Source organism: Micromys minutus (genome assembly GCF_963924665.1).
Source record: "Micromys minutus genome assembly, chromosome: 32".
In the NCBI taxonomy this organism is placed as follows: domain Eukaryota; kingdom Metazoa; phylum Chordata; class Mammalia; order Rodentia; family Muridae; genus Micromys; species Micromys minutus.
In genome coordinates this window covers 13,765,402-13,902,692 of record NC_137967.1, presented here as the reverse complement: position 1 = coordinate 13,902,692, position 137,291 = coordinate 13,765,402, and the positions used below count along the sequence as shown (strand labels likewise).

The window sequence follows — 137,291 nt, the reverse complement described above, 5'->3', positions numbered from 1 at the left end:
CTCTGTAGTGACTGGGGACACCTGAGTCCCAGTCCACTTAGGCCTTAGAACAGAAAGTCCTCACTGTGACATGCCATGACGTCTCTACACCTTCCCTCCTCAATATGCCTCGCTCTCAGCACCCACGCACCTCTCTGCTCCTGAGTCCAACTCATCTCAGGGCCTCGGAAGCTCCCGGCACCTCCTTCACCGGAAGCCTTCTTAGATTCTGTGTATGAGCATTCTCTAAGCCCTAGTTTTTCTGCCCTTCTGGATAACTCGTTGACAATCACCTGACATGTAAGTATTCCAATTTTTATCGGTCTTCCTCCTCTACAGTGTCGGTTTCAGAGCGTCCCACTATGTAGCTGTCGGGGCACTTGCTATACGTAGTCCAGGCTGGCCTCAAACTTGCAGCCATCTTCCTTCTGTTTCCCAGAAGGTGCAAAGATTGCGGGGGTGCACCACCACACCCATCAATAGCAAAGATATTTGTCTGTCTTGTTCATGGCTGCTTGACACACACACAAATCCTCACTGAATATACAGATGAATGAGTGACGTGAGCATGTGGCTTCTACGTCATCAGTGGGGGTTGAATAGGCAGGAAGTGGGGGGGTATCAGAGCGGAAGAATCAGAATGACCAAATGGAGCTCCCGTTGGTCCAAACTGATCTTAAGTTATGTAAGAGACTCTACAGTGGCCCGAAGAGCCGCCCCACTGAGCCCAGCCTTCATTTCAATTTCGAAAAATCAGAACTCGGAAAAGCGACACCCTAACCATGCCACATGGTGACCTGGCTGGTTCCAGTGGCATTTAGGCATGTGCTGCCGCCCGGCCTGACAGCACAGTGCTTTAGCACAGCCTCCTCCGTGGTGTGAGCCCTGCAGATTTTCCCACAAGGAAAAGGGTGCCTGTTTCCGGCCAGGGAAAAGAGGTACTAACCCTGCTGATCCTCAAAGTAGAATAGAGGCTTGTAGTTTTTGGTCGGTCTGGGGAACTTGATCCTGGGGAGTGCCGGGGTACCTTCAGGCGATAGGCAGGAGATAAAAAAAGAAAAAGAAAAAAGGTCAGAAGACAGTGGAAGCCAGGAGGAGCCTCAGGGGCAGACACAGGGATGCGGATGTAGTAACAGGATGCAGACCAGGGATGCAGCGCAAAAGCATCTCCCACCCACACTCTGGCAACAAACACCTGCCTGCACTCCTCACCTCCAGGCTGGACCAGCTGCTTAACCCAAGCTGGCCCCTCTTCCGGACCTCCACTCAAAACCCAAGAGCAGAAGCCGGGATTTCATGGCCTTGGTCCCCCCCCAGCCTGGGTATACTTATCTAAAGTATTTTGAGCACCCTCTTTACTTTTGGACCAAACAAAAACAAAACAAAATCCTGCAGGCATTCTCTTTTTCATTTTAATTTAGTTAAAAATGTTGGAGACAGGGTCTGCCATCCCGGGCCCATGTTCCCACTCCTGAGCTCTGACATCACACAAAGGTTAGAGGGTCATCTGCTGCTTTAGCCTCAGCTCAGCCTCTTTCCACAAACCTGCAGCCACCACTAACCTACTTGTCCTGGGGAAACTACTTCCTTCCTGGTTCTGAGCTGTATGGACTTTCCCAACCAGAACAGCCTGCTTTTAGGCTTCCATTGGATCAGCGTGATCTTTAACCAGGCCAATGAGTGTCAAGCCCAGGCTTTGGGCAGGGGTTATGGGAAAGGGTTGTGTGGCTCGCAACGGCTTGAGTATATGGCATCTCTGCTACCAAAAAGAAACGTGTTGGAAGACAAGAGAGGTACAACAAGCCATTTAGACATACTGACTATACTTAATTTCCTCCATCCAGCTATAGCTGATACTCTATCTTCAGGTTTTATAGAAATGAGCCAAGGTTTGTTTTGCAACGGAAAAGCTCCTGTTGTGACAGAAAAAAAAAAAAAAAAAAGACACAAAGGAAAGCCACAACTCCACTTCTCAGTATCAGCCCAGCAATGGAGAAATGGACAGCTTGGCTCACCGACTGCACCGGGATAAGGTGTGCTAGAATGTTCCAAGGTGGAGTGGCTTTGCTATGAAGTAGTTTCATCAAGGATCCAAGAAGGTCGTTCTTAAAGTACCACTGACTTTAACCCAGAATCCTTCAAACGTCTGCACACACACAGGCACATGCGCGCATTCACACACATGCAAACACTCAAACACGTACACACTGAGTTTATTAGCAATACCCCAGGAACATGCTTTAAAAAAAGCACTTGGGGGGGGGGAGCTGACCCAAAACCCAAGGAAATGAAGCAAAAACTGCTGCTGCCAGCCAGGGCTCTACCTTTCTTGCTGCTTGTATGTGGCCCTGGATCTGTCGCTGGATTCGTGGTGGCCGTTTCTGTCAGTTGCTGGGTCTGGGTTTTGGCTGCTGTCTGGCTTCCTGTAGCTTCTACTTTGCTCGAAGAAAAGGAGGGGCGGGTGAGAGCAAGAGGGGAAGAGATGTGCTCAGGTCCCCTGACCTGCCTGGCAGGCTCCCTCCACGTGATGGTATTCCAGGCTGAAATACCAGGTGTCACTTTGTTGGGATAGAGTGGGGACTCTTTTAGAACACTGCAGGAGAATGAAATGTGTGCCCACTACCAGGACTTTTCTTTAAAAACAGAACTGAGTCTCTGCAGGCTGACCTTAAGCTTTTAGTCCTCTTTCTGGAGCCTTATTGTGCTGGCATAGAACAACTTTTATTTGTTATTTGGGATTGAACTCAGAATCTTGTACATGATAGCTCCAGTACCACTAAGTCCTCAGCCCCTCACTGGGGGATTCTAGGCAGGGGCTCTACCATTAAGCCACGCCCCCAGCCCCTCACTGGGGGATTCTAGGCAGGGGCTCTACCATTAAGCCACGCCCCCAGCCCCTCACTGGGGGATTCTAGGCAGGGGCTGTACCACTGAGCCATGCCTTCAGCATCACTAATCATTAACTAAAGAAATTACAAGAAATACTCTGAATTACATTATAATCCAAGAAAAAGGATAATTATTATTTGAAAAAACAACAACAACAAAAAAATCTAAAGAGATACAGACCTGAACAGAAACTATGGCCTAGCAGTCACTGAAGGGGTCTATAAACATCTAGTGCTCAACTTAAAAAAAAAAATTAAAAAGATACTTTGTTTTAAGTCAATGGGATTGGGTGCTAGACAGTCATAGGCAGCACGTTCTGTAATGCCAACACTCCAGAGGCTGAGGCAGGAGGACTGCCCTGAGTTCAACGCTCCCCTGGGCTACAAAGCAGTAATGTGTAGTTGGCAAAGGTCTACAGCGGCCGTGTGCTGGAGTGAGTTAGGGAAACAGCAGAGGTCAGAGGTAAGGATCCAAGTGTGGGCTCTGACACTCACCGCCAGCTTCACTGGTCCACATGGGAGGGGTGGTCTGTACTCCTGGGGTGTTTTGATCTGAAACTGGGTTGGGGGGAAGGGTCAGAGAGAGAAATGTGGAGGGAGCAGCAGAGAATTTCCGCAGGTGAAGACTGGAGAGTTTCCATAGCAACCCTCTTTTCTTTCCTTTTTTCTTTTTTTAAAAGGATTTATTTATTATATATAAGCACACTGTCACTGTCTTCAGACACACCAGGAGAGGGCATCGGATCTCATTACAGATGGTTGTGAGCCACCATGTGGTTGCTGGGATTTGAACTCAGGACCTCTGGAAGAGCCATCAGTGCTCTTAACCACTGAGCCATCTCTCCAGCCCTCTATTTTTTTTCTTAAGTGTCTGTAAGAGAACAAGGGGAGCAGAGACACCCTCCAGTCTTGTCTAAAGACCCACCCACCTTCCCTTCTTTGATACAGGCTCTCTCCCTGCCTTGGGACACTAAGTAAGCTAAGCTGACAAGCCCCAGGGATCTGCCTGCCTGTCTCCCTGCCTTAGGGTTTACAGCCACGTGCCATTATGCTGGGCCTTTTCTGACAGTTCTGGCGATTGAACCGGGGTCCTCATAGTTGTGAGGCAAGCCTTTACCCCACTTCCCTATACTCCATTTTGAGGCCATAAGAGGAATTCAGGCTTTTGATAAGCAGTCAAGGATTCCCGGACCTCCCTTGCCTCCACACCCCTTAGCAAGACTCAGATGCCTTTCCTGGAAAAAAAGGTGCTTGACTCAGTTTCCCAAACCTCTTGGACCACAGAGTACTATAGCCTGCTCTAATCAGAACTCCTGGGCCAGGCATGGAGGGGTGTCTTTCATCCCAGGGTTCAGTGGGTGGATCCTGGTTGGAGAATCCTCCTCCCCGACATCAAACGGGTCAACAGACAATAGAAAAGGAGTTTTAGATTGTTCACAACCGAGAAGCCAGCCAGAGCAACCAGACACAAGAGTCGGTACTAGGCTCCTCATTTTAAAGCACCTGGATCAAGCCATTACTGAGCCTCTCTATCCCTGAAATTATGTTTTTTTTTTTTTTCCCCCAGTTACACAAATGTAAATTTCCCTCTTTGGTTCAATTGTAGTGGTGAGGATTTCACCAGTCACTTTTCTTACCTGGGACATGAGCAGTTTGGGTCGATGTAAAAGTGGATCTGGGTTTTTCTGATGTCTGCCCTGGAGAAATCAAGGGTGAGTGGTCAGGAAGGAGCCTCTCACCCCCTTCTCCTATCTTCTGTCCCACCATGCCTGACCCTCTGAAGTCCCAGGGCGATCGGCTTTGGCTGGGTCACTCCACAGTCTTAACAGGGATCTAAGTCTTCCTGCTGCCGCAGGATAGCCTCGTTGAGAGTACAGATGCTAGGGGTCAGCTAGGGCCATGGAGAGCATTCTTCTCCTGACCACTTCCTCCTCACTCCATAACCTGAGCCGCTGTAGACACCCCTTTCCTGCGCCTCCTTTGCCTCCTCTGAAAAGCAGGGGTTAATAGTCGAGCATGGCTTCCTGCCCCGTAGACAGACAGCTAAGGAGGGAAGGGGCTTCCTCCTCATGTTGCATGAGCTAGATAGACCCTGTCTCCTCTCTCTGGGGTACCCAGCAGCCTTTGCAGGCAGATGTCACCTGTGAACACCCGTGCCAGGACAGACCCTGCAGGTTCAGAGCCCAGGGCAGATGCACCTCACTCTAGAGAAAGCCAACAATTTTTACCTGCCCCCCCCCTTATTGATTTCACCCAAACCCAGTCTTCCACCGTCTGTCAGATTCATTGGGCTCATCACCATCAATGCAAGCAGCAGCTCCTTCCTCTTCCTGTACACCCCCCCCCCCCATGTGTGTTCACTGAACAACAATTCTCCATCCTTACAATGGGCGTGACGAGGCACGGAACGGAACTAACTGCCCACCCACCTGGGCACTTTTAGAAGTACTTTCCAGGCCAGGGTGAGCCCTTTGCCTGACTGTATTCTCAGAAAACCCATCAGTTCTGCTTTGCCGGGGAGCCTGGGGTTTCCTGGCGGCCCAGTAGAAAACTGACACCGATCTCCCAGCCAAGTCAAACTCTCAGCAAGTCCTTCTCAGAGGTGAAAGGGAGGATGCTCACCAGGACAGACTCCAGCCAGACCCTCTGGAAACAGACAGCCGAGGTCTAACGTGTCCAAAGAGGGTGCAACCCAGAGCCTGCCTCGCCAACCCCACTTCCTGGTGCTCGCTCCCTCGGTGTGGGGGTTGGGGGTGTGTGAGAAGATGGCATACAGCATTTGAGCGTTGCAATCACCCACTTAGCTGCCCCCTGGGGCTGGAGCGGGGATGGGGACGGGGCGGTGTCTTACCTTCACTAGGCAGAATCAGGGTGACAATGGTGAGGAGACACAGGCGACTGGACGGTGACATCTGTGGAGCAAGTCGAGGCAAAGGTGAGGCAGAGCCCCTTGGCACACCCCGCCCCCCGCAGCCGCCTCAGAGCAGGCCTCTGGCCTCAAGGACCTTTTGGTAGTTGCCTCTGGGGAGAGATGCTTTTTTAGTCCCAAGCCAACATCCCTTCTTCTACAAGCTGATCCCCAAAGAAAACCAGAAGCATCAGGCGAGCCTGGCTTCCTGACAGCCCTGAGGCAAAGAAGCTCCTGAATCTGGAGCTGATACTCCGGCCCGTGGTTCCTGAGGAGAGGAAGCTAGTGGCCCGCGGCGTCTGCTCCCTTGAGGGCTGGAGCCCAGAGCAGCGGGGCCAGGAGGGGAACAGGAAGGGTGACTAACTGCGCGGGACTACACTCAAAGGAAAAAGTGAGCTGGTGTCCGGCTGCTGTGCAGGCACCACCGCGCCCAGCACCCGAGCTGGGAAGATCTTAGAGGGACCAGTCTGCCAGCAATGGAGGCGCTCTGGGGAGACTGAGGCAGAAGGGGGTGCCCACAGAGGAAACAAGAGTGAATGCGAGGCAGAGAGGCATCAAGATCCTTCTTCTCCTCTTCCCAAGCCGCTTCCCACCTGCATGCGTGCCCCTGAGCAGTAGAGCAAAGGAGGGACTTACGTCCGAGCCCAAGGTCTCCAGACTGAAGTGTCAGTACCGCGTGGGAGCTGCTTCGGGCGGAGGGTGTGGCCAGGGGCGCGGACGCAGGCAGGCGGGGACCAGAGCGGCTCAGTCATTTCCTCTCTTGGTTCCAGGCCGCACAGGCAGGGGTGGGAGCTGGGGAAGGGGAGGACGGTGGGGCGGACTGAGGGCGGTGGCCTTCTCTCGAGGGTCTGAGAGACGCAGATGGGGATGAGGGTGCAGAGCAGGGAAGACCCCTTGGGGGAGGTGTGGAAGGAAGGATGTCATAAGAGGAGGAGGCCCTGGGGGAGGAGGAAGGGACAGGACAGCCACCTCAGCCTCCCACCCAGTCCTCTGGTGCCCACAGACGACAACGCACAGACAGAACGGGGGAAAAACCGAATGCACATTTATTAAGCTCAAGATGTGGACCCTGAGGGGACAGCCGGGAAGGTCCTGGAGAAGGAGACCAGGAGATGCAGGAGAGAGGGACATGAGGATCCCAGAGGGCTGGGGACGGACTCCTGGATCCCAGGAGTTGGAGGCCTGAGTCTCTGGGTCTGGGGTACAAATAGGCTCTTTGGGGATCGTCGTTGTCAAGGCCTGGGGAGGGGGAGCGGGGTGCATTGGCTCCGGCCTTGGGATGGGCGTGGCGGCTCATTGGGGGAGCGCTCCCTGGCACCAGGCTGGGTCCCCACCGCCTTCTCTGGGTCCTCGGGCTCCTGCGCTCTGGCCAGGGACAGCCGTGGAAATCTGCAGAGGATCCTACACACCGCCACCTCCAGGGGCTGGGAACAGAAGAGACACCATGTTACTGACCCAAGGAAGGAAAGAATCGGAGTCCAAGGATGGTTGCCCTCTGGCAAGCCTTGGGGAGTGCTCATGCCTTCCCCACCCCTGATATCTGGTCACCACAGGGAAATCTGCATGGCTGCTGTCTGCTCCATCTGGACCAATGGAGAAAGGGAATCTAGCTGTGGTGAACACCCAACTCCTACCTGGGTGTTTTGGGTGTTTTAAAATCTTCTTGGAGTAGACCTCACCTCATGCTATACCCCCGGGTTCCTTTTCTACATAAGTTCTGGACAACCTAAGCATCTAGCAGGTGTCCTTCCTCCCAGCCCCCACTTCCCTTCCAGGTCGGGTTAACTACTGCTGGCCCAAATACCTGCACCCACCCTGCTCCAGCACCACAAAGAGATACCTCCAATGTTCTTAAATCTCATTTGGAATATAAGAAACATGATATGATTTCTCACACAGCCTCCTCCATTTAAATTTAGCTCCTTAAGCACAAGCCTTTGTCATTAGATTCCCCATCCCCGGGACAGGGTTTCTCTGTACATTCCTGGAAGCCATGGAACTCACTCTGTAGACCAAGCTGGCCTAGAACCCGGAGATCCACCTGCTTCTGCCTCCTACTAGGATTAAGGGTGTACACAGCCACCACCTGGTTGTCATGAGATTTTAATGGGAAGCCACCCCAATGGCTCACACCTGTAACCCCATCACTTGGGAGGCTGAGGCAGGAGGATGACTGCGAGTATCAGCTATTGGTCTGAGCTACACAGTTCTTGAACAGTAAGACACTGTAAAAGGAAGAGAGTTTTTAACTCCCCAAAAGTCCTTAGAAAGGAAACAACTCTAAAATTAAAAAAAAACAAACAAAACAAAACAGTAACAACAACAACAAAAAACATGGACATTCCTCACAACTTTCATCCTTCCTATCCCCTGAACTCCCATCTTATCTTCCGGTCCCCGTATGCTGACCCTCCCTTCTCTCCTCTCTATACCAGCTTCCTCCTCCCCTCACTTCCTCCCAGCCAGACTCTTTTCTTCTTCTTTGTGAGACAGTCTTGTGTGTGGCCCAGGCTGCTCTCAAACACTCTATAGCTAGGCATCGCCTCAGACTCCTGATTCCCCTGTTTTTTACTACCTCCGGTGTGGACAGGCACTGTGGCATCTCTGTGGACTGGACCCAGAGCCTTGAGCCTTAAGCATTCCCAGCAGCACCCCGCCCCCCTTTAGAACAGGGTCTCACACTATGTAGCCCTGGCTGGCTTGGGAGTCACAGAGATCCACCCTTCCTTGTTCCTCACCTCATTCTAATCCTCCAGTGCTGGGATTAGAGGTACCTACCACCTCACCCCCATCTTTAGAACTGTATTCCATACTCCTTTTGGTTGCCCTTATTCAGCAGCCTGCCCTCCCTTCCCTTCCTCTCCCTTTTCTTCCCTTCCTCTCCCCCCTCTCCCCTGCCCAGCCCTTTCCTTTGTAAGCCCACTACGAAGGCAGAGGTGAATGAAGTCTGTGTGGGTTTCCCAGGTGCCAGCCTCTTCCAACCTCTCAGACTTCCCCAGCCACACACCTCCAAGCTTCCTGAGTCTTGCATTTCTTTGGGGCCTCCTTAAGACACTGCTGGAACCCTCCCTCTGTGGTCCCAGCCTCCGAGGGACCTAAAATCCGACCCCCAGGCTCTGCTTCCTCCTCCAGGTAACCCTCTAAGGATCCTGCTACCTCTAAGTGTCCCCCCAGACCCATGCTCACCGGAGGATGGCAGTTCCGACTTACAGGATTTGCATGTTGGGCTGGAGAGAGAGAGAGAGAGAGAGAGAGAGAGAGAGAGAGAGAGAGAGAGAGAGAAGCTTAGCAGTGTTCAGGGTAGGCTCCCTGAGCCCTATGTTAGGGGGCTCCATCCCAGGACCCCGGGCTGCCCCACCTCTCAGACCTGGAGTCCGCCTTCCTGCACTTCACCTTTTTGCCTGTTAGGAGAGAGACAGCAGAGAGCTATGCAGGTGGGACAGGAAGGGACAGGAAGGGACAGAGCAGGGCAGGCAGAGGACCTTCAAGGGTGGGGTGGGCAGGAGACCTCTGAAGCGGGGGTACTCACACATGGGGACCCCGCAGTGGGGAGGGCACTTACTGAGGATGATGATGATCCCCAGCACGAACATGATAGTGGCCAGGGTCATCCCCACAGTCTGCACGGTGGCATAGTCTAAGGGAGACAGGGGACCTCAGCACAGGGCAGTTCCAGCCAAGCCCAAGCCTCAGGCCAGTGGTCCAGCAGAACAAGAAAGCTGTCCCCTGAGCCCCCAACTCCATCAGGGACTGAGAATCCAAACTCTGCCTGGGCCGGAGCCTCTGCGCCTCTTTACCCCTCCCCCACTCCCCTTCCTCGCGCTTGCCCCTCTGGATCCTCTCCCAGAACTAAGCTCTATCAGTTGCCTCCTCCCCATCCTTATCTTGGTCCTGCCCTCCATGATCACGGTCTGGGCTATCCCAGAGGACCTCTCCATGGTCCTGCTGCCCTGCCTCCATCTCCCTCCCACAGTCGCAAGAACCCTGTTACTTCCAGCCAGAGCAGGCGCACCCCGCACCCCGGAGGCCTCTCTATCCCCCCCTATAGTATTCCAAGCAGAAACGAAGGTAGATCAGGATTCAAATCTCAGAACCATTTCACTACTGTCCCCAACACATAGTCCTGGAGTCACTGGAGTCGGTAGTCAGTGGAGGCATTGATTCCTATTTGTTATTGGGGCAGGCAGTTGCCTAGCCTGACTAACACAGTCTGTCTAACACTGATACCATGAATGAGAGTCCTTCAGTGGGTGACCTAATCCTGATCCCACTCGGGCCTCAGGAACCCCTTTATTCCCACAACCCTCTACTAAGCCATATATGCCTTTCTAGTCCCAGAGCTTGCCAACCGGCCTGTCTCAGGACCTTTGCACCCGCCGCATTTCCTACCCAAAGGTTCCATGTACGTGACTCCCTCACCAGCCTGTGGGCTTAACTGAGATGTCCCAACTAAAAGTGTCATTCTCCCAGCTCTCTCTAGCCCGTTCCCTTGTTTCCTTCACAAGAATGTGTTGCTTTGAGACCGGGTCTCGATGCAAACTATGAACTGACTTCAAACTCACACCTCCTACCCCTGCCTCAGGCTTCTGAATGCTGGGAGGAGTTATTCTTGTCCCCAATACATGTGTGATGGGAGGCTGCCTGGGCAAAATGTCCGGTCTCCAGAGCCTGGTGCAGGACCTGCATCCAGCACAGACAGGCACCACATGTATCTGCAGGGAGGAGACTTGGGGTACCCGGTGTGTACACCCTGCATCTGCCCCTTTAGCAGCTGGCTCCAAAGTTGTGATCAAACAAAAATGGCTGACAAAAAAAAAAAAAAAAAAAAAAAAAAAAAAAAAAAGTCATCATCAAACAAAAATGGCTGACAAAAAAAAAAAAAAAAAAACCAAAAACCGAAAACCACACACATACACACAAATCCCCAAGTCATGGCACGGTGTGGTGTGGCTGCTCCTGCTGAGGGGACTCAGGGACAGCCTCCCAGTGAGCAATCAATATCTGATCTAAGGCCAGAAAGGAAAGAAGTCTTAGCTCACTGTGTAGAGAGCCGGGGTTTGGGGGGTCATGTTCCTGGCAGAAAGAACAGTTAAGCCCAAAGGCGCTGAGGTAGTAAGGTCCTTGGCCTTTGAGATGGACCTTACACATAAACAAAGATGGGCGGGATCGAGGGACAGAAAGAAGAGGATTCAAGCTAGATCTCAGATCCGTCAGACCCAGGGCTTCAGTGTCTGGGGAACGACAGAAAGACATTACAGCAACTCTTTCCATAGTCCTTAGTGGTGGGAAATGTTACTACACCGTATTTGCAGGAAGGTCCAGAGAGGCAAACTCGCTTGCCTTCGTCCACACAGCTAGGGAATGGTTAAATCAAGATCGGAACCCCAGAGTTGTTTTATAACTCTTCCCAAGTTGCTCTCATTATTTCAGTGCGTAGTCCTTGTCATAGTCTGCGGCCATGTTGAGTACTATTTGTTATGGGGGCGGGCAGTGGCCTAGTCTGACTGTCCCAGTCCATCTAACACTGATATAATGAATGCATTTGCCCTTCCCAGGTCTCTTGCTAGTTTCCAAAGAGGAAGTCTTAGGTTGATGTTTGCAAACCCCAGTGAATCTCTACACTGAACTCAAGAAACAAACAGGCTTTATGAGGCTCATAGTCATCATCAGGGGCTGCAGAAGGTAGGAGGCTAACCCCATCCCCAGCCTGTCTCTGCCCTCTACAGACCCCTCCTCTGTGAGCCATAGCAAGGACCGCATGGCTGGTGGCCTGTGGCCTATAGCCTTAGTAAGAACCACCCCTCCGTTCCAGCCCCAGGTTATCCCAGGCACAAGACCCAATACTCACCATAGAAAAAAGGATCTTTTTCTTCAGGAACTGTGGGGAAGAAGGCAGGGGAAGAGAACAGGGAGGAACATTTTTAAGTGCTGGGCTTTCTGAACATCTTCTGAGGAGCAAGATGGACCAAGTGCTTCTTTATAGGACTTGGCATAGGAGATCCCTTTGCTGGACAGTACCGCCTCTTGGTAGAACGCATAGGATGCTCATCAGACCCATTAGCTCCATCAGTACCATGCCCTCGTGTAGTGCACCCCCCAGGAGAGCTGGTACATGCCTTGTAGTCATTCTGGGAAACACATGCATGCGTGTACACACACCACATACACACAAACATACACACACAACACACACACCACAAACATACACACACCACACTACACACACACGCACCACACACCACACACAAGCACACCACACACACACCATACACACATACCACACCATACACACAAATGCACCATGCACACACCACACACAGAGAAACATACCACACACATGCAAACGCACCACACACACCATACACACATACCACACCACACACACACCACACACACAAACACACATACCACACCACACACACAAACACACCACACACACAAACACCCACACAAACACACCACACACATACACAAACATACCACACACACACACACACACAAACACATCACACACACACACACACACACACACACACACACACACACACACCACTGGACCTATCAAAGCCCAGTCTCACAGAGGACCATCAGATGGATACACTGCCTTTCCATGAAGACTTCCTCAACCTTCCCAGCCATCCAAGGGCACCTGAGGTCATGAGGCTGCCACCAAGTGCAGTATAGACGACTGTGTCAATACACATATTCTCTGTCACCTAAGACACCAGCAGCTTTCAGAGTTGGGATCAATCTTGTGGTAACTCTGTTCTCTTCTGTAAATGAATCTTCTCCATCACATGAAACATAAGACCCTTAGTGGATTCCTCCTAACCTCAGAAAGTGTGTGTGTGTGTGTGTGTGTGTGTACACATAAACTTGTGTGCCCGTGTAACATTTTCTCACCTCTTACCTTGCCCTATATTCCTTCCATTGGGCCAAAAGAGCTGGTGACCCACACCTACACCCCAGCACTTGGAAGAAGGAGATAAGAGAGAGATATCAAGGATAGCCTGGGCTACAGTGAGACCATACCATGGAAAGGGAGAGTTCAGAATGTCCCTTCAGTATAAGATGCCACTTTGGCCGGTCACACTAGCACATGCCTTTAACCCCAGTATCGGGGAAGCAGAAGAAGGTGGATCTCTGTGAGTTTGCGGCCAGTCTGGTCCACATAAGTGAGTTTTAGACCAGCCGGGGCTACGTAGTGGTACCATGTCTTTTAAAAAATTAAATAGAAAGATGTCTACCCTGTAGCTGTTGGCTTCTTCCTGCAGCTCGCATCACTTTCTGCCCTGTCAACAGCAGAATTCCGCAGCTTGTGCCACAAGGGAGCTGGGTAATGGCTTTGTTGCCAACCCCTTCTGGGTTCTATTGGGGCTGGGTGGGGCCGTGTCTTTGGATCTGACCTATGAATGTTCAAGATTGGGAGTCTCCTCCACTGAGACTTTTGGTACGATTTGTTAACAGTGGTTCCTGGAGCCTAAACTGCCTGACAAGGCTGGCTATGGCACTAGACCATAACTAGCTATAGTTTGTATGGTGCGTCTTTCCAGGTCTCCTGGTTTGGTGTTGATGTCTCCTTAATGTTGGCCAAATGAGTTGTTGTTTGGGGGATGTGGTTTAGTTTTGCTCTTTGGGAGAAGATCCTACGATGTAGCCCAGGCTGGTCTTAAACTCACATTCCTCTTCCCGGATTACAAGCACGGATGACCACACCTGCTTCTTGCCTCACTTTAGGGCAAGAAAGAAAAAAAAAATTTTTTTCCATTTATAGTGGTGATTAAAAAAAAAAAAAGCCCACTAATGGTTTTTTTTTTTTAAGAAGTTGATCTTCTGGAGGAAAAGTCTTAGATAAACATCAGTAAAAGGAATATTTTAGTAGGGCAAAAAAAAAAAAAAAATTCAGAAGCACATAGCTGGAACCGGGTGTCTGAGAGTCACCTGTGCTGCACCTTAGTGTCACCACCAGAGGGTGGGCAAATTGGTCTCTGCCATTCAGTCTGGCTCGAAAGTAGTTTCCTGGAATGAATGAGTGAATGAATGAATGAATGAGTGGGTGGGTGAATGAATGAATGAATGAGAGAGGGCCTCCTAAACTGCAGATATTTGCACCAAAGATGGAGGTATTGGTTTCCCATAATCCCTTCTCCAGGTAATTCCCTGTCCCAGCATCTTCCTGGGCTCCACCAAAGATCCTCGGAGGATCCCCCTGCCCACAGCAGTCCCGGTCTTCAGGGTGTGGCTGGGTAAAGGGTGGAGCCAGGAGACAGGAAAAGCAATGTACACCACTCTTGGCTAGTTGCCAGGGCGAGATCAGGAAGGAGGTGGTTGCTATGGAAACCAGGGCATCTTGTGAGGTGATGGGGTCCTGGTATTCTAGGCTGGGTGGGGTCTTGTGTCATGTTTTGGATCTGGGCAATCTTACCTTCCCTCTCTACGCCTGCAGACCTGGCTTTTGGCCAACCTAAGTGTTTTCGCTCCCCCAAAATAGGGACCTAGACTCAGGTATGCCCACATCCCTATTCTGTTTTCCCTCCTGTTCTCTGGCAAGAACCGCATCTCCCTTCTCTCCCTCAACAATTCATTAATTTGTTTCCGTAAGCTGCCTGGGAAGAATGCACCCGAGCTTTCCCTCCCCCGGGGTTTCCCAAGTCCTGCGGTCCCGTCAGGCTGTGACAGGGAGAAGGGGATAGGCGAGGCATCTACCCTCCCACCTCTACCCGTCTGCTGTCATCGATCCTACTAACCACCACCTCTGCGAAAAAGAAGCCCTGGGCTCCCGCCAGACCGGCTGGCTCAGCCCTGCCCCCTCTCTCTGGGGTGGCTCCCAGCCTCTGCAGCCCCTCACCCCGCCCTGCCAGGGATTCTGCAGCTAGGGCTCCGCAAGCAGCCCCCCCCCCCCGCTGGGAAAGAGGAAAGGAAAGGTGCTGTAAGAGTGGAATTAGGGATTAGGGTTCCTTCCACCATCAGGGACCCCACAGCACCCCTCCCCCAGTTTTTTGCCCTGCCCACCCCAGCCCCGTTCAAGCTCCTCCGCAGATGACCACACGGTGGGGGGGGGGGGGATCAGGAAACCACGGCGGGAGTCAGAGAGTGTTTAAGCCCGTGGACATGAACGCAGATCTGGGTTAATGGGTGGGAAGTGTAAACCCAGTACTGCTGGATGCAGAGAGCCAAGCGTGTCTCAGGGATGAAACCATAAGTGCGTGAGGGCTAGGAAGGGGGGGGGGTCCCCAACATTCCACTCCCACCATGCAGGTTCGCTGCGGTGCTGCAGCCCCACCCGTTCCCCGTCCCTCCGCACTTGTCCATGTTCCTCTATCTCAGCCCCCCTCTTCCTTCGTCTGTCTGTCTGCTCCCAACTCTGCATCTCCGAAAGCCTGCCACCTGGATCTCTCTCTCTCTCTCCTGTTTCTCTTAGTCTCTATCTCTATCTCTTTCAGGCGTTCTTAGTCCATTTCTGGTCACAACACCACCAGCACCCTCTTCTCTCTCCCTTCAACCATCCTTCTGTTCCTTAGCATCTGCCTGTCAAGGAATTTAGTAAATATTCACCCTATATTAGGCAAACATGGGATAATGAATCCCTCCCTTAGCTGGCCTATTCCAGGGTCTTCCAGAACCTCTTCTAGTTGCAGATCCAACAGCTCCCACCCTTAAACCCCATCTCTTCCACCGCTGTGCTGGACCAGGCACCCGGTTGCCATAGCAACCTGTCCGTGCATCATTTCTCTTGGGACTGTCACTCTCTAATCATAGGTCCCGCACAGGGAGGATATCACCTGGGAGAGGGTGCTCAAGAAACCCCAAGGGATGCCAAAAAAATGTGCTCTTGGGCATCCGCCCATGACAGGGACAGATAGCTCCCCTTCTTCTTCCTTTCAGTATGGGAGTCTTCCCACATCCCGTCCCCTAAGCTCTTACATCCTAAATTCCTCCACCTCCTTCCTAGCACCCATTCCCCAGGCGACGCTCACCGTTTGTGGGGCTCTGGGTTGGGGTGGCCATGCTGAGCCTGAGCAGGGGGTTGCTGAATGCTGAGGCAGCGAAGGCGCGGCTGCAGCAGCTGGAAGCGGAACAGACTGATGTGGTGGGGTAAGGTGGGGGAGCCCTGGTAGAGTGGGGGCCTGTAGCCAATGGGGGCCCGAAGAGCCCGCCCCCGTTCAAGCCATCCCCCCGCCCCCGCCCCCGCCCACTGCTGACGTCCCCGCCCCTTCCCCAAGGGTGGGGGCGCCCCCTGCCGGGGCCAAGGGGGCTCCGGAGTTTTCGCACAAGAGGCACTGAGATCAACCAAGCGCTGTCAAGAAGGAAAACCGAGTTTTATTGGAGGTCTGAGCAGCAAGGGGTGTCCGAGAGGCAGGGCTGAGGGGGGGGGGACGCTGGAGGTGGTCACAGGCGAGCAGTTGGGTGGGGAGAGGTGTCAGGTGTCAAGGGGGCTCTGCGGGGATGGAAAGAGTGAGTGGCAAGTTCTCCTCGCCACGCTCCCACCCTGGCACTGTGCCCATTGCCTCCCCCCTCCCAACCTCTCTCCCTCCTTCCTCCCATCAACTGCAGGACCTGGCTGAGTTTCCTGGAGCCAGGTGGAGGTTCTACCGCCTGCGGCTGGACAGACCTGAGAGGGAAAGAGTTCTGGGGTCAGGGGGAGTCTGCAACCAGGGCTCACTCTCCGCCAACCCCTTTTTGGGCCCAAGAAGAGGGTCTCCACAAACCCCGCAGAATCCCCGAACTCACGGCGGATGGAGCTGCGGAAAGTTCCCTCCTCTTCGTCCGGTTCCCCAGTTCTGGGAAGGGACAGACAGGAATTTGGATGGACCAAGAGAGAAGTCCCCAGTGAAGGCCTTATTTCTAGACCCCCCGCCCACCGTGGACTTGACATGGACGCGGTCCATCAGAGACAGGAACGCCCCGCTGCTGTTTCGGTGTGCGGCAGGAAGTGCTCCCAGCCTGTCACGGTGGAAGCCTCCGGGATGTTGGGGAAGGCACTTGAGATTGTTGGGGAGAGGGACGGCCACAGGGTCTTGAGAGACTTGGGACTTGGGTCCAGTGAGTGACCCTAAGTCACCTTACCTCCCCGTGCCTCAGTTTCCTTATATGCAAAACGGGATTGATGATGGAGTGCACCTCATCCGGGTGGGGTACGGAGTACATAATACAGAAGGAAACGGCGCCTGGCGCGTGGTGCGCACTCAAGCGTGCTAGAGGGTCGTATGGAGGCATCTGTGATCATCTTAGCACGCAGAAGGCATGCCTACGTTGCCTGCGCTTTAAAGGTTTATTTCGAGAGGCATCCTGCGCGAGGATCGGGACTGGAGCTAAACTGGGCCGCCCTGTGAGGTGATCTCATTTCAGCGCGGCTGCTTCTGCCCAGCTTCGCCTCACCACGCTTGAGTTTCCATCTGCGGGGCTGGTGGGAGCCCAGCGCCCCCACTGGCTGGGCGCTGGGCCAGGCAGAGAGGGCGCTTGACCATCGCTCCGGCCCAGGAGCCTGGCTTAGGGTTTAACACACACTAAGCGCTTAATGCATGTTCGACTGCAGGATGGATGCATTTGCAGCCTCGCCCCCACCGCCTCTCCACTGTGGGAGGAGCGAGGGAGGCCCAGAAGGACCACTCACCTCTGCTGTTGGTTGAATTTGCACCGGCATCTCTTGCCTGTGGAGTGGGAGGGTATAGGCTGAGCTTCCCTCTTGCTCCAGCATCTCCTCCACCAAACTGGGGAGGCCGCAGGGGGTGGGGCCTGGGGCGGGGCTGGAGGATGGGCAGGGTGTGGGGGCGTGTTTTGGGTGGGAGGTGAGGGGCGTGGTTTGAGTGGGGGTGGGGTCTGTGTGGTGCGAGGTTGGAGTCAGGGTGGGATGTGAGAAAAGTGGTTAGAGACTTGGGCGTGTGTAGCGCGCAGGCTGTGTGTGTTGTTGGGAGTGGGGGCTTGGGGAGGAAAGGCTGGAGGCGGGGTGGAGGAGACAGGTGCAGACACTCACTAAAGATGATAAGGATGCCCAAGATGAAGAGGATCCCAGCAATAGTGAGGCCGCCGATCCGCAGGGTGTGGTAATCTGTGGGCAGCCCGGGAGGAGGGTGACCAATGGGGAAGAGTACAGTATGCAGGGCAAGGAGGAGGAGAGGGAAGGGGAAAGAGCAGATGTGTGAGGGAAGGAGAGGACAGGGTAGAGGAAGGAGGGAAGGAGGAGGTGTCAGAAAGAGAAAAAGGGTGGAGAGGAAGGTTTCCCACTGAAAGTGGGGGCTGTAGGGGATGGGGCACCTGATACTGAGAAATCAGTCCAAATGAGACAGGGGCATCAAATACACAGGCAAGGGAGTCTAAGACCAGGAGAGAGTAGAGGGTGTGTGTGTGTGTGTGTGTGAGAGAGAGAGAGAGAGAGAGACAGAGACAGAGACAGAAGAAGAGAGAGGGAATGGAAACACCCAGCCCCTTTCTCCAAACCTCACAGTAGCTTCCCCTCACCGTAGGTAAATGGATCTGGTTCCTGCGGAGCTTCTAGAAAGAAAAATAAAGTTCCGCATTAGAGTAGCTCCTGGGGTCTGTGACAGGGGAAAGTATAAGGGGACTCTTTAGAGGCTCTATCTTATTGAGTCGGGAATTTGGGTGACACTGGCCCACACCCTGATATCTTGCAGGATGTTCCTATTTCTGTCACCCAGGGACCTACCTTCTACCCACTCCTGCTTTGACCTAACTCAGGCATCTTCCTCTCTCCCCTAGATGCCAGCCATGACCAGACCCCCGGTTTCCTGTTACACAGAGTCTAGTCTGGGAGTCTCCCACTTGGTTTTCTGGGGGGGGGGGCTTTTCCGTACCTCTGCCACCCACATGACTGAGATGCTGGGTACCTCCTTTGGACTCACCTGCAGTGACCACGGAGAGGACACACACACAGACAGCCAGGATGTGGCTGGGAGATGCCATTGCCCTAAGGAGTCAGCCAGAGTCAAGAAATATCCTCTGCCCTGCGCTCTTCCCCTCCTAAAAAAGGCTTGAACCCGAACCCGTGGGGTTAAGTCAAGGACAACCTGAGGACTTAGTTAACAGCCATTCAACTTGAATGGCTCCCCTGCTTCACCCGAAAGCACCACCATCCCTAAAACAACTCCACAACGGGGGGGGGGGGGTGTCAGAAGTCTACATAGCATACACAGCAACAAGGCAGAGGTGGGGAGAGGCAGTCTCCTCAGGGGAACTCCCACGGGCTACCTCCAACCGTCAGCTGGTCCCAGAGTCTCAAAACCTACCCTTGTAAGGGAAGCAAGCTGCCTCTGGACACAGGTGGAAATGCTATGAGACAGACAACAGGACATGCCCAGCCCCAGCTGCCCCTACACACCTCAACCAGTGGTCTCTCTGTGCCCAGGCAGTCCGATCTCTCCTGCCCTCGGCCGCCTGCCCGCTCTCTCCCTGACCCTGGGTATAAATATCTCCCACTTCACCCGGGAGGAATTTGCTTCACACGGGCCACCATGGCAACAGCCCCCCCCCCTCCAAAAACTCGGGAGGTCCTGTATAACACTGCAGGGGTGAGGCCCAGCCAGGAGCCACGTCCTTACAGGCCACCCCATCTCCTTTCCTAGAAGCCCTGAGAAAAGGGAGAGAAACACCCCCTCCCTTTGTCCACCTCTGGGTGACATCTTTCATAACAAGACTTTAGGCCAGTGAGTGACAAACGGCCCATGCCTGCGAGAAGGCTGATTCGGGGACACACATACAGGCACACTTATGGACAGGTACACACACACACACACACACACACACACAGAATGGGTGTGGCTGGAACGGGGGGGGGGGAGGCAAACAATACCCTCTCCCCAAACTGCTGGTTGGAAGAACACAGGGTGTAGCCACAAGCACATACTCTTGCTCTAGGCCTTCTGTGCCCCCAAACAGTGACAGAAACAGACCTATCCAAACGAGGATCACCCCCAGCCAGGGGTCTCATGGCTGCCTCTGAATAAGGGAGGAGTCACTAGTTCTCCCGCCCCCAGGCAACCCCTGTCCCCAAACTCTCCTCCCTCTCCGGTCAGGCCTGCCTGAGAAGCCACAGGCTGGCCACTCTTGTTCCCAAAATAGGCCTCCCAGCTAGGGGAGCCGAGAGGCCTGGAGGGAGGGCTGGGGGACGCTCACCCCATTCACGCTGTCCCCTGCTGACAGAAGACCCCCAAATGTCCAGCAGTACACCCCAGGAGCTAAGCACTTTGGACCCCCTGGCCCAGAACTGGATGCGCCACCCCCTTGGGCTCCCCTCCTGGCCACACCCCACTCTTGCCCTCCCCAACTAGCAACTGAAACTAGAGCCCAGGCTGGAGGGGGGCCAGGGGGCGGCCCCCAGCCCTGGCCCGCTAGCTAGATTAACTCTCTCAGCAGCACGGCCCCAGGAGCGGCATGTGGCTGCATGTAGACTGGACTATGAGCACACACACACACACACACACACACACACACACACACACACACACACACACACAGAACCAGCTTCCAGATCAGGGCCAGAGAGTGTTTTCTGCTAGGCTTTCTGGGAATCAACCCAGCTGGGACCTAAGGTCACAGGGCCTAAGTGCTCACAAGGCCACTGACTTCTGACCTAGTGTTCTGCCACCCTTTGATAACTAGTTGTTTTTTTAAAAAAAATTTGCATGTGTGTTGTGCTGACTCAAATTCACCAGGAGTACCACACACACACACACACACACACACACACACACACACACACACTGGGCTATCTGTGCAGCGATATAGTTGGGCTATATTACAAGACTCAGGAAGCAGAGGCAGACGTTCAGGTGGAGAGTTCAAGGCCAGCCTGGCCTGCAGAACGAGTTTGAGGCCATCCTGAGCTACCTAGACACACATGCCTTCTCATGTAAAAAGGAAGATGTTGATGTGCCTCTGTCCACTTTTACACAGTTACACACTATCACACACAGCCCACAGGGACACATCCAATGACAGACTCACACCCGGGACTCCATTCCCATGCTACGAAGAGGCAAACTCACAGCCGAGGCCAAGGCAACGTGATCACACCAACAAATTGACCGTGGAGGCTCCCCTTCTGCGTGGCCATCTGCAATGTGCACACTGTGTGTGTGTGTGTGTGTGTGTGTGTGTGCCCCATGAACGGGCCACCGGGAAACTGGTACACAGTGAATACATGTGTATTCAGGGGGGCCACACTCTCCAAAGCCACAGATTTGCATTTCTTCTTGAAATCCCACCATGCCCTTAGCTCAGGTAGCCATTGGAGAAAACACTTCTGATGGTCTTCCAGGCCAGACGGCTTCACAGGCTCTAGAGACAGATAAACCAGGGGCCTGCATGGGTTTAAGATTCCTTGTTGTGTGACCTTGGGCTGCTCTTGATACCTCACTGTCCCTTTGGCTGTCCTGGACTACAAGATGGAGGTGACGTTAATACCCTATCTGTAACTCCTGGCCAGGGACAGAGGTCCATGAACTTGACCTTTTCTTATCATCTCCATTTTACAGACTGGTAAACTGAGGTCTAGGTAAGCAGAACTGATTTTCCTTAAATCGTCCTTGCCGGTCAGCCAAATGTCCCCAGCCTCAAAGAAGCAAACAGCAGCCCAGACACCATAGACACTGTCACTAGTCTTAGAGATCTGTGTCCCCTCCGTCTTCTCCTGTCCCAGTGTCCTTAGTTAAAGATAACCCTGGTGTTTACACAGTGACAGGGAGGGGAGACAGGCAGTTAGCCAGTTCCAGGCCAGTCCGGCCAGAGTGACTCTGAAGAGCTCACTGCCCCAGAGTATGAGAGCATCATGTTTTATCACTCTGTGACGCTAGGCCGATGATTTAGCCTCTCTGGGCCTCGGTTGTTCCTTCTGTAAAATGGAAAGAATTCCCCACCGAGGGAAGTGGTGTGTTTACCTAGAAAAATCCATGCAAAGAACGCGCCAGCGAGAACCCCGGTTTCTCTGCTTGTGGTTACGAAGTTACGGGGCCTTCATGTGGCAAACTGGAGTGAGAAGCTGCTGGCATGGTCCAGACCTTTCGCTGGTCCCTTTGTGGCTCCAGCCGAAAGCTCTCTAATTGTTCTCTCTAGTTTGTTTGGAGACAGGCTGTGACTGCGCACCCTGTTGCTGGGCCTCAGGCTCACTGTGTAGCTTGGTCTGGCTTAGTCTCCGACCTTTGACCTTTGCGCCTCATCTGGTGAAAACTGGAGCTACTGCTGCTGTCCCCACTCTGAACCTCTATCCGCGCGTCAGTGTATGGCTGGCGATGTGGCTTTATTAGCAGAGTGCTTACTTAGCACTCAGGGAGTCCTGGGCTTAGTCCTTGTCACCACATAGCCTGGTAGTGATAACAGAGGCCGAGGTGGGAGGGTGGGGAGATCTGGGTCATACTTGGTTATGTACCAAGCTCAAGGCTGCCCTAAGTTACGTGAAATCCCTTCTAAAAAGAGTTGCCCCCAAACTTGACTGAACCCCAAAGCTGTTTTGTTGGCTCGCCGAGCGAGCCCTTTCTTCAGTCTGGGGATGAATAGTGCGAATTATCCCATTGACAACCGAGGGAACGGGAGACCAGAGAGACTGAGGAACTCTACTGAGGCATCACAGCACTGGGCAGGACCCCAGATCTGTTTGGTGGCCGTCCTCCAACTGAGCCTCAGTGGCAAGAGGCTACATGTCTCTCAGCCTTCCAACCCCAGGCAACCAGGTGGTGGCTCCTAAGCTAGGACCAACTGGCCCTGTGGAGCTAATCATTTAGGAGTCTCACGCTTTGGTTCTCCACTTTAGGAGCCGGAACTGTAAACAGGGACGGCAATGCGCCACCTTACAGGGTCGTCGTGATGTCAATGAGCTAACTGGGGGAACATGGCGCACGCTCCAATGTGGTAGCACCTGTTATCCTAGCACTGGGGGAGGCTCAGCCAGGAGTCTGAGGGCTGCCTGGGCTACAAAATGAGTTCTGGACCAGTCTCAAAATCGAGAAAGCAAGCAAGGGAAAAAAAACCAACCTGGAGGGGCGAGGGAAGGACCAGGCTATTAGGTTGGGTTGTGTGTGAGCTACAGATTTTTCCTATTTAATGGAGGGAATCTGTCTTAGTTTCTAAGAGGATGAGAATAACCAGTTATCCACATGTCCTCAAATTCCAACCTCCTAAGAGAGGACACAGCGCAATACAGAGCGGCCCTGAGCCGGCTTCCTGGGGCTGTGAATTAGTCATGAGAACGACAGTGATGCTGGTGCTGAAGCTATAGGACAAAGATCGATAGGTTTGATGAGGGAGAGGTGGCTTTAGTGTTTGTATCCAGTCGTGGGTCTCAGCCCTCATAGGGTTAATTACAGGGATCTTCTGGAAGAGGTCTTTGGGGCAGGGCAGCTGTCCTACCGACGGTGGCCACCAGGGGGAGCAGGTGGACTGGTGCTGGCCTGGTGGTGCCTTGGTGAGTGGGTGGACCACACCCTCCGAGAGAAGGGGCTGGCCGGGAACAGCTAGGATATCCCCCATCCCCCAGTGGCTTCTCCTCCTAGCCCTCCCATCTGCAGTCTGCAGAGCCATCTGGTCTCCACCCTGGGGACATCCTTCCCACTCTTCCCAACTGGGGTTGAGTGGGGACTCTGATGAAGGGGTTGGCTGGGAGTGCTTAGGGTGGCAGCCTCGGCAGCCCCGCCCCCTCAAAGACCATTCAGTCCCTTTCCTGGGCCTTTTCTTCCGATGGCCTCTGACCTCCTCCTTCCTACCCTTCTTCTGGGCACATCCCAGGCCACAGCAAGTGAGACCAGCGTGGGAGGACACACAGAAAGTATTGGAAATTTGAAACGGGGCAGGGAGGTGAGAGTTACAGACGCCAGGCAGAGGGACCCAGACAGACAGACAGACAGACAGGCAGACAGACACACACACACACATCCCAGAGACCTACAGGCCAAACCAGGGAGACAAAGACAGAAAGACAGAGACCACAGAGGGTGGGAAACAGGATAATAGAAAGTTAGAAAAAGATATTGATAGAAAACCCCACATTCCAGATACAGGAAGAAAGGCTGGAGGAGGAAACAAGGCCAGCCAGCCGCAGGACAACGTGGTCAGCGGCAGGATGGAGGGGCATCCCACGGAGATGTAGTGGCTCAGGTCTGGCAGAGTGGAGACAGAGGGAGCCTGGGCTGGGGCAGGGGGCATGGGAGGGGCAGGCATTCTGTTGTTGCTGTTGGCCTGGATGGGGTCAGGAGTTGCCTGGAGTCCCCCCAAGGGAAAGTGTCCTTCACGCTGCTCCTGCTCCAAGGAGACCACCCTGTGTGAGGGCTCCCCCGAGCTGCCTGAGAGCTTCTCCACCACGCTGCTGTCACTGTGAGTGCCAGGCCCTGTGTGGGCCCAAAGGGAGGGAGGAGACCTGAGGCTCCAGGATTTGGGGTGGGGTGCCGAGGTCTCTGAGAATCTTGGACAACAAAGAATTCGGGGCTGTCTGAAAGATTTGGAAAGGTGCAGGTTGGGGGGAACGGTGGCAGCACTTAAAGTGTCATATCCAGGGGTTGGATGCTGCCAGGGATCTTGGCCACGTGGTGGGGGGGGATAGGAGACACCCCCCATAACAACATGGCAGGCCAGGATCTCTAGAGCAGCCAAGGCCTCTGATTTGAGAAAGGAGAATCTGAATGTATTTCTGCTCACTAATCTCTGCCCATGTCCCCAGCTCTCTCGTCAGGATGGGGGTCTCCAGGCTGAAGGCTGGAAGCTTCCTAAAGATGCCGTCACTGCACCTGCTGTGAGTGTGGTCTGGCTGGGTTCACAACACACTGCTTAACAGAATGGGTTTTCTCGCCTGGGAGTGGGCAAGTGTGTGTGTGTGTGTGTGTGTGTGTGTGTGGTGTGTGTGTGTGTATATATGCAAACGTGTGTGGTGTGTGTATGTATGCACACATGTGTGTGGTGTGTGTGTGCATACATGTGTGTGGGGGCATGTGCACATGTGTATGTGTGCATGTATGTGGGGGGTGCTCATATGTGTGTATGTGCATGCATGTGTGTGCACGTGTGTGTGTATATATGCACACATGTGTGTGGTGTGTATGTGCATGTGTATATGCATACATGTGTGGTGTGTGTATGTATGTACACATGTGTGTGGTGTGTGTGTGCATACATGTGTGTGGGGTGTGTGCACATATGTGTATGTGTGCATGTATGTGGCGGTGCTCATGTGTGTGCATGTGAGTGCACGTGTGTGTGTGTGTGTGTATGTGTGCACACATACACACATGGGGCTTTTCAGACACCTGTGAGGACGTGTGTCTATCATGCGTATTTGTGGAGGTGCCTGTGTTTGTTCAGATAGCCCCGTGCTTGCACGTGTGCCTTTGGGTTGGATGGGGGCTGAGTACATGGATAGATACAGGTCCGCAGCTCTGACAACACTGCCCCGTCCTCCCCGCAGCCTCTTCACATCCAACACCTTCTCTGTTATTGAGGGCGATGCCTTCATCGGCCTGTCTTACCTGCAGTACCTGTGAGTACAGCCTGAGGTTGGGAAAGGTGGGCTCGGAGGTGTGGGCGAGCCTCTCTGTGACTCCGGAGGAAGGGGGTGCGGGAGGACTAGGAGGAAGTCTGCACTGTGGGTAGCTCAGGTCGGAAGTAAAGCTCACCTCTGTATTTCAAAAGTTGCAGAGGAAGCTGGGCCTGGTGCCTCATGCCTGTCATCCCAGCTTTTCGGGAGGTTGAGGCAGGAGGATAGCTAATTTAAGGCCTGCTTGGGACCTGTCTCATAAGAAATAAAACACACTAAAAGACTAGAAGTATATCTCAGGAGAAGGCGCTCACCTAGCATGTGTGAGACCCCAGGTTTCAGTCCCGGCCCGGAAAACCAAGAGTCAACAGAGGGCCTGGAGAGCCAGACTTTATTGTCCTGATGCAGGGGGACTCCAGGAACGGGATGAGCAGAGAGGTCAGGATCAGGAATCATGTCAAATAACCGGGACACAACTTGAAGCTATGCAGTGACCATGTGGCAGCGGGGTTGTCAGGGCTGGATGGGATGGCAGAGGGGATAACTGTAGGATAGGGTTGCGGTGCTGCTGGTGGCCTGGTGACACTGGTGTGGATGGTGGTCTATAGGGCGTGGCCCTGGTTACTGATGGAAGGGAAATGGTGGTTCCATCGCTACTGATGGACTTTGAGGGATGTCGACCAAAATGGCTGCCACAATAGTGTTGGTGTTATTGGGACTTTCTACAAAGGTTTATGGATGAGGCTTGTGCTTGTGAAGATTACCAGCATAGGGGTATGTGCTTATGGTATGCATTGCTGTTGATTATGTCTGCAGCTGGAATGTTGGTAGGGGTTTTCTAGGTTTGTGGTTTGGGGGCCCTTTTCTATTTGTTTGTGCTGTTTGTTTTGTGGTGCTGGGATTGGAAACTGGGATCTTGGGTAAGCTAGGAAAGTAGTTCCATATCCTTCCCTGGGGGATTCTAGGCAGGGGCTCTACCACTGAGCCACGCCCCCAGCTCCTCACTGGGGGATTATAGTCAGGGGCTCTACCACTGAGCCACGCCCCCAGCCCCTCATTGGGGGATTCTAGGCAGGGGCTCTACCACTGAGCCATGCCCCCAGCCCCTCACTGGGGGATTCTAGGCAGGGGCTCTACCACTGAGCCACGCCCCCAGCCCCTCACTGGGGGATTCTAGGCAGGGGCTCTGCCACTGAGCCACGCCCTCAGCCCCTCACTGGGGATTCTAGGGAGGAGCTCTACCACTGAGCCACGCCCTCAGCCCCTCACTGGGGGATTCTAGGCAGGGGCTCTACCACTGAGCCACGTCTCAAGCTCCTCACTGAGGGATTCTAGGCAGGGGCTCTACCACTGAGCCACGCCCCCAGCCCCTCACTGGGGGATTCTAGGCAGGGGCTCTACCACTGAGCCACGTCTCAAGCTCCTCACTGAGGGATTCTAGGCAGGGGCTCTACCAGTGAACCAAGCCATATGCATAGACTGTCGCTGAGGGATTCTAGGTAAGCACTTTATCTCTGAGACATACCTCAGACCAGGTGGCATGCTTCTAGAAAATGTATTTACACTGAATTTAATTTTGGCGTGGGGTCACAGTGCATGGGCTGTGGCCCAGATATAAAAGTCAGAGGACAATCAGCAGCAGTAGATTCTTTTCTTCTACCACATGGTCCCAGGCATCAAACCTGGGGCAAACTGCCTCTACTGAACAGCGCCCCAGCCCTGTTGTGAGTTCTGATGATGCTGTTGGCTCTGCGTTTACCGAGAACGATGACAGTCCTGCTGCTGCGGGTCTCCATGAAAACCATAGTTGTCCTAGTGGTGATGGTGGATGGCGTGAATGTTGGTGGTGACGGTGATGCTGTCGGTTTGTAACAATGGTCGCAGTGCTGATGTCATGGCAGTGGTTGTGAAGGTGTGATATTGGGGACCCTGTCAGTGTTGTTGGTGTGGGGGTTGGTGACGGAGCGAGGTGACGGCGTGGTGCTGGGGTTAATGGCATTATGGGTACTGAGTTCAGCGATGATGAGAGGCGCACGCGCTGGGGTTGCCAGCTGTCGTACTGACTATATGCCACCGGTGTCCCGGCAGCCATGTTTATGATTAGCTTGACAATGACCAGACAGCCACAACCTTTGGCTACTGTGAGAGTGGCCCTGGTGAAGGGGTGGTTTCCTTGTGGTCACACAGGGTGAGAGAGGAGAAACCAGCCTTGCAGTGGTTTCCTAGGGCCAGTTTGTACAGCGCTGTGGGCCTCCCCTCACCCCACCCTCTCTCCACAGCTTCATCGAGGACAACAAGATTGGCTCCATCTCCAAGAACGCCCTGAGGGGACTTCGCTCACTGACCCACCTGTGTGTATATCCACAGTCCGGTCCTCCGCCATAGGCAGCCCGACCCAACCCTCAAGGCCAGAGCATCTCCTGGCTCTGGCTGACACTCTTTCTTCTCCCCGCTCCATCAGCAGTCTGGCTAACAACCACCTGGAGGCTCTACCCAGATTCCTGTTCCGAGGCTTGGAGACTCTGACTCATGTGTGAGTTCAGTCTCCGGGGAGGGGGAGGGGGAGGGGAAGGCTTGGGAATGCTTTGGTGGGGGGGGGGCGTCTGAGCCTTCTTGGGTAGCTGTCATCTGAGGGTGCCATCCTCAACCCTCAGGTGACTCGGCCTCTAAACCACAGAAACTGGGTCACAGCTTTCCTTCTGGATTCTCGCCCCAGGGACCTCCGCGGTAACCCGTTCCAGTGTGACTGCAGAGTCGTTTGGTTGCTACAGTGGATGCCTACGGTGAATGCCAGTGTGGGCACTGGGTCCTGTGCTGGCCCCTCTGCCCTGGCTCAAATACAGCTGAATCACCTTGACCCTAAGAAGTTCAAGTGTAAAGCCACAGGTGAAGGCTTCCGGCCCCTCCCCAACCCCCAGGGGTGGGAGGGACAGCAGGCCCTTAGATAGGAGGTAGGGGAGGCAGCCATAAGGTTCAGTTTCTTCTTTGGTAAAGCTGTAACCCCAGCTCTGTGGGAGGGGCCAATGCTGGGCAGGGTGTTTTTGGTTCTTTTGTTTTTGTTTCTGACAGGATCTCAATCCACAGACAAGTGTGGCATTGAATTTGTGATCCCCCTGCCTCCTCCACTGTGCCCTGGGAGTTGTAAGCAGGAATGACCACACTTTATCTCTGCATGGCTTTTGCTGCCAGTCCTGGAACAAGAGGCTATTTTTATTGTTGTTGTTATTGTTGTTTTTTCTTACATGTATGTGTGTCTGTCTGAGGACGGGTATGTGTGGTCAAACGCAGCTGCCCTCACAGGCCAGAGGTGTTGTTGGCTTTTGCAGCCGTAGACAGTAGTAAGCGGTTCTGACTGGGTTCTGGGAACCGAACTCCGGTTTTCTGCAAGAACTGCAAGTCCTCCTGACCCCGCACCATCTCTCCACCCTTATTGGTTGTTGCTTTTGTTTTGTTTTCTGAGACAGTGCTTCACTATGTAGCCCAAGAAGGCCTCAACACTTGCAGCAATCCTCTGGCCTCAGCCTCCCAGTGCAGGGGGAGTAGGCATACACCGTCACCCCTCCCTACAAGAGGCTGTAAGCATCCGTTTTTCAGAATCCCTTCTTTGCACCCATTTTGTGCTGGCAGCTGTGGGTACCTCCCGCTTGCCTTTCCACAAATACGCAGAACATATTATGATGCTTTTCTGAGTGCTAGGTCACACGGGTGGGGGGGGACCACCGTGACCCAGATGGCCCTGGGTCTTGCCTTCCCTGAGGCTACTGTTGAGGAAAAGTCAGGGAACTCAAAGAGTCCAGATCTGATCTCTCTGAAATGGAGAAGTGCAGGCAGAGGGTGGGTTGAGGTGGGAATTCGAAGCACAGGTGAAGCGTCAGGTTAGAACTTGGGAAGGCATGGCCTCTGAGGAAGCCCAGAGCCGGGACTAGGGAAGCAAGGAAGGGTTTAAACAGCAAGTAACACTTTAAAAAATAGTGTGTGTGTTGAGGGGCTGCGTATGTACTGTGGCACGTGTGCAGAGGACAGACACGTGGGGGCCGGTCTCTCCTTCCATCATATGGGTTCTGGGACTGCGCTCAGCTCCATCAGACTTGGTGGCAAGTGCTCTTACTTACTGAGCCATGTCAGCAGCCTGGGAAGAGGTGAGATTTAAGGGAAATTTTAAAAAGATTCTGCAGGGCAGGGTGGTTCATGCTTAGAATCCTGTATTACAAGGGCTGAGGTCAGGGGACTGTGAACTCGAGGCCAGATTGAGCTGTATAGTAAAGTCCCAGAGAGAGAGAGAGAGAGAGAGAGAGAGAGAGAGAGAAGAAGAAGAAGAAGAAGAAGAAGAAGAAGAAGAAGAAGAAGAAGAAGAAGAAGAAGAGGAGGAGGAGGAGGAGGAGGAGGAGGAGGAGGAGGAGAAGAGATTTCTTTTGTGTTAATGTCCCTGGTAATGACGCATACCTCTAATCCCAGCACACTCAGGGAGGCAGAGAAAGGCAGATCCCTGTGAGTTCAAGCCCAGCCTGGTCTACAGAGTGAGTCTCAGGACAGCCAGGGCTGCACAAAGAAGCTCTATCTCACCCCTGCCCCACAAAAGAATTCTCTGGGCTAGTAAGATGGTTCAGTAGGCTAGAGCACTTGCTACCAAGCTTCATGAGCTGGGTTCAGGCCCCAGAACTCATATGATGGAAGGAAAGAACCCGTTCCCATATGTGTGCTTCCTGACCACACATTCGTCACGCATGCAACCCTACACATGAACACAAATGGGACCAGATGAGCTGTCTGCATGGGTGGGGTAGCCCCTAGTTGATGCCTTTGTTTTTATGGTTCAAGCCAGGCTATGACCTCTCCAAGTGCTTTCAGAGGCAGCAAAAGGGAGGTGACAGAGGCTAGGTCGAGGACATTATGGTCACACAATGAGGTGAATGTCACACTTCGTGTTTGTTGAAAACTTGATCATGATATCTTGAGAGTGTGTTAGTAGGAATGCTGGAACATTCTAGCTAGGCTGCTCAATGGTTGTCTCCCTGCTTCATGGAAAAAGTGGTGTGTGTGTGTGTGTGTGTGTGTGTGTATGAGAGAGAGAGACAGAGACAGAGGGACAGAGACACTAGGGATTAAGCTATGAGTCTTTCACATGTTAGGCAAGTATTCTACCACTGAGCCACGCCCCCAGCCCCTCACTGGGGGATTCTAGGCAGGGGACTTGTACCACTGAGCTGCATACATCTCCAGCCTCTTTTTCCTTTCTCATTTTAGATAGGGTTTCTATTAAGTGGCTCAGACTATTCTGACTCCTGTACCCCAGACAAGCCTTGAACCTTCAATTCTCAGGCCTCATTCTCTTGAGTGGCTGGGTTGACAGCTTGTCTTCTGTGCCCCAGCTCCAGGTGGGGAGAATGAAGGTCGTTGCTAGCTGGTTGGTTACCTGGGCCCTTTAGCCTCACGTTCTCATGGTAACAGGCTGTCACAACAGTGCTGTTGTAAAGTTAGTTGAGTAACTAAACACGTCATTTGCTTTGTCTCGTGGTTTTGAGACAGGGTCACACTGTGTAGCTCAGGCTGGCCAGCAACCAGAGATCCTCCTGCCTCAGCTTCCCAAGGCTGCGCAGTCACAAGCATGTGCCACAACGTCTAACTAAAGCAGTTTCCGAGGGACGGTTTGGTGATGCCATACAGCATTTGGAAAGAAAGATTTTTGAGTTTCTGAGAGTTGAGGCATCTATGCAGAGAAAGGTTCCGTTCTGTAGGTCCCCGTGTGGGGAACACTATATGAATTCATAATTCAAAGATGTGCTAACCAAAGCTCAGCAATGAGATCCTCTGCCCACCCCTAGGCACCCCTGACTCTCTTGCTGCCCCTAGAACTGTCCTGGCTCCAGACTGTTGGGGAGTCGGCACTGAGCGTGGAGTCCTTCTCCTATCAGGGGGAGCCTCACATAGTCCTGGCACAGCCCTTCGCTGGCCGTTGCCTGATCCTGGTGTGGGACTACAGCCTGCAGCGCTTCAGGCCCGAGGAAGAGCTGTCTGGTGAGCGTCCCTCTTGTCCTGGCCTCTTCCCTCCGTTCTCAGGCTGCCACCGAGCCTGACCTGTGTCCCACTCTCCCTTACAGCGCCCTCAGTGGTGTCCTGCAAGCCTCTGGTGCTGGGTCCACGCCTCTTCATACTGGCTGCTCGCCTGTGGGGAGGCTCACAGCTGTGGTCGCGGTCCAGCCCCGACCTGCGTCTGACCCCTGTGCAGGTCCTAGCCCCTCAGCGGCTGCTGAGACCCAATGATGCCGAGCTCCTGTGGCTGGATGGCCAGCCCTGCTTCGTGGTGGCTGATGCCTCCAAGGCTGGCAGCACCACGCTGCTGTGTCGTGATGGGCCGGGCTTCTACCCACGCCAGAGCCTGCACGCCTGGCACCGCGACACCGATGCGGAGGCCCTGGAGCTGGATGGCCGACCACACCTGCTGCTTGCTTCCGCCTCCCAAAGGCCTGTGCTCTTTCACTGGTTTGGCGGCCGCTTCGAGAGGCGGACAGACATCCCAGAAGCAGAGGATGTCTATGCTACAAAACACTTCCAGGCCGGAGGAGACGTGTTCCTGTGCCTCACACGATACATTGGGGACTCCATGGTGAGGCCGGGGGCAGGCAGTGGAAGCCAGGCCTGATCCCAGAAGCTGAACCGTCATTTGGCAGGGGGCTGGGCCACTGTTTCAGCACGTCCCCTTACTGGTGAATTCCAGGAATGGGTTCCACCATTGAGCCTCACCCACAACCAATCCATGAAGAACTCTAGGCAAGCAAGCCCCACTAAGCCACGCCCCCAGCCCCTTTCTAGTGAATTCCAGGCTTAAACGCTGCTGGCCGGTGAACCACACTCTCAACCCTCACTGGTGAATTCTAAGCAAGCGCTTGCCTGCTAAATTGTACGAGGCAGAGACTCAGCTGGGATCTTAATATATATAGTCCAGGCTGGCTTCAGTCTCATGATTCCCCTGCCTCAGCCCTGTGCTGGCACAACAGGAGTATACCAACATGACGTGCTCTGAGATTCTGAATTTAGTCTGCTAAGCTTGGCCCTGTCTCTCTAGAACATCCCAGGATGTTAGTTAACTCCATCCATACCCTTCCTGTTGGGACAGGTTGAGCTGGTGTTAGGGCTTTCTCATCACCTCCAGGATTATCTTTCCTTTTGTTAAGATTTATTTATTTATTATATATGGGTACACTGTGGCTGTCTACATACCAGAAGAGGGCATCAGATCCCATTACAGATGGTTGTGAGCCACCGTGTGGTTGCTGGGATTTGAACTCAGGACCTCTGGAAGAGCAGTCAGTGCTCCTAACCACTGAGCCATCTCTCCAGCCCCAGGATTATCTTTTCAGAGTAAGGCACAGTCAGGGACAATCCCCCACCCCACCCCACAACTCAATTTTTCGAGGGGTCTCCAGGAGGGAGCAACAGAGTTTAGAATGAGAATCAGGGATCAATCAGTCAGGAGACGGGAGGATGTGGAAGGAGGGTCAGGGTGTGGCCAGAACAGATAGAATAAGCACTTGACTTACGACAAGTGTGTGAGGTAGAGAGAAAAGTCTAGAACAATGCCCTGCTCCAAGCAGGCAAATATTAACTGCTGGGCATAGTGCTGGTGTCGCAGAGACTTGTCACCTCAGTACCAGGGAGGCTGACGCAGAGAGATCAGGCGAGCAAGACTCCCGCAAAACAGTGGAGGGGCTATGGGTAAAGCGAGAACCTACAGGCTCATGTGACGCATCCACCAGAGCATCTAGGATGACAAGTTTCCTGTCTCATGACCCAGAGTCTAACTAGCTCCCGAATCCTGCAGGTCATGCGCTGGGACGGCTCCATGTTCCGTCTGCTGCAGCAGCTTCCGTCCCGAGGTTCCCACGTCTTCCAGCCACTACTAATCGCCAGCGACCAGTTGGCCATCCTGGGCAGCGACTTCGCCTTCAGCCAAGTCTTCCGCTTTGAGCCCAGTAAAGGGATCCTGGAGCCATTACAGGAGTTGGGCCCACCGGCCTTGGTAGCCCCCCGAGCCTTTGGCCAAGTCACCGTAGCAGGAAGACGCTTTCTATTTGCAGCGTGCTTCAAGGGCCCCACGCAGATCTACCAGCACCACGAGTTGGATCTCAGTGCCTGAGGCTGGGAAAGACCCCGGAAGTAGCTGTGGGGCTTGCAAGAGCATTCTGGGACTTGGGTAACCTCTCCGGCCTGGCCTCCTGGCTGTCACAGCCAGTCTTGTGTGATACAAACCGCAAGCCAAGCGCATCAGCCTGGGTTAGGCTTAGCCCACCTTTTGGAGGATCTGTACCTTTGGGACATTTGGGAGGTCTCTTTACTTCCAACTATGTTTAGGGCCCCTCTAGTCTGAAGCCATATTTGGGCAAAGGACAGATGTCCCCATAGACAACATCTTGGGAGTTCATTCTGGAACACAGCTTGGAGCTGAGATACAGAAACCAAAAGGGCAATCTGGGAGCTCCAAGAAGTCTAGACGCCCTGCCCTCAACGAGCCCCCTCCCCCATATAAAGAGAGAGCATTCCTTTCCACTCAAACCCTATCTGGCCAATGGCTTTCGTGGAGGAGTATGCGTCTCTGTGACGTCACAGTTGCTGGGCAATTCCTTGGCCTAGTACTTTGCTGCCTGTGCGCGCGTCTGCTTCCGAGGGCTGATTGCTTTTACGCATGTGCAGTCAAAGCGAAGCAGCGAAGTTGAAGTCTAGAGGCGTAGCAGAGAGCACTGGGTACCCCGTTCCAGAATGTGACAGGGGCAAGAGCAGAGAGTGTATGAATTCAATAAATGCCCTGCGCGCCCAACCTGCCCGCTCCGTGGGCTCAAGGCGGGAGCCTTTTGTTGAGTGGCAGGTGACTCATGACCCTGCATGGGAAGCTGGGCAAAAAATTTTGCTCGGAAAGGCATTTTCTGGGGTGGCACATGGGAATCATTCTGGAGGCCTTGAGGGATACTGAGGAGTCTCAGGAGAGCTAGGGGGTCATTGGGGGATCTCACACTGTGTGGCCGCTGTTGGACTATCAGCGGTGTCCTGGGAACTTACAGGTCTCGCAGGAACAGCTAGTGATTGGAAAGGTCGCGGGAAAAAGTGCGGTCATCTCAACATGAAGGAGGAGACCACTGCAGGGGTATGGGGGGGCAGCTAAAGTATCTGGGTGGCCCCAACATGGTGTGGTGACCCTACTATATAGTTATTCTCAGTGTCAACCAGTGTACCCACGCTGCATGCGATTAGGGTTTTCACTCGTGGAAGTGTCCCTAGTTTGCCACTAGAACTTAAGTGGCACAGGATAAGGCCCACCATAGGCCATGGTGTGCAGGTCTAAGCATGATTCCGCCGCCAGTTCCTGCACACCAGTGCCCGCCCCATCAAGGCTACAAGGCTCACCCCAGCATCTGCCCACCTCCTCCCTGCCCGCGGCCGCACTCCAAGCTCCACACAGAGTCTCTGGCTCACCTGAGCGTGATATAAAATCATTTTATAGTAAAAACTAAACAAAGAGCCTGCTATCGCGAGGGGTAAGATGAGGCTTGGGTAAGGCAGTGTCAGGAGAGGAGGGGACCAGACATCTTTGGAGTTCAAGCCCACCTCCCGAGCCAGGACCTGTGCTCTTTTAACTTGGTCCATCTTCAGCAGTTGTGAGCAGAACCTGCGAGAGGGAATAGGGTTCATTTGCAAGCGTTCCTTCTCCCACTCTGGCTTCCACTTGTGACCGTTATCCCACGTGCCACCCCCAGCCGTCCTAAGTGTCATACCTGGTGTGATGAGAGGTGGCCCATCTCCTGGACGGTGACTAAGGAAATAAATGAGATTAATATCCAAATAAATCCTCTCCTGTTTCTCCTCTCCCTCAGGGCTAAGACAATCTCAGATTGTCCAGACAAGTTTCTTGGCTGGTTTCCCACTGTATGTCTGTGCAAAGCTCAACGTACCAATAAGGACCAAAGCTCTCTCGGGATGATTTGCCATGGATAAGCCCAGGAGACCTCAGGGCAGAGCACCCAGGCCTGAACACTTTGCACAAGGCTTATCCATTTTTTGAGCATGCCCAGAACCCATCTCACCTGGGTTTCTGGCTGAACTTGCATTTGCATTTGCCGCCTGCAGGAGAGAGGTATGATCAGAGGAAAGAACAGGAAGCCCCTTCCCTGCCCCGTCTCTTCCAGAGTCCCCAAGTACTCACTCATAAGGACTATGATGCCCAGGGCACAGAGAATCCCTGCACAGATGAGCCCCCCGACTCTGAGGCTGTGCCAATCTGAGAGGGAGACAAAGGGGACCTTAAAGTTAGCCCAGCTCCTCTATCTCCCAACTCGCTCAACCGCAGTAAAAGAGAAAAGCAAAACCCGGCCCCGTTGTGCAAGCATTTCAGTTCATATCCAAAGCGAACAAGATATCCCCATGTCCATCCAGGGGCGGAGAAGCCATCTGAGGGAGGATGGGAGTCAAGAGGGTGGGTCTTTAGAGACAGTGGTCAGGCAAGGGCTCTCTGAGGAGGTCCCATTGGACCAGAGATCTGCAGGAAGGCAGATGTGGCCCTGAAGGAGGAAAATGGTCCAGGAAGAAGGACCAGTAGGTGCTAAAGTCCTGAGCTGGAACAGGGGTGAGGGTCAATGGAGAAGAGGGGGCGGGGTAAAGGGCAAGGGGGCGGGATAAAGGGCAAGGGGCGGGGTAAAGGACAAGGGGGCGGGATAAAGGACAAGGGGGCGGGGTAAAGAGCAAGGGGGCGGGGTAAAGAGCGAGGGGGCGGGGTAAAGAGCAAGGGGGCGGGGTAAAGGGCAGCTCCTGGCGGAAGTTGGAAACAGAAGTTGGGGTATAGAATTCCCTTTCTTCTCCGAAAAGATTTTCATAACCAGCCTTCTGGTGGTTGATCGAAACTAACATCTCTTGTGGACTGGACTCAGGTCATGTCTGTGTGTATATTTAATTCCTCCTCAAAGCTAATTCCTTTCACCTCTCTGGATGCTCAGTGACCCAACTCAAACCCTCTCCTACCCTGGCCCCTGGGTCACTGTGAACTGTCAGCCATCCTCCAGTGGGACCTTTGGCACAAACTACTGTGCAGGATGGGAAAGAAGCAAAGCGAGGACTCGGTTCTTACCATAGTAGAAAGGGCTATCTTTATCTGCAAAGAGAAAGGACACAACATGAATCTAAGACAGTAATGGTCTTGGGAAAGTGGGGTCGGGATGGGCTCTGACTCACCTTCGGGGTCATTGGCATCCAAAGCAGGCAGGCCTGAAGGGACAAAGAGGAACAGGTTATAACTAAAGTGGCCTTAGCAGAGTCCTCAGCAGGATCCAGGAAGGTTTGTTGCCTGGGAGAAAAATGTTCTATGGGAAACAACCCCACCTCACAGTATACAGGATCTAACCTCTGGCTAGTCCTACCTGGATGTGCACCTTCATGAAGACACTGGCTCACCCACCCCTCTCTCTGAGACGTGCCACCGGAAACAGTGTTTCCAGTCCCGGGGCTGGGCCACGCCTCCTGCTAGCAGCTGATGGCTCCTGCCCCCAGCCCTGCTCACAAACCACTCTGCTGGCCCCACCGCAGCTATACCCCACAGTTATCGGGTCTTCTGACCTTTGAAATGACTCACAGTCAGCCGCTTGAATGCAGGCCCACGTTCCCTTCCCCAAACAGAAGGCTACTTGTGCCCAAAGAATGGTAAAGTTAAAAAGTGGTCTAAATGGGTGGGGGGGGTGCCGGAGAGAGGTGGCTCAGTGGTTAAGAGCAAGGACTGCTCTGGCAGAGGACACAGGTTCCGTTTGCAGCATCCACGTGCTGGTTCACAACCACCTGGAACTCCAGTTCCAGGGGACCCGACGCCCCCTTCTGACCTCCACAGTTAGCAAGCACAGACGTGCAGGCAACACAATCATACACAGAATTTGAATAGAAAAGAAGGTGGCTTGCTCTTGAGGAACCCCACCCACAGTTGTCCTCTGGCTGCCACATGCAGAAGTACACATATGCACGCCCAGGAACGAGCACAGTCATGCACACGAAAGAAGAGGCAGGGCGGGGTAAGGAGGGAGAAAAGCAGGACAAGAGTAAAAGGAAGAACTCAATTCTGGCTGAAACCTCATCTGGTTTCTTTCCAGGTCTGAGTTCTGCTAAAGGGAGAAAAACAATGCTTAATTATATTTAGACACACATGCTTGGGGCCAGCTCTACCCAGACCCTGGTCACCACCGCTCAGACGTTAACTCCTTTAAGCCTCACACAGCCCCTGTGACTAAGTGACAGATGGGGAAACTGAGGCACGAGGTACTCGGGTTACTTGCTCCGTCACTGCTAACCTCCCAGTTGCTTGTGGGATGGCAGTGTAGGGGAGGCCAGAACACACAGCTCAACAGTACCACACTGAGCCTTCTGTTTGGTGCCTCTGAAGATTAAATGGCATCTCCCAGTGGGAACAGAGGTGGGGGGGGAGGGAGGAAGAGATAGAGGGGAGCAAGAGAGCAATAGAAGAAAGAATGAGAGAGAGGAGAGAGAGGAGAGAGAGAATGAGAGAGAGAGAATGAGAGAGAGAGAGGAAGAGAGAGAGAGAGAGAGAGAGAGAGAGAGAGAGAGAGAGAGAGAGAACGAGAGAGAGGGTGGTTTTGAGACCAGATACTCACCTACTAGAAGGACCAGCAGGCTCAGAGCAACCTCTTGCATGTCAAAGCGTTGACCTAGAGGAATCCAGAGAGCAGGCCTAACCTTAGCAGGGTGACCAGGACGGAGAGCTTTGTACTTCTGTCCCACCTGTTGCTCACCAGGAACACAGCCCAGGGTACACGTGGGAAGGCTTGGCAGAGAACCTGCAGCTCACTTAGCTGAGAGATAAGAAGCCCCAAAGTCAAGTGGGGGCTGGGCCAGCACTCAGGTTCCACGAAGGAACAGGTCCTATGTACAAAGAGACCACTTTCCTGACAGTGGTACTAGGTTTTACTGTGGATGGATTTTCCCCTTGAAGAGATGAGGTAGAAAAGTGTTTTGCTATGTCCAGGCTGGCCTTGAATTTGCCATCCCCCTGCCTCAGCTCTCCAAGGGCTAGGATTACAGGTGTGCAGCATCGAACCCAGCTTGTCTTCATCTTACAGATGGGAAAATGGAGGCTTTGAGACATGGAAGTTGACGTCCAGAAAGCAGGATGTAAACAATGCTTCTTTCCCAACTAGCTGTTCATAACTCAGAACCGTGAGGGCCTCGGGGTGTTTTGGAGAAGAGGGTGCCAGGAGCCAGGTGGCAAGAGGCCTGGGTTCTGGGAGTGGCTCCCACAGACAAATTGGAGCCTGCCCGGCTCTGCCCACACACTGCAGGCTGCTAGCTGAGGCCTGAGCTGACTCCCTGGGCTGCTGGGTGCCTGCGTGTGTAGGAGAAACAATGTCAAGCTTGGGGGATATGTCCAGAGGGGGCTCTGGCTGTTGCCTCGCCTCCGTCTTCTGCCCCACCCCTGGGTCCAGTGTTTGCTCCCCACCCCAGCCCTCACCCTGCTCAGCCTCTGCTTAGTCCTCATCCCAGCCCTGTCGGAACTACAGGTTCCCCAGAGAGGCTGACTTAGCTCAGAGCTCCTTTCCACACAGTCCTGGCTGTGGCCGTCTGCCTTTCTATCACCCTGTAATAGGTCCTGCCGTATGTGGACCTCCTCCCCTGCTTGCCCTGCTGAACTGTCCTGAGCTCACGGGCACGTGCCACTACAGCTTTTTCAGCCACACCAAAGCACACACTTAGAAGGGGACGGAGTCATCAGCCACCAGTGGTGCAGGGGAGACCCACAAGCTCACACAGACTCCCCCACTTCCCTGGGACCGATCCCAGAGGCCGAGAAATCCTTGAGCTTCTTTATTAATCTAAATCAGTGCAGGCTTGTCATTCAACCTTCTAGGGAAGCTGAGGCAGGAGAAATTGTACTTCAAAGCCAACCTGGGATACAGGCTAAGTGCAAGGCCAGACTGAACAATTTAGTGAGATATTGTCACAAACTAAAAAGTTTTTTTTTTTAAAGATAGGAGATGCTGCTCAGTGGTAGAGCCCCTGCCTAGAATCCCCTAGTGAGGGGCTGGGGGCATGGCTCAGTGGTAGAGCCCCTGCCTAGAATCCCCTAGTGAGGGGCTGGGGGCGTGGCTCAGTGGTAGAGCCCCTGCCTAGAATCCCCTAGTGAGGGGCTGGGGGCGTGGCTCAGCGGTAGAGCCCCTGCCTAGAATCCTCCAGTGAGGGGCTGGGGGCGTGGCTAAGTGGTAGAGCCCCTGCCTAGAATCCTCCAGTGAGGGGCTGGAGGCTTGCTTAGTCTGCTCTTCAGGGTCTGGACTTAATACTTATTACACACACACACACACACACACACACACACACACACACACACACACATCCTGGACTCATTAGATTAGACCTATTTCCCATAGTTGATTTGGGGACTATTTCCCAGTTGTCTAGGGCCCCAGCAAGCTTTGGGGAGCTTGAGTAGTTGATGAAGCTGGCACCGTCATTGTCCCACACGGCTGTCACGTGGGAATTCATCCTAATGAATGCTGCACGCTCTGTCAACATGGCTGCCGGGTCTCACCTCACACTTCTCCCTGCAGACTCCTCCAAGGCCCCAAAGGACCACAATCCCCCTTTACCACAAAACCAACCAAAATTTGGGAGCCTGGGCAGGGGCGGGGGATGACAGATGGCTCATTTACAGTCCCTCCTTTCTCTGCAGTCTGAACCCTGGTGTTTGTAGGGCTGGGAGGGGGGCCGGAAACAGCCCTCTATCCTCAGTGTCCAGTCCTGCTGGTGCGGTGTTCTAAAGAGAGCCTGCCTGCTTCTGCGCGAGCCACAGTGGGAGGCATCGCAGAGAGACACGGGCTTGCTTGGAACACTAACCCCCCTCATCCACTTCCTGCCGGTGCTAGTTGCTATCTCCTGCCCTCTGTGCCCTCCCCTCCTCCCGGATGGTCCATGGTCATATCTGCAGGGGTGGGGTGCATACACCCTTATCATGGGAGTCTCCATCTCCAGGTCCCACTTGGCAGCTTTCCTAGACCGGACCTCATCTCTCTCCTGGTTCTCTTTCATTCTCCGTGCACCCCGATACCTGGCCACCCAGACACACACCTCCATCTGCTTCCTCCCCTAAGGTACTTAAATTACTCTTCATCTACTCAATTGCCTCTAGATTACCCCCCTACTCTTGCCCACCGAGAAACCCTTAATCGTGGTGCTATGGTATAACCACTTCCTGTCCACCCTGACACCCCAACTCTGTTTAGATACCTCAGGTAAACCCGGACTTCTCAGACCTGCTCCACAGGCTTCCCCAATATCACTATGAATACCAGGTGGGTCACTCCAGTCCCACAGAGGTGGACCATCGGGGACAATCAGCTGACAGGGGATGGTAGTCTCCTGTCCCCATCAAAGAATCTGGAAGCTGGAAGGCTTTAGGGGTCTTTAACCCCTGTTTCTGTGTAGCAGGTACACTCAAAGGAGAGTCAGGGAGAGTGGGGGAGCAGAGGCAAAGGCTCTGGGAGGAAAGAGCCCCCAGGGCCACTCACCTGAGTAGCTCCAAGAGCTGAGAGGTGGTTCCGGAGAAAGCAGAGTGTGGACTCACCAAGCCGGAGCTGCCTTTATCCACACTGCCACGCCCTGAGCAAACCTGGGCAGGCAGGCACAAGTCAGGTCTCCCTGAGGCGAGGGACGCCCCCACTCCATTCCTCCCTTAAAGAGACAGTTCTACCCATTCTCTAGCTATAGTGTAGCCTCAGGTGAAGTGGAAGGGGATGAGGGTGGGCTGGGGGTTGACATCTTAAAGGAGGGAATACCGGTGTGTCTGATCTCCTAAACATCAAAGGAGACCCAGAAGGAGGGAGATTCTGGGGTCCTTAATGACAGACCATCTTCCTGGAGTGATGCAGAAAAAGTGAAATATCCATGTACCCCTTCTCTGATTTAGGGTGCAGTGGGGATGGGTCTTTTTGTTTGTTTGTTTGTTTGTTTGTTTGAGACAAGGTCTTACTACGTAGCTCTGGCTGGCCTGGGAGCTCACATTGTAGACCAGGCTGGATTTGATCTTATCAACTTCCATCCATCTCTGTCTCCCCAGACTGGGATTTAAAGTACCACCAATTGTGATCATTTGGAGATGGGCCCGGGGGCATTTATAGGAAACTAAGACCCACTCTCTATCCTGAGTTTCTTGTTGGCAGGGGTTAATAAAAGATATGGATACGGGACTGGAGAGATGGCTCAGTGGTTAAGAGCACTGACAGCTCTTCCAGAGGTCCTGAGTTCAATTCCCAGCAACCACATGGTGTCTCACAACCATCTGTAATGGGATCCGATGCCCTCTTCTAGTGTGTCTGAAGACAGCTACAGTGTACTCATATATAATAAATAAATCTTCTTTAAAAAAGATACGGATCCAGCCGGATTTGAAATAGAAAGGAGAGACCCACGTGGTGAGTAGAGGTGGGGTGTGCTGGTTCTTGGGGTTCACACACCAGGCCCGAACTGGCTTTCTATGTTTCTCCAGGGATGAGGAGCTGATGGGTGGATACTCAATCTACGGGGTGGGTGTAGGTGTGGATGTGAAGGTTGCCTTCCTCCTCTGCAGATGAACCCCCTGTGCTCTGCAAGCCCCCTCCCTTCCCTGTCCTTCCGCCTGGGATCTTTACAAGCTCCTACATGGTCCCCGTTGGACGTGCCCCCTCCCCCGAAATTCTGCCTCCTCACACAGAAGGACTTTTGTCTGGGGGCTGGATAGAGAACAAGGCACCATTGAGTGTCTGGCAGAGGATTGGGGTCACAGGGAGGGGCAGGGCCAGGAGAGGGGTGGCTTCTATTCGGCCACCAGCTGGACTCCAGACGACCCCCAACGCCATAGTGAAGGCAGTAGGGGTGGAGACCCAGAGGCACCAGGCTTGGGAGAGGCTGCTGTTGTGGGTGTGGAGAGGAGAATTTAAGGGAACTTAGGGTCAAGGGTCTTCGGGGCAAGGAAAAAGACTCCCCACTTCCCACCAAGGCCTCCCTCCTTCACGTAGCTCAGTTATGTGTTCCCTGTGGTAACTCCTGATCTAGCCGGGACAAGGCGTCCTGCCTCCCATAAAGGAGCGGACCTCTCCCTCGGGGCAGTACCAAAGCAAGAAACACAGCTAGAGATTAAAAACAGGACAGGCCTGGCAGAGGTCTGGCTAGAGATGGAGGGAAGAGAATCCCAGGTCCCCTTAGGGTATTTTTATAACTTTCCACATCTTCCCGAAGCTTGACTGTCCCTGGAAAAAACAACTAAAACCCTCGGTGGTCCTAAGTGTAGGATAGGTCGCCCTCTGCTGGAAATCATAGGAACTACATGTATCGGAGAGCAGGCTTGGGGGCCCGGGGTGTGGTGGGGGGTGTGGGAAAGCTTTGGTCTCTGCCCTTCACCCTTCTTTGATGTGCACCCAGATGCTAAAGGGACCAGGTGAGAACTGTGAGTAAATCGTGAGGCAGGACGAGTGTGAGAATGGTGACCTTGTCTAAGATGAGTGGTACACTGAGGTCAGACGTAAGCAAATCTTCAGGCACCCTTGATAAGGGACCAAAGCTAGGTGTGTGTATGTCCGAGTGCATGCGTGTGTGTGTATGTCCGCGTGCATGCGTGTGTGTGTGTATGTCCGCGTGCATGTGTGTGTGTGTGTGTGGGGGTGATGTCATTGTCACTGTGGTGGAGAGACAGTGTATGTATGTGCTATGTATATGTGTGTTGTGTATATGTGTGTGTATATATGTGGTGTGTATGTGTGTGTATACTTGTATCGGGATAAAAATATTCCCAGAGAGTCATGCTTATGTTTGGAGGGGACCTGGAAGAAGACAGAGGAGAAACTGGAAATTCCACTCCTACTTGGAAATTTACATACTGAAAATGTACTGTTTCTTAAAGGCTTGGGGTGGGGACTGGGGAGAGGGCTCAACAGTTAAGAGCACACGCTGCTCTTGAAGGGAACCTGAATTGTGTTTCAGGAACCCACAGTACCATGACTTCTTGTAACTCCAGCTCCCAGAGGGCACTCGCACACATATGCAGCATACCCAAACAAAAGCACACGAGTTGAAATAAACTTTCGGTATTTAAAAAAAACGACTGGTCGAAACTGTTAGGGCGGTAGGGCGTGCTGGTACATACCCGTAGTCCTAATATTTGGAAGACTAGGCCAAAAGAATCTTAGTATGCATCCAGCCTGGGCTACACAGAAAGTCATAGGTTAGCCCAGGATATGTCGCAAGACCCTGTCTCAATTGTATAAAATAATAAGTAGAAATAAAATAATAAACTAAAACGAGAATGCGGTCATTGTTCAGTGTCTACTCATATTGCCAGGATGCCCTCATATAGCAACCGCTTGGCTCCTCAAGTCCTTTATTTACCGCGCTATAGAATTTGCTCAGAACCTAACCATGGTGGCTGTGGATTTAAAACTCGTCTCTGGAGTGCTTGTAATTCTCACTAGAGTCAAGATGTTAAATTGTATTGTTGTCCTGGCAATTGTGTCTGCCCAAGACAGTGACAAGGGCACCCTCACAGAGCCAAAACCAGCAGGTGCAGAGGGATGTTCATACGTACAATATATAAGAACATATATTAATATAGGTGACGAGGTTGTTGGAAGTACCGTTTCTACGTGTTGCTTTATTTCATTTTTATTTGTGTGTGTGTGTGTGTGTGTGTGTGTGTGTGTGTGTGTGTACAGTGCCCTTGGGAAGCCAGAAGAGGGCATCGGATCCCCTAGAGCTGGAGTTTCAGGCTTTTGTGAGCTGCCCACCGTGGGTAATAAGAGGAGAACTCAGGTCCTGTGAAGCCATCTGCCAACAGCCTCGTGTGGCCTTTTTGAAGCCATTTGTCCCAGAGGAACCTGTGTAACCTGGGACAGGCTCTGGTTTCTCAATATTGGGGAAATTCTAACTTTGGGGGAAAAAAAAATCAACCACCCGTGTGGTCTCAGCATCACAGCCTTTGCAGGAATGCAATGAAGGTGGAGTCAAAGCCTTGGCTATCAGTGAACTGGCCTCAGAGGTCATAGACCATAGGTCACAGGCTCTTTCCAAGCCTGTTAAGAAACTGCTATGTCCTCCTGGTGCTAAGAATGGAATCTACCTCTGGCCTTGGGTGGAGACATGACATTCTGATCTACTCCAAAGATTAGAACATTATACACATTGTCTCCTCCTGCCTTGGCTTGCATCTTTCTTTCTTTCTTTCTTCCTCCAAAAAGCTACCCAGCCCCACCCAGCCCCACCACATAGCCCTGTCCTAGAACTCTGTGCACCAAGCTGGCCTCAAACTCAGAGATCCTTCTGCCTCTGCCTCCTGAGTGCTGGAATTAAAGGCATGTGCTATCCCCCCTGGCTCTAGCTTGCTTTTGCTGCTGTTACTCTCACTGTGACCAAAAGCTACTTAGGGGAGGAAACAGGTTATTTCAGCGTACAGTCCAGCACTGGGGAACATCAAAGCAGGAACTCGAAACAGACACCATGGAGGAATGCTGCTTGCTTAGCTCTCCCACAGTCTCTGGTTTTGCTAACTCTCTTATACAACCAAGGATCACCTGCCTAGGGAATGGAGTCACCCTCAGTGGACTGAGTCCTCCTGCATCATTAAACAAGACATACAGACACGCCCACGGGCCAATCTGATCTAGGCAATTCCTCAAGTGGGATTCTACTCTCCAGTGACTTCAGGTTGCAGTCTAGTTGACAGTTAAAATTAACTAGGACCACTCCCTTGGGAGTTAATCCAGCTGGGCCTGTCAATCATCTGGGCTGGACCATCCCTCAAAAGCATATTCACTAAAGCCCTGCTAAGGAGATGGGAGGAATAATTATCCCCTTAATGAAATGATGTACTTACCCTTCACAGAAGCCCCTCCTTAGTGGGGATGCTTGAAAGGCTTCATTGTGTAACACTGTAGCCTGACAGTTTTTTAAAGTTACAAAAACAAACAAACAAACAAATAAAAACCATATCTCTTTCTTTATTTACAACCTTTTTCTTTCACGTACCTGCTCAACTTCCTAAACCTGTTTTCTTTTTGGGTTTCAAAGCTGCCTGTAGACTGCCATTGCTTTCTCTCCTCCTAACTCTACCCCTCCTTCCTCTGGCAGCTGCTGAGATCACAGCTTCCCTCTCCTGATGCTTGTTGTTTAGTCCCTAATAACACTGCCCTCAAACTTTCTTTTGAGTCTTTTTTAAAAAAGTTTTATTTATTATATATAAGCTGTCTTCAGACACACCAGAAGAAGGCATCGGATCCCATTACAGATGGTTGTGAGCCACCATGTGGTTGCTGGGATTTGAACTCAGGACCTCTGGAAGAGCAGCCAGTGCTCTAACCACTGAGCCATCTCTCCAGCCTGTCTTAAAATTCTTCTATTAATGAGTCTAAGAACAACAGGAAAGAACTCAGGTCCTCATGGTTCTGTGAGTGCCTTTTCCATTTAAGCCACCTCTCCAGCTCCTGAAAGTGTATTTTTTTATGATGACCTCTCTAAATTTCCGAAGAAGCTGTTACAAAAAAAAAAAAAAAAAAAACCAAACCAAACAAACAAACAAACAAAAAACCAGTTGCTGCTGTATCTGGTTGTTTGCCAGCTGGAAATTTGCTTCCAGGTGTAAGATGTTGAGAGTCAGGGCCTCAGAGCCTTAGGGATGAGTTAATGTGTGGCCATGGGCTACAATTAGATCTCTCTTATCTCTAGTTTTTTTTGTTTTACTGTTGTGTTTTTCCGAGACAGGGTTTCACTGTGTCACCCTGGCTGTCCTGGAACTCTGTGAGCCAGGTTGGCCTCGAACTCAGATCCTGGACTGCCTCTGCCTCCTTAGTGTCGCTCCAAATGCCCTTCCATCTTCTGCCACGGGGCAACAAGAGTAGAAAGGTCTCACCAGAGGCTGGCACACACTTTTGAACTCCCCAGCCTTTAGCTTCGGGTCTTCTGTTAGTACAGCAGAAACTGGAGTTGGACATTTGGTAACGTTATAGGCTATGTCTACACAGCAAGCTCTTGGAAAGCCTGGTCTAGATTCAAGTTTGGCCTTGCAGCAACAGTTGGAATGAGATTTGTCTCCCCAGGGGCCCGGGTTCCATCTGTCCTTGGTTTTCATGGAGGATTGTTCTAGCTCCGGGCTGGCTCCTGACACCAGGTGCATCTTTGGGGAAGTCTGTGCAGCCAAGACCCCCGCAGGATGCCACTGGAGCCCTGGACAACAGGACATGTCTGCCCACAGTGCAAAGAAAGAAGGAGATAATATGGGTTTCCTCCCTGTCCCCAAAGACGTTAGGAAGTTAACTGACAAAAATGCCTGGGGCTGGACTCGGTATGCATAGGCTATTATCTCAGCCCTGGGGAGGCTGAGGCGGAAAGATGGAGGGTTCAAAACCAGCCTGGGCTACATAGTGAGTCCATGCCCCACCCCACCCCCCAAAATCAAACAGGTCAGGCGAAATGGATCTATGAGTAGAGGTGCTTGCTGCCAAGCCTGATGACCTGAGTTCAAACCCTAGGCCTCACATGGTAAAAGATGAGAAGAGACTTCAAGGTGTTTTCTGGTCTCTTCATATGTACTGTAGCACAACCACACAAATATAAACACACACACACACCATATATATATACACACACACACTATATATATGCTATATACCTACACACACTATACACACACACCATATATATATACACACACACCATATATACACACACACTATATATATATATACACACACACTATATATATGCTATATATATGCTATATATATACACATATACACTATATATATACACACACGCGCGCACTATATATGCTATATATATATACACACACTATATATATATATACACACACACACACTATATATGCTATAAATACACACACACATACACACACTATATACACACACACACACACACACACACACACACACACACACGCTATATATATGCTATATATACATACACACACACACACAAATCTTTCCTCAGGCAACAAGGAAGACAGACAAACGGAGGAGTGATGACCACAGCAAAGACTTTATAGGGGGTACCTGGGAAGTCTCTGGTGTAAAAACCAAAGCCTGCCACCCACTTATAGCCTAGGGACAGTTAGAGAGCAAGGAGAGGAAGGGAACCAGAGATTTCTTTCTTTAGGCCTTCGGTTGGCCACTGATGGTGTATGTAGGCAGAGAAAAGCGGTATGTGGTGAATTAATAGAATTCCAGATGTCTGATGAGCACCTCTCACGTCAGCCATTATCCAAAACCACAGGGCAGAAAGGTGAGCATTTAGGAAGTCGGGGGCTGCTATGCCAACACTCTGGAGACAGAGGCTGGTGGATCTCTGTGAATTTGAGGTTGGCCTGGTCTACACAGAAAACTCCAGTGTAACCTGTCTCCCAGGATGGGTTATAAAAACAAGTTTCTTTAGTTTGGGGGGTTGTCACTGTTTAAGCAACGGGGTAGGGGGAGCTTTCCAAAGTAGTGTGGCCTAGATGTCTTAACTCCATTCTATTAGGGAGGCACGGGGCATGCAGCTGCTGCTCCAGCTGATTTCTGCTGAACAGGCAGTGTCTTCATCAGGAGAGTCTTTGGGAAGAGGAGGAAGAGAAGGAGGGGGGAAGTAAGAGGAGGAAGAAGAAGAGGAGGAGGAGGTTCATCCTTAACACAGAACAATTAATCACAAGACTAATACACTAATACACTGTGTGGAAACAAAGAAGACATTTAGACTAGAGTAACCAGGGCCAGTGAAATGGCTCCCGGGGGAAAAGGGTGACTGCTGCCAAGCCTGGAGACCAGAGTTCAATCCCTGGCCCCATGTGGTGGAGAGAAAGAAGTAACTACTACAAGTAGTACTCTGATTTCCACAGGACACATACACACACACACACACACACACACACACACACACACAGAGAGAGAGAGAGAGAGAGACTAAATATTGTAAATACATTTTTTTAAAAAAGACCAGAATAACCTAAAAGTTAAACAGAATTTAGTTGAGAACAAGAAATCATATTTATGTGTGATCTATATATTAAGTATACTTCTCTATATTAAATATCTTATGTATTGATCTTCCCCTAGATAAAAGCCTTTGTTCTCTCCAGCTATCCCACTGGGCCTCATAGTCCACTCAGGGATCAGTTCCCAGCCAGTGACCCCTGGCTTCAAACTCTCCCTGTCCTCACTTAACCTCCTGCATATGTGGCCAGGGCCTGAGGCTGTGGGGACAGGGAGCGTGCAGCTCATGGGGCTTGGCTGACGCAGCTTGTTGGCAGCCTGAGCCTCCTCTCAGCACCCTCAGTTACTCTGAGCCTCCTGCACTGACCTCAGAGGCTAATCCTGAGCTCTGAGCACGCCAGGGTGAGGCACGCCCTGTTGTAGCCGAGTTTCTTGGCATTTTCAAGGGATTGTCCTAGTGACTGTGGCTCTACGGTTAGTTGTGACTGGCTTAGTGACTTGTCATATGGGGCCAAGTCCCCACGTGAAGGAAGGGTAAGACCCAGCCTGGTCTTCTGTAGAAGCAGCAGACGACAGAGGACAACAAAGTACCATTTAGCCCCAAGCGCCATCCCTCAGACAGCTGGGCCATGCCCAGGGGAGTGTTCTGGAAGCAGGCTCCTGCCTCCTCCAGCACCAACAACAGGGGTTGTCACGCAGACCCAGCCCCTTACCCCAGTGGCACAACAGCCTTTGCCTGGTCCCCTGCTCCCATCTGTAGACTGGGTAATCTATTCTCAACTGCAGCCAGAAGCCCGTACTGCTGAGTCAGGTCCCGCGGGCCAGCCCCAAAGGCACCTGCTTCCAGCTAAAAGCTGAGGCTTTAGTGTGACCGCGATTAAGTCCTGCATCCAACCCCTTATCACCCCTGGATCGGTCATCTGCACTAACCAAATCAGCTCCGGTACACGAGGCTATTCTGCTGTTCTGCTGTTTCTCCCATAAGGCCAGCCCACCCGGCCAGATCCCCTGCCCTTTACGTGTCCGTCAGGGAAATGTGTCTGCCAGGGAAGCATCTTTCCTAACAGTCCACTCATTCTATCCCACCTTCATTTTCCTTCTCCTGGACTCCACTCAGTGCCACCCTCTCACTGAGGCCACTCAATTTAAAAATCACAGTGCGTGCTCAAGGTGGGGTGGGGGGTGTGTCAGCATTAGCTGTCTTCATCAGAAACTTAGCTTTGTATCTTAGCTCACGGATTCTGCTAGACTGCTAGGCCAGTGACCTCCAAGGGATGTTCTTGTCTCTTCATCTCCGGCTCAGATCGCAGGTGCTCACTGAGATGCCCCGGGAGACAGACAGATACGGAGAAGGGCCAGCTAAAGAAGATGGTGAGCTTCCAAGATGGCCGACTTCTTCCACTTCCTCCAGGCCCAAGACAGAAGCTGGCCGCTGAAACAAAGGTCCGGCAGGGGGCTTTTTCCTCCTGCCAGTAGAAACAACTGGCTCAACAAGTTCAAGGCCAGAGCTGGACCGTTTACATAAGAGTTGAGCCAAATCAGCCAGCCTGTCCTTTCTTCAAAACTCACTAAATTAAGGGAGGAAGATTGGAAAACTCTTCAGACTTAAAAAGCCCCAGGCCTCAAAGGGAAGCTTTGCAGAGGGACATTTCTCCATGTCCCGGCTGCACTGCTGTTTCCTCTCTCGGTGGATTCGGCTACTCTCTCGGCGTTGGCGGTATCTCCACCGCTGACTCTTGACTCTGAGCATGAGATTTTTTGTGTCTTAAAGTCTTTAACTGGCAGAGAAGACAAACCAAATCAAGATGCCTAGACCGTCACACCTCGACTAGCTTTGTTTTCTTTGGGTATATTTTGTTTCGTTGCTCGTTTTCTTTGAGATTCTTTCCTCTGTGTGTGTGTGTGTGTGTGTGTGTGTGTGTGTATTTTGCTTGCATGTATGCCTGTGTACCATGTGTGTGTACATTGCCCACGGACACCATAAGAAGGCATAAGATCCTCTAGACCTGGAGTCAGAGATGGAGGTGAGCCACCAGGTGGGTGCTGAGGCTTGAACCTGGGTCCTAGGTAAGAGAAGCCAGTGCTTTTAACCACTGAGCCATCTCTCCAGCCCCTGCTGCTACTGCTGCTGCTGCTGTTGGTGGTGGTGGTGGTTTTTTATTTTTCTTTATTTCTTTATTGCTCTTTTTTTTTTTTTTTTAGACAGAATCTCACTATGCAGACCTTGCTGGTCCGGACTTACAGAGACTCTTCCGCCTCTGCCTCTAAGTGATTAAAGACATGCCCATCATGTTGGGCTCTATTGTTTTAATTATGGGCATGTGAGCTTCTCTGTGTATATAAATGCAAGTGCCCATGGTGCCAGGGACTTTAGATCCACAGGAACTAAAGTTACGGCTATTGTGTGTCACCGGATACAGGCTCCAGGTCCTCCGAAGAGCATTATGTGTTCTAACCACTGAGCCATCTCTCCAGCTCCATGCCTATTTTTTTTTTTGTTTTTGTTTTTTGTTATTGTTGTTAGTTTGTTTTTCTAAATATGAATGCTGACGACAGAACTCAGGTCTCCACAATGAAGCCATCTCCCCCAGCCCATTTCTGCCTAAGACATCTCTTCCAGGCACACAGTTTAGTATCTGGCTGTTAACTGTGTCTCTCTTCCTTCTGGAAGGGGCTGAGGAAGGGTTTGCCTGCCTCATGAACCTGCCCCATGGGGAGCACAGGTGCTTGACAAGGCTCAGAAAGTATTTCCTGGGCAGCCGAGAACCACACTTGTGACTCACTGTGTTCCAGACCCCACAGCACATACATCAAGCCTCCATCTTCTGGAAGCCAGGCACCTCAGAGAGAATTCAGTGAGTCTGGTATGTAAGGTGGAAAGGGAAGGAACTCACAGTCAGGCAGCTCTGACACTTTCTCATCATGTAGGTACAGTTGCTCACTCTGGTCCTCAGTTTCCCCTTCTGTGCATCTGGGGTAAGAATAGCCAGTCCCTGCAGGGCTGCCCTTTGGCTTCAATGGGGCTGTTGTGTGAAATACAGACAGCGTGACTAATTCTGGAAGCTGGTTCCCTTCCTGGAAGGGGGTGGAGTGGGAGGGGTGGGGCTGTAGGGGTTTTCAACAGTCAACAAAGAAACCCTTGTGGGCAGGGCCCTGCAGGGAGGAAAACAGCCAGCCCTGTGGGTCCTGGACAAAAGTCCCAGGTCTCAGCGAGGATTACTGGGGTGTTTACATTCTTTGAAGACTGTAACAAGAAATTCTGGTTTGGGGGAGAGGAAAACACTGTCTACCAACCTCAGAACAACTATTACAGAAAGCCACAGCCCAAGAGAAAGCTGAGAAACCAAGTTAGCACCTTGATCGAACCATGCCTGGTTCCCGATCTGGAATTTTCAGCTCCATCAGCTGAGCTTTTGACTCATTTGCTTTGTTTTCATATTTACAGTTAGTTACTTGTACCTCCAAATAGCCAAACTGGTATTCAAGGGGGTTCTGTGGACCCTCAGTCTTTGTACTTCTCACACAGAGGCATTATGTACGGTTTTTTTGGACTGAGCCAGTTGCGTGATTCGGGCTTAAGTCGGCAGGCAAGTCTCTTGGCTCTGTGAGTGCTTGCTTCAGAGAGGTCGGGGTTCCACCAACAGTGATCACTGTGGAGCTTTTCACGTGCTCTTCCTTAAAGCAGGGCTAGAGAGAGGAGCCATGGGACAAAGACAGCTCTGCAGCGCCCGGCGATTCAAATGCCCTCCCACCAGTGGGTGCGGTGGGAGCCCCCGGTACGACAGGTGCCAGGAGCGGGTGCGTGGAACCGGGAGGTGCCCTTGGGAGTTCCACACTGCTACCCAGGTCTGCAAGAGGACGGGAGCCATACTAAGTCCAGGCAGAAGGCCCCCAGCAGCGGGGTGGCTCACACACTGCCAGAAGGTGTCCGTGGGCATGTGGCCTTGTTCCCATGGGGGCAACCATGCTGGACTGAGCGTCTTAGAGAAAACACAAGTCACACTGACGGCTGTCCCGATACGGTGCCAGGTACCTATCAAAGGATGTGTTCACAGAAGCGGGAACACAACTCCCAAGCTGACAATGGCTGTGGGAAGAACAGGTTGGCTCTAGAGGAAGACAGCTGTGGCCATGCGACTCTGTGAGCAGGCTCTGCCGGAGGTGGTTCCGACCAGAAAAGGGCCATAGGTGCAGAGAGGGGTTGAAAGGGCTGAGGGCATCAGAGGGACTGGTGTGAAGATGTGGTGGCCTGTTGTGTTAAATAATGAAAACGCACCATCTCACGCTAACTCTGGCTACTTTCTGGCCCTGGCGGTCTCACCGCCTCCATGGCCTCCAAGCACCCACGCATCCAAATTCCGTGACTGGCTGGGGTGCCTCGACACTGTACCTTTCTCTGGAACTCAGTGGAGACGCCGCGTGAAGGAAACCACCACACAAACTTATTATAGAATCAACAGGTAATTCGATCACTGGGCGCAGCAACTATCATCCTCATTTGTAAGCCATTATAACTAAGATGAATCCCCAACGGATCCACCACCTGAAAGGGGTTGGGGGTGGGGTTCCCCTCTACATCGTGACTTCCACCTCCTCCCTGTTCCTAAAGCAAGCTCTTTGTTCTGCCTCCTCCTCCCCTCTCCCAACCCCAAGTCCGGCCTACTTCTTATCTAGTGACTGGTTCCTAGAAACCTTTATTCCTTAGGGAAAGGTTCACAGGAAGTCATCTGAGCATGTGATTTACTCCGAGTCCCAGGCTGAGTCCCAGCATCTAGTTCACTCCTGTCCCTCTTGTGGAAGCAGAATTAGCATCAAAATACAAACACCTGGGCAACCTGCTATAGTGGCCGTGGTGATGATGACATTGGAGGCATTGGAGAAGGTGATGGTGGTGGAGGTGATGGTGGTGGAGGTGGTGGTGGTGGAGGTGGTGGTGGAGGTGGTGGTGGAGGCAGTGATGGTGGTGGAGTTGAAGGTGATGGAGGTGATGGTGGTGGAGGTGATGGTGGTGGAGGTGATGGTGGTGGAGGTGATGGTGGAGGCAGTGATGGTGGAGGTGGTGATGATGGTGTTGGTGGAGGTGATGGTGGAGGTAATAATAGTGGTAGAGGTGATGGTGGTGGAGGTGATGGTGGTGGAGGTGATGGTGGTGGAGGTAATGGTGGTGGAGGTGATGGTGGAGGTGATAGTGGAGGTGATGGAGATGGTGATGGTGGCAATTATGATGAACGTGATGTCAGTGATGGTGGTGATAGGGATGAGGGTTGTTTATGGTGGTGGTGATGGTTGTAATTGTGGTGGTAGGAACATTGGTGCTGATGACCTCAGGGTTCTTGTGCCAGGGGCTCTGACAAAGGGTCCTATTTGTTCGGACACTTCAGGGCTGCAGGTGTGGCTCAACAGTAGCTCTCACCCCACATGCAGGAGGTCTGCATTCCACCTTCAGTGCTGCAAACGTAAATGAGCTCTATGGGGCCTCATCGTGTGGAGCCTGTCTGTCCCTGGAAGGCTCCAGGCGTCCTGCCAGTGGCTGGGAGATCACAGGGTCTCCTCAGCAGGGCCATCTCCCGGCCTGCTTGCCTGCATCTGTCCTGACCAGCTCTCAACCCTCACTGAGGACTCTGTCCTGTTGGAAACCATTATGAACCTCAGGCCAAAATCCCAGACTATTTTCACACTGCCCCAGCATGAGTCCCCATCCATTAGAGCACAGGTTCCGCAGTCCCCCTGTTTGGCTTCAAATCTCAGCTCAGCCACCTGGACAGGTCTCCCAGGGTGTGCCATGAGACACTGTGGCCACTGGACCCCAGTACCCAGGGCAGCCCTGTGGCCTCAGGGGCTGAGACCTCGAGGGCTATGTAACCCAGATTTGACTCAACTTCTGTCTCCACCTTCCAAATGCTAGGCTGACAGACTGTCACCCCTCCCCCTCCTAGCCTAGGCTTCCCCTTCATTGTGCCTCACCGTGGCAGGATCCGGTTGTGGGCAATGGTGTACTTCCTGTCCCCCTTCTCATGGTGACAGAGAAGCATTTCAGACAGGCTTTTACCTGCTGCCTTCTGTCCTGTGTTTTAGGATCTTCTCTTCATCTGAGAGTGTCATTCACACCATCAATGAGCCCTTGTTCCACACACACTGTGGATCCAGAGTCTTCACAGCTTCACAGGTGGGTGTGACATCCTCTTCCTCGATGGATCATTATCTTCAAAGGGAAACAGGGGTGCAGAGGTATTAAGCAACCTTCCCAAGTGCACACAGAAGGTGGTGGGGCTGGGCTCTCACCAAGTCAGCCTGGCTTTGGGATCTGTTTTCCTCAGTGCTTACACAGGCAAGAAGAGACATTCCTTATCTGAGTGAGACTTGGGATATACTGAGGCAGGAGGATTTGAGATCAGTGTAAGCTTGGGCCGCATAACTTTTGGACCTGAGAGAAAAGAATAGCAAAGCCAGCCTCAGCTACACCAGAGTCCGAGGAAAGAACATGGAAAGTTCACACCCAACAGGAACAAATCAGCGAGGCTGGCCTTAAAAGAGAAAACACAAAAAGGGTTAAAGAAGTAGCATAGTAGAAAGCCTAGAATCCTCCAGTGAGGGGCTGGGAGTGTGGCTCAGTGGTAGAGCCCCTGCCTAGAATCCTCCAGTGAGGGGCTGGGGGCATAGCTCAGTGGTAGAGCCCCTGCCTAGAATCCCTAGTGACAGGCTGGGGTGTAGCTCAGTGGTAGAGGTCTTGTCTTACATGTACAAGACTCTGGCCTAAATCCTTAGAGCTGGAAATCGTGGTCACAATGACTGCTGAGACTGCTTAATGCTCTGACAAAGATGGACTGGCAGCAAGACAAGAACTCAGGAAGTGGACATTTGTCCCTTGGATACTGGCCAGTACCTACTGCCACCACTAACCTCATCCCAACCTCTTCTAGGTCATCTCCCCAGGGGCCAAGCCTGGCACAGGCAGATACCAATTGGAGACTCCTGTTCCCAGGTCACAGGACAGGTTCAAGAAGGAACCAATCAAAACAGTCGGTGAAAGGAAAAGATGACGGGGCACCAATGAAAGGAAAAGTCATTGAAAGGAAAAGTCACGGGGCACCAATGTTTGAAAAGATGACGTCCCGGGTTTTGGCACCAACCTTTGGGAAAGGATGAAGTGAGTGGGGGGCATATGGCCCATGGAGGTGTGGCAAGGTCTGGGGACAAGGGAGATGCCTCTGGGGGGTCCATGTTGGGAATCCCTTCCCCTGAGGGACCAGCCACATGACCATATAGTAGAGAATAGAGTTTATTCAGATCATGGGAAAGTTAAGAGGGTAGTAGAGGCAGAGAGAGAGAGAGAGAGAGAGAGAGAGAGAGAGAGAGAGAGAGAGAGAAATAGAGAAGTAGACTGGCCATGAGCACATGGAGGGAGGGGGGAAGGGAAGGGGAAGAGGAGGGATAGGGGTGGGAGAAGAAGAGAGCCAGGAGGCAAGAGAGGCCAAGAGAGAGAGGACAGGGCAAGCAGCCCCTTTTATAGTGTCAGGTCACTGGGGCGGAGCATACCTGGCTACTGCCAGGTAATTGAGGAGGGGCATTTACAGAATCCCAACAGCCGGGACACTGTGAACTGACATTTGGTCTTCCTCAGGACTCTTTCTTTTGCTGGGCAGAAACCAAGGGTCTGCCAAGCATGTTCTGGGAGATTTTGTTCAAAGAACGAGCCCAACAAGGTGGGAAGCAATCCAGAGCCACCGAGGCAGCTGATGGTACAATCGGAGCCCTTGAAGGAGCCGGGGCTAAAATCCCACCAGCATTTGTGAGCGGAGTCAACCCAGTGAGCCATCTGACAGGCTGGAGGTGGCATTGGACATGGTGGCATTCAGAGCAAGTACCACTTGCTCCAGGCTGCTAGGTGTCTCCTGGGCTGCACGCAGAGGCTGTGCACCTGGCCCCACTGGACCATGCCCAGAATCTCTACTAGCATACCATCCCCAACAGAGGGAGGGACACAGAGGTCACAGATACAGGTTCCGTGTGGAGCTCAGACGATCAGGCCATGCAAGCAACAGGCTTGGGAATCTGGGGGTACTGGAGCTGTATGTGCTCAAAATAGAGACAGCCAGTAAGAGGGCAGAGGGCATCTCTCTTGTCCCTCTACCCAGGCAAAACTGGACATGAACGTAGGTATCATACAGCAGATATGCAGTGACAATGGTCACAGGAGATTAGAAAGCCATCGACAGTCTGCAACCTTCTCCCCAAGACACTGAGGTAGACACGCCGAAGCCACTCTCTTAGTTAGGGTTTCTATTGCTGTAAAGAGACACCAGGACCAAGACACATCTTATAAAGGAAAACATTTCATTGGGGCTGGCTTACGGCGGAAACGGAGGTTATCATCATGGCGGGAAGCGTGGCCACATCCAGGCAGGTGCGGTGCTGGAGAGGTGGCTGAGAGTTCTACCTCGTGATCTGCGGGCAGCAGGAGACTATGTTTCATACTGGGATTAGCTTGAGCATTGGAGACTTCTAAACCCACCCCCCACAGGGACACACTTCCACCAATAGGTCACACTTCCTTCAACAAGGCCACCCTAATAGTGCCACTCCCTATGGCCAAGCATTCGAATAGTGACTCTTTAGGGGGCGGGGCAAACCTATTCATCCCACCACAGCCGCCAATCACATGTAGAGGATAGGGTTGTGCCCATATCAGACTCCTGGAACCCGGCCTAAAACTCCCTGTCTTAGTTACCTTTCTAAGCCTTGATAAAACACCTTGACCAAGGCAATTTATAGAAGACAGGGTTAATTTGGGCCTCAGGGCTCTAAAGGGTTAGGGCCCATAATGCTGGGGGACAACCGGGGCCAGAATGGCCTCTTGAGCAACAGCTGAGATCTCATGCCTCACATTGCAAATGGGAAACTGAGGCCACATACAGGAAATAGGGCATGGGTTTTGAAAACTCAAAGCCTGCTCCACAGTGGCATACTTTCTCTAGCAGGGCCATACCTCCTAAATCTACCCAAACTGTCAACTGGGGGACTAAACATTCCACTACCCAAGAGTTGGGGACTTTTCATTCAAACCCCCACTCTCCCCTAGAAACTTTGGGCTGTAACCCTGCCTTCTTTCGATGGACACCACACCCCAGAGAGGTTTTACTTGCGTGTGTCACACAGAAGGAGCATTGAAATGGGAACCTCGTCAAGAGAGCTTTTGGGTGGGAGTGTAGTTCAGTGGTAAAGCACTTGCTTGCCTAGTTATACACAAGGTCTCAGATCCCATCCTTGTATCCTGATTCTCCCCACCCCAAATTGTGACAGCACATGCCAGGCCAGCTGACACCTCACAGTGAGACTTAAAGGAAAAGCAAAGGGCTGGAAAGATGACTCAGCAGTTAAAAGCATGCATTGCTTTTGCCAAGAACCAGAGTTTGTTCCCGACACCCACACTGGACCTGCAACTTCGACTCCAAGGGATCCGGTACCCTCTTCTGGCCTCTTCAGGCACTGTATTCAGATGCACACACACACACATACATAACAGTAAAACAAATCTCGAAAAAGAGAAACACACCGTGCCCTTCCTAGTTAGCACTCTCTGCCTCCTGCTTTTCGATCAAGATGCAAGCTCTCACATTCCGCTCCAGCGCCATGCCTGCCTACCTGCTGTCATGCTCCCCATCATGATGGTCCAGAACTCTATCCTTCTAGGACTGTGGGCCACGGATTAAATGTCCTCTTTTATAAGTTGCTTTGGTCAACGTGTCTTACCACAAGATAGACAGAAAACTAAGTTCTATGGCTGTCAGGCATTCTAGGGCTGGCTGACACCGACCCAGGAGGACACCAGGGCAGTCCCAGAGCTGTGCATTTCTACCTCTTCTCTAGCATCAGCAGCAGCAGGGCAGGAGAGATGGTGACTGACACCTTAGGGGAGGGTCTCATGAAGGTTCGATCCACTATGATTGTCTTAGTCAGGGTTTCTATTCCTGCAAAGCATCATGACCAAGAAGCAAGTTGGGGAGGAAAAGGGTTTATTCAGCTCACACTTCCACATTGCTGTTCATCACCAGAGGAAGTCAGGACTGGAATTCAAGCAGGTCAGGAAGCAGGAGCTGATGCAGGGGCCATGGAGGGATGTTACTTACTGGCTTGCTCTCCCTGGCTTGCTCAGCCTGCTTTCTTATAGAACCCAGGTCTACCAGCCCAGGGATGGCTCCACCCACAATGGGCTGGGCCCTCCTCCCTTGATCACTAGTTGAGAAAATGCCTTACAGCTGGATCTCAAGGAGGCATTTCCTCAGCTGAGGCTCATTTCTCTGTGATAACTCCAGCTTGTGTCAAGTTGACACAAAACCAGCCAGTACAATGATGCTTAATATTTAAAAATTATTTTAAATTTTATTATTGTGTGTTTGTGTGTGTGTGTGTGTGTGTGTGTGTGTGATGGTGCATATGTAGAGGTCAGAGAATATCTTGCAGGAGGAAGTTGGCTCTCTCCTTTCATTGTGTGAGTTCTGGGATAAAACCCAGGTTACCAGGCTTGGTAGCAAGCCCCTCCACCCACTGAGCCATCTCATGGGTCCTTGTTTTGTTTTCTTCCAGTATTGGGATTTGAACCCAGAGCCTTGCATTCAACAGTGATAGTTCACCTTCACTGTTAACTTGAATGGCTTGAGATGACCATGGAAACAACCCTCTGGATCTACTGAGTGTGCTTGAACCTTAGAGCAGGATTCCCTTGACCTCGGAGATGTAAACAGTATGGGATACCTCAGTTTCTCCATTTGTCACAACACCTGGACACATGCACTGTCCTGTGTATAGGGGTCAAACCTCATCTGGGTCTTGTGATTCCTTCCTTCCTTCCTTCCTTCCTTCCTTCCTTCCTCCTCCTCCCACCTCTCCTGTCCACAGCCAGTCCAGCACCCAGACTGGGTGGGAATAACATTCACGGGATTTTCCCAGGCTCCTGTGTACACAAGTTCATTTCTGTCCCACCCTGACCCTTCCGGAGCCCACCTCTTGTGTTGTAAGGTAAGAGTGGTCACCCAGCACCCGAGACCCTTATGAAGATGTTTCAGCTACAACTCGGGGTAGCCGACAGCCCAGCACCCCAACCTGCCCAAATTGTCAGTCCTTCAGTTGCCTGTTGTTGACTCAGATCAGAGTCATCTACGATACCTTGTTCCCCCTAAATACTCCAACAATAGCCTTCTGGCTTCCCCATCTATCTGGGGGTGCTTTGTTGCCCACGGAGGTACCTGAGACACCCCAAGTCACCCAGGACCCTGAAAGAGGTATGGCGCCTATGCACAGGACAGTGCAGGAGTTGAGGTGTTGTTACAGATGGAGGGGTACACAGCACTGGGCATCTGCAGAGGATGATGGGAACAGGGTGCTGTACCAGAGACTGCCCTCCAGCATTTGCAACGGTTACAGGGGGACCAAGGGCACAGGAGAGGTTCACCTGGAAGTACCGGTGAGATGGCTCAGTGGGTAAAGGCATTTGCCACCAAACTTGACAGCCCAGTTCAGCCCCAAGGACCCATGTGATGGGAGGAGAAAGCTGATTCTGAAAGCTGTCCTCTGATCTACACACACACACACACACACACACCTTGGGCACAGGTGCCTCCTTCCACACACAACATTTACATTAAATAGGTGTAATTTAGAAGTTACTATGACCACAATTTTGTTACTTATAACTTTAAGAGGCAGAACTTCATATAAGCATGTGAATACTTACACACACACACACACACACACACACACACACACACAGAGTGAGTGAGAGAAAGAGAGAGAGAGAGAGAGAGAGAAGGAGAGGAAGAGGAAGGGAGAGGGGAGGGGGAAGGGAGAGGAGGAGAGGGGGAGGAGGAGGGGGAGGCAAAGGAGGAGGAGGGGAAGAGGGGGGAGAAGAATTGAAGGGGGAGGGGAGGAGAATGGGAGGGGGGGAAGAGGGAGGAGGGGGAGGGAGATGAAGAGAAGAGGGAGAAGGAGAGAGCGTAAGACTAGGGGTTGGTATCATGTCTTCCTCTGTAAACCTCCACTATACTTTGTGAGGCAGGGTCTCTGGCTGAGCTAGGAACACTCGGATTGAATTAGATTTTCTGGCAATGATCGCCAAAGATCCTCCTCTCTTGCTTCCTCAGCACTGAGGTTACAGCTTCACACTGCTGTGCCCAGATTGTCAGATGCGCACCGCGGCTTGAACTGAGGACCCCACACCTGTGTGAAGTCTTAGGGTTTTGCTGCTGTGAACAGACACCATTGCCTGAGGCAACTCTTATTAGGACAACATTTAACTGGGCCTGGCTTGCAGGTTCAGAGGTTCAGTCCATTATCGCCATGGCAGGAAGCATGGCAGCGTCCAGGCAGGCGTGGTGCTGGAAGAGCTGAGAGTTCTGCATCCTCATCTGAAGGCTGCTAGCAGAATACCGGCTTCCAGGCAGCTAGGATGAGGATCTTAAAGCCCATGCCTACAGTGACACACCCACTCCAACAGACCACACCTACTCCAACAGACCACACCTACTCCAACAGGCCACACCCACTCCAACAGGCCACACCCACTCCAACAGGGCCACAGCTACTCCAACAGGGCCACACCCACTCCAACAGGGCCACACCTTTTAATAGTGCCACTCCCTCGGCTGAGTATATACAAACCATCACACATGACAACTATTTCTCTTGCCAAACCTATTGTCGGGCCACAGCAGACATTTCTCTCAGGATAGACCGTTAAAGAGATTCTCTTGTCTCTCTCAGCTGCCAACTGGATCCAATGGCTCTTAACAATGGCCCCTGACTTTCTCACGGCTTCCTCACTGAAAGGCAGGACCTTTGTCTCCACCCCTTGAGTTCAGGTAGATTGGCAACTGCACTGGCTGTCTGAAAAGCAAAAGCGGGGCTGGAACGTCAAAGGCAGGGACTTCTGGAACACTCGCTCCGGAGCCCTGGGCTACTTTTTAAAGAAGTGCAGATGTCCCGAGGCAGCCATGATGGAAAACAGCGCAAGCTCCTCAGACAGAAAAAGAGTCAGCAGTCCCAGGGGAGTCCAGCCTTCCAGCTTAGACAGATCATGGGTCAAGAAACCTCTACAATCCCTTCTTACCACGTCCTTTTAGTTGCTAACCAAGGGCAGAGAATCTCGGAGCAGACACAACCACCCTAGTCCAACCTTCTGTACCACAAAGCCAGTGAACCTAATAGAAAGTTTATTATTCCCTGCTAGGTTTGGGCGGTTTGTTTGGCAGCCGTGGAACAAGCACAGCAGCGCCGGAGTTACTTGCGTTATTGTAATAACATCGCTTTTTATGCAGAAACCAAAAATCCGTCTCCCTACGCACACCACTGTTGGAACCTTCCCAGCAATTACTTCTGAATGTAAAATTAATGGCCTTCACGGCCCTGCCTAATCATGGCAGCCTCTGCGCTTGCGAAAGAGCTGGGGTGAGCAAGAAACTGCACATTATTCTCTCTGCTTGACTGTGTGGATGTTGACAATCGCAGCGCTCTGAACCGACTGTTCCAGCTGTGTGTGGAGGCACAGGCCTGTGATCCCAGGAGCCCCAGGCAGATAGGTAAATTCTAGGCCCACACAGCTTCCTGTACCAGGTAGTGTACTCACATACATAAAATAAATATATCTTAAAAAAAAAAAAAACAATTAATTCCAGCCCTTGGGAGACAGAGGCAAGTGGAGCTCTGTGAGTTCGAGGCCAGCCTGGTCTAAAGAGCGAGTTTCCAGGACAGGAAATGCATCACAGTGAGATCCTGTCTTGAAGAAACAGAAACAAACGAAAAGGCAGGGCCTAGAGCAAGGGTTTTGGAGTGCTGGTGCTTGGAAGGAAGGTGTCTTAGTTAGGGTTCCTATTGCTGTGGTAGAGCACTGTGACCAAAAGCAACTTGTGAAGGAAAGGGTTAACTTCAGCTGACAATGCTCAGCTCATAGCCCAGGGCAGGAACCTGGAGGCAGGAACCTGGAGGAAGGAACCTGGAGGCAGGAACCTGGAGGCAGGAACCAAAGCAGAGTAATGCTGCTTACTGGCTTGTTCTTCATGGCTTGCCCAACCTACACCACCCAGGATGACCTGTCCAGGGATGGTTCAGCCCACAGTGGGCCAGGCCTTCCCTATCAATTATCAATGGAGAAAAGGAGCCGCAGACTTGCTCATAGGTCAGTCTGATAGAGGTATTTTCTTTTCTTTTTTTCTTTTATTTTCACACTTCACAGTGTAAGTAAAAACTGCACTTTTTTGTCACTTCTCTCTCCAAGAGCATTCTGTTAGGAAGGAAGTTCCTTGTCCTGCATCTACTAAACCCTCAGGCTCAGCACCAAGAGCTCCTAGTGAAACAACAAGAACAACAAAATGATAAAGAGCGCCTCTGCTCTTATCCGTCTGGCCGGGTCATGCCAGGCCGTGTGGGCACCATCATAGTGTGGGCGGGAGGTCTCATCATTGGAGGCCTGGGCATCATGGGCATGTGGCCTCCCATGGGTGGTCTCATCCCAGGATCTGGTCCTACAGGCATCATCCCAGGAGGAGGAGGGCCCATCACTGGCATCATGGGAGGGCCTCCCATGCGGGGTGCAGGCATCATGCCAGGCCGAGGAGGACCTGGGAGACTGGGGGGAGGTGGGATCATGGCCCCTGCAGGCGGAGGAGCAGAGAGTGGAGCTGGAGGGCTCTTTCCTTGTTGAAACGCAGCCGTTGTTTTGTCAGTCAGGTGCTGGTCCTGCTCTTCCATCCATTTCTGGTAATAGTCTTTCACATTCTCTTTGTGTTTCCGACCACTGCAGTGTGTCTTCCTCACAGACGGAGAATCGTGGGTAAGATACGTATCACAGTAGTCGCAATAAAACTTAGGCGTGTTGCTCCACAGACCATTGGCTACCCGGGTCCCCACCTCCCCCCCGCCAGGAACTGATGCCAGAGGTATTTTCTTACTCACGTTCCCACATCTCAAACGACCCTAGCTTGTGTGAAGCTGACATAGCACTAGCCATCAGAAGAGGGATCAATGCATCCGATGTGGCCCAAGAGAGTGCTTATCCCAGAAAGGGCAAGGCTAGTCCCTGCCCACTCTCTGAGAATAGTCTATTCCTGTGATCTTTTCTCCACAGGCCCCCATCAAAATTACTGGTCACCGTGGGTGCTCATGGTCTTCATTGCTACTGGACTTCCAGCCTCTCAAATGGTATGCCGGGAAGGCAAGCTTCTCTTCCCTCACTATTTCGGGATAGGTTCTATGTTTCCCAGGCTGGCCTCTAACTCATGATCCTCCTACTACCGCCAAGTGCTACACCCTGTCCAGTTTACACCTCTTAAGATTTCTTTTCTTAACACTTCCCCCCTCTTTCTCTTTCTCTCTCTCTCTCTCTCTGTGTGTGTATGTGTGTATGTATGTGTGTGTATGTGTGTTTGTACATGAGTGCATGTGCTCTTGGAACCAGAAGAGGGCGCTGTATCCCCTGGAGCTGGATTTACAGGCATTTCTGAGCAGTCTAACGTAAGTACTGGGAACTGAACTCGGGTCCTTTGGAAGAACACCAAAGACGATGACCATGGAGCCATCTCTCCAAACACTTAACCCTCATTTCTGAATAAAGTGTTCACCCTTGGGTGTCTCCCTATAGCAATGAAAAAGAAAGAAAGACGTGCCTAAATTTCTACCAGATCCCTTAGAATAGGGCCACAATCCCCCTCACCTCTGGAGCAAGGCCACGCCTCCTCCACTTGTCCCCTCGGCACAAACATTCTCTTTCCTTCAAAACACATATTTTCAAACCCCTTATGGGGAATCGTGTGCCTGGAGAGGCCTCGCGCTTCTAAAACACAGGAATGGCACCTTTTTTTCAGCTGGCAATTTAAAAAAGGACATTTATGGTCACCTGCCTCCGACTCTGTATAGGGTTGGGTGTGCGTTGCTGGGATTCAAATCCAGGGCTTTGGGCTTTCTAGGCAAGTCTTGTGCATTTCTGGCAAGCTGACATTTGAGTGACCCACCAAAATGCCACAGACAGGACAATTTTTGGAAAACTCTAAGGGGCAATGGCGAATCGGTGTTCCTCTGTAAGTGACGTGGGGCTGGGACGCTCTCTGCTGGGAACACAGTGATGACAGTCAACGTTACTAAGGCTGTGGGGGAATCAGGTGCTTGATGGGTAAAGCGTTTTCTAGGCAGACGGACTTTAAGTCCCTTCAGAGCATTTTTGAAGAAATGCCTGCGAGCTTGATTTGAGGCTAACCGGCTGTGTGGTATTCTAACGTTTATCAGTTAAGATCTTAAGCTGGCGAACTGGTAAAGCTGAGGCCAGGTTGTCACACACTGAAGGTCAGCCTAGGTGACAGAATCCGGACCAGTTATGGTTGCTAACCACCAAATCCCCGCAAAAGGCTGGATACGGATGGTAAAGCCCTTAATCCCGGCTCTTTGGGAGGCAGAGTCAAATGGATCTCTGAGTTCAGAGGAACTTTGGTCTTCACATTGAGTTCCAGGAAAGCCAGGGCTACATAGTGAGATTCTGTAAAAAAAAAAAAAAAAAAAAAAAACAAAAAAAACAAAACAAAAAAACAAAAAACAAAAACAGCAAAAATAAATTTAGGGATTTTTAAAGTCTCGAGAAGTCGCAAAAGTTGAGCATTTTCTCCTGCCGAGCAGACTCCTTTTCAGAGTGGGAAGGTTTAAGTTTTCAAGCGTCAGGGCTGCAGCGCCCCCTGGTGGCCATATGCATCGACACAGCTCTGCAGATGCAGGCAGAAGAGGGGGACCCAGTCTCAAAGCTGGAAGGGGTGGGGACCGGAGGGAGCCACATTTACAAGGCTCGCCACTCACCCCTCTGTGTCCCACAAAGTTCTGTATTCTGTTGTCCATAAACAGACATATTTATTGTTCCTCGGACATTGACGTTCACTTTCTCTGGAAACAGCTCATTTTCTTATGAGGAGTCTCCCACGCGCAGCTCACACGGTTCCTGAAGACCCAGCCCCCAGCCCCAGGCACCACTGGTACAGGGAACCCAACAATTTCACACGACCCAGTTCTGACCCAGAGCTGAGTCTCCCTGGGACTTTTTTTTTTTTTCTTTCTGGTGTTCTCGTTAAAAGGCGCGCGCGCACACACACACACACACACACACACACACAATCTTTTTTATTTTTTAAGATAGGGTCGTACTCCGTAGCCAAGGCTGGCCTGGAATTCACTATGTAGCCCAGGCTAGCCTTTAGCTCGTGAAGATCCTCCCTAGTGTTGGAATTACAGGAGTCAGCCATCAGGACTGGCTTCAAAATGCTTTCTCAAATGGGTAGGAACCGGGAGGATCTCAATTTCTCTTGATTTGTGCTTGGTCCACAGTTCTCTCTGCTTACTCCCAAAATGTCCACACTGCCTCTTAAGTTTGTAAACGCAGAGACCCATTAATCAAAACCACCTTTATTATTTAAGGAGCATCCGCACAAGGGACGCCTGGAAAGCAGCCCCCCAGAGGACAGAGTAATATTTACATGGGGTGGGAGGGTGAGGCCAATGACCCTGGGATTGCGTGGGCCGGCCACTGTGGAAGAGAAGTCCTTGGACCCAGCATCCTTGGACCTGTGGACTGGATCCAGTAGAAAACCGTTCCATGTGAGGTCCAGTGCAGAACCTACCACGTGGGGCTGGAGCCACCAGACCGACTCTGACTCTGGACGCTGGTGCAGCGCGGAGCAGGGGATGAGGCGGGGTCACGGCTGAGTCACCATGCCACTGGCTTCGGAGTGAGTCTAGAGAAAGAGCCATGGGCTTACAGGGTCTTGGATGCTTCTCCCAATACTCTGTAACTAATGTCTCATCTCCCAGAAGCCTATGGGGACAGTCTCTAGAATGCCTTCTGGTAGGTCCAAACACAGGTTTCTCCCAAATTTCTACTTTCCTTATTAGGGTCCCAGACAGTCCCCCACTATAGCAACTCACCTTTATGGCCTGGAAGATCCACTCCCGGAAGTCAATGACTTTGGTGTACACGCCCGGCTTCCGGGCCAAAGCACAGCCCGTGCCCCAGCTTACAATACCGCATAGCCGCCATCTTGATGTCCCAGAGATGTTGTCCTCACACACAAAGGGGCCGCCACTGTCACCCTGGTTGGGGCAGGGGGATAGGACACCTGACTAGAGACCACCATGACTCCAGAGGGGAGCCCCTGTTCCCATTACCCTGGTTCCTTCTTTATAGTTAGGCCTTGGGGCTGCCCATGGTGTCGCTTACCTGACACGCATCAATACCACCCTCAGGATAGCCAGCACAGAACATCTTTGGTTTGATCTGATTCCCGTAGAAGTCGGGGCTGTTGCAAACTTCATTGCTTATGATGGGGACCCGGGCCTCTTGGAGCACTACAGCCTGCTGGCCTGAGGGGACATGGGTAAGGTGACGAGAATTAGAAAACAAGCCTTCTCTCCCCTGGTGCCCACTCCATGGCCTTGGGGTCTCCTTTGAGGTTCACCGAGCCTCCCCGAGAGCATCTTTAGCCCCTCCTAGTGGCGTTGGCTGGTATTGCTTGGAACTCACCATAGAACTGAGTGTTACCCCAGCCGGTCACAGTACAGACCTTGCCATCCACCAGGGCCTGTCCCGCAGCGGGGAGACACACCGGCTGGATGTATTCTGTGAGACAGAGCATACAGTTCAGCTCCTATTAGCCAGTCTGTTCTTCATGGGACACAGCTATCCACCCACCCCACCCTCCATATAAACACAGCCCACCCCATAACTACCAGGATGGAACCTTCATATTCCAATGCACACACTACTTTCCTGAATCTTTTCCTTTCATCCCCGATCATCCCAGAGAGCTGGGATTGGCCTCTAAATCAGGAGGGACAAAAGGCCAAGTCACCTGTCCAAGGTTTCACAGACTCAATGGCATAATCAGAATTGGAACCTACGTTAGATTAATTCCCCAAGCTTGGACTCTTAACCATGACCACGGGGCTATATCCAGCCCAGAGGCAGGAAAGAGAAAAGCACAACCTGCTCTTGAGACCTTTGATTTCCTCCTGTCAGGAAACTGCAACAATACACAAGCAGGGCGCTGGGAGATGGCTCGGACGGTTAAGAGCACTGGCTGTCTTTCTAGATGACCTGGGTTCAATTCCTAGCACCCACATGACAGCTCAAAGCTATCCATAACTCCAGGATCAGACCCCCTCACACAGACATTCACGAAAGCAAAAATACCAGCACACATAAAGTAAATTAATTATATTAAATAGAAAATAAATTATATTAAAAACAATAGTAAACCCATAGACCTCCACTGAGACGGAGTACCCTCGAGCAGAGCTTAGCCCGTGCAAACAGTCCTGGCAGCCCCTCACTGCTGCCTCCCTGAGCCTCAGCACTGCGGGGTAAAATGTCACCCCACCCTCCGTACAACCCCAGTGAAAAACAATTACCATGCCGCAAGCTGGGGTTATAGCTCAGTGGTGGGGTGCTGGCCCACTGTACACAAGGTCCCGGGTTTGAGCCCCAGCATCAAAAGAAAACAAAGCAGACACACAAAATAATTTCCCTGCAGAAACCATGGTGAGAAACCGATGCAGTGTTGAAAGCAATAAGCACTTGGGGGAGCAATAAGAAAAAATCAGCGAGAGAGGCCGCCCTGAGGGCTGTGGGTGGAGGAGGTGAGTCCAGACACGGGACACACCAAGGCCGGCGAAAGCACATGGTCACTTAGCAACGAGCAGATGCTCTGAGAAACATGTCCTCGGATGATTTATCATTGCGTGCAGATCCTAAGAGTGTCCTTCATGCAAATTAAGATTCTGATGTCACGAGGACATCTTGCCTCATAGGGACCACAGGCATATAGATTCTCTTTGGCCAAAATGGTTCCGTGCAACACATTCGTAAGCTCAGCACACCACTGGTTCTTGTTTTAAGAAAGGGTCTCTCAACACAGCCCACACTGGCCTCAGAGCCTTTCTGCCTCAACTTCCCTTAGTGTTTAGATGACAGGCATGTGCCACACCTGGCTCTCCATACGTTTTTAAAAAATGGTTTAATTATTTTTATTTCGTGCGTGTTAATTGGTATTTTGCCTGCATGTATGTCTGTGTGAGGGAGTTGGACCCCTGGGACTGAGTTCCAGACAGTTACAGCTGCCACATGGGTGCTAAGTCCTCTAGAAGAGCAGCTAATACCCTTAACCACTGAGCCATCTCTCCAGTCCTTCCACATTTAACATTCCACTGTGTTCCACTGTAGAGCATTTTGTCTCCATGGGAGAAACCTCAGATTCTTTACGTGTTTGCAACATTTCCACTCAAAACTCCTCTCACTTATTTATTTAGAGTATCTTGCGTAGCCCAGGTTAGCTTCAAACTCACTACGTAGTCAAGGCTAGCCTTGAACCTGCTCCTCCCGTTTCTTCCTCCCTGAGTGCTGGGATTCCAGGCTTCACACCCAGGTTACTGTGACTAAATGTTCTATTAAGAGCATCTGTGGGGGCTGGAGAGATGGCTCAGTGGTTAAGAGAACCGACTGCTCTTCCAGAGGTCCTGAGTTCAAATCCAAGCAACCACATGGTGGCTCACAACCTTCTGTAATGGAATCTGATGCCCTCTTCTGGTGTGTCTGAGGACAGCGACAGTTTATATATAATAAATAAATAGATCTTTAAAATAAATTTAAAGAAGAGCATCTGTGTGCTGTTTTCCATGTGACCGTCTGTATCCCCTCTCTCTTCCATAGGAAAGGAATCGCTGCATCACACCATGGTTGAAACTCCTTTAGAAAGTGTCAGCCATGTCTAGCATTCATGGCTAATATTCAGCCTGTGCTCCCTAACGCTGGCTCTGTTATTGTGGTCCCATGAAAACCTGAAGATGGAGCTACTTTGTTTCACAGGCCCCTTCTTTGATCCCTGAGTCTCTGGAGTCCTTAAGCTGAGGCTAGACCTTCAGACTTACCTGTGAGAGGCAAGGAGCTAGAGAGGTGGACCAGGGCAATATCATTGCTGTTCTCGTCGATGGTAGGGTCTCGGAAGGGAAGGTAGCCCCCATGATAGATCACAGCCTGAACCCCAAGTTGCACAGCATGGGGTGAGGTCCGGGCTACAGCACCAGCAAATACTCGCCACCGAGACAGGACCCGGTTCCGCCTGCCGGGGACAGAAGGGACAAGTCCCTTGGCCTGGCCTCTGCAGACCTCTCTCCTGCCCTACCCTAGGTGGCGCTGTGGGGACACACTCACTCTGGAAAGCAATGTGCAGCGGTCAGCACCCAGTCTGCGGAGAGCAGGGACCCCCCACAGAGGTGGGTCCCGTCATAACGCAGGCTGATCTGCCATGGCCACCTTCCCAGGCTGCTGTCCTGGCCCCCCACAATACGGTCCACCGGCAGCTTCCTGCGGCCACAGTCTGTAGAGAGGTGACAAGGGAGATTTTAGAATGGGAGGGATCTGAATTCCAGAGCATAGTCTAGCTCCAGGAATGGGAGAAGACACAGCTCTGCTCCTGCTGTTTGTCAGAACAAGGCTCTCCCACAGCCTTGGGACTGTTCAAGGGGACATGACATGTGGAGATCCTGGGTGGGGACACACTCCACCCCAGGGTCCCAGGACTCCAGTCTTAGGCTGCATGTAGAGAAGGGTCTAAGTTACCCCCCTCCTCTGCCTCCTCTCCCCCTCCCCCCCCCTCCACCATCTCACCTTGACAGGTGGCAGTCAGGAATCGGCCTCTAGGACAGTCGCTATGACAACACAGGACAGGGTGGGGACAGAGAGACAAACCAGGGGACCAGTTAGGACGCTATTTGAAGATGTGCCAGTGCCACCCGCAGCCACACTGCTCACCATACAGAGATGACATCCAGCAGCCTCTGAGCCAGAGGCAGACCGCCCTCGTCCACGCAAAAGAAGCCTGATGTGCCGTTGGCGCCCGCGGTTCGCACATCCAGCTCCGAGTGCGCCAGAGCCCTGCGCGGGGCTCGGGTCAGAGCCACCTCTGGCCTGATTCCATCCCCTTCCCTACCTCCCAAGGGACACCCAGGTACCTGAGAAAGCCCATCTCCTCACAGCCGAGCCCAGCCACCCTGGCGTTGGAGCGTGAGGAACACAGAAGCCTCCACGTTCCCTCCGTCTTGTCGAACACCGCAAGCCTCGAGTCCCCAGGACTGAGCTGCACTGCAGGGTGACAAAACCGGGCCTGGGTCCCACAGCAGCCGGGTACTAGCTTCTCTGGCTACCTGAATCCCCGAGGGCTCTGGTCTGGCACCTTTCAAGGCCCAGAGGTGGCATCTGCATCCACTACTAGGTTGGATTATACTAGTGAGTATCTCTTCCCCACTGGGTTAGCCAAGCGGCAGGAACTTGACTCGGACACCAAGGAACCAGGCAAATGACTTCCTTTGACTTGGGAGAGTGAGTCTGCACACAGGGTATTCAATTGTGGATGATCAAGTCCAGAGATCCTATCTGGGTGCAGTCAGGCTTGGGGGAACCACCAGGAGAAAAGACCAGTTAGAAAGGGTGTGGCGCAACAACGAAAGATGTGTGTAATCCAGAGGATGAAGACAGGGGTCATGAGTTCCAGGACAGTTTAAGCTCCCTATCAAAAAGAGAAGGACGGGTTGTCATGGCACATGTGCCTAAAATTTGCCAAAGGAGACATTGGCAGGAGAATCATGCGTTTACAACTCCCCTGGGCTACACATTTTAGCCTGGCAATGGTGGTGCACACCTTTAATTCCATCACTCTGGAGGCAGAGGCAGGCGGATCTCTGAGTTCAAGGCTAGCATGGTCTACAGAGCAAATTCCAGAATTGCCAGAGATATACAGAGAAACCCTATCTCAATTAATACCAATACTATCAATACTAATACTACTACTAATAAAGATGGAATCAGACAGTGATTCCAGATTCCAGAGTTCCTTAGTTAGGTGGGGTGGAGGCCCAGGCAAAAAAAAGGTGCTGCAGGTTTGAGGCCAGTGTGGGCTTCATACCTAATTCCAAAGCAGCCAAGGCTACAGAAAGAGACCCTGTTTCAAAATCAAAACAGAAGTCATCCAGCCAATATCTCATAAAAACAAACTAACAAGAATCAGGTGTGAAAACATCCCAGCACTCGGGGGAGGCTGAGGCAGGAGGCTCCTGAGAATGAGGTCAGTCGGTTCACGAGGACAGATGGGGCTACTGTCCTATGTCTCAGATCAGAAGGATGGAATGAAGGGAGAGAGTAAAAGGGAGGGAGAGAGGGGGAGAAGAGGGAGAGGGGAAAGGAAAGAGAGAGGGAGGGAGGTTGGGGTGAAAGGAAAGAGAGAGGGAGGGGGTGAAAGGAAAGAGAGAGGGAGGGGTGAAAGGAAAGAGAGAGGGAGGGAGGGTGAAAGGAAAGAGAGAAGGAGGGAGGGAGGGGTGAAAGAAAGAGAGAGGGAGGGAGGGGTGAAAGGAAAGAGAGAGGGAGGGAGGGGTGAAAGGAAGGAGAGAGGGAGGGAGGGAGGGGTGAAAGGAAAGAGAGAGGGAGGGAGGGAAGAGTGAAAGGAAAGAGAGGGAGGGAGGGAAGGGTGAAAGGAAAGAGAGAGGGAGGGAGCGAGGGGTGAAAGGAAGGAGAGAGGGAAGGAGGGAGGGGTGAAAGGAAAGAGAGAGGGAAGGAGGGGCCATATGCAGGACTGGGCTGTATCAGAAGGCTAGCTCACAGTAGTGGTTCTGTCTGAAGATGGCTGGGGCAGTCTGTATGGTTTGCCAGTGCTCCCTGGTTCCCCATCTGTCCCCATAAGGTCAGAGAAGCCCCATTCACACCTGAGTCAGGACAAAGCCCTCAGGGACATTTTTTTTTCTTCTATTTACCAACTAGCTTTGAACATGCTGGTTCCTATTTTAGGTTGTAAACAAAAAGCCAGGAGGGGAGACAGATACCAAGCAGAACAAATAACAGAAACGTGTCCCGTGCCGCAGCAGAAGGGGCCATGGAGACACAGAGGCCGACAGAAGGAAGGGGGGGCTGGTATGCGGGGGTGGCGTTGCACTTTGCTGTCAGTGGGCAGGGCAGGCAAGGACCGCTTTGCCGGGAAGGTGCCACGTAAGCAGCGAGGAGACAGAGACGAAGGAGGTGAGAAGGATGCTGAGATCTGAGAGGTCTGAGAAGTAGGCCAGGGGAACTAAGAAAAAAGGAACGTGGAGATATGAAGGCTGAGGCGGGGAGATGGCTAAGGAACAGCCAGCAGGCAGAGGTCGGCAGAGCCGGCTTGCCGCTGGACCAATGCGCAGCCGTGGAGCAGGGCCAGGGCTCAGCTTAGGGAAGGGGTCATACACTGGCTTGACTCGGGGGGTCATGAGTTCCTTCTGGCTGCTGGTAGGGACAGAGGGCAAGAACTAGAGTCCAGACCATGATCTCAATGTGACAAGGACAGAGGCTGGGCCAGCAAGGGGCAGAACAGGGAGGATAGCTCGATTCTGGGCATATTTTGTAGGCAGAAAACTAGGCCCAGTGACACTGGCCTATCTTCTCACCTACTTAGGAAGCCGAGGCTAGATGACCAAAAGTCCAAGCCTACATGGGCTTTGGAGTGAGTTCAAGGCCAGCCTAAGTAACTTAGAGAAAAGGGTCTCACAATGAAATGTAGAAAGAGAGGGGGGCAGGACTGGTGGCATCTTTGCACAACAGTACATCACCTGCCTATAATCCCCCAGAGAGAGGCTGGGGGCGTGGCTCAGTAGTAGAACCCCTGTCTAGAATCCCCCAGTGAGGGGCTGAGGGCATGGCTCAGTGGTAGAGCCTCTGCCTAGAATCCCCCAGTGAGGGGCTGGGGGCGTGGCTCAGTGGTAGAGCCCCTGCCTAGAATCCCCCAGTGAGGGGCTGAGGGCATGGCTCAGTGGTAGAGCCTCTGCCTAAAATCCCCCAGTGAGGGGCTGGGGGCGTGGCTCAGTGGTAGAGCCCCTGCCTGCATGAGGCCTTTGGTCCAATCCCTAGTACCAATGTAAAAAATAAAATTAAGTGTACATCTCACAAGATGGTGAACTAAACATCAAAGGATATATCTGTTTAGCTCAGACACCTAACAACTGGCCAACTAGAATTTGAACTCAGAGCGCCTGCTGGCCTCTACTTTCTCTGCTTAGTGAAGAATTCCTCCCTTTCTCTGGCCAGCACAAACTCACCAACAGCAAGACTAAAAGCTGCGGGGGGCAGCTTGTGTTAAAAAGGGCTTACAGCTCTGGGGATCATCAAGTGTCTGACACTCCCCACTGAGCAGTGCTCATCGTCCCCTGACATCCAGGATCAAGACAAGAATGGCAACTTGGAGTCATTAGGCAGTATTCCTAACTGCTCAAGAGATTTCCATCATATTAGGAATTTGGGAGGGGTGCCTTGGGAAAATACTGGAAGTAGGGTGGGGGAAACATCAAATGCTTGTTTTCTTCCTTCTTTCCTTCCTTCCTTCCTTCCTTCCTTCCTTCCTTCCTTCCTTTCTTCCTTCCTTCCTTTCTTTCATCCCTTCTTTGTTTCTTTGTGGCTCTAGGGAGACAAGGTCTCACTTGGTAACCAAGGCAGGGCTGGAACTTACAACTCTCTTGCTTCATCTTTCCAAATGGCTGCCTGTCACCACTGTGCACCCGCAGGCCCACTTTGTTTGAAAGCCACGTTCTCTGCTTTTTTTTTTTTTTTTTTTTTTTTTTTGACACTTTAAAAGCCTTTCTTCTGATGTGCTGTAAACCACCAGGTGTGCCCACCAAACTGTCAGATATATTTAGAGTTATGCCATTCTCAGAACAAAACAAAGTGAGGATACAGTCAAGGTTGTGGTTTCTTGTCTGTGTCCTCGTATCGCAGCATTCTTCTTGAAAGCTCAGCTGACAGGGTATAGGCACTGAGGGGCTAAGGGGTGGGTATGGCTAGGTGGTGGAGCCTCTGCCTAGAATCTTCCAGTGAGGAGCTAGGGGTGTGGCTCAGAGGAAGAGCCCCTGCCTAGAATCCCCCAGTGAGGGGCTGGGGGCGTGGCTCAGTGGGGCTGGGGGCGTGGCTCAGTGGGGCTGGGGGCGTGGCTCAGTGGTAGAGCCCCTGCCTAGAATCCCCCAGTGAGGGGCTGGGGGCGTGACTCAGGTGTAGAACACCTTCTAGGCAGCTAAGCATGGGTACGATCCTGAGTCCTACCATCAATACTACAAAGGAGGAGGAGAAGGTGAAGGATGAAGGAGAAGGTGCTGATGACATTAGAGGGACTGAGTATTAGGGAGCAGGCAGAAGCCCTCAGTCCGGAGAGATAGATCTGCAAGCCAAGGCAAACTGCCAGTCAGACAGGACCCTAACCCAAGACTCTTTAGGGTTGGGATTCTACTCTGGCACCATGTGGAGTGATAGGGCCTACTGATGTTGCTCTGTCATGTACCCTGTGGTCCTGGGCAAGTCAGTCTACTTCCCAGAGCCTCCGCTTCCCCTGGGTGACAACCACCTGAGTGACCCTGCGTAGCTCAGGCTGTCTTCAAACTCAGAATCTTCCTGCCTCAGTCTCCCGAGAATGAAGACGCGTATGCCACCATGCTGACCCTTGCCCCATCCGTGCCTTCACGCTACACGAACACGGGCTGCTGCAGGACTTAATGTACCAATACCATCAAGTCTCGAGGCCGGTCCTCGGGCCAGAGGTCAGCGTTTCTAAGTTCAGTCTGGATGACCGAGTTCAGTGCCAACTGTTTCGAATCTGTAATCCCGTTTCTTCGAAAAAGCACACTCCACCCCCCATCACCGCCCTCTTCTGCTGCCCTGGGTCACAGAGAAGCAGCCTGGAGCAGCACCGGGAAGACTCAGTCCTTCATTTCACACGTGATTTCTGCCTCTGCGTCCCTGGGGCTGCTTGTTCTACGTGCTGAAATGTGCCCCATCACTACGGGTTACAAAGTCTCAGGTCATTCATGTCCCTCATCGGTATAAAGGGCAGATAAAAGCCACTAGACATTCAGAGCTGGGTGTTTACTGAATTCATCCCGACCTTCCGGAATGTGTTTGACCACATCCCATGATATATTATGTGTGTATACATATGTACACACATGTATATTATATATGTATGTGTACATATGCAGATACATGTATATGTGCATATGTATGTGAATATCTGTATATATATATATACATGTATACACGTGTTTATATGTGTGTGTTTATGTATGTATATACTTGTTTTTTAGTGGAGTTTTCAGCTAGGTATGGCAATGCACTAATCGCAGGACTTGGAATGTGGGTGAGTTCAAAGCCAGCCTGAGCTTGCAGACAACACTCTGGTTCAGACAGAATGCGAGACACTGAGTAGAAATACAGTTATCAGTCCCAAGACTGCTTTGAGTTCTTCCTCGTGTTTTTTCTCCAGGACCCTAGGGATCCAGGACTACTCTACTCACCTTGGTACAGTGGCTCCTGGTCACTCCTTAGTAGGATGGTCACTGTGGAGAGGAGAGAGGTAAGAGCAGGTAGGTTGTAACCCTTTGGGTACAGGAGGTCTCGGGAGCTGGGGAAGGGACGGGGTTCTCTCACCGATGGCCCAGGACGCGGCCCCAATGCCTGTCAGGAACAGCAGGGTCCCCACAGTGAGAGCTGCCACCTTGGGTCTGGAACAGCATGGTGCAGTCCGGCCACCTGCAACAGACACCAAGCTGGGGCCACTGCCAGGTTGGTCCTCAGCATAGTAAGGGTTGGGCACTGGGCCAGTCCCCTACAGGGGAATGCAGAGTACCTTATCAGGCCCGGACCCGCGGTACCTCAAGCCCCATTTCCCAAGGCTAGGCAGCTGGCAGGGCTGTCTGTCTCCTGTCGTGTGGACAGCCAGGTGTCTGGCTCCCCAAGGGTTCCAGCTGGGAGGGGGCATGGCTGGGCCTTCCTGCTCCCCCCTCCTGGTGCTGGCGGATACTCCTTTCCAATGACAAGGCACTTCTGTATGTCCCTTGTTGCTTCCTGCCAGCCTGTCCCCAGATCCTCTCTCCTGCTAACTTTTCCAGGAGTTCTTGCAATGTTGAGGTGCCTGTGACTTCTGACCTTTACCCTCTTGGTAACCCCAAAGCCAGACCTCTTTCTCACAAGATCCCGTTCCAAGATTAAGCTTGTCCCTAGGAGTTCTGAAACTTAGCTGGACTCATTTTGGTTTGTTGTTTTTGTTTGGTTTGTATTTTGAGACGAGGTCTTGCTACAGAACAATGCTGGCATCGAACATATAGTCCAAACTGGCTTCAAACTAATGAGAGTTTGCCTGCCTACCTCCCTTAGTGCTTGGATGGCAGCCATGTGTCACCATATCTGCCCATAGTTTGGTTTGGTTTTGGTTTTTCAAAACAGGGTTTCTCTGTAAAGCCCTGGCATCTTGGGGCTTGCTCTGTAGACCAGGCTGGCCTCCAACTCAGAAATCCATCTGCTCCTGCCTCCGGAGTGCTGGGATTAAAGACACACAATACCACTAGCTGTTGTTGTTTTTTGTTTTGTTTTGTTTTGTTTTGTTTTGTTTTTAGACAAGGTTGACCCATGGTACTCAGGCTAGCTTCAAATTTGTGATCCCTCTGCCTCTGCTTCCTGAGTGCTAAGATGCCAGGCATGGCACTGTGCCTGGCAACCCCACTTTGAAATAGTAGCCATCTGAGTAAGAGCGCTTGCTGGGCAGGCGGGGATCCCGGCACCTGCATGAAAGACCAGCTGTGGTGGAGCACATCTGTAAGCTCGGCACTGTTGGGGTGGGGCAGACAAGAGGGTCATTGGGGCTCTCTGGCCATCAGCTCAGCTTCAGGCTCAGTGAGAGACCAAGGCTCAGGGGAACTACACAGAAAGTGATAGGGAAGGACACACAACTCTCTGTGCCGTCCCCAATGTGTACACAGGTATCCACACACACAAACATGCACATACTCATACATACATGTGCACATGCATGTCCACATGTATACACACATACATACTTAAACACATGTACATACACATGCATATATACACACTCATGTACACATGTGCACACACATGTCCATGTGCATACACACATATACATACACACATGTACATATACATACATATATACACACATGTGCACACACATGTCCATGTGCATACACACATATACATATACACATGTACACACACATTCATATATACACACTCATACACACATGTGCATTCACACATCCCCACATACATACACACATACACATACTCACACACATGTGCAAATGCACACACAGAAAATAAAAATATATAAGAGAAAAGATAAAATAGAAAACACCGGCCTTACCCTTTCCGGGCTGGGGTCTTGGACAAGTGGAACCTCCTCTGTGAGCCCCAGGTTCCTCATCTGTTAAATGAACATGCACCTAGCACTCCCTTTTTCAATGACTTTAAAGTTCTTTAAATACATCCTTAGACCCTGGCTGTCACCATGTGCCTAGCATTCAGTCTGTATCTCTGACCCACATCAAGTGTCCCTTTTCTCAGGCCTCTGAGAGATCAAATCACAAACCTCTGGCCACATCCAGAACCCTGGGCACACTGAGATCCAGGGTCCAAAGTAGTTCCCCAAGAAACCAAACATCATCCTGCTGTGCCATTGTGCCTGGCATAGCGCAGGTCCCCAATAAACAATGATAAGCCTTTCTAGCTGTGTGTCAACTTGCTGGGCCACTGTCACTGTCTCTCTGGGCACAGTAGCAGTATGAACAAATGCCATCTGTCTGTTAAGCAATGAAGGGTCGGGCATCAGGCAGGGCTTCTGAAGGAAAGGGGGAAAGTCCCCAGGAGAGACTACCAAAGACCTGCAGACAGGGATGACAAGGAGTAGAACCGCATGTTGGAGGAACTGCACAGGCTAAGACAGGCAGGACTGAGCATGTACCGTTAGAGGGCTGCAAGACCAACTGGTGGGAGTGTCATGACCTGGGGAAAGGCCACGGCAGGAGTAGCTTAGAGAGGAGGGGGACGTCCGCCTCGGTGTACCAGAGATCCTAGCTTCTGAATACCACCGCAAAGAAAGCCTTCTACTGACCCCAACCTTCGGCAAAGCACCCCGAGGCTGCAAGAGCCCCTGCCCTCTCACCCACGTCCCCGGTAGCACGGCTAATGGTCACAGTACCAAGCCAGCATTAGGAAGAGAGCAGGGAGTGGTTCAGGATCTTGCCAGGGCAGTTCCTGTTAGTGGTTTAAAACGAGGTGTCACTTACAAAGGAAAATAGCTCGGGAGCATGAGAACCGGGCATTCCTGATACCTTAGTACTGAGCACCAAGCACCACACTGGACCCTGGAGCTCCTGTAGCCTCTACACACTTCCCCCTTTGCATTTACCACATCTCTTGCTGTCCCAAGCCTGTCCCTTCTCCTCCCCTCCCCACAGCAGCCCTACCTCATCCCCCTCATTCCGGGCCCTCCTCCCCTCCCCACAGCAGCCTTACCTCATCCCCCTCATCCCTGGGTCCTCCTCCCCTCCCCACAGCAGCCCTACCTCATCCCCCTCATCCCCAGGCCCTCCTCCCCTCCCCACAGCAGCCCTACCTCATCTCCCTCATCCCCAGGCCCTCCTCCCCTCCCCACAGCAGCCTTACCTCATCCCCCTCATCCCCGGGTCCTCCTCCCCTCCCCACAGCAGCCCTACCTCATCTCCCTCATCCCCGGGTCCTCCTCCCCTCCCCACAGCAGCCCTACCTCATCCCCCTCATCCCCAGGCCCTCCTTCCCTCCCCACAGCAGCCCTACCTCATCCCCGGGCCCTCCTTCCCTCCCCACAGCAGCCCTACCTCATCCCCCTCATCCCCAGGCCCTCCTCCTCTCCCCACAGCAGCCCTACCTCATTCCCCTCATCCCCAGGCCCTCCTTCCCTTCCCACAGCAGCCCTACCTCATCCCCGGGCCCTCCTTCCCTGCCCACAGCAGCCCTACCTCATCCCCCTCATCCCTGGGCCCTCCTCCTCTCCCCACAGCAGCCCTACTTCATCCCCAGGTCCTCCTCCCTTCCCCATAGCAGTCTTGCTTCATTGCTCTCGTTTCTAGGTTCTCTTGCCCTGCCCTCAGAAGCCCCTCCACACAGAGGCAGCCGTCTTTGAAGCCTTCAATCCAGGACCTCCCTTTAACTGCTGATCACTTCCTGCCCCAGCTTGCCAGCTTCAAACCCCACCATGCATTGTGTGTACTTAATACCAGATTGGCTCATCTCCTTGGTGGTCCCTTTACACAGAAACCTGGGAAATGTAAATGTGATTCCAAACTGTCTCTTCTCTATGCAGAGCATTCTCCCAGGCCTCCTTGGTTTCCTGACCCAGCATTTCCAGCCCCCCAGCAGGATAAGCTTTTAGAGACCAGATAGGTCTCTTCAAATTCTCGAGAAACACATTTGTCATTATCAAACACCTCAAACAACTTCCACAGAGTGTCCCTAACAACAAAACTCACAGAGTGCTGATTAGAAGCCTGTTATTACAGCTTTCAGGAAGCTGAGGCAGAAGGATTGTTAAGTTTGAGGCTAACCTGGGCTTCATAGTGAGACTAAGTGTCAAAACAAAAAGAAGAGAAAAGAAGACTAAGGGTGTGGCTCAGTGGTAGAGCCCCTGCCTAGAATCCCCCAGTGAGGGGCTGGGGGCGTGGCTCAGTGGGAGAGCCCCTGCCTAGAATCCTCCAGTGAGAGGTTGGGGGCGTGGCTCAGTGGTAGAGCCCCTGCCTAGAATCTCCCAGTGAGGGGCTGGGGGCGTGACTCAGTGGTAGAGCCCCTGCCTAGAATCCCCCAGTGAGGGGCTGGGGGTGTGGCTCAGTGGTAGAGCCCCTGCCTAGAATCCTCCAATGAGGGGCTGGGGGTGTGGCTCAGTGGTAGAGCCCCTGCCTAGCATGTATAAGAGCCTGGCTTTGATTCCCATTATTTTGGGAGTAAAAAAAAAAAAAAAAGAACAAGGTTTAGAGCAACCTCTAGTAGTACTTCACAGAGAGACCCCACTCTGCCAAGGATGCTTCTGAGGTTGGTTAACCACAGGCACAATCTCTAGCAAACATTTCCTCTGAGCGCCCTGCCCGCATCTTCTCCTGCCTGGCACGAACTCCTTCCTCCCTGATCACTCCTTCTAATTCCAAAGCACGGAGCTGTCCTCTTCAACCTGTCACCTTTCTCAGGGCTGCCCTCACACAGCACCGAGAGCTGCCCGGGGCCGCAGGGAATATGCTCTCTCCACGCAGGCATTCTCTCCTTTCCCTTCCTCAGAGACCCCAGCCCAGTTACCTCTCTTTCATCATATCCAGGAAAAAGAAAATGGTCCCAAAGGGTCCAGGCTCCGCCCATCACCTGATCACTTAGCACAAGGTGAGGGGAGCCTGGTTCACAGAGGACCAAAGCTCATCTCTGGAGTCTGAGTTGTTATGAGCTGCGACGGACACTCCAGGGGTGTCCTGGCGTTATCCCTGGGCCCACGCTTTTAATGCTTCCCCCTTATGCCCCACGGTGACCGTTCCCATTTAACAAAGGGAACAGATGACCAGAGAGGGTAAGGCACATCCAAGACCACACAGCTAGAAAGAGCCTAGGACTGAACTCAGCGAACCTCTTAGAAGACGATCAAGATGAGGATAGCAAAGGGTGGGGGACTGCCTCTGCTTTGCCATTTGGTCCCCAAGTAGAGACAAGGTAGGGAGAGAGGCTGGCCTCCGGTGTGAGCAGCTGTCTCAGTCACCCCTGGGGTGGCTTTTCCGTCTCTCCTCTATCCGTCCAGGTCAAGTCCAAAGTCCCTCTTCTGTTCTTTTGCCCACAAAGCCGAGAGATAGAAGGGATATGCCTGGGATAGGAGGGGTCTGGGGTCCTTGGTTCTTGGGTTCCCACAGTGACTGACCTCCAGCAGAACACCTCTGAGTTACACCACGGATCTCACGCCCCAAGGCCCAGGCTGTTGCCCGTGTGTTGCATGATCCCAACCACCTCACGGAGAGAATTTGAGTATTCATCTATACTTGACTGCAGGGAAAGGCAGACTGAAGCCCAGAGACATAAAGCTACCTGCCCAGGACCACACAGCAAAAGGCAGTAGAAGCACCCTGATCAGCTCCACACCCCTTACAGAGATGGCAACAGTAGCAGCCCCCACCTCAACCCGGGAAGACAACGTATCGTTGGCTAGCCGAGAAATCCCTGAGACGTAAGGGGAAACTGAGGCAAGGCATTAGGAAGGTCGTGAGGGGTGGCAGGGAGGCACAGCCACGCAGAAGGGCCAGTTAATAGCTAATCAGATAGGCGAGGATTTTGGGTGGGTGGTCTTGAGTCTGACAGGAGGACACTGAGACAGGAGGCTGGGTACAGGCTGGGAAACAAACCAGAAGAGGGGTGCCAGGTAGGGCTGAAGCTGGGGTTCAGGGACAGGGGGACTCACCCTCCTTCGCCATGTCAGGGACTCTTGTTAATGATTCCCAGGTTGACCTGTTGGGCTGGGGCGGAACCTAGGGACAGGAACAAGGAGGCATGGCCTGGGGGAGCCGGGCCTGGCTCTGTCCTGGTGCCCCCAGTCTCAGGTTCTCATCCAGGGAGCAGCTGGCCCTGGGTTGGGGCCAGAGCATGCAAAGACAGAGGCTGGGTCGGGGTCAGCGGTGGCAATGTGTGACCAGCCACCAGGGGGACACCTAGAGTGGCAAGGCAGAGATTGAACTTCTAGGGAACTTCGGGGGGTTTTGAGGGAGGAGATCTAGGGGGAGTCCTCAGATTGCTGAGTTAGCAGGGAATGCAGGCTGGAGGAGTCTGGGGATTTCTGGGATCTCTTATACGGGCTGCTGGGCATCAGATTGATGGGGGACGAGGGGGCTTCGCATTCTGTGCCTTACCCTGGGGTTCGCCGGAGTTGGTGCAGGTTTGGGGTTAGTCTCCGGGCCTGGGTAGGGGCATGGTGTCCCCACAGCAGCGGGCAGCCCGGAAGGTAAGGGTGGCAGCAGCAGGCAGCAGCGTGGGGCCTGCCGAGCCTGCGGCCTCACCTGAGGAGGAGGGGGCTGGTGGGAGGCGGGGACGGGGCGGGGAAGGGCGGACCTCGGGACAAGCTGCCCCAGAGGCCACCTGGCTGATGGGGCGGGGCCCGCGGGGGTTGGACCAGGCAGGCTCAGCTACCAGCCAGGCCATCAACCTCCGCTGGGACTCAGGTGTGTCTGTGACAAACTTGGGGGGGGGGGTACTCAGAGGCCCTAAGACTGAGATTCCAAACTGAAGGAATGGGGTGGAAAGTTCTGGCTGCCCCCGGTCCGCCATGCTTGTAGCCATGTGGTCCTCCATACGATTTTTTTTTTCTCCCATGCCAGTCCCTTGCCCTCCTCTGATCCAGTTCATACCGCCATGGGCCTCTAGCCCTTCCCGTCCCTAACCGGGCCCAGCCCTTCCCCCAGCCACTTTCCTACAAGTCACGGGGGTGGTTTGTTTTGGCAGCCGCTGTGCTGCCTGCCCAGTGACCTCTGGAGCCCGGAAAGTCCTGATAGGGGGATGGGGGGCTCGGCCCTGAAAATTCAACACCGGTTGCCCAGGCCAAGTGGCCGGAAGTGGCTAGACACAAGTGCATCCGGTCCCGCCAGAAGCCAAGGGCCACTAGCGTCAGACCCCAGACCCGAGCCAGATAAACAGCCCAGAAGGTCATCTACACGTGCCTGTGGCCCTGCTGGCATCTGAGTCACAACAGCTGTCCCCACACAGCAGGCCACCTGCTTGCCCTCTCTGCCCGTCCCTATACCTCCTCTCAGGCAGGGGTCACACATCTGCCTAGCCAATGAGCCTGGCTCTTCTCTTCCTCCTTGGTCTCCTCCGTACTTCTGTCTCTGTCCTATGTCTGCTTCTGTCTCTTTCTGCCTCCGTCCCTCCTTCTTGCTAGACCCGCGAAACCCTAAAATCCAGTTGTCTGTCCTGCGGATCCCAAAGCCACCTTCTGGACTCCTGTCCCGAGTCCTACTCCATAAACTAATGACTCTCAGAGTCACAGCATTTAACCAGGCTCGAAGCTACTTCAATAGCTCTGGGTGGTACCCTTAAGAGTCGCCGCTGCTTGATGGGAATGAAGATTCCCTAGAAACGCCATCGCGGGGGCCCCAGTGATTGGGGTTGAGGGGTGGGGGTTGGGGGCTGAGGGAGTTAGTGAGAGAATAGAAACTCGAGTCCAAGAATCTTTATTTCATGAACAAAAACTACTGTAAAGAGAGGAGGCCGAAGAGGCCCTTCCCAAGAGACCACAATTGAAGGCTGGTGAGAGAGGGCGGGTGGGCCAGGGCTAGGAGATGTCATAGGGAGGGAACCCCAGGTCCAGCCGGAGGAAGCGGAGGGGAGATGAGGCCCAGAACCCCCTGCCCACTACTGTCCCTGTCCCGACCCCTCTTGACCCCATCGAGCAGGGGTGGGGCCGGCTGGCCTGGCAGTGCGTGTGGGAAGTGGCCTATGTGCAAATCAGCAAAAAGAAGGGGCGGGGCCTGCCCCCTCGCCTCACCGCCCCCTCCCCCAAACAGGCAGCAAAAGCAGGGTGGGGCGGCCATATTGCTTCACCCGTCATGCATGGCGGTGGGAGGATAGGGTGGGAGGCGGTGGGTGAGGTGGGATCAGTCCCTGCCCGCTCCCACCCTGGTGGCTCCACTGCAGAACTGTGAGGCTGCGGAGACCGATGGGTTGATTCCCCACTGTCAGGGGGGAGGGTACCCACCGGGGGCTGATTCCCACTGCAGGGCGGGAGGGTACCCGTAGGGGCTGTGGCTCTTCCTTGAGGCGGAGCCCAGAGCCTGCAGGGTAAGAAGTGGAGCCTTAGAGTGGGTCCCCCCCCCACCCCTCCGGGCTGGCGATGCGCAGACCCGTCTGTCCATCAACCTTACCAGCGCTATTCAGCCACCTGGACGCCTGTACAGTTCTCTTTGCTCTCGGACGTAATGGCCAGGTATTCCGAGCTGTGCAAGGAAAAGCAAGGTAGACAGTGACCCTCCGGACCCAACCCTGCATAGAACAGGGTAGACTCGAGTCCCCCCTGCCTTAGGCACACAGGGCTCCTGAGACTACAGAGGGTTAGGACCTGTGCTCCCCCCCGAATCTGAATGAAAGACCTCTAACCACTGGGTACCTCCGGGACCTTCGGGAAGCTGTGGAGGCTCAGTCCCTACAAGCTGCCAACCAGAAGGCTTGGGTTCGAGTTGTGGCAGCGGGGCCACCCTCTCCTGTCCTCTGGGTTTCCGTTTTCTCTCGTCCGCGAGCAACTACTCTGTTCGCCTCTGACACAGATACGCAGGTGACAGATGGCACCTAGGTGACCCTGTCCCTCCCTCCCGGCTCCACTCACGCGTTCTCTTGCGCAGCAGCTTCTGTGGCAGCGGCGATCTTCTTGTAGCAGTAGACCATCTCCGCCACGAGCCATATGGTTAACACCACAATGAGCACGTACATCATGATTTCTGATACGATGGACGCCATATCTCTGTTGGCTACAGGGCCGGGCATGGTTAAGGAGGTGGCAGAGGCCCTAGCTCAGGGAGACAGAACAGCCCCTCCCCCCACACTGGGTAAGTATGCTTGCTGTGTGAGCTCAGGCAAGTTATTCAACCTCTCTGAGCGTGGGCCACAAACAAGGTGACCATGTTGGTTTCTAGAGGTATCACAGTTACTCTCTGATAGTGGCCAGGTGCTTGGAGAGGCCTTGGGCCAGTGTGCCTCGATGTGGCATCTGTGACATTCAGGAGGGGTGTGGGAGAGAGAGCTAGAGGGAGAGCAAGAGGGAGGGAGGGAGAGAGTGAGAGAGGAGAGAGCCTACAGCAGCCTGTAATTCTGCAAATCAAAAGCCTTGGGTTCAAATCTCACCTCTGCCAGGTGTGTGACTTTGAGAGAATAAGTCCCATTCTCTGGGCCTTTGTTGCCTCCAACAGCAAAATTAGAAGAAAAAAAAAAAACCCAAAACAAGCAAGCAAACAAACAAACAACAAGATGCAAAAGGCCAGTTACTCCTCAGCTCAGCCTGTCAGAGACTCTCGGTGGTGTTTTTTTCTTACTGTGGTGCTGGCAAGGACAATGAGTACAGGCAGGGACTCTGGGCCTATTGTTGGGCTTTGGCTTGGCTTTTTATTAGCTGTGTAATCCCAGGCAAACGACCTCTCTGTCTCTGAGCCCCTATGTCGGAGAGAACACTCCGGAGGCTACAGAAGAGCCTGGAGCTTGGCTTGGGCCAGCGTTTCTCTGCATTGGCTGTTTGCGGGGAGGGGAGCGGGGAGGGGGGTGGGGGGAGCCTCCCGCTTCCGCAGTGCTGGCCTGCCTCCCCAGCTTCTTTTCATGGGGCCTAAATTTAAACTGTAAAGAGAGCGCGTCCAGCCAGGGGACTGGAAGGGAAGGGCACTTTGGCACAGGTCCTCAGCCGGATTTGGCTGGTGTCCACCCTGTGTCCCTGGCCCCCATGGGAGCCCGGATCTCATTGCCCCCACCCCCACCCCCGCCTCCCGCTGGTCCCTAAGGTCTTCCTCCTATGATCCCTGTGCTTGACACTCTGGATGGTGCTCCTGTTTCTGAGTTGGAGGGAGGGAGGGCAGATTGCAGGGCTAGATGCTCCCCAATTCATTCATTCATTCATTCATTCATTCATTCATTCATTCATTCATTTATTCAACAGGCATTGCCCACGCTGTGAGTACCCCTTCTCAAGCTCTGTGCTAAATTATAGTCTTTGCTTGAGAAGGGACTCTATGTAGCCCAAGCTAGCCTTGAACTCCCAACCCTCCTGCCTCTGCATTCCAAATGCCAAGGGTAAAGGCATGCTACAACCACCTTCCGTTTGTTTGTCTTTGATATATACAGCCCATTTTCCAGACAAAGACTCCAAGGCCTCAAGACGCTTGGTGCCGAGCCAAAGATGTACAGCCATGACAGGCTCTGAGCTAGGGCTCAACCCCAAGCTTAACTGTTCAGAGTGCACAGCCACATTCCTGCGGCCAAGGAGAACCCCAGTAAAAGCTGTCTAACACCCAAGCTGTCTTTAGCAAACCATGGGGCATCTGAGGAACAGGGACTGTGGGACTCGACACTTTACAGTCGAGGAGTTGAAGCCGAGGGAGATCCCACTAGGTCGTGGGGTCTGGAAATGGCTCCCTCTTGGTGGCTCTTTGAACCCCCCTCTCCTTTACTGAGGACTGAACCAGACATTGACTTACACATGCTAGGCAGGAGCGCTACACCGAGCCACATTATTTTTCATGTGACGATGGGGTTCTGCCATGGTCCCCAGGCCACCCTTGCACTCCCTACAGCCCAGTTTTCTGCCACAGCCTCTGCTGCTATTGCAGATGCATTTCATATCTTTGCCTTCTTAAAACATCGGAAATCTTCTAAGATTGCCTGTGGGACTCCACAGCAGCCCTCTGTGAGCCAGATTCCTCAGAAGCCTCTGACGCTGTGAGGTTCAGGTCCTCTGGCCTGCCTGCGCGGCACTACTGTTCCTGGGGTGCTGGGCTGCCTACCCCATCCGTGCTGGGTAATCCAGTTGCATCCTGCCTGCTTCTACACCAGTCCGGGCCCAGGAGAAGCCTTCTCTGCCCTTTACCCATCTCCCTGCTTTGGGATGAGTCTCCACTGTGTTTAGGGCTGACGGACGATGCCAGAAACACATCAAGACAAAGTGGGAATAACAGTAGAATCTGATAGAAGCTAGGCAAGATGGCATATACCTCCCAGAGGGAGATCCTACATCAAAAAGCCAAAAATAGGGGCTCAGCTTACAGAGTGCTTGTCTAGCTTGCAGGAAGCCCAGGGTTTGCATCCCAATACTCAATAAAATGGGCAAAGTGGCACATATCTGTAATCCTAGCATGTGGACAGACAGGAAGGAGAATCAGAAGTTCAAGGTCACCCTTGGCTATATAGCAAGTTGGACATTAGCCTGAATACCATTATACCCTACCTTTAAAAGCACCCCACCCAAACACAAATAAAAAATAAAGCATCAAAACCAAACCAAACCAACCAAACAAACAAAAAAAACAAAACAACAACAACAAAAAAAAATGGCCAGCTGAGCGTGTTGTCACATACCTTTAGTCCCAGCACTAGGGAGGCAGAGGCAGGGGGACCTCTGAGTTGGAGGCCAGCCTGGTCTATAGAGAGTTCCAGGGCAGCCAGGGCTACACAGAGAAACCCTGTCTCTGAGAAAACAAAACAATCCACATTAACCTTTCTCACACCTATAACTGCAGTACTCAGGAGGCTGAGGCAGGAGGGCTTGTTTGATCAGGAATGTGAATTTGAGGTTAGCCTGAGCTACGCAGTAGAGAACATGCCTCAAAATATGCACTTAAGTAAGAAAATAAGTAATATAATGTAACGTAATGTAATATAATGTAATATTGCCACTAAGGTGCTCAGCGGGTTAAGACACTGGCCATCAAGCCTGACAACCTGAGTTTGATCCCCAGAGTTCACTCGGGGAAGGAGAACTCTCTCCACATGTGCACCACGGCACACTCGTGCCATACGCCTCCGTATACACACAAATAAATGAAAACACAATAAAAACGCAAAGAAACAGCTTTATGACATTGCCACAGAAAATGCTAGAACCTGCTAGATTCTTCTGGAAACACGAGCTCAACAGAAAAGGCCCTCTCTGTTCTGAATACAGATGCCCGTGCAGGCTCTGAGAGTTATAATAGGGCGGAGAATGTGGATAAAAGGCAGGCTTTACGGTCACAGTGGTCTGAGCTGACACCTCTGCTCTGTACATGGCCGTGGTCCGAACGAGGCCCCCACGAGACAGAGACTGACTGTGTTCTCCAGTCCCCCCCCATAAGCTGCGAGGTGTGAGGCCTGGTATCAGGGTGGCCTTAACTCTGTGAAACCCTGTCCACACAGGCAAAAGTCCCCTTCCTGTGGCTACGGCCCACCACACACGCAGGATGGAGACATCCCCGTGACTCCCTTCATGTGCCTTGCCCGTTGTACCATCTTGATGAGGAACATAAAAAAGCTAATTATAAAAAGGATCCCGCAGGCTGTGGCTGACAGAACACAGATGTACTGGAGAAACAGACTGGAGAGGAAGTGTTAACCCAGTCAGGGCTGTGTTCAAATCCAGGACCCAGTCAGGTGACTTGGTCACAGGAGCTAAACTCCCTGAGCGCCTTTGGGTCCATAAAATGGGGGTGGTGAAGCTCCTCCCTCAGATGCTGGTGGGAGGGTCCAACAGGGGCTTTTGTGAAGCCAGAAGGTCAAGGTACCATATCCAGGAAAAAGCACACTGCTACTGGCCTCCAGGGACCCACTTCCCAGAATGCATCATTGCTTCCAGGCTTGGAATAGCTTCCTGACTTTCTAATAGGACATCGGACTCTGGAAAATTCCCCATACATGTTGAATCAGAAAATGGTCTATCCTGGGAGAGTGACACATGCCTGTAGTCCCAGCACTCAAGAGGCTGGGGCAGGAGGATTAAGAGTTGGAAGCTAGAGGCTGGAGACATGGTCCAGTGGTTAAGAACACTGGCTGCTCCACCAGAGGTCCTGAGCTCAATTCCAGCAACCACATGGTGGCTCATGATCACTGTAATGGGATCTGATGCCCTTTTCTGGCGTGTGCAGATAAAGCACTCATATACATCAAATAATAAATAATAAATAAGTAAGCAAAAATTTTTTAAAAGGGAGACGTACAGGAAATACCTATTTTAAAAAAGAAGTTTAGGAAATACCTTTTTTTAAAAGAAAAAGAATTGGAGGTAAGCCCGGGCTACAAAGCAAATCCCTGCCTCAAAACTAAAAGAAAATAAAATGGCTTGGCAAAGAGGACCAAGGCAGCTGAAAGCAAAATGCTGGCTCTGCTCAGAAACACCACAGGCCTCTGCTACCCCCTCTGTGGCCCCAAATAAGTCCCCCAGCCTCTCTACTATGGGGCCCCATTTGAAAGACACACCAAGCCATATAGAATATTCTCTCTGGTCCCTGGGGACAAGCTTGGGGCTCAGAGATGGGAATACACCTGCTAGAGGTCACACAGCATGTGTCCAATCTGATGCACGTAACATTTGTCAGGGGGAAAGGCCTAATCTGACCTCCTGAGGGCTTAAGAGCTGGAGTCCAGAGCCAGAAAAGGGGTGTCTTTCCCCCTATGGCTGCGGGGTGTTAGCCAGCCTCTGTGTGACACCAGCCTGTCCCCTTCTTTCCCATCTGTCCCTCCATCTGGCTTGCCAGAGAGTGACAAGGCTCACTCACCCTTGTCCACCACTTCCAGGTGGATCTTCTTGACGACGCTGGTGTTGTGCTCGTAATTGTCAAAAAAGAGGAGACGGTAGACGTGACATTCGTAGTCGCCAGAGTGGTTGTAGGTGACATTGGTGATGAAGATGGACAGGTCCTGCAGGTCCTTGGTGCCCCGGCTACCGTTCCATACCACGCGGCCCTCAAAGCGCTCATCCTCCTCCAACTGCAGCACCTCATTCTCATAGCGCAGGATCTTGGGTGGTTAGTGATGGGGGGGTCTATGAGTCACTCTTAGGGACATTCCCACCCTGTTCATCCTCATCCCACCCCACAGGACAGATGATGCATGTATGGAATCAACATCTTTTGGGTTTATGGGGTTCTTTTGTTTTGTCTTTCCTTTTTTTCAGCCTTTTTTTTTAACTTTTTTTTTTTTTTTTTTGTAGTTCTGGCATTGTAATCTTTGTTGTACATGCCTGGCAGGTGCCTTGCCACTTAGCCACGCCCCCAGCCCCTCCCTGGGGGATTCTGGGCAGGAGCTCTACCACTGAGCCACGCCCCCAGCCCCTCATTGGTGGATTCTAGGCAGGGGCTCTACCACTGAGCCACGCCCCCAGCCCCTCACTGGGGGATTCTAGGCAGGGGCTTTACCACTGAGCCACACCCCCAGCCCCTCCCTGGGGGATTCTAGGCAGGAGCTCTACCACTGTATCACACCCTAGCCCCTCACTTATGGATTTTAGGTGAGCAGAACTATAGAACCGGCTCTGCTCTGAGTTATTCCGAGTTCCTCATTGTTGAGGTTTTGGCAAGGGCTCTATTTCTAAACCCTGCCCCCCAGTTTCTTACTGGTGGATTTCAGGGAGGTGCTCTCTCATTGTGCCATATCCCCAGCCCAAGCTCAGGCATCTTGACTTTGGACAGTGAGGGATCAAGGAAGTTGAGCTCTTGTCTGGGACCATGGCAGACCCTGACTGCTCTAACCCTGGACCACACAATTTCACAGCCGAAGCTAGCCCCCTTTCTCTACACTTCTTTTCCCAGCCTCCCTCTCCCGTCACATACACACTTCACAATATACATGCAGTGTAAGAGCTTTCATTCTTACTGCTTTTGCTCTATGACTGCCCAAGACATTTTTACTGGTGCCAAATAGTTCCAGTGACATTAAAAAAAAAGTAAAAACAAAACATTCCCCCCCTACCATCCATATACCAGCCGCATCAACTCATTCAGCACTCACACAGACTTGGGTTGAAGCCGGCAAGATGGCTTAGCAATGAAAGGTTCTGGTCACCACACCGGCAGCCTGGGTTGGATCCTTAGGACCCATATGGCAGAATGAGAGAATGAACTCCTACAAGTTGTCCTCTGACCTCCACACACATGCCATGGCATGTATACACACACACACACACACACACACACACACACACACACACGCCCAGAAAAATGTCATTAAAAAATACATATGGAATAGAGACCACGGCCCCTCACTGTTATGGTGCTGGGGACGTGATCAGTGAGTTGCCTAAGGTGATCAGCTGGCTGTGGTGGTCTAAATCCAGGTCATCCACCACATCATTGACAGAGCACTCAAACGAGCCAATCGCATGCCTGCAATCCCAGCACTCAAGGAGCTGAGGCAAGAGGATTGCCAAGAGTTAGAGACCAGACCAAGCTACTTAGCAACACCCTTTCTCAGCAGCAACTAAAAGCAATAATACCCAAGCAAACAAACACCCTCAAGACCCAGCGTTGCCGGCTCCACCCTTCACCTGGGTGCTAGCCCAGCCCAGGCACCCACACACCTTGACAAATTCCTCTGTCCCCTTCTGGCGGAAGGTCCACTCCGTGAAGGTCTCGGCGGTAGTCTCGCTTCGACGCTTACAGGAGATACACAGGATTTTGAAGGTCATCCCATACACTGCCTCGGTCTCGGAATCCACTTCCACGCAGCCCCCCCAGGCTGAGGATACTGTGGACACAGTGGGTTCCGGTCAGCGAGGCACCTGCCACCCGAGGCAACACCAGGCTTGCTGTCCCACAGAAACGGAAACCATCTGTTTCCTTTCCACCCGTATTACAAATGGTGGATGCCAAACTTGTCCCTGCTTCTCGCTCGATGTGTGTGTGACCTTGACAGTCAACCGTCTTCTTGAGAGTCTCAGTTTCCCACCTGCCCTAACTCCCCCTCCCCCCAGAACAAGGATGACACTGTGGTGAGAAACTCCACTGAAGTGCCCCTGGGTCCTCGAGATGCAATCAGCCCTCTAAGTGGTGGCCCTAGCATTCCTGTTCCCGTTGGGTGAGGGGGTTCACCCTAGTCCTGCTTCCTTCTTTCCGTAGCTTCTGCGTAATCCACACCCTCTCTATCTTCACCATCTTGCTCTGTCCCCTCTTCCGCAGACTCCCTCGCTTCAAGACCTTCACCCCAAGTTAAAAGCTCTTTGCTCCACCACCTGGTTAAAGGCCTCTGGTCCCTCCTTCACCCTTTAATCTGCCACCTCTTGTGTCCCACGACACACTAGCTGATTAAGTCATGTCTCCAACTCTAGCTCTGGGTCTTTTCCTTGTCCCTCTAACCTCCTGATCTCTTAGTCTTCAGAGCTTCTGGTTCACCTTCCCTGTTGCCCCAGTCTCTTTATTCCTCCAAAGGTCTGTATTCCTCCTTCTCCCCATCACGGTGTGTCTACTGTTGTTGTTTTAAACTCCATTTGGCAGGCACTCTGTCCCTAGGACTGCCTCTCTGTCTCCATCTCTTCTTGGTCTCTCCAGATCTTTCTGCTGCTCTCAAGTTTCTCTGTTCCTGGCTCCGGCTCCTAACTCTCTCCCTCCAATGTCTATGTCTGCCTCAGTCTCTCAGTTTACCTTCCACGTCCAGGGCATGCCTGGAGTCCTCACTCGGTATCCATGCCTCTGGGTTCGTCTCGGGCCCCAGCCCCTAAGCGCTGCCTTCCCCCACCCCTCACGCGGCTGTGGGTGTCACATTGCAGCCTGCGGGGCTCTGCGAGCAGCTGACTCCGCGTCTCCTCGCCCCCGGCGGCACCTCTGTGCCAAGTGTCCCCCGGAGAATCCCCTGCATTTCCACGATCCTTCTGTGTCGTCCCGGTCCCGCGACCCCAACGACCTCGCACCACGCACAACTTCCCAGGCCGGGACTTAGCGGGGGCCGGGGCCACTCAGGCAGGGGGCGTCCGGAGCGCCGATGGCGCGTGTCCCCCAGTAACACTCACCCAGCGCCGCGCCCACCACGAGAGCCAGCAGCGTCCCCATGGCCGCGCAAGGCGGTGGGTGCGCAGAGCGCGGCGACAGGAGATGGGCCCCGGCGGCGACTGGCCCGGGCGCGGGCGCGGCAGCTGCTGCTGGGGGGGCGCGCCCCCCCGCTCCGGTTACCGCCGGGGGCCAAGCCCCGGGGCCTGGAGAGCAGGCATCCCCGCCGCGCGGCGGGAGGCTCGGGATGCTGCGTGCGTGCGCGCCACAGGGCGCATCCAGGCTGCGGCGACCCCTGCCTGGCTCCGGACGCTGCTCGCGCTCGGGCTCCCGGCGCTGGGGTGCGGACCGCGGGCTCCTGCGCACTGCAGCGGCGGCACGGGAGGGAGGAGGGAGCCGGAGGAGGGAGGAGAGAGCGGGAGGGGGCGGGATGAATCACCGCGGGGGGAGGGCGCGGCCGCCCAGCCTTTGCCGCAGCGGCCCGGGAGGCGCCCGGGCACCGACCTCTCTGGTGGCTTCGCGGCTTCTGCGCACCCGTTGCGAGGTCTGGGTCACTTCGACTTCGCCAGACTCTCTAGGGTAGAGGTACCCTTTCCTCTTCCTCTTCTGAGAAAGGTCATCTCCAGACACCCAAGAAGACTTGGAGGACAGTTTGAGGGGCCAATTTCCGTCTTCCTAATTATGGAGGTCAACATTATCCAGTCCTAGGGGAGATAAGGCTGAGACATCCCAGGGACCTACTTCTGACACTTGAGATCACTCGAACTGGAGGTCTCTGAGCCAGGACCTAAGAGGGCATGGCGGAGTGAAAAGGGTCAAGCTAGGTATATATAGAAACCTCCAGACCTTATCTAAACCAAAAGGGTACCTTGGCATCCCACCGCTCTGGGGGTCGGAGGTGCGGGGTTTCAAAAGGGCCATTCCCGCGATCCCCCGCTGCGGCTCTGACGTCATCTTCCCAGCTCTCCTCCCACTCCATCGTCCACCGTTTCTCCACCCCCAACACACCAGCTCATCACTGCTTCAGGGCTTTTGCCCTACTTCCATTCTGCCTGGACACCCCCACCCCAACTCCGCCTACTATCCCCAGGTGATGGAAGGGCTGATTGCGCTGATGCCCAGGGCCCCAATGTCACCTTCACAGTATTTTCTGTGCCCATTTTGAGTAATCTGCTTCTCTCCTTACTAAATAGATCATCTTGGTTCTTACTTACTTTGTCGGAACAGTTGTCAGTATATAACATTATGGGGGGGGGGGTTGTTTTGCTTTTTGTTACATTTTATATACTCTGCGTGTGTGAGACCACACACCAATTCCGAGGCATACATGTGAAGGTCAGAGGGCAACTTGGGGGAGTCAGTCCTCTTCTTCACTCTGTGGGTCTTGTATGTTGAACTTTAGTGATCATGCTTGGAGGCCAGCGCCCTTAACTGCTAAGCCAGCTCCTTTTGGGATTTTGTTTAGAGACATGATCTCACCATGTAGACCAGGCTGGCTTGTAACTGGTGACCTCCTGCTCCAGTATATACCACCACACCATATTTGTATTTTTATATGATTTGTCTTGTTTGTTGCCTGGGTGAGGACAGCGTCCTGTGTCCCAAACAGGTCCTCAGCACCTTAACTTCTGCTAGGCTCATTATAGGGCTCTGGGCCACCAGGACCAAGGTGAGAGAGAGACTCTTGGCAGGGATCGGCTGGCCTTGTCCTAGCTTCCAGTTCTGGATGAAATAAAGTCCCCGAGAAGCCACAGTATGGGGCAGGTTCCAGGACCAGGACGGTAGCGGCAAGGAGCCAGGGACACCAGACACCTTTGTGGTCTGGGCTTTTGCGCCAGCACCTCCTGAGCCGCGAAATTCCTTGTGCAGAAAATAACCCTTTCCGAAGCTCCACTGGCCCTGGTGGGGGCCGGGAGGAGGAAGAGAAGCAGCGAGGACAGACTTTAGCAGGAGACACAGGGGCACCTCCTCACAGCCCTACAAGACTTCATTGTCTGAGCTCTCTGCTCCTGTGGAAGGCAGAGCAGCCTTTTACTCTAATGGACTGAATCCTTACTCCGAGGCGCTGTCCTGCCCGGTTTGCAGGTAGGAGGAGTGAAGCCAAGTCAGGGGCAGCAGCCCAATGACACAGCTGTGGTGGAGGCAGGGCAGCTGCTTCCACCCAACCCTTCCACCCCACAACTTGGCATGTGCCCTTCCAAAGGTCCTTCTAGCCCGACAGACTTCTTTCTCAGCCCAGGGTTTGGAGGACAGGGCAGGGCTCTACCAGTTAATAGATGGTTGCGGGGAAGGCGGCTGGTCCTGGGAGGGACAGCATCTTATGTATAAATCTGAAGATCTGGGGCTAGAAATGTGGTTGGGTGGCTAAGAGCATTTGCTGCTCTTGCAGAGGACACAGGTTCGGTTCCCGACACTCACATGGTGGTTCTCAACCACGCAGAAAAACTTCAGTTCTAGGGGATCCAGTTCTGAGAACATGGTACACATACACACACTTGGGCAAAACATTCATACACACAAAAAACAAAGAATAGATCTAAAACAAATATTTAAATCTGGAGCTATCAGGTGGAGGGAGAAAGGCCTAGCCTCAACAGTGGCCTCGAGGGTGTTGAGATTTTGTCAGAGCCTGGCTTGGTGGCACACAACTTTAATCCCAGCACTAGGGAGGTAGAGGCGGACGGTTCTCTGAGCGAGTTCTAGGACAGCCAGGACTACACAGAGAACCTGTCTTGAACCCCCCCATCAAAAAAATTGTCCCAGAATGAATTGTATAGCTTGATCCCCCATTTGATGTTTCCTACATAAGTTTCATTTTTCCTTCCAATTCTTCTGAGGTAAATAGTTTTGACTTACTCTGCGCCAAGCCTTGTTAGGAGCCACATAAATGCTGAGCCTGGTGGTACAGGCCTGACATCCCAGCTCCTCAGGGGGCTGAGGTGAAACTGGAGCAAGGTCAAGACCCTGCTAGGGCTTTACTGGGTGAGTTTAAGGCCAGCAAGCAAGTTAGTGAGAGCCTTATCTTACAACAGAAAGGAAATTAGAGATCTAATTTTTAAATCTGAATAATGGCAGGCCATACCCTGGGGAGGTAGAGACAGGCAATCCCTGTGAGATCAAGGCCTGTCTAGTCAACAGAGTGAGTTCCAGGTCAGTTGGACCCTTGTAGCAGAACCTCATTTGAAATAAATAAGGACCAAATCTTAAATTGAGAAGTGAAACAAAACGTGAAAAGCCCAGTGTGAGTGGTACTGAGTGGAAGTGTTTGCCTAAGAATTGTGAGGGCCTTAGATTCAATCCCCAGTAGCCAAAGGCCACATGTATCGACGACGCTTCAAGTCTCTTTGATGGCGGTTCTCAGTGTGACTGCCCATGGTCATTGCTTCCGCTAAGGAGCTGCTAGGTACGCAGGCCACCGAGGCAGCTCCTTTGGGCTTGGAGAAGGCAGAGCCGGCCTCAGTGACAGAAACAGGACTCCAAGACCTGGATCATGATGGCAAGGTGAGTGGGAAGCCCCCATCTGCTCCCAAGACCCCATAGGCACAGCTATAGCCATTTCCAACCCTTTATTGGGGTTGTTATTCCCGAATAAATATAATACATTAAACCCAGAGGGTCTCGTGCACCCCAAAAGGTGCCCCCCACAACCCCAGCTGGGCAGAATAAGTTAGTGGGAGGGGGGGAGCCTGCCAAAGACCAGGCCAGCTCCCTGGCTGAGCAGGCCGTGGCACACACAGATCTAAAGTGCATCTTGGTTCTATGGTCCCCAGGTCTGTGTGGCTCTTGGCGGGGCCACTGTGAAGGGCAGGCAGGAACCTCCCGGCGGCTTTCACACCGTGCCAGCAGTGGCTGCCGGGGGTTCTGTGTGTCCTTCTGTCGGCTTAGGGGGTGTGGCTTTTCAATCAGGGGTCCTCAGGGAAAACTGTCATCAGGCTGCGGCTGAGTGTCCAGAGGAGGGTCCGGGACAGTAATTCCTTGATGTAGCTTCTCCAAGGAGAACTTCATCTGCCGGAAGAGGTGGGGGAGGTAGGGTGAGCACACTCTCTGCCATTCTGCATGGTCATGCTGTCTCACGACTTGGTAACGTCTCAAGGTGGGACTCAGGCGGTCCGGGTTCAAATCCGGCCTTTGCCATTACTAACAGCGTAAGGGTAAATCCCATCATGGCTATGGGCCTGGTGCCTTGCCTGAAGTACAGGTGATTAATATAATCACCTGATTACTATTCCAGGCTCATAGGATTACGTCAGAGATCTGAGGGATGTTGGAGCCGGATCCACAGTAAGTACACCAGGGGACCTTGACTAAGTACCTAGCCTTGAAACCAAAGGGGACAAGATGTTACAACTTAAATTTGAACCCACAGGCTGGTGTGTCGAAAGGTCCCCACCAGATGGCACTATAGCGCAAGGCTGATGCTCCTTCGGGAAGCGGGGTCTCCCTGACTACTGGTTACTAGGGGAGAATCAGAGCTCCACTTCCTGGTGTGCTGTTCTCATGCTGCCAGAACATGGCCCCAGGATGGTCAGCACACAGGGAGCCTAATAAACATTTCCTCCCTTCCGGGTGTGACTGTGACATGTTGTGTCCCACCCCTCTGCTCTGTTTCCTTGAACACTTCATCCTCAACTGGTCTGGGGTGGTTGTAGGACTTACAGGAAGAGTCCAGCCAGTGGACCCAGGAAACTAAGGATGGGTCTTGTTGATCATAGCCTGGCCTTTCCTCTGGTCTTTGTGTCATTTCTGCTTCTGGACAGAGCCTTCCCAGTGACCATGATAGACTACATCTATAAGCCAGGAGCCAAAGTAAGCCTTTCCTCAATTGCCGCTAAGTGTTGCCACAGGGAGGGTGAAAAAAAATCAACCAGTTCACCTTTGTGTCTGCCACATACATTGGTCCCAGAGAAAGTAATTAATCCGCAGGGCTTACTGCTGCAAGGCTGGCTGGAGGACTGGTGCCTTCTGGCTAGAGGCAGGACAGCCCTTCTATGCTAAGGGCTCTTGCTCTAATTAATGGCCATGCTAAGGGCCACGCCCCCAACCCTTCACTGGGGGATTCTAGGCAGGGGCTTTACCACTGAGCCACGCCCCCAGCCCCTCACTGGGGGATTCTAGGCAGGGGCTCTACCACTGAGCCACGCCCCCAGACCCACTGAACAGAATTTCCATAAATTCCTTCAGTTCAGTCCAGATGCCCTCAGGGACCAGACAAAGCTGGAGTCTTCCCTCATTCTCCTCCATGTCATAGGCACCCAACCCCAGTGCCATACATTTTCCTCCGTCTTCCTCCGCTGCTGGCTGCAGTCCTCTGGGGGTCTAAAGAAGCACTATGTGGTGGCAGTGTCAGCACCTACTATAACCCTGGGCGAGGCTCACCAACAGCGAGAACATTGTTTACAGTGTGCTTGGCATTACTCCAAGTGTCAGTGCATTCTCAGCGCATGAAGGATGCCGTTGCTCTCTGCTATTCGGAAGATATAGCCTCGGCCCAAATGACAGTCACTTACATAAGGTCACATGGCAGTCTGACATTGAGTGTCCCCTGAACGATACAGGGTGACCTCATACACCCCTTTTTAGAGATGAGAACCAAATGCCTTTGGGAGACTCACTCTCCTATCAGCCAACCCAAGCCCAAGTTGGCAGGAAGGGAACCAAGCCTAGTATGCCCTGGCTACTCAGCTTGGAAAAGAATGGACACGTGACGCCAGCAGCTAATGACAGAAAGAACTATCCTCTGCACATCCCCTCAAACCAACCTGCTACGAGCAGAACAGAAGGGGGGAAGGGTTCTTACTATAGCTATGTGGCTGGATCCAGCCATACCTGAAGGATGCTTTTCCAGGATACGAGTCTTGTTCTTTCTGTCCCACGGACCTCCCTAGCAAACTAAGAGATGAGTACCAGGACCGGATTCCTCATTTTATGACAGAGAAAACCGAACCCCTTGCTAGGGAGGCATCTTGACCCAAGGCCCCACAGCCCCCCATGCCCGCCGCGTACCTCATCCAGGAGGTCCACGGATGCACGAAGGATCTGCCTCCACTTGTGCACCTCCACGCTGTGAAAGTGCTTCTGCAGAGCCAAGATCTCGGCCCACTCCGTGGCTGTCTGGGGGAACTTGCTGTGGAGATAAAGGATCTGAGTGAACGGTCCCCGGCCAAGTCAAGGTGCTTGAGCCCTGCCCCAGGCTCTCCCCACTTACCCCTTGGCCAGTGCCAGGCTGTGCCAGGACTCGAAGGTATGGGCCGTTCTCTCCAGAGACCAGAGACGGTAGAAGAGGAGGGCGTTGAGGGCAATGAGAACCACAAGGCTGGGGACAGAGTCCAAGATCAGGCTCCTGAGGTCACAATGCCCCTTCTGGTCAGGCTTGAAGCTCTGCACCCATCCCCACGACACTGGCGTAACCGTACCTTAAAGGGTGCCGTGATTACCCACCCTTTTCAGAGGAAAGGGGCTCAGAGAGGGTGGCAGGTATGCCTAGAGTCACCCAGCCCATAAGCAGAAAAGATGGGGTTCACGCTCTGACCTCCGTCATGCCTACATGCTTGCTGGCCACACTAAGCCATCCTCCCTGGAAAAGCCAGGGACATTGAACAGGGAGAGAATGCTGCAGGGGGATGAGCAGAGAGAGGATGCCCTACCTCACACAGATCCTGCGGAGGCAGTGAGGGGAAGACAGGCGTGTGAGAACTGCTCAGGGCAGGGCTGGTACCCAGCCCTCCTCCACCCAGGCGCCTATCTCTGAACCTGAAGACCACAGGGCTCCTCCCCGGTGATCTTGGGAAACTGAGGCCTCAAGAGGCTGAGCGCGTGGCCTGGATTAGCCCTAAGCTGGGGGGAGGGAGTGTCCTTACTTGCTTTCTCTTAGTATCCTGCCCCTCCCATACTCGCTGGCCTCCCGAATGTTCCTGCCCAGGCCCCATGGAGGTTTCAGCTAAGCTGGCCTAGGCTCCCCTGAATCTGTGTTGTCTTCTCATCTTTGGCTGCCATGACCTCCCATACCAGCTCAGCCCCCTCGCTCTGGTCTGGCAACAAGTCTCCAACTTCTCCACACCATTCCCATGGGACTCTTGGTCATGGCTGTGTCTCCAGCTTCATGGCTCAGGATTGGTTGCAGAAAAACAATGTATCCACAACATGACTTCTTTTGAGTGGCTAACTTCACATACTTTGTCTCTTCTTCCAGAAATTTCTTCCCTCTGATCTCCTTTGGGCCCCAAGTTAGCTGTTATCCCAGCAAGAAAGACTTCTCTAAGACAAACTGACCGGCATGTGGGAACTCTGCTGGGCATATCCCAAACGCCACTTCAGGCAATTCTTTGCTCTGGGTTGAATCCACATCCTAACAAAAGCGAAGGCCCAGAGAGGCCAAGCACGTGACCCACATCACACAGTCAGGTTGCTAACCCACGCCAGTCTCCTGACTCACACAATGCTGATGAGAACCAGGGCGCTGGGGAGGCCTGCCCCGGGGCCCTGATCCACGGATGGTTCCGAGAAGCGAGAGCTGAGGGAACCTGTAAAACAAGCAACTTGGGGTGAGCCAGGAGCACCCCAGGGACCATTGCCTCCAGCTGCCTATCTCGAGATAACGCACCTGAGGTGTGCATGCTGGTCTGGGTGCAGGGGTCTGGGTCTGGGTGCTGAGGCCCATCTCGGTGCCCCCTCCAGCTCAGGGGCCGCTTCCTCCTCCGCAGGCCGGACAGTAGTCCGCGAGCGTCTTTCCCTCCTTCCTCTAGGGACAGCTTCTCTGCCTTGGCGAGTTCTCGATCTGAGGGACAAGAAGTGGCTCGTGTGGCTGTATCTGCACCCTGCTGGGCCACGGTCGCCCCACACCCACCCTGCACCACCAGCCTTCAGTCCCCCACCTAGGTGGTGGAAGTAATCTTCGATGCCACTCCAAGAGTTCTTCTCAATGAGAGACTTCACGAGGCTCCACGGCTGCTTGCGGTAGCGGATCTCTGAGGATACACTAGGATAGGGACAGGAGAGGACCTAGGTCAGGTTTGTAGGGGGAATCTGCGGCCCCAACCCTAATTCAGAGAAGGGTCTTTGTCACTCAAACCTAGGTCCTAACTCTTCAGCTTCCTCCATCCACATTTACATTTAAATCACGCTTTAGGGGGTCTACCTACTATTATTAGGGGGTCTTTGCTTTTGGGCTACACTAGGGATTGAAACTCCTACCTGCTGAGCAAGCATTCTATGGATGGACCCCCCCCCCCCTCATCCTAGTGGATTCTACACAAGCCCCTTTCCTATCCGGTAACAGGGTCTTGCAAATTTGAACTCATGGTAGCCTCCAACCTGGGATCCCCTGGTCCCAGCCTCCTCAGAGCGGAGATTATAGGCCCTGCTCTCTACGAAACCTAACCAGAATCCACCTATCGTCCTTTGTGGTGCTCCCAACTGGTCCTAGCCTTTTCTTCTAAACCTAGACAGAAGGGGGGGGGGGAATTCTTCTTGGTCTCCCATCCCACCCCCATTTGTAGCCAGAAGAAGCCTGTCTGTGGAATTCATTCAGGATCCTCGGGGCTCAGACTGATTCCTTGGATGCACCTCACTCCTGCTTCTCGACTCCAGCTACTCCCATGCTCCTGCTTCTCTACTCCAGTTACTCCCATGCTCCTGCTTCTCTACTCCAGCTACTCCCATGCTCCTGCTTCTCTACTCCAGCTACTCCCATGTTCCTGCTTCTCTATTCCAGCTACTCCCATGCTCCTGCTTCTCTATTCCAGCTACTCCCATGTTCCTGCTTCTCAACTCCAGCTACTCCCATGCTCCCACTTCAGGGGCTTTGTACTAGCCACTCTGAATGGAAGCCCTTTCCTCTGGCTATTATGAAATATTTCTTTCTCAGAAGGCCCACCCTTGGTCATCATAGTACAACCTCCTGCCCGCTCACTCCAGCCTCCAGTGAATTTCTCCAAAGCCAGGTGAGGTGGTGAACTGAAGAATATTCTGCAATTGCTTGATTCACTGGAATTTCCCCAGTGAAGTTTAAGGTCCCTCACAGGGGAATTTTTGTCCCTGAGACCTAGAATATCTATGTTCAACGCGTGCTCAGATGTTCAATGAACAGCGGGGCACATCAACTATTCTATTCACAATGACCTCTTCCAATGCTGGGTGGAGGCAGCCCTGACCACTGAGGTGAGGTAGAGATAGGGCACACTCGGGATCACCGAAGCCGGGCCTTGTTCCGGGCCAGACCCAGGATACAGTATCGGTGGGCAGTGTAGAAGTAGTCCTGGTACGGGATGCCCTGGGTGAGCACCTCAGAGTCCACCACGCACCCGCCCGCCTGTGGGCCACGTCGGAACAGCGTCTGCAGGGGACAGAAGGAGCAGCAGGGAGGTCAGGGCCGCTCCATGGGGCCAGCCCACCCACCAGTCACCTCCACAGGCCTACCTGTGTCTCCACCACAGAGGCGCTCTTGGGGCCTAGCTGGTTGCTAATGGGGATGGTGTAGGTCAGGACTCTGCGTTGGTGGCACTTGCTGTCACTGCTCCAAGGGCTCAAGGTCACATCTGGGAGGGAGGAGGAGAATGAAGAGCGGGCTCTCCTTTCTGGAGGGTTTTGATTCTCTGGGGACTTGTCCCCAACTGCACCGACACCGCGTCTCCACTATGCTGCCCGGCCTGCTTTTCGTTTGAAGTGGAAGCTAAAACCAATTACATCTGGAAGCTAAAAACCACTACAGCGGTAATGGCAGACGGCGAGCCTCTGACGCCTTCTGGGGCCTCCTCACCCGCAGCCTCTGTTTCCTTTCTGTAACATGCTTGGTTTCTCCCAAACATGAAATGAAGGGACTCTAACCTTTGTGACACCTTTTTCCTGGAGGTCCCCTGAACCTTCACACATACCAGGCGCTACACTGAACCCAGGACTCCCTACATCTCCTGCTGGGGCCCCATTGCAACATCCTTCAGGTTCCTAGTGGAGTCCCAGGCCTTGCGTTCCTTAATGTTACATCCACTGTTTTGGGGAAGATGGGAGGCAGGTCTTTATGTATGTGCCCGTGAATATGTCTATGTGAATTCATGAGTGCAGTTGCACATGTGTGTGTAGAAACCAGAGAACCAGCGGTGAGCCTCGTTTCTCTTCAGGTGCCGTACACTTTGTTTCCCTGAGACGGAGTCTGTCACGGGCCTGACTCTAACCAACTGGGACAGGTCAGATGGCCAGGCCTATGCGCTCAGAAGCATGGGCCACAATGCCCAGATTTTAAAGAATTTTTAGATCTATTTTATTCTTACTGTTTGTGTGTGTCTGTCTGTGTGGTATGTGTATGGGTGTGCATGTTGTGTTTATGTATTTGTGTGTCATGTCTGTGTGTGGTCCTGTGTCATGTATCTGTGTGTGTTGGGTCTCTTTGTGTATTATGTGTATATGTCTGTGTCCTGTGTGTGTGTTGTGTCTGCGTGTATCTCTGCTTGTGTGTTCTGTGTGTATGTCTGTGTCTGTGTTGTGTGTGTCTCAGTGTCTGTGTGTGTGCCTTTGTGTCTGTGTCATGTGTAAGTTTTTGTGTGTGTCTCTGTGAGTCTGTGTGTGTCTCTGTGTTTGTGTGTTTATGTCATGTGAGTGTCTGTGTGTATAAGTGTATGTCTCTGTCATACGTGCATCTGTGTTTATGTCTATGCGAGTTTAGTGCCTGTGGAAGCTTAAGGTGTTGGATCCTCCTGGAGCTGGAGTCAGAGGCAGTTGTGAGCAGGCCAGTAGGGTGCTAGGAACAGAACTTGGGTCCTCTGCCAAGCCGTACCTACACTGAACCTCTGAGCCATCTCTCTAGCCCTCTTAAAACATTTTTACTACATTCACTTATTTAAGGGGTAGACATGTGTACCAGGCACATGTGTGGTAGAAGAAAACATGCGGTAGTTCCCTCTCTCCTTCTAACACGTGGGTTTGGGGTAAACACCGTTACCCACTGGACCTTGCCGGTCCCACCCCCCACGTTTTGTGTGGGTTCTGGTTATCAAACCGGGGTCCTCATGCTTGCACGGGAAGTACGTGAGGGAGTGAGCCATCTTCCCAGGCCAGTTCCAGACTGCCTTCCAGTATCCCGAGGATTGTGTCTGCTCTACCCAGAAAATAATATCTGCTTAAAACCCATCTTGTGCTTTCTGCCCGGACATCCCATGGCTGCCCCGTACTCTAGGAGTCTGGGAGAGCAGGCACTAGTGGGCTTCGGTTAAATCTTGGTACGGCTGCTGCTGGGGGTCCTTTTCAGGTAGCAGCGCATTCACCTCCCGCTCCAACTCGAGCACTACAAAGCGCACACAGTGTGCGGACGAGTCAGGCACGGAGACGTTGAGAACCCTCTCGGAGGCCCCTGCTAGCCAGAGGCGGCATGAAGCCGGCTCCTGCCCGTGCCAGACGCACGCTCCTCTGCTTCCTTTGCCCCCTGACCTGTGAACTTGCGCTGCTGTAGGAAACCTTGCAAGAATGCAGAGTCCGTGAAGAGCATCTGCTGCAGACGCTCAGCACCCACGTGGAAGACGGAGTTGATGAGGAGCCGGCCGGAGAGGTCAGGCAGCAGTTCGGCCAGGTCACCTGGGAGACAAAAATGTCCTTGTTGTGTCCATGTCTCCGGGTTCCTCTGGGTCAACTGCTCCACCTCTCTCCCAGGCCTCCGGGGTGGAAGGGCAAACCCATCTCCCTGAACAAGATACACTGAGAACCCGAAACAACACTCAACTTTTCCTAGACCATAGGATTGGCTGAAGGTGGACACACACTCCAGCCCAACCAATAAAAGCCACCGCAACGGTGTCCATTGGCACACAGATCCCTGCCCCCGTCAACTGGAATCGTTTGTCACGTCAGACCAATCAGATTCACATCTGGGATTTTTTTTTAGCGGCAGTCACTGTGCTTGTACACTGCTGGGAAGCCAGACCTGGGGCTCTGTCTCTGGGTTCACAAGAGTAATGTCTCCCTGAAAACTGCTGTAGGGAAAATGAGTGTAGCCAATTTTCTGGCCACACAGCCATTAATGCAGGGTTCCGGGAATGTGCTTGACTGACATCCTGGCCACGTGCCCTGTGTACCAATGCCTCGTTCTCACTAGTCCTCACTTGGGTATAACCAAAGTGAATGAGTGGGGACCACCTGCCTCACCTTCCTCCCCGGTGGATGAGGATGAGTTACTCGTGTCTGTCAACAGTTCTTCTCTGGACAGTAGATCCAAGGGACCCAAGGAGGAGGTGGGCCCGTCTGTCGGGGCCGGCTCAGTACTCAGAGGTTCTGCTACTGGGGTCACTGTCTGGCCGGAGGAGGTATCCAGCTGACTGTCTGTCTGATCTTCTTTGTCCTCCTCGGCCTGCAGAGAAGGGTTCCATCCACACCTCAACCCCAGCCCAAGGGTTCCCACCGGTCCACTCTGGCCACAAGAGTTTGACAGACTAAAGTATAGGTCCTGGCCAGGATGACCAACCCTGGAGACATGGTGTCTGTACGTGGGGGCTCTTGGCTAGACTGACAGAGAGGCCTCAGGACCACCCAGTGATGGGGGCTTATGCAGATGCTTGTGGCCTATACCAGTCTTCTATCTATCTATCTTGCTCCCCTCTGTCTTCCCCTTTCTCTCCTATTCTGCTATACTGGCCCGATTTACCTCTATTTTCCTCATCTGTCTGTCTCCCTCTCTCATCCCTCTGTATTGCCCCTCCCCCAATCTTCTCTACCCCCCTCCATTCCCAACGTTCCCATCTCTTCCCATAAGCACCCCCTAACTCACCACATGGTCTGCATCACTGCTGGCTCGAGAGAGGTTTGGAGTGACCCGGCCACGCCTTGAACCCACAGGGCTTGGCTCCTGGCTGCGGTCAGCCACCCCCGAGGGGCTGATGTCACTGAGGGCAATCACGTCTCCCACCTCTTTGGGACTCCTGCAAGGGAAAGGAGGAAGTGGGCAATGGCGGGAGCCTCCAGCCTCCACATGCTACCCCCACTGGGTTCTCTCCCGACCCCATTGGGAGGTGCACAGGAACCTCATGTCTGCCAACAAACAATCCCTCTCTGGACAGCAGATCCGGGGGACCCAGGAAAGTTCCCTCAGAAATTCCTGACACCCCTCTGAGCCGCCTTCCTCCTCCAACTCACCCAAGACCATTCAGTTGCAAGGGGCAGACATAGTCTTCGTCTTCACTGGTGAGGCCCAGCTCGGAGCCGTAGCACTGATGGACCAGGTGCCAAAGCTCTCGAGGACTCAGTGTCTAGGCATAAGGGATAGGACATTGGCCTATTGTTTCTATTGCCTTGGTTCCTGCAGTTCCTCTATCTTCCATGAGAGGGCAGCATGGGTTATCCACTCCAGAGTACCCACGGCCACCTAGTTGGCATCCATCACTAACCAGCATCTTTCTGCAGAGTCTAGGCCCTGGGCCCTACCAGTCACACCTTAGAGCCCCACAGTGCTAGGGAAGATTCCCATTTTTACTGAGAAGGACCCGGAACCTCTGTGTTAGGAGAAGTCATGTGCTCAAGGTCACACAAGTGACCCACAGGGATTCAAGGCCAGCCAGATTCCAGAGGAGCCCAAGCTCTTGTCTCCTATGCTGTCTGGTCTCTATCCTCCTCTATATCTCCTCAGCAGCCCTGGGCGTCCCACCGCCACTGATTGGCTGGGCCCCAGAGTCAGTGAAATAACAGCCAGTGATAACAGCCAGGGCAGTGGCCGCTGCTGACGTTCCTGTAGGCGCTGTATAAGTGTGACCTCAAAGTAGATAGCAGTGTAACACTATCAGGACTTCAAGGCTAGATGTGCCGAGTCGTCCATCCAAGGTCACCTTGCTGGGAGGTGACAGTGCTGAGGTCAGAGCCCCAGCAACGCTTAATCCACTCAGCTTTCAATACCGCAACATCATTAACCCAACCCCCACCCAGTCCTGGGAGCCCTGAAGTCCAGATGGTCCCCTTTGCCACACACAACTGCTTTGGTGATGGGGGTGGAACCAGAGGACCTTCCTCTGGCTTTGTCCTCTTTGGGGATGCTGCCTCATCAGCCTCCTGAGAGGAGGGAGGCCTCTGATAGTTTTACTTATAAGGATGGCCACTTTGGAGCTGCCCTGAGGGATGAGTGCCCCAGAGAGGTCGAGGCACACAGCCAAGCAGGAACGGGAAAGGGTGTCTCAGGGGTGTCAGCAGGGCTGACTGCGGATAGGTTTATAATCACCCTACACCCCGTCACCCCTACTAAGTATTCCCTCACATGGAGGCTTCCTCCAGCACTGGGGACCAGTTGGTACCAATCCCTTCCCCATTTATCAGGGACTCGGCTTCAGCGCGATCCCTGGCAAGACCTCTGGAGAAGCCACAAATGCAGAAGGGCCTGGCGCCCACAGAGAAGAGCCGGGAGTTTGCTATGAATTCCGGGTCCTCCCTAGTTAACCCCACCCTCCTGAGCATCCTTCACACCCACCTTTTCGAGCAGCGCATTCTGCCAGAGACGGAAGATGAGGAGGAAGCAGCGGTCTCGGGCCCCGAAGGAAGTGAAGAAATGCTGTAAAGAGAGAGACGTGAGGATCCAGAGAGGCAGGCTGGGGCGGGCACGCCCGGTGGTCACCATCATGGGAGGAGCCTCCTGGAAGTGGTGGGAGAGAGAACCTTCCCCATGCCTGAGGCAGAAGCGGTGCTCAGTGCCTTTCCTAGCCCTCTTTGCTGTCAGTCTTCCAGCTCTGGGCTGACAGAACACAAAGGGAAGTCTGTGGTCTGGTCATTCATTCCCTGGTCCTTCCTCTTTCCTGTTGGGACCCCAGAGTGACACAGCTGTCTCTCAAAGCAGACAGGAGACAACAATTGAGGAAAATGCCAGGTGTGCTTCTTGCTGACCCAGTACTAGGGCAGTGGAGCCAAGATTTGGAATTTGAGGTCAGCCTGGGCTATGTGGTCAGACCCTGTCTCAAAAACAAACAAAGTCTAGGGGCTGGTGCGACGGCTCAGTGGTTAAGACTGTCTGCTGATCTTGCAGAGGATCCAGCTTGGGTTCCCAGCACCCACTTCAGAGAGCTTTCAACCAGCTTTAACTCCAGTTCTAGGAGATCTGATGCCCTCTTTTGGCCTTCACGGGTACTGCAGGCATGTGGTACCCATATACAGAATAAACATGTAAAATACAAAGAAATCAGTATTTAAAACAAACAAGCAAGCCTTGAACCCCAGCACTCAGGCAGCAGGGGCAGGCAGATCTCTGTGAGTCCAAAGCCACCCTGAACCACATAGTGGGTTCCAGGACAGACAGAGTTGTGTAAGACACCCTGCCCCCAAACAAAGAGCAAACAGAACAAGATCTAGGGAGGTGGCTCGGTGATGGGTTGTTTTTCTGGAAGACATATAAACCCTGGGTTCCTATCCTAGCTTTGGGATCCAAACTGCTGGGTTCATGGGAAATGTTAGGATCATTGCATTGCAGGACAACTATGTGAGGGCCATTGCACAGGAGAAAACTGTAGGGGACCCCGCCAAACTGAGTGAAGCTGGACCACTGTGGGTCCAAGTTCAACACAAATGGGGCTCTGCTCTGATGGGCATGTCTAGGTAAGTTGGGGGAGGGGTGTTTCTGCTGTGATCCCGGTGCTCCCCTACCCCCTTTTGGTCCACCACCCACCTTCTCACTCTCCGTACAGATTTGAATAGCATTGGGGATGAGCTTAGCTGTCTTCTCCTTCTTCAGACAGGTCACTTCCTTCAGCTGGATGGAAATCTTAAAGACAGTACAGGGCAGTGAGAACGAACCAGAAGCCCTGCCGGTCCCGAGCCCCCTCTGCATCCACCTGCGGCTCGACTCACTGTGGTCTCCCAGCGGAAGATGTTGCTGTAGAAACAGATCCAGTTCTCGGAGAGGTAGAGGCGGCCCTGGAGGAGGATCTCCCGCTGCAGGGCGCAGGAGTAATCTGAGAGTGGCGGAGGGAGAGACCGGCAGACCTGTGAGTCACGTGGTCTGGCCCTGCAGCCTACAGGCCCGCAGGGAGGCAGGACAGAGGACAGAGGCTCCTGTCCAGGTCAGAAACTGAGGCTGGGGGCACGGAGACTCACCTACAATGAGGCGCTCGGCTTCAGGAAGTTTGCTAAACAGTTTCCGGAAGTCCTCGTTACGTTGTTTGTATGTGGGACACAGCATCTGTGGAAAGGTTTGGGACATTGGCATCCAAACCCCTATTTGTCCCCCCCGCCCAAAGGTTCCGATCCTTCTCAGTCTTCTTGGCCCTTGAGGCCTCTTTGCTCATAACACACATATCACCGAAAGAATACCTGCCATTTAGTGACGTTTAAAAACTTACTTAGGTGTATGAGTGTTTTTCTTACATGTGTATGGGTGTGTGTAGTGAGAATGCTCAGGGCAGGTGGAGGCCAGAACAGGGCATCTGGTCCCCCAGAACTGGAGCTACACGCATTTGTGAATGGCCACACGGGTAGTGGGAATCAAACCTGAGTCCTTTGTGAAAGCAGCCAGTCCTGTTCTGAGCCATCTCCCTGTTTACTGATTTCATATAAGAGTCAGGCAAGGTACCACCGCCAGCATCACTAAATCTTACCCACTCTTCCCTTCAACCTCGCAAGATTAGGCTAATGTTTCTCAAGGGGGGAGAGGAAGGCTCACACCCAAAGCCACAGAAACCATAAATAGCAGCATCCCGTCCTGTGTGTTAAACAGAAGCATCTGCTGCGTGGTTCTTTACCTATCGCCCACTCTTTAACTGCTCGCTCTGGTCTGGAGCTCCCAGCGGGCAGACAGCCCCGCCCCCATACCTTTATCAAGCCCCACGTGCAGGTAGATACTCACACTGTACCAGCTCTGCATCTTCTGCAAGAGAAAGAAGTGAGTCAGGAGGCGCCCTTGTGTTCTCTGCCCTTGCCGCCCTCTCCCGGCCCGAGATGCGCTCACACCCACCTTACTGTTGCGGATGAAGTTGCGGCTGCCCAGGCTCTGGGTGCTAAGTGTCCCGGACACTCCGCTCTTCTCTGAGGAGCTGTCAGACCCCTTCTCCACCATGGTGCCTGGTTCTGGCTCGGGACCCGAAGGGGGCCGGCTTGGGGGCAAGAGCTGAAGCCGCTTCCGGAGAGACGGGGAGCTGCTTGGAGAGCTCCGGCCAGAGTGGGGTGTGGTGCTAGGGAGCGAGAGGAACAGGAGAGGGTTAGGGGAACAGGGATAAACCTGATTGTTGAAGGGGCGTGTATCATCTAGTGGCTCCATCTGCCCACCCATTCATCTATCCAACTATCTACCTGCCCATTCATGCATCCACTAACCTAGCCACCCAGCTGCCTATTAGTTTATCCATCCATCCATCCATCCATCCATCCATCCTTCCATCCATCTGTCCGTCCATCTGTCTGTCCATCCATCCATCCATCCACCTGTTCACCTCCTTCTTGTCTCTCTAACCCTAGAGCGGGCCTGAACATCCCTGTGCTTCTGCTACCTCATTCTAGCCCAGGGAATGATGACCCACGTAAATCATCACTATGTGGGATTAGAGAAATCAAACTGTTAATTCTCTCTAACACAGCGAGCCCTCGTTGACACTTGCTGTTTTATGACCACACGTGGGGGGAGGGGTCAGAGGACAACTTCTGGAAATCAGTTCTTTCCGTCCATCAGGGGGATCTAACTAAGGTCATCAGGATTGTATGGCCAATGCTTTTACCCGTGCCCCACACCTGACCTTTTTAAACATATTCTTACTAATTTATTCGTAAAGCAAACCTTGACTGACCTGTGACACTCCAAATGGAAACCTAAGCACCTCTCTTGTTTAAAGTGTTATTTCTATTTGTTTGTGTATATGTGAGTGTGTTTGTGCCTGTGCTGTTTATGTACACTACGGGTGTGCAGTGCCGGTGTAGACCAAAAGAGAACGCCATAGCTCCTGGAGCTGGAGTTATAGGTAGCTGTGAGCCACCATATGGGTGCAGGGAATTGAACTCAGGTTCTTTCCAAGAGCAGTATAGGATCTTAACCACCAGGAGCCATGTCTCCAGCCCAAAGTACCTTAAAAAATTGTTTATTTATTTTATGTATATAAACACACTGAGCTGTCCTCAGACACACCAGAAGAGGGCATCAGATCCCATTACAGATGGTTGTGAGCCACCATGTGGTTGCTGGGACTTGAACTCAGGACCTCTGTAAGAACAGTCAGTGCTCTTAACAGCTGGGCCATGTCTCCAGCCCTCCCCCCAAAGCACCTTCCTTAATGTATTTTCTTTCCTCATCTCTAATCTGTCTGCAACCCCCATCAACACCACCTCTCAAACCGACTTCCATTTTTCCATCACTGCACCACCTCATCCCAGACTCCATTCCTTTCCACACAGATGGCACACAAATTTTCTTCTTCTCTACTGCTGGCTCTGCCTCAGTCTCTCCTCCATTGCAGCCCTGGAAGCTGGTGACCAGCTAGCAGAGTCAGCTCTCTGAGCCCAGGCTGTCTCTCTCCAGGTGAAAATCAAGTCTGATTTCGATGTGATCAGGTCCCATTACTTCCCATCACTTCCCTGGCCTCAGGTCCTTCTTCTGTTCAGACCATTCCAGCCCCCATTCCCCCCCACCTCCAACTCACCCCCCCTTTCCTTAAACTCCCCAAGGCCACACCCTGCATCTGTGGTTCCCTCCATCTGAAAAGTCTACCCACAGCTTCAGTGGGACGGACTCCACCTCATTCACCCTCAGCCCTCCTCCTCCAAGGTCCCTAGGCTTCAAAGAGGTCCCGCCCTCCTCCTCCCTCCCTCCTGACTCACACACATTATCTCTGCTCGTTTGTTTATATACAGTTTCTTTATTGCTTGCCCTAAACTGTGAACTGGAGAAAGTCTAGATTGCTGCCTGTGTCCTTAGCACCTAAACTCGAGAGACAGGGCACACAACGCTTAATAAACACCGTGGGACAGAACGAACAGCCCTGATCTGGCTGTGACCAGCACTAACAGAAACCTGAAGTATGGCTTGGTTCTGGCGAGTTAACATCCTGCCAGAGTCGGGACGTTAAGTAAACAGAACATTCTGGTAACTGTGCAAACACCAGCGGCAATAAGGGCTTGTGGGGGTGAGCGGCGGGGACTGTAAAGGGACATCGGTTGTTGATTCCTTATCAGGATTCTTCTGTCAAGCGCTGAGTGATTGATTTTTATTGCTGCTCAAAAACACTGTGTGCTTAGTCCCAAGACAGTCTGGCTTTTCAGTGGAAACTGAGGCTACAAGCAGGAGGTACCAAAAGAGCGAGGCACAGTTGAGGAACGGTTTCTGGGAAGGATTCTAACTCCAGGGACACAGATCTATTTTGGAGTACACGTGGCGTCTCCTCTTTCGGGGACTTTTTCAGGAATCGGCCCTCTCTACCGTGTGGATCCCGGGAATACAACATGGGCGTTTGGGTTTAGTGAAGCGCTTTTACCCATTCAGCCATCTCCTCCACTCCCCCAGGAAGTTCCTTCAAGTATGTCTTTCCTGTATGATCTTTATTTCATGCAGGTTTCCCGGTCCACACTGCCCTTGCTCTTTATTGCCCTGCATCTCTTTTTTCTTTTTGTTGAGCTGGAAATTGAACCTAGAACCTGGTATATGCTTAGTGGACATTTTACCACCGAGCCGTATTCCCAGCCCCTCACTGGGGGATTCTAGGCTGGGGCTCCACCACTGAGCCACGCCCCCAGCCCCTCATTGGTGGATTCTAGGCAGGGGCTCTACCACTGAGCCACGCCCCCAGCCCCTTACTGGGGGATTCTAGGCAGGGGCTCCACCACTGAGGCACACCCCAGACCCCCTTTTACTTTTTACTTTGAGGCAGGGTCTCTCAATAAACTGTACAGATTGGCTTTGAACTCAGTAGTCTAGACTAGGATTTCACTTTTGGTTGTCCTGCCTCAGCCTTCGGTATGGTAGCTGGCACTACAGGCCTGTGCCGTCATGCCTGGCTGGTTGTTACTTTTGGAATCATACCAAGAAGCCACTCAAGAGTCACCTACAAGCTGTATGACCATGCCTAGCCCTTGCAAATATTTTACGAACACTTCAAGACTCAAGTGCACCCCTCTGCCTTGTTCCCATATGCTGCTGGCGCAGCAGTCACCCCAATGTTGATGACAGCTCTATGGATTTCGGGGGACACACCTGAGGGTGGTCTTAGTTCTCGCTGTACCGCAGCCCTGCCCTGATGGGGTTTGAGAGAGACATTCACATGATTTGTATAAAGTAAACTCATTTTATAAATTATGTGACTAAAAAAATGACATAACAGTAGCCTGGACCACTATGGCTCCCCCTGGGCCAACCCGGTGCCATGGTCACCATCATCTGGTGTCTGCATTCAATCTGTCCCGACTCACAGCCTGAGAAAGCCTCTTCCCACCCTGAGCAGGTCAGAGACTTCCTGATCACCAGACTTTCCCACTCTCCTTACCCCAGGAAAGCCCTTGACCCTTCCCTGGCCCTCGTCATGGGAACTCCCTCTTCTTCGGCTGCAGCCTTCCTTTTTCCCTCTGTCCACGTGCCCTTCCCCCACTGGATGTAGGTGGAACTCCCCCCAACCCCCACCATGCTCGAGAGACATCTCTTTGTGCACTATTTGAAATCAAACAGCCCCTCTGCCTAGCCCCCTCACATGCTCTGCCCTCAGAGTGTCTGCCAGTGACACATGGTACCCCTGGCTGGCTCTCTATCTTACTCTCCTTCGCCTAGCAGGTGCCCATGAGTAGGCACCCCCATGGCCCAAGCAAAGTACTCAGGTTTGCTTCTTTCTCCCAAAGCCTGGATTCAAGCACACTTGGACTCAGAGGACCTAAAAGGCTTGCGGTCTCCGAGCCACGGGGCGGCATCTACACCTTCCCTAGCTGCTTTTTCACCTGGTTTTACCTCCTTGGGTTACATGGAGAAGAAACCATAGGGAAGACAAAGGGACGCTATGCTGACCCTGGAGGGACCTCAGCTGGTACCCTAGGCCTTTCTACCGCTGTCTAAACATACACAGAAAACAGTGGGGCGCTCTAAGCAGCAGGTCCCAACTATCTGGCTGACTAATCAGGGAACCAGATCCCCACAACAAACAAACAAACAAAAAAATGAAAAAAGAAATTAAAATGGCCTTCACAGTTGCCTGTGCTGTAAAGCTCAGCACAGACTCCCCTCCCCGCCCCCCAAGAACACTAAGAACAACAGCATCAGGAACCTGTCTGAAACACAGATTCTAGCCAGAGGTGGTGAGGCCCCTCTGTTAATGCAGTATTCCAGGGCTGAGGCAGGAGGATCACAGAGTTTGAGACCAGCATAGGTTGCGTAGCAAGATTCTGACTTAAGCAAGATTCTGACTTAAGGACTCCAGAGTTGGGAGTGTGTAAGCTATAGGGTAACCCAGTGGTGAGGGTCTGGGGGCACGGCTCAGTAGACTCTCTAGATATCACCAGCGAGGAGCTGGGCATGTGAGTCAGAAGAATCTACCAATCAGAAGCTGGAGGGCATGCCTTGCCTGTACAAAGCCCCGGATTCCATCACCACCCCAGACTGCCACAAAACAAAAGAGAAACAAAACAAATGTAAATCCCCACCCCCACTCACATCGGAAACCTCAACTTAACAGGGAATACACATTGACAGAACAGTTGGGGGCAGAGAGGGTTTCTTCAGTGAGCCACACTGACTGCAAAGGGCTTAGCAAGGCTTTCGGAGGCCAAGGGCTGGGGACAAAGAACAGAGCTGGCAAAGTGTGGGGGAGACAGTGCTGAACTCTCTCAGGACATCAAGTTCGGGGCCAGGAAGGAGGCTGGCAGGTCTGAGATAGCTATGAGCCAGCAGAACTGAAGATACACGGGCTCCAGACACAGACCTGAAGACCCTGGGTCACCTCACATGAAGATGACCATGGGGAGTCCCTGTGTTCTTTTCTCACCTCTGGGCTGATCCTGAAAACCCCAGGTCCACTTGAGGGTAGGCTGGAGGCACAGACAAGCCAAGCGCATCCCCCTTGCTCTTGGATGAGATAAAGAGGAAGTTCTCAAAGGCGAGTAGCAGAGCCCTAGGGTGGCCCAAGCCAGCCAGCCAGTCCGGGCGGAGTGAAGGGAGGGGTCAGAGTGGCGAGAGGAGGACCGTTATAGGGCGGAGACTCATTATAGGGCGGAGACTCGGAAGAGAATGGTGTTTTTACTTCGAAGATGCTCTCTGCTTTCTGGGCCTCAGGTTCGGCCTCAGCATAGAGGGGCAAGAGCACACACAGGTGTGTGAGAAAGGAAACGCCCGGCTGGGGACTCAGAGGGTCTCAGGCAAACTTGCCTGAAGTTGAACCAAGTCCCTCCCATCTGTCTGTCTGCCTTTCACAGAGGTGTCACAAGCATGAACAACCACAGCATTGTGAGTATGCCAAATTCATACACAAATGCCAGGAAAGTTTTACACACACACACACACACACACACACTCGTGCACACGCGAGACAGACGTCACAATTATGCTATAGTCACACAGAATCCCAGAATTAATTCCAAATTCAGAGAAACACAGTAAGTCCAACACAAACTAGCTTCACATATACAACTGTGGGAAAGTTTTTTTCAGAGACACTAAAGACCAAAACAACAGCAAAGACCACAACAAAACTATTCAGACATCGCCTAGTCACGGGACCCAGTGACCCAGACATGCATTCCAATGGGAAGGTAAGTCATCATATCAACCTGCACATCCTGACTGTCCCCAGGCAGAGAAAACAAAGCAAAAGCCAGTTATCACGGTGACAGAGAACCCTGACATTCCCATAGTAAAGGGGGACCTGGGAACAATGCTGGACCAGATATTGATGAGGATGGGGCAGACTGCACAAAGCAGTTAAGGTTACACCCAACATCCCAGGAGGGAGGGTCCTCAGCCGAGAAAGCCACAAGGGGTCTCTGTCTCTTTCAACAGACAAAGCCACAAAGGGTCTGGGAGTCCTATACAGTCTCCCACACACCCAAGGCATGCAACAATGCCACATTTGGATACACTGGAACTTTCCCACAGATGGAACCAGAGGTAAATGAGCCATCCACGGGGCTCAGCGGCAAAACAATGTCACAGGTAGACACATGCAATTCTACTCGCTCATTGAACCAAGACTTTCATATGTGGATGACAGGCCCACAGCAGCCCAGCCCTAACCACACGCACACATACTAAGATCCCAAGGAGAGCCATCACGGTGGTAACTCACAGAGGTAATTCACGGTAAATTACAGGCACAGCCAGACACGAGACTACAGCAGGATGCTGTACACTTGGTGCCCCAAACCTGCCTCAAGACACTCCAAAGTCACCATGGGGCACAAGCTCAGAATGTATGATCTGCACATGGTGCTACAAAGAAATGAGACATAGCTCACACACAACCACAGTGGGTCCAAAAGCCCCAGATGCACTCGACGTGGTTGGTAGCTATCACACAGATGATGGATAGGTAACACACAAACACACACACACACATTGCCCTAAAGGATCCCAGCTGTTACACACACACACACACACACACACACACACACACACACACACACACACACACACCAGAGCCCAGGCACTTCCAGGACACAATCACAAACAGAAACCCGCAGGCACAGGGGACAAGACAGGAGTGTCTGTGTGTGTGGGGGGGTTCAAGTCAGAACACACACGACCCCCACCCCTCTGAGATCTCAGGCTCCTTCTCGCCAGCCCCCACGACAAACGGGGACCACCGACCCGAGGAGCTGCAGGGCCTGCCCAGTACTGCGGGGGGTGGGGGGGCTGCTCGCGGTCCTTTCATCTGGGTGCCGGGTCAGGGCTCCTCTAGGGGGACGATCCAGGCCTAGGGGAGCTCCCCGCTGCCTTACGAGTCCCAGGCCGGCAGTGACGCCCCAAGCTCGGGTCCCGCTGCCGGACTGCAATCCCCCACACACCGGAGACACGTGTACCCCTTCCTGTTCCCCATCGGAGTCGCTCCTACACGCACCAGCTCGGGAACCCCACTGCGGCCCCCTGCCCAGGCCAGATCGCGCCGCCGTCCCCCGCTCCCCACCCCGGAGGCCCGGTGCTTACTCGAACATGAATGCGGCGCCCCGGCTGCAGGGCAGGATCCGGCCGGCTGCGATGAGATGGGCCTCCGGGGCCTCGCCTGCCTCGGCCGCCGCCTCCACCGGACCCTGCCACCCGCACAAAAGGCCGGAGCCGCCGGAGGCCGCCTCGGCGTCAGCGACACCCCCTTCCTGCTCCCGCCCCGCGCGTCACGGCGCCGCCCCCGCCGGGAGGGGGACCAGGACGCGAGCGCGGGCCTAGGCCTAGATGGCTGGGGAAAGAGTCCGGCTGGGAGACTTGGCCCGAGCGATGGACCGAAGGAAATGTTTATTTAAAATGATAAGCTTGGGCGGGGCGTGATGTCGCACGCCTCATATCCCAGAGGCGGAGGCAGGAGGATTGCTGTGAGTTCGAGGCGAGCTCTTCTACATTGTGAAGTCTAGGCCAGACTGGAATGCAGACTGAGAATTTGCCTTCAAAACAAACAAGCCAACAAACAAGACAAGTCTAAACACCCCCTAGGACCTAGAAGAGTCCCTGAGAAGTGGGGTGGAGGTGGGTGTCAGGCTGATGCTGGGAAGAACTGGCCTGGGGCGGAAGTCTGGGGGTGTGTGTGTGGGGGGGGGGGGAACTACAGCTGAAGGGTGGAAAGCCTCTTCCTGATCTCCCCACCCTGCCTCTGAGCATCACTTCCTGCCTTAGAAGCGTTCACTTTCCCGCGTGTGTGGAGACTTCCCCAGCCTAGTTGTGTAGAGCGAGTCAGACTCCAGCCCGCCCGGCTCCTGGCTGTGCTGTGTGAGCTTCAAGTCCCCCAGACGACAGGGGTTTCCCCCAGAACAGCGCAGGGGCAGGGCTCATCAGCGCTTTTGATACTGGGAAGCCTGCAGAGCCTCAAGACGGGAAATGATCTTACATTGCAGTATAGGACGGAGTTCCTGTGCCAGCCAGCCCTGCACCCATCTCTGCCAGCCAGGCATGGCTGTCGTCCTCGCTGGAGAACTCAGTGTGAACCTCTACCTTTGAGACCCAGTCCAGGGACTTCTCTCCACCCCTCTCTAGCCTTCAGCCTCTTGTCCAGATACAGTAGACCCAGTCCCACCTTGTCTGGTTGTCTTCCAACCCCACGCTTATCACTTAACAGCCAGAGAGCCCTACCCTGGTTCCACCTCATTCCTTGTAATAAAGCGCTCACCTTGGTGTCCAGAGCCCTCCTGACTGAGCCCCTTTCCCCTGTCTGACTTCTTGGCCTCCTCCTCAGTTAGTCTCCTGGTTGCCTATTCCAGGTATCGGCCTATCCTCTGCTCAACCCACCTGCCTCCGGCCTCAGGACCCTTGCACTGTTACCCCTTCTGCAGGAGGAAGCCCGCTCTTCTTGCATGGCTGCCTTCCATCTTTCTGTGTCCGTTACTATTTCATACTTCAGTGGCTTGTTTATTCTTAGAAAGACATTTGCTTCGGTGGTGAGGGGGTGGAGGTGGGCTGGAGGGAAGGCCAGGATTTCAGTATGTAGCCCCGGCTGGCCTCAAACTTCAGTATGTAGCTGAGGCAGGGCTCGAACTTATGAACCTCCTGCCTCAGCCTCCTAAATGCTGGGATTGCAGGCAGGAACCACCAACCCCAGAAGTTTTTACATTTTTAAATAGAAAACTGTGTAGTGGCCATGTGTGTCCCCAACATCAGATGCAGTTAAGTATGCATAAAAAGTCTCATTAATTTCTTTAAAGGGAAGTCACTGAAGTGTTTGAGTGAGAGGCCATTGTGCTCAAATTTGCATATCAAATGGATTTCTTTTCGTGGTTGGTCATTTTAGCAGAATTTTTTAAAGATAAATTAAACTGTTAAACTGACATGGTGTGACAGGCCTTAGAGGGGTTTGGAAGGCAGAGGCAGGAGGATTGCTGTGAGTTTTAGTCCCGCTTGGTCAACATAGAGAGTCTGGACTTGCTAAGGTAAAGCAGGAAACAGACTGGAAAGAAGGAAGGAGGGAGGGAGGGAAGGAGGGAGAGGAAGGACAGACTAGCTGTTAAGTCCCATGTGGTGGTACACCCCTGTCATTCCAGCCCTCTGGAGGCTGAAGCAGGAGGACCATGAGTTTGAGGTCAGCCTAGACAATAAAGCAAGAGCCTGTCTCAAAGGCAAACGGGGCTGAAGAGCTGGCTGGCTGGTTAAGAACATGGTCTGCTTTTGCAGCAGGTCTGAGTTCGGTTCCCAGTGTGCATTAACTCCCGCTCTGGGGGAAACCAGTGCCCTCTGTAGACACCCACATGCACACACATTTTTAAAACACAGCTTTAAAAACAGATCAACTCTAACATTTACCACCAAAGACCCAAGTGCCTACTTCTCTTTCCTCTGCCTGGGCAGGCGGGGTGCCTATTGCCCTGAAGTCTGTGTGGATCCCTACAGCACAGGCATCAACGAGCCAGCCTCTTATTCGTTATCTTTGGGAGACAAACCAGTCCCCGTTGTAGCTTGCTGTACTCTGTCTTTCCCTCCCACTCCATCATCCTTGTTTCTGAGACTTTTTTTTTTTTAGTTCAGGCAGAGCTCTGCTTCCTGAACATTTGTTCTTATTCAGCATCCACAGTTGGGGAGAAACCCCAGCACACAGTTTGTTTCTATTTAAGGTCCATCTGTCCTGTTCTTTCCTTTGCTGATGCTCTGCCCTTGAAGCTCTTGGTTTCCGTCTCCCTGGGCTAGAAGCGGGTTTTTCTTCGGAGAAGTTTTGTTTGGATGTTTTACACCCACCTGTGAGCCACAGCAGGAAACAGCTGTTGTGGTGTGGCTGACAGCACACTTAGAAATACGTCTTGCCACTGGAGAGGCCGGAAACCACGCTTGTACTCACTTTGCCTTGTCCTTGGTATAATTTTCAACTTTTTAAAATCAATTCTTAAAAAAGATGTTTTGATGTTTTTGATTAGTGTGTGTGTGTCTGAGAGAGAGAGAGAGAGAGAGAGAGAGGGACACAGAGAGAGAATATGTTGCATGTGATGGAATCCAAAAGAAGGCATCTGATGCCCTGGAACTGGAGTTACAAGTGTCTTGGAAATGCCTGATGTGAGTGCTGGGAACCTAACTCTGTTTCTCTCTGCAAGAGAAATACTTGCTCTTAACCTCTGAGCATCACCCCAGGCTGTTTTTCATGTCAGCCTGTTTCCACTTGGAAACCAAATTCTGTTAACAATCTGCCTGCCACCTTTGCTTCCTAGTCCTGCCTAACCAACAGTCTGTATTGTGAGTCTTCTTGCTGGCAGCATGCAGTTGGACCCACAGTCACTGGTCCAGATGCATATTCCATACCTTCTTTGCGGCTTGTGCCGGTTCATTTTGCTGACTTCATTGGACTGATACATGTAGAGCCTAATGGGACACAACTTTGAGTGTGTCTGAGAGTACATTTCTGGGGGAGGAGGAGGGGAGGGGGAGGGAACAAGAAAGGGGGATGGGACGGGGAAGGGGGAGAGCAGCCTTGAATGTGTATAGCATACTCCTGAGCTGGGGTCCCAGACCGAATACAAGAGGGGTGGGGGGAAGAGAAAAAGCATAGGCTGGTATTCCCATCTCTCTGCTTCATGGTCGTCAGAGATGTGAGCTTGCAGCTGCCTGCTCCTGCTGCCAGAGCTGCAGGACTCTCCTAGCACTGAACCTTCCTTACCATGATGGATGGTACCCTTAAATCATGAGCCCAAACCAATTTTTTCGTTAATGCCTTCTTGTCTAGTATTTGGTTACATGGAAAAGAAACATAATGTATATATAATTATATAATGGCTTCAAATCGGGTCTCTATGGGCTCAGGCTGGACTCTAATTAAGCTTCAGCATATCAACCAAAAGGAGCCCATACTTGAGCTGAGACCTCCCTTCCCATTCCCAAGTCTGACCTGTCCTGAGACAGATACTCCAGGTCCGGAGTCTTCGAACTCTGACATCGTGGTGTATTTGGGGTGCCTGGAGGTGACTCCCCATCACTGGATGGAGTTATGTGAATAGTAGGCACCCCCAAGAGCCTCCAGGATTTAGGGGAGAGGTCCTGGACACTGTCAGCCTGTGTCTGTAGCTCAGCTGGAGATCCAGATGAGTCCCGGTTACCACTCTGGGCCCCCTGGGGTGCCCAGGGCAGCAGAGGAAGAAGGTCAGCCATGAGGAGGAATTTGGACAGCAGTGTGGCCCCTAAGGGAGAGAAAGGAGACGTAAATCAGAGAGCCCTGTCCAAGCACAATTTGGGGTGGGCGGCCTGGCAGATCTGAGGGAGACTCCCGCCTCTTGCTGACATTGTGCCCTTATGACTCTGAGCTTCCATTTCTCTCTAAAGGCCCTATAGAGATAGAATATTCCAGAACAAACAGCCAGTGCTGAGCGTCCAGCCGCACAGAGCCCAGCTCAGAGCTCACAAACAGCTTGGCAAACAGCTGTCCGTGTCCCCAGGATGGGTGTCTTCCCTGAGCGTTCACTGTGGCTGTACTCTAAGGCCCAGACACCATGCTCCCTGTACACAGAAGGGCCAGGAAAAAAGCCAGGCCTCACTGAGCTTCCAACATAGATAGCCAAGCTGGGACAGAGAAAGGCAGACTTAGGAAGTCCCTTCCTTGTTTTTCTCCATGCCTCAACTGAAACAAACAAAGGAAAGGTGTCTTGCACTGTTGGGAGGAAGCAGGCCCCTACTGTTACTGACACTTGGGTTTGGCAATGCCAGCCCAGAGCCCGTGGCTCCTCACAGGAGAAGACAGCAAACCCGTCTGCACCCCAGCTCACTGGAGACAAGAAAAGGGTGACTTTAGTTTAAAGACCCTGACTGTCAGGCCCGGCTAGGACCTTCCCAGCGTTCCCCTACCTTGTGAATTCTTCCTTCTGTCTCACGGGGGTTCAGACTTCTAGTCTAAGAGAATGCCTGGCCCTTCCTTTTCTCCCTGAGTTGGGCTGGGCCAGAGACTCATGACCTTCAGGCCGGAACAGCTAGTCTGAGTGGCGTCCTGTTACCCTGGGGCCAGTTGTTCCTGGAAGAAAGTATAGAGCGGGGGAGGGGAAAGTGTTCCTACTACCGAGGGCACCATGGGAAGGCTTCCTCCTTCCTTTCCCCTTTCTCCTTTACCTTGCTTGTTCAGGCCTCTGGTGGTCTGTTGCTTGTGTTGGCCTGCAGTGTTTAGCTTCAACTGTTTCTCCAAGTTGAGAGACCACCCTGATGCCCTTCCCCACCTCTTCTCGCTCACGAGCACACCTCTATCCCACACCAGCATTCCACACAGCGTAAGTCGGGTGCTTTTGAACCCTTGCCCATATTTATGGGTGCCTTTGTGAATGGCTGTACGGGGGGGGGGGGCGGTTTGAGTGAGAATCGCCCGCATAGGTTGTGCTACTGGAACACTCGGTTGGCAGCTGGTGGCGCTGTCTGGGGAGGTCGTGGGACTTTCAGGGGGTGGAGCTTGCTGAAGGAAGTACGTCACTAGGGCAGGCTCTGTGGGTTTCTAAGCTCATTGTCACTTCGCGTCCTCCCTCCCCCACTTCCCCCACTTTCTCTCTCTGTCCTTCCTGTGTGTGGATGGAAATGTGACCAGCCAGCTTCCTGCTTCAGCCACCGTGTCTGGCCTTGCTTACTGCCAGGCCTTTCCCACCATGATGGACTCTGTTCCTGCTGGAACCACATGCCGGACTAACCCCTTCCTTCCCTAAGCTGCTTTTGCTTGTATTTTAGCGCAACAACAGAAAAGTGACAAAGCAATGCTCCCTACAGGCAAACCTTGGGAGTGCTGGGTTGTCCCCTGGTAGTGGTCTCGGGGAAGTTCTGGCAACTTTGAGAAACGAGACTTACCCACTGGAAGTAGGTTGCCTTGGGGGGTACCCTGGAGCATATCTAGTCTCTGATCCCTTTCTATGTCTTCTTCACCCCGCTTCCTGTACTCCGTGGAGGGAGAAGCTTCCGCTATCAGACTCTCCCACTAGCATGGTTTTCTATCCAAGAACACAGGGGCCAAGTACCATGGCTTTGGCCCTCTGAGATCCTGTTGTTTCTGTGTCTCTTGTCAGCTCACAGCAGCCAGAAAAGAAATACTAGCCTGCCTTAAGCCACATCCCATCCCACCCTGCCGCTCTTCTTCCAGGACCTTCTATTTGGAACCTACCACTTGGTTCTTCAGTAATTTTCCCGTGTCTGATGTATGCAGCCGAACAACCGGTCTTCAGTTGTTCTGGCCCTACCATGCACCATTGTCTAAGACTTTTTTTTTTTCTTATCCAGCACTACAGTAGTGGTGCAGTGTATCTTTGGGAGAATGCTCCAAAGTGATGGCTAACCTACACTGGATGGCCACGCTGGACAGAGCTGTGTTTCACATTCTGGGTATGATAGAGCGGAGCTGTACAAAAGTTCACTCCTACTTAGGGGTAACTGTTTATGGGCTAATCATTTCTAGAATTTTCTATTTAAATTTTTTTTAGATCACTGCTGACTAGGGATCATTTATGGAAAACCTAAAATGTGAAGCTGAAGACAGAAGAACCAGGGCACTTTTAAGATTCCCCCATGTGTCTGTAGGTTAACTCTGCTTCTTCTGTTTTACCCGGTGTATAATATTCCCCCATATGTCTGTAGGTTAGCTCTGCTTCTTCTGTTTTACCCGGTGTATAATATTTCATTGTAGGAATGCATTACAATATACATAGTATTTTTTTCCTATCTGTAGATGAGTAGGGCTGGCATTGTGTTCTGTTCATTGCCAGCTACCCCTGCCTCATCTCCGTGAGCCTAATTCTGAGAGGTTGGGCTGGACCTGTTGTTCTGCTATAAAAATCTCCGAGCTGCAAGAATGCTTCAGTTGCATCAGCCCCGTAATCAGTCTTGATATTGAATGATGTCATCTTTTCCTCTTGCATTGAGGAACTGGAGCCAACTTAAAGTTCTAACAGAGGGGAAGAGTTAATGGTGAAAATTTGACTATACACAAATTTTCTATACACAAACCTTTCCCTAAGGTGAAAAATCTAAATTCCCAGATCTCCAAAATGATGTCACAGACTTTGTTTCATATATAGAATTATTAAAAACATTAATTAAAATCACCTCCGGGCCCTGTGTAGAAGACATAAAATAGAAAATAACTTTTGTAGTCCCATCTGGATGGATAGTATATATGGCACAGATACTCTGGGTAAGGTTGTGGTTCACATCCTGTGTGGGAGGGAGGATGTTGATTGTCTTGAAGCTGTTGTATTTTAATGTTAATTCCACTTCCCCAAGAAGGGCTGCCTAGACCCGTGACTCCAACTGAACCTTCCCATTTTAATTAGTAAAATAAAGGAAAGCCAGTGACTGGGTGGGGCGAGGGAAGTAGAGAGGGCTGAGAGCTCTGAGGAGGTCAAAGGACAGAGGGTGAAGGTCGTCGTGGCAACATGGAGTTTCCCAAGGACCTGCTGGACCCAGGTGATATTGATTGGCGTTAAATAGCTATGAACATTAAGGATTTTATAGGTCTAGTGTCCCGCGCAACCGTCTCGCCTGCAAGAACGACGCGGCACACAAAATAGAATCCTTCTGCGGTAAACTTTATTGCTCTGGAAAACCAGTACTTGCTTCACGTGACGAAAAAGACGGAGAAAACCAAGAAATCCAAGGAGACGAACAGGACGAACAAGCTCCACGAGACGGCCGAAAACCAACGGGAGAAAGAGAGGAAGAAGAGAGGAAGAAGAGAGAGAGAAGAAGAGAGAGGAAGAGAGAGAGGAGCTATCCAGCCCGTCCCCTATAAAGGGATCAGTCCTTGCCTTGGACGCGGAGCCCCCTGATTGGTTGAGACTCAGCAGGCCCTATGACGCCACGGAAGAGGCGGAACTCATGAGGCGGAAAAGTTACCCAGCGTGTGCGCACATGGCTTGTTTACTGCTAACTCCAGCCAGATATCAGCGCCATCTTGTAATGGCGAATGCGTGGGAATGTGTGGGCGGCGCCCCACAGCCGGATATCAGCGCCATCTTGTAATGACGGAAGCGTGGGAATGTGTGGGCGGCGCCCCACAGTCTAGCATCTTATATGAAGGGCAGTTTGTATCTTTGTCTATTTGATGTAATCTTGTTGTGTAGAGGGTTTGTGGATTGAGAGTTGAACATATAAGCCTGTATGAAAAGCTATCAGGCTGTAGAGTTGTTTGTGTGGGATTTTGGGGTACAGAAATACCCTGGGACAGAGGCAGAGAACAGGTCGTAGTCAACTGCCAAGGGAAGGGAGTTGAGCAGATGAGTTGGGCCATGGTGGCTTGGACCGGGTGCCAGAGGTACGAGCGGCTCTGTATCAGGGTTTTGAGACCTCAGGGCCAATAAAGAGATAAACCGTATTTTATTTTTTAATATTTACTGCAACAGGAGGAAGTCTGCATGAAATTTTATCCTGCTAATGGAATAGAACACAGTTCTCTATTTAGAGATAGATGATGTCACATTACATATATATATATGCAGATGTCCCAAAAGTCTCCCAAAGTAGATTTCAACCTCTAGTGAGGTTTGCAAAGTGCCCCAGGACAGTGGTTCTCAACCTGTGGATTATGACCTTTGGAGTTTCCGTATCAGATATTTTTTCCTACTGGCTATTTACATTATAATTCATAACAGTAGCAAATTAAAATTATGAAGTAGCAATGAAACAATTTTGTGGTCTCTCTCTCTCTGTGTCTGACTGTCTGTGTGTCTGTGTGTCTGTCTGTCTGTGTCTCTCCCTGCCTGTGGATCAGGATGAGGAGGTACCTCTCAGCCACTGTTCTAGTACCATGTGCTCTTCCATGTTCCCTATCATGATGCTAATGGACTAAACCTCTGAGACTGTAAGGCAGCTCCAGTTAAATGCTTTCTTTCCTAAGAACTGCTTCGCCTTTGCTCGTAGTGTCTTTTGACAATAGTACACTGACCAAGACAGCACATACGTAGGGCTGGAGAAATGGCTCTGTGAGTAAGAGCACTGGCTACTCTTGCAGAGGACCTGGTTAGGCTCCCAGCACCCACATGGCAGCTCAAAACTGCTCATAGCTCCACTTCTCACAGATCCTGCATCTCTGCCCTCCTTTGGGACATACATGGTACACATACGTACATATCGGCAAACACTCGTATGCATAAACTAAATCATTAGCTTTAAGAGAATAAAGATGTATGTATAGAAATAAGATTTTAGACCCAGCAGGATAACTTAAGAAGCAGCCCCCTGTTTTTCCAATATATAGGCTCTGTGGATATAACCCCCTCTGGGAATCAGTTTCCTGTTACTGTTACCGATATCCCAAGTGACAGTTTACATAAAGGTTTGAAAGGTTTCTGTCCAGGAAGCATCATCTGCATTGCTTTGGCCTGTGATAAGCCAGCTCTGTGGGGGCGGTGCACGGGGAAGCTGGTTACCTTGGGGTCCAGCCTGGGTCTCGCCTTCATTGTGTCGATGACATAACTTCCTGCGTCTAGGCCCTACCACTTCCTAATAGCATCAAGCTTGGAAATGGGTTTTGAATACTAGGCCTTTCGGGGACACTTCTGTTGTAAATGATAGGGCTTTCTCTACAGCTAGTCTTCCTTCCCACATTCAGGGGAGGGAAAAGGTCACGAGACTGTCCACCAGAGCCTCAGATGAATTGGGACTAAAGAGTGTGTGTCGTTCCTAGAACCGGCCCCCACCCCCCCACAACATGAAGATAAATGAGCAGATACCATCCACTGTCGGCCATCTTTACTCTGCGTGGGGGCGTGGCCACGCAGGCTTGTGTATTTCTGATCAACGATCAGCTGTAGCCTCCGTTACAGCAAGATTTGTATCTGTTTCCAGCCACCTGGGGCCCTGTTTTGGTTTGGTTTTCTTATTTCCTGAGTGCTCCCACGCACCAAGTTTTGACACCCTGCAGACTTCTGTATCAGATATGTGTGGTTTTGACCAGAGCCTATCCCATTCCGACTGCTTGGGAAAGTCTTGGGGTTGTTTTTGTTTTTAAGAATCGGCTCTTGCTCTACAGCCAGGCTGGCTTTTGACTGGTTATTCTCCTGCCTCAGCCCTGGAAGAGTTTGAGATTGCAGACAGACATCGGCCACTGCACCAGGCTCCAATTCCTTTGATGGTCTACTCACAATTCTTGTTCACGTCCGGGGAACTCTGAAGCATTTCTGTGTGCTGACCAGGAGTGTAGGGACAAGCTGACAGGTTCCTTCTAGCCACCTTCTGTGGAAGTTCTGACTAGCAGATGTTTGTCTGCGGGCAGATCCTGTGGTAGCTGCTAAGCTCTATTTGGTTGTTTTAAGCAGTAAGATGGGACTCTGGCTGTGACGTAGAGACAGATTAGCAAACTGTAAAATGAAAGCACACTGAGCCAGCCGTCTGTGGCAGTGAAAGTCCCAGGCTTTGGCTCTGTTGGCCATCACCATTCCCACAGTGCAATTCGGACCCACTTGGTCCCGAGGTGAAGAGGTTCATTTACAATAACGTCCCAGGCTTTCTCTTCTTCCACGGGACTGCATGCTTGTTCTCAGCTACTTCTCTAGAATAGGAATTAAACTGGACCTGGTGGTAGGAGCTTGTAAGCCCAGCCACTTAGGAGACTGGAACCAGAGAACTTTAAGGACAAGGGCCGTGCCAGTTAGAGAGAGTTCAAATCCAGCCCGGTCAACTTAGGATAAGCTTGTTTCGAAATAAATAGTAAGAACGGGGATGGTGGCATGATTTAGTATTTGAGCTCTTGCTTAGAATCCCTGAGTAAGGGGTTCAGAGCATGGCTCAGTGGTAGAGCTCCTGCTTAGAATCCCCCAGTGAGGGGCTGGGGGCGTGGCTCAGTGGTAGAGCCCCTGCCTAGAATCCCTCAGTGAGGGAGGGGCTGGGGGCGTGGCTCAGTGGTAGAGCCCCTGCCTAGAATCCCCCAGTGAGGGGCTGGGGGCGTGGCTCAGTGGTAGAGCCCCTGCCTAGAATCCTCCAGTGAGGGGCTGGGGGCGTGGTTCAGTGTGAGTTTCAAACTCTAGCACTAAAACAGGAAAGACAAGAAAATGGGAATTAAGCTGCAGATAAGGTCATTGGGGTCAGTCAGTTTATAGTCATCATCTGCATGGTGGGCAGTGTACCCAACCACTTTAAGAGATTTTAGAGAACCCAAGGTGATCCTCTCGGTAACGGGCTTCCCCAGGCTGGAGCAGGCACTGAGTGCCCAGTCACTGCTCTAGAAAGCTGTTGTTGCTTGTTCCCAAGGGAACGTTTGCATGAGCTTCGTGGTCACGATCGATCGTGACACCCACGTTACACAGGATGCTGGGAGTCAGATGCTGGGAATCCAAGCCAGAAGAGAGCTAACCTTTCTAGAATCCTTGTCATTTCCCTTATGTTGGCCTTGTTGGGCTTGGAGTGTTTTTCCACACTGCTTACCAGGAAAACTCTTAAAAAACGAGCCAGGGATGCCTCTGTGTTTGCAGAGAGAACAAAGCCGGGAGGAGCCGCATGAGGATTGCGTTTCCTCCAGTTGACACCGCCATCGACATCATGAAGTCTAGTTGCCTAGGTGACCTTCACAGACCTTGGCCCACAGTCAAGGCCAAAGCATACACAGAAAAATACCAGCCGTCAGATGGGTGGTGAGTTAACTAACGTCTCTGGCTGGGAGGTGAGAGCAATGATCCTCACAGGAGCTTCCTGTCACCAAGGCTTCCTTCTGAAGCTGCCCATGGTCTTTGGAGGTGGAAGGTCTTAGAAAGTGGAAGGTTGACTGGGGTCTGGGACCTTAAACCAATGTATCTGCCCAGGTCTTGTTCTTGCTCCAGTCTGAAAGTAACCACAGGCTTGGATAGAATCTCTCTCTCTCTCTCTCTCTCTCTCTCTCTCTCTCTCTCTCTCTCTCTCTTTCTCTCTCTTTAATTTTTGCTCATTCATCTATGTGTTTATCTTTCGTGTGTCTGTGCATGCACGCGTGGAAGTCAGAGGACAGCTTACCTGGGTTGGCGTTCTCCTTCCAACATGCTGATCCCAAGGATGGAATTCGCGTTGTTAGACTTGGCAGCAACTGTGCTTGCTTACCCTCTGAGCCAACCTGCCAGCCCCCCAAAATGGAATCTTTACTTTGAGAAAACCAAAAAATTAAAAAAAAAAAATTCACACACTGCGTTGGAGAGATGGCTTAGCTGTTAAGAGCCCTTCCCTGCTAGGACCCTGGCAGGCACAATAATGGACAAAAACAGTTGTTTGTTTGTTTGTTTGTTTATTAATTTTCAAGACAGAGTTTCTCTGCGTAGCCCTGGCCGTTCTGGAACTTGCTTTGTAGACCAGGCTGGCCTCAAACTCACAGAGATCTGCCTGTCTCCACCTCTCGGTCAAATGCTAGGGCTAAAGGTGTGTGCCACCACCACCCGGCTGCAAGGCCGCCATAAAGGGGTAGGCAGACGAGGAGGCAGGGGCACGAGGTGACAGGTCACATGGCGTCCCCAGTCAGGAAGCAGAGGGAGGAGTGTGGGCCCTTGGCTGGCTTTCTCTGTTTTCAGTCTGGACTTCAGCCCACATTTATGGCTGGCCTTCCCTCCCCAGCGAAATTCCTGCAACTTAACATGAATTGTGCTCATCTCCATCTAGCTTCAAATCAGATTCAAATATGAGGTATTTATTAGGCTCTGCACAGTTACCAGGGGATGGCCCCTAATTTAATTCTCTAATGCTAGACTGGCCACTTCCCCCACTGTCCTCCCCAGTACTTGAATCTTCCTGGGCTATTTCTGCCCACTTCATCAAGGCATGGGCACCAACATGTCCATTATGACTAATGGAGACCTCTTCCCTCTGTCCTCTCTGAATTTGCTCTCTCTCTCTCTCCTCCCTTGTCGCCTTTAGTCCCTACCTGAGACCCCCAGCCTGGTAACTCAGACTCCATCTCTCTCTAGTCCCCTCAGTGACTGGCTCTTGCCAGTTTTATCTAGCCAACAGTTTTAAACTGGGGAGTAAGGCTGGCACAACCAAGGCTGGTGTCTGTGGAAATTCGCTCCTCTTGGGGCAACCAGATCTTTGGATATAGAACTTAGCACATGAATACAAGAAGAGCCATACCAACCACCCACCCACAACCTCGGGGAATATCTGAATTCAGGCAAATTAATTATAAAGATTAACCATAGCCAGGCATAGTAGGACATGTTTTTAATCCCAGCATTAGGGAGGCAGAGGCAGGTGGATCTTTGTGAGGCCAGCCTGGTCTACATATCAAGTTTCAGGCTACCCAGAGCTCCATCCCAACAAAGAAGCAAACAAATAATCATCAGATTTACCATTGCAGGATGAACATTCACCTCTAGAACTATGCGTTATGGTTCTGTTCCGTGTGAATTATCTAGTCTGAGGTTAAGATTAAACCTCAAGAGGTCAAAAACAGACACAACACATCATAAAAAAAACTAATTGCGTTGGCTACCCTTTGTGTTACTGTGACCAAAATGCCTCACAAAAACAGTTTAAGAGACACTAGGTGAATCTGGCTCAGAGTTAGGGGAATTTTTGTCTATTGTGGGGAGGGAGTCATGGAAGAACAGCCTGTCAGGAGTCTATGCTGGGGACACCTCTATGATAGTGAACTGGGACCCTGAAAGAAAATCATAGGAAGTTGAGAGAATATCACAGGAAGTTGAGAGAACACAACAGGAAGTAGGCATGGCTATAACCTTCTGTGGTCTGCCCCTACTCACTTGTTTCTGGCAGTCACACCCTACCTCCTAAGAACTCCTTAGCCTCAATACAGTATCTGAAGCTGGGGAACATGGTGTTCGAGATATGAACCCGCAAGGCCATTTTGGATTCACACATCACCTGTTCTCAGAATAAAGTGATAGATTGGCCTGGGAAAGTCATTGAAAGCTCACTTGCTCTACTTGGCCATGTGCCTCCCATCACATTAGATACCCAACAAGAAGGGTCTCATCCAATGCCAGTATTAGATCTGAGGATGTCTCAGAAGTCGGAAGTGGATGAGAAGCAAAGCTCAGCTGAAAATGAAGTAGATGTGGTTATCATAAACATGGAACAGAACTGAGCCAACAAATATCTACTTAATATTACATATTAATTTATCTGTTGTTTTTTTCACGCGTATCTCTACCACTTAGAGCCTCAGGGACTGAACTCAGGCCTTTAGTCCCGGCAACAAACACTTCTATCCATAGAATCTTCTTGACAGCCCTCCAGTCTTTTGGCCATAGTGTTAAGGGTAAAGTTTAGGATCCCGAGCCCTGGGGCCAGGTTTCTTTCAGACACCCTGCGCCTCATTTTTCTGTAAAGTGTTAATAAAAATGGTACCTAGTTCAAAGATCATTTCAAGGCCTGTGAACATTGATGACAAATATAAATGGATACTGTTACAGTTATATGTTTTAGACAAGGCCTCAGTGTGCAGTCTAGGCTGGCCTTAAACTCATGGCAATCTTCCTGCCTCAGCATCCCAAAGTGCTGAGACGGCAGGGGTGAGCCAGCATGCCCCGTGAACGAAGTTAAAAGTGTCTGTGCTGGTTTCCCTGGAGTTCTGTGACTGATGTAATGCTTTCAAACAGCAGAAATGGGCTGTGAGTAGGTATGCGTAGGTGTGTATGAGTCAGGGTTCTCTAGAGCCACAGAACTTATGGAAAGGCTCTATATATTAAAGGAAATAATTAGGATGGCTTATATATAGTTGCTCAGTCCCACGAGGCTAGGTGTTTCAGCTGGTCTTCTGTATCAGCTAGAATCCTGAAGAAATAGCTTCCAACAGATATGCTGGGAAGTAGTGAAAGCAGACAAAGAAGAGCAAACACTTCCCTTTTCTGTGGTCTTCAAGTAGACCTCCAGCAGAAGGGATAGCCCGGATGAAAGGTGTGTGCTGTGGAGGTCTGGTTTTTTGCTATACTAAATACTGATTGCTTTCAGAGATGTCCTCAGGCATTTAGACCAGGTGATACTATGTGACCTTGTCCCCAAGTTATCCCTAACTGGTGAATAAAGATGGAGACAGCCAATAGCTGGGCAGAAGAGACAGAGGTGGGGTTTAGGGTTACTGAGCTTGAAGGGGAGAAGAATGTGGTCAGAGGAGAAAGCCTTCACGGGGTTAAGAACCTTAAAGTAATGGGCATGTGGGTTGATTAATTGGAGTTAGAAGCAGCAACTGGATTATTGGCTGAGAAATGGACACAATAGCATAGAGGATGGACATCTGCCCATCTCTTGTGCTGATTAAGGCTGATTATAAGTATAAAGGTTGTTGGGATTCTGTAAACCCCACCCCTCAGTTACTTGGCAACAGCCAGGTATACCCCACCCCTCTGTTACCTGGCAACAGCCAGGTATGCTTCACCCCAGTTATCTGGCACTATAAAAGGGGCTGCTTGCCCCTCCTCTCTCTTACTCTCTCTTGCTCTTGCTCTCCCACCCTTCCCCCTCCTCTCCCCCTTCCCTTTCCCCTCTTTTTTCATGTGCGCATGGCTGGCTTCTACTCCTCTACTTCTTTACCTCTCTTCTCTTCTCTCTCTGTCTCTCCTACCCTCTTAACTCCCCCATGACCTGAATAAACTCTATTCTGTATTATACTGTTGTGTGGCTGGTCCCTCAGGGAAAGGGATTCTCAACAGGGGTCCCCCAGAGGCATCTCCCTTGTCCCCAGACCTCAACACACCTCCATGGGCTATACCCACCCCCCACTCTCTTCATCCTTTTCCTAGCATTGGTGCTGAAACCCGAGACATCATCTTTTAACAACAAAGGTTGTATGGATTTTTATCCAGAAACTAAATGGTCAAAAGTGAGGTAGAAACCCAGGAATGAGATTAAATAATATTACAACAGTGTACTACCACGGCTGGATTTGGTACTTGCTCTGTCCCAGGTTGGACTTGAACTCAGAGGTCTGCTTGTCTTTGTCTCCTGGCATTGAAGGCATGCACTTACTACCTTGCCTAGGCCTAGGCTTTTTGTGGCCACCGTGCCTCAAGATCTGCAACACAGATGTGCCCTCCATTTCTGGATTGTAGTTCATTGTGGATATAGTCAAGTTGACAACCAGGAAGAGCCATCACAAGGTCTTAGGAGGCCTCCGTTTTCTACCTGATTGCCCTACCTCATCCAGACTCTGGGCACCAGACATGCCTTAGCTTGTACCTACTCATTCTGACCTCTGCCTTCATCTTTGCACAGCCCCGCCCTCTGCCCCTGTGTCTCCCATGAAGATATTTGTTAGGCTTTCTGCTGAGGATAGAGAGCCCATGCAGCCCAGGCTGACCGTGAACTTACCATGTAGCTGAGGATGACCCAAGTCCACATCTTGGTTTGGCCTTAAGTGTTGGGATTACAGCTGTATGCCACCATATTTAGTCTTTGTCATTGGATCTAGGTCCATGGATAATCAAAGACAGCTTCCTTTCAGGACCCTGAATTTAATCTCCTTTACAAAGATTCCCTTTCCAAATATAGTCAGGGCCACGGTTACTCAGGGCTAGGATATGGACTTTAGGGGAGGGGGCAGAACAAATCAACCTCTTACAACACTCAAAGGGGAAAAAATCCCTCTAAATAACAACTAAAAGCTACATGGATTTAAGGACTGTACGAGCAACTGTCTTCAAAGAATCTCCAAGCTTGAAAGAATCCAAATGTCTTTTGATGATAAGATGGTTAAACAAATTCTGAGAGGTTCAGAATAGGGAATCCTGAATCATGAGCACACAAGTGTTTTGCATCTGCATGTGTGTATTACCATTGTTGCAGCTCCAAGTGGAGCCAGGGGCGCGGGGATGGCTCGGTGTTTAAGAGCATGTTCTGCTTTAGAGGGCTGGGAGTTCGATTCCCAGCACCCACAAGATATGACCTGTAACCCTAGTTCCAGAGGCACTGAGGCATCCAACCTCTGCAGGCAACTGCACTTGTGTATGAAGCCACACACAAACTCACATAAATACGCATAGTTTTAAACTAAAAAAAAAAAAAAGAGCTTAATCTTTATATTTTTTTCCTTGCAAATAAAATTACTTCCAGAGTTCATCTTGTAAAACTGTATCAGATTAATAGGGAGAATGGGGTAAGAGAGAGAGAGAGAGAGAGAGAGAGAGAGAGAGAGAGAGAGAGAGAGAGAGAGAGAGAGAGACTATGAAGCCAGAAAAGAAAGTGTAATGGACAGATAAACAGACACTCATTTTGAATGTGAAGACTGACGTATACTCTGGCAGCTGAAACCAGCTGACAGTGAGGTTTGCGGTGAGGGAGTCCAGCACTAGAGAGGTCGGTCAGCACACAAATCTGGGCAGGAAGCTCCCTCCTGCCAGGGTCAAGGCTGGGCTGATGGGAGAGAAAGGCACAGAGGTACGCAGTCCTGTAGATTAGGAATGACACCAGTAGTCACATGGTTTCTGTCACCAGGCAAGTTTCCTGTCAGGAAAAGACAGAGTCTCTCCTCTCTCTCCACAAGCGAAAAATTAGCTGTCAAAGGAAGACAACCCTCTCAGTCCTAAGCCACAGTAACTTAGATTTAGGCATACGAGGAGGCCTTCGGGGCTGGGATAACCCTCGTGTGCAGGGGACTGAGGCAGGAGGAATCCTGGACTCAGAGCCAAGTTGGGCTGCTCTGTGTTTTGTCTCCAAACAGAAAATAAGAGCAAGAGAACTGGCGGGGCTGTTAAGAACACTCGCTCCTCTTGTAGAGGAGTCAGGTTCAGTCACCCACGTGATGGTTTACAGCCACTGTAACGCAGTCCCAGGGATCCACAGTCACCTTCTGATCTCTTCAGACACGTTCTCAGTGCACATAAATACATACATACACTCATATACATACAAACACAAAATAAATCGAAAAGAAAAGAAAAGAAAAACAACCCAAATGCAACAGGGCCCATGTACATGGTACTAATGGATGGACCGGATGGGTGTTAAAGAGATCATGTTTCCAAATCTTGTGTTGTTCAAAGGGAATGAAGTTTACTGGCAAGAACTGTTGATAATATGAAGCTTGCGTAAAATGAAGGTGTGTGTGTGTGTGTGTGTGTGTGTGTGTGTGTGTGTGTATGTAGTCAAGAACGGCAGCAGAAATTGTCGGTCCAGAGACACCAGAGGCAAGAGAAGAAATGGAAGAGAAGATGAGATAAAGAGAAAATAAAGAAGACACAGGATGGAAAGAACAACAGCAAAACCAGTCTTAAAAGGACAGACATTATGGGGCGTAGGGGCACATGCCCGTGATCCTGGCCCCTGGGAGGAGGGGTGGTTCTGAGACACAGGATCGTGGGTTGGAGGCCAGCCTGGGCTACTTGGGTCTCTGCTGCAAAATAAAACAGGAATCAAACAACGTTGATAGAGCAGCACAAATGTTCAACTCACTGGAGAAATACAAAGATGCTATACTTGGGTGCTCTGATGAGCAACATTGGTACAATTAGGAGGATGTATGTATTCTTTTTATTACATATCGAACCCATGCAACGTTGGGTACATTGGTGGTGAGAGGGAGGGAGGAGAAAATGAATGTACTTATTCAACAGATATAAAAATAAGGGGTATATTTCAATCCACTTCTTGCCAATCTCTTTAAAACTTAGACAGGGTGGACCGAGGATTCCCAGGAACTGCTGAAATGTATCCAAGGGAAAGGTCAAAGACGTGCCATGAAAAATGAGAAACTCGGCTATGATTGAACACATCCTCACGCACCCCTCGCACCTCAGCGTCTCACTGCCTTGTTCCACTGTCCCCACGCAAACCTAAAGGTTGTGGGCGGGGTTTCCGGCTGAAGTGAAATGGTCTCCAGAAAGAAAGGTGGGGGTGATTTCCTGACCTGCCTTAGGATTCAGCTCCCTGATCTCCAACCTGCCTCCTGTCCTGCCCCCCGAGGAGTGAATGAAGGGGCGAGCCAAGGGGAGCAGCCGAGGAGAACCGTATCAACACACAATTAACAGCTCAAGCTGGGGAGACAGGCCACCACAATGAAATGGACCCCGGGGACTTGACTCTTGAAGACTGGCACAGCTCAATGGCACATGTTAGAAATGGCACAGTGTCATAAGTCTCCGGGAGAGTCACCAGGCTCAGAAGTGGCAGGTCTCAGTGTTATGGTCTGCACCCCCGCCCCCCATGCCACATACACTTGGCGCAGCTCTTGTCATTCTCTTCCATGCCTGCAGCTATGTCACATTGTTGCTGTAACGGGCCTGCCAGTCACTGACACAGAGAAGTGACCTGGCTCAAGGACATGTTGACCACATCCCCTGTTTTGTTCTGAATGTTCAGTATGAGGTTTGGTAATCTTAAGAAATTCCGCAGGGCTTTACGTAGGACCCATCAAACCGAAGGTCAGTTTGAAACTGTTATGTCTAAAACAGCTTGAGTCAGAGCTGACCACTGGGCAGCCCTTTCTGTACTTGTGTATGAACTCATTATGGTTTTGTGTGTGTGTGTGTGTGTGTAGTTTAGATAATTCTGAGCAATGTCCCTGGTCTGACTTGTATTAATTAGGGTGTGCATTCAATAAACTATTCTTGTTTAACCAACATCAGTGTTTGTATGATTTGTGTGGTGATTCCTGGGTAGGGGACCATGGCAGGAATGGATTCTCTTCTGTGGTGGGAGCACAGAGGCTGAGGCAGGACTGGGTCTCCTTGACTATTGGCCACAGGGTGTGTTGTGGAGGCTAGAGTGTTTGGAACCTCAGTGAGGTCCCTGCCTGAAGCAAAAGCCTCCGAAAGCTTTCCTTTTTATAGGAAAGCTGTCTTCTGCTACAATTATTATTATTATTATTATTATTATTGTTATTATTATTATTAGGTTGAGACAGGTCTCTTTAGCTAGCCTTGGCTGTCTCAGAACTTACTATCTAGACCAGGCTAGCCTTTAACGTACAGATTTGCTACCCAAGTGCTGGGATAAAAGGCATGTGCCAGCTTACCCAGTGTCTTGCTAGTCTCGAAGGCGGTTTCCCATTGGAAATTCTGCTGATGAGAAGTCCATGCACCTTGTTATGAAGAGCCAGTATTCCCTGATCCTCTGGGTGCGTGCAAATGTGGTGTAGAATGAAACCAGTTAGGACGGAGCTGTCAAACCTCGAGCAAGAAGGGAACACGCCAGGCTGCCAAACACCTTTCTAATCTGGTCAGTGGCTTGGTTGCTCTTCCTGCAAAAACAATGTGAAAACTCAGAAAGAATCAATACAAAGTTAAAAAAATTAAACTAGTAAATGATACATTATCTACAAATGGGACACAAAGAGGAAGAGTCTTAGCAGACTAAAAATCAAACATGGATAATAACAACAAAAAGATAACAACACTGATGTATAAATCCTGAATTTCAAAAAAGAGAAAATAGAGTAGTAAGTAAAAAACAGAAACAAACAAACAAACACAACAGCAGTAAACTTAAAGAAAACTTCCCATTGGGCGGTGGTGGCTCACACCAGCACCCGAGAGGCAGAGGCAGGCAGATCTCTGAGTTCAAGTCCAGCCTGGTGTATATAGAAAGTTCCAGGACAGACAGGGCTACAGAGAGAAAGTCTGAGAGAGGGGAGAGAAGGAGGAGGAAGAGAAAGAAGAAGAAGGAAGAAGAGGAGAAGGAGGAGGAGAAATAAGAAGAAGAAGGAGGAGGAGGAAGAGGAGAAGGGGTGGGGAGGGGAGGAGGAGGAAGAATGAGGAGTAGGAAGGAGGAGGAGTAGGAAAAAGAGGTGGAGGAAGAAAGAGGAGGAAGAAGGAGAAAGAGGAGGAGGAAGAAGGAGGAGGAAGAGGAGAAGGAAGAA

The 137,291-nt window shown here is 52.0% G+C and overlaps 9 protein-coding genes across 22 annotated transcripts in view; 1 reads left to right on the top strand and 8 right to left on the bottom strand.

The window, feature by feature from the left end:
* The window catches only part of FXYD5 (FXYD domain containing ion transport regulator 5), a 9,115-nt gene extending 2,639 nt beyond the window's left edge, over positions 1-6,476 (bottom strand). Inside the window, exons 1-6 of one of the 5 annotated variants that reach the window (XM_080909138.1) lie at positions 6,412-6,476; positions 5,719-5,779; positions 4,505-4,564; positions 3,363-3,425; positions 2,304-2,411; positions 926-1,006 (exon numbers count right to left, since the gene is read on the bottom strand). In XM_080909138.1, the coding sequence (XP_080765264.1) occupies positions 926-1,006; positions 2,304-2,411; positions 3,363-3,425; positions 4,505-4,564; positions 5,719-5,779 (373 nt within the window). In that variant the 5' untranslated portion in view covers positions 6,412-6,476. Of the gene's footprint in view, positions 1-925; positions 1,007-2,303; positions 2,412-3,362; positions 3,426-4,504; positions 4,565-5,718; positions 5,780-5,872; positions 6,042-6,368; positions 6,391-6,411 lie in introns of those variants that run through there. The other 4 variants (XM_080909137.1, XM_080909139.1, XM_080909140.1 and 1 more) reach the window with 4 other exon arrangements.
* A 481-nt stretch (positions 6,477-6,957) lies between these two features.
* Positions 6,958-15,884, bottom strand: FXYD7 (FXYD domain containing ion transport regulator 7). The gene is made up of 6 exons (XM_080908809.1): positions 15,753-15,884; positions 11,624-11,653; positions 9,338-9,412; positions 9,134-9,176; positions 8,962-9,002; positions 6,958-7,199 (listed from the first exon to the last, which is right to left on the bottom strand). Exons 1-6 carry the CDS (start codon positions 15,781-15,783, stop codon positions 7,177-7,179), a joined length of 243 nt encoding a protein of 80 aa, XP_080764935.1. The 5' UTR covers positions 15,784-15,884; the 3' UTR covers positions 6,958-7,176.
* Positions 15,885-16,075: 191 nt separating this feature from the next.
* On the bottom strand, positions 16,076-20,040 carry FXYD1 (FXYD domain containing ion transport regulator 1). Of its 5 annotated transcripts, none has more exons than XM_080908603.1 (8): positions 19,906-20,040; positions 18,636-18,700; positions 18,235-18,267; positions 17,750-17,824; positions 17,390-17,426; positions 16,507-16,556; positions 16,333-16,387; positions 16,076-16,213 (listed from the first exon to the last, which is right to left on the bottom strand). In XM_080908603.1, exons 1-7 carry the CDS (start codon positions 19,908-19,910, stop codon positions 16,365-16,367), a joined length of 288 nt encoding a protein of 95 aa, XP_080764729.1. In that variant the 5' UTR covers positions 19,911-20,040; the 3' UTR covers positions 16,076-16,213; positions 16,333-16,364. The 5 variants fall into 5 exon arrangements, with proteins under 5 accessions (XP_080764729.1, XP_080764732.1, XP_080764733.1 ...); XM_080908606.1 differs by having other exon boundaries at positions 18,636-18,763; positions 19,906-20,026; XM_080908607.1 differs by lacking the exon at positions 19,906-20,040 and adding an exon at positions 19,112-19,249 and having other exon boundaries at positions 18,636-18,763.
* Positions 20,041-23,474: 3,434 nt separating this feature from the next.
* On the top strand, positions 23,475-34,594 carry LGI4 (leucine rich repeat LGI family member 4). The gene is made up of 10 exons (XM_080909046.1): positions 23,475-23,577; positions 23,775-24,093; positions 24,437-24,508; positions 25,178-25,249; positions 27,526-27,597; positions 27,708-27,779; positions 27,963-28,132; positions 31,097-31,261; positions 31,345-31,850; positions 33,066-34,594. Exons 2-10 carry the CDS (start codon positions 23,924-23,926, stop codon positions 33,378-33,380), a joined length of 1,614 nt encoding a protein of 537 aa, XP_080765172.1. The 5' UTR covers positions 23,475-23,577; positions 23,775-23,923; the 3' UTR covers positions 33,381-34,594.
* Positions 34,595-34,716: 122 nt separating this feature from the next.
* Positions 34,717-40,862, bottom strand: FXYD3 (FXYD domain containing ion transport regulator 3). Its single transcript, XM_080909048.1, has 8 exons — positions 40,786-40,862; positions 37,882-37,935; positions 36,461-36,493; positions 36,357-36,380; positions 35,439-35,513; positions 35,320-35,356; positions 35,011-35,048; positions 34,717-34,904 (listed from the first exon to the last, which is right to left on the bottom strand). The coding sequence occupies exons 2-8, from the start codon at positions 37,919-37,921 to the stop codon at positions 34,885-34,887; spliced, it is 267 nt and encodes an 88-aa protein (XP_080765174.1). The 5' UTR covers positions 37,922-37,935; positions 40,786-40,862; the 3' UTR covers positions 34,717-34,884.
* Positions 40,863-62,604: 21,742 nt separating this feature from the next.
* LOC308413373 (U1 small nuclear ribonucleoprotein C-like) lies at positions 62,605-63,097 on the bottom strand (the record flags this gene model as incomplete). The annotated part of the gene is made up of 1 exon (XM_080908317.1): positions 62,605-63,097. Exon 1 carries the CDS (start codon positions 62,959-62,961, stop codon positions 62,605-62,607), a length of 357 nt encoding a protein of 118 aa, XP_080764443.1. The 5' UTR covers positions 62,962-63,097.
* A 2,536-nt stretch (positions 63,098-65,633) lies between these two features.
* Positions 65,634-82,111, bottom strand: HPN (hepsin). 2 transcript variants are annotated; one of them, XM_080908891.1, is made up of 14 exons: positions 81,994-82,111; positions 81,549-81,615; positions 77,454-77,513; positions 75,722-75,823; positions 75,589-75,630; positions 70,249-70,378; positions 70,049-70,171; positions 69,905-69,945; positions 69,449-69,614; positions 69,166-69,356; positions 66,764-66,859; positions 66,461-66,603; positions 66,169-66,333; positions 65,634-65,978 (listed from the first exon to the last, which is right to left on the bottom strand). In XM_080908891.1, exons 2-14 carry the CDS (start codon positions 81,559-81,561, stop codon positions 65,940-65,942), a joined length of 1,311 nt encoding a protein of 436 aa, XP_080765017.1. In that variant the 5' UTR covers positions 81,562-81,615; positions 81,994-82,111; the 3' UTR covers positions 65,634-65,939. The 2 variants fall into 2 exon arrangements, with proteins under 2 accessions (XP_080765017.1, XP_080765016.1); XM_080908890.1 differs by lacking the exon at positions 77,454-77,513 and having other exon boundaries at positions 81,994-82,069.
* A 1,183-nt stretch (positions 82,112-83,294) lies between these two features.
* SCN1B (sodium voltage-gated channel beta subunit 1) lies at positions 83,295-92,948 on the bottom strand. Of its 3 annotated transcripts, none has more exons than XM_080908868.1 (6): positions 92,583-92,948; positions 91,158-91,324; positions 89,359-89,599; positions 84,459-84,600; positions 84,001-84,072; positions 83,295-83,910 (listed from the first exon to the last, which is right to left on the bottom strand). In XM_080908868.1, the coding sequence occupies exons 1-5, from the start codon at positions 92,620-92,622 to the stop codon at positions 84,006-84,008; spliced, it is 657 nt and encodes a 218-aa protein (XP_080764994.1). In that variant the 5' UTR covers positions 92,623-92,948; the 3' UTR covers positions 83,295-83,910; positions 84,001-84,005. The 3 variants fall into 3 exon arrangements, with proteins under 3 accessions (XP_080764994.1, XP_080764993.1, XP_080764992.1); XM_080908867.1 differs by lacking the exon at positions 92,583-92,948 and adding an exon at positions 92,218-92,328; XM_080908866.1 differs by lacking the exon at positions 92,583-92,948 and adding an exon at positions 91,933-92,074.
* A 3,162-nt stretch (positions 92,949-96,110) lies between these two features.
* Positions 96,111-121,548, bottom strand: GRAMD1A (GRAM domain containing 1A). Of its 3 annotated transcripts, XM_080909068.1 has the most exons (20): positions 121,412-121,548; positions 120,462-120,750; positions 109,457-109,673; positions 109,349-109,369; positions 108,601-108,685; positions 108,355-108,458; positions 108,173-108,268; positions 106,988-107,068; positions 105,670-105,782; positions 105,305-105,455; positions 104,686-104,887; positions 103,975-104,118; positions 101,974-102,092; positions 101,748-101,890; positions 100,431-100,534; positions 100,160-100,333; positions 99,992-100,079; positions 98,765-98,872; positions 98,563-98,683; positions 96,111-96,564 (listed from the first exon to the last, which is right to left on the bottom strand). In XM_080909068.1, the coding sequence occupies exons 2-20, from the start codon at positions 120,719-120,721 to the stop codon at positions 96,472-96,474; spliced, it is 2,424 nt and encodes an 807-aa protein (XP_080765194.1). In that variant the 5' UTR covers positions 120,722-120,750; positions 121,412-121,548; the 3' UTR covers positions 96,111-96,471. The 3 variants fall into 3 exon arrangements, 2 of the variants coding, with proteins under 2 accessions (XP_080765194.1, XP_080765195.1); XM_080909069.1 differs by lacking the exons at positions 120,462-120,750; positions 121,412-121,548 and adding an exon at positions 116,600-116,718; XR_013974852.1 differs by lacking the exons at positions 96,111-96,564; positions 98,563-98,683; positions 98,765-98,872; positions 99,992-100,079; positions 100,160-100,333 and having other exon boundaries at positions 100,518-100,534; positions 101,677-101,890.
* Positions 121,549-137,291: the final 15,743 nt, after the last annotated feature.

Excerpts from the sequence above, each read along its gene's own strand:
- FXYD1 (XM_080908603.1), bottom strand. Across the intron at positions 16,557-17,389 it reads AAATTCAACCAACAGCAGAG|AACTGGGGAACCGGACGAAG; the intron begins GTGAGTGGTCCT and ends GTCCCTTCCCAG. Across the intron at positions 16,388-16,506 it reads TTTCCGCAGCTCCATCCGCC|GTCTGTCCAGCCGCAGGCGG; the intron begins GTGAGTTCGGGG and ends TTTCCCTCTCAG.
- FXYD3 (XM_080909048.1), bottom strand. The coding sequence starts at position 37,921 with ATGCAAGAGGTTGCTCTGAGCCTGCTGGTCCTTCTAGTAG. Across the intron at positions 36,494-37,881 it reads CCTGCTGGTCCTTCTAGTAG|GCCTGCCTGCTTTGGATGCC; the intron begins GTGAGTATCTGG and ends TTGTCCCTTCAG. Across the intron at positions 35,049-35,319 it reads AAGTTCAGCCAGAAACCCAG|TCACCGTCCAGGAGATGGGC; the intron begins GTGAGATGGGTT and ends TTATTTCCTTAG.
- FXYD7 (XM_080908809.1), bottom strand. The coding sequence starts at position 15,783 with ATGGCCACCCCAACCCAGAGCCCCACAAACG. Across the intron at positions 9,413-11,623 it reads AAAAGATCCTTTTTTCTATG|ACTATGCCACCGTGCAGACT; the intron begins GTGAGTATTGGG and ends TGTCTCCCTTAG. Across the intron at positions 7,200-8,961 it reads GTCGGAACTGCCATCCTCCG|CCCCTGGAGGTGGCGGTGTG; the intron begins GTGAGCATGGGT and ends TTCTGTTCCCAG.
- HPN (XM_080908891.1), bottom strand. Across the intron at positions 70,379-75,588 it reads CCAGGAGCCACTGTACCAAG|TGCAGCTCAGTCCTGGGGAC; the intron begins GTGAGTAGAGTA and ends GTCACCCTGCAG. Across the intron at positions 69,615-69,904 it reads CCTGACTGCCACCTGTCAAG|ACTGTGGCCGCAGGAAGCTG; the intron begins GTGAGATGGTGG and ends ACCTCTCTACAG.
- LGI4 (XM_080909046.1), top strand. The coding sequence starts at position 23,924 with ATGGGAGGGGCAGGCATTCTGTTGTTGCTGTTGGCCTGGATGGGGTCA. Across the intron at positions 27,780-27,962 it reads TTGGAGACTCTGACTCATGT|GGACCTCCGCGGTAACCCGT; the intron begins GTGAGTTCAGTC and ends TTCTCGCCCCAG. Across the intron at positions 28,133-31,096 it reads GTTCAAGTGTAAAGCCACAG|AACTGTCCTGGCTCCAGACT; the intron begins GTGAAGGCTTCC and ends TGCTGCCCCTAG.
- GRAMD1A (XM_080909068.1), bottom strand. The coding sequence starts at position 120,721 with ATGGCTGACCTTCTTCCTCTGCTGCCCTGGGCACCCCAGGGGGCCCAG. Across the intron at positions 105,456-105,669 it reads TTGCAACTGAATGGTCTTGG|GAGTCCCAAAGAGGTGGGAG; the intron begins GTGAGTTGGAGG and ends TTTCCCTTGCAG. Across the intron at positions 102,093-103,974 it reads ACAGCAGCGCAAGTTCACAG|ATGTGACCTTGAGCCCTTGG; the intron begins GTCAGGGGGCAA and ends CCTCCCTCCCAG.
- SCN1B (XM_080908868.1), bottom strand. The coding sequence starts at position 92,622 with ATGGGGACGCTGCTGGCTCTCGTGGTGGGCGCGGCGCTGG. Across the intron at positions 91,325-92,582 it reads CGTGGTGGGCGCGGCGCTGG|TATCCTCAGCCTGGGGGGGC; the intron begins GTGAGTGTTACT and ends CTGTGTCCACAG. Across the intron at positions 84,601-89,358 it reads CCTGGAAGTGGTGGACAAGG|CCAACAGAGATATGGCGTCC; the intron begins GTGAGTGAGCCT and ends CCGGCCCTGTAG.